The following is a 144,179-nucleotide window of genomic DNA, read 5'->3' on the forward strand; positions in this document are numbered from 1 at the left end:
GCATTGTCAATGGACATTTATAGGGAAAAAAGTACAAACTTTGGCAGGCTACTAGTCCTATGTAAACAAAAGGTTGGTGGTTTGAAACTAACAGCAGGAATATTTTCACTTTTCGCATCTAAATCCCATGAGGTCAAGTATTGATAGTTTTCATACCTCTGTAGCACAAGGGATTTGTTAGAATTTTGTAAACTGAAAATGTGTGGTTTCAATCGTGCATTATATATGAATGCAAGAACAATGGCTTCTATTTCAGCATGCTAACTTACCAGAAGAGAAAGGCTGTAGTTTGTATTAGCTTAGAAGCCCCATCGATGATGCCATTGGTAGGCAGGTTTCTGAACTGTCCATAACCCACCGATGAGACGCAGAATGAGTAGATGGAAATTGTGGCATCTTAAATGAGCATTAGTGAGGACCAATTATATGAAGATATTTTGAAAATCAGTGGTGCTCCTTTAAAGGGGAATTTCACCCCAAAAAATTACTTGACTCAAGAATCAAGAAATCCCAAAACAAAAAAAATACTTGATGAATTGAATTAAATGGAGACCGCAATTAACAACAGAATATTTTCAGCACGCATCTCTTGACTTCTTTGACTACTTCTGTTTCAACTTAACTCATTATGTCTTCCATATTAGACATGTCTCGCTTTTCCAAGCTGATGGGGTCAGCTGCAGTACACTTGGCAGGCTGTGATAGCCACCCATCTGCTCTGAGTCGTTCTAACTCTCATTAGTCACAGGACTGTGGTATGCACGGTATACAGTGGCATCTTCACCATGGATGTTTCTATGCCATTCACCTCACCCTCCGCTTTCAGTTTCTGCTGCACTCATTGTCTCCGCCAGGCCGAAAGGCATGGCGAGAGAGTATGTTTTTCCCCCTGTCCGTCCGTCCGTGTGTCCGTCCGTCCGTCCGTCCGTGTGTCCGTCCGTCCGTCCGTCCGTGTGTCCGTCCGTGTGTCCGTCATTCTGTCATTTTGTGTACAGCTAATCTCCGGCACCGTTGGCTTGATCGCAGCAAAACTGTGCACACACACTCCCTGGATGCCAGAGCAGAACCTCTGCCCCAATTTTTCAAATTAGCCTTTTATAGCGCCACCAGGAGGCCGCTTTTTGCAAAACACATTTCTTGACAGTACTCCTACAGATTTTATCCAAACATCACGCAAATCAGTACACAGTATCTCTATAGTCATGTGATCAACACAGATCTGTCCAATTTTCCATATTTCATCCTGATTGGCTAAGGTTGGCTTCCAAAGTTTGCAGGATTGCTCCGTTTTCAACAAAATGCCTCAAATCATGAACGCAGCTTGCGATTTCCGTGAGATTTCACACGCACATTCCCTAGAGGCCAAGGAAAAACAACTGACCTGCATTTTTCACATTTGCCTTTCATAGTGCCACCAGGAGGCCGACTTATGTAAAACAATTTTTTTGATATTAAGCCTTCATAATTTATCCAAATTTCACGCACATCGGTACACTTGATCTCTATAGTCATGTGATCACGATGGATCTTTTAAAATTTTCATATTCCATCCTGATTGGCTAACATTTGACATCTAAAGTTTGCAGGAGTGGCCCGTTTTGAACAAAATGCCACAAATCATGAATGCAGCGTCCGATTGTGGTGACACTTTGCACGCACATTCGCACTACATTGAAGAACAAATGCCACCCTTTTAACATTGCCCTATTATAGCGCCACCAGGAGGCCAATTTTGCAACACTTTTATTTTTTATATTACTCCTACAAATTCAAACATCATGCAAATCGGTACACATATAGTCAAGTGATCAAGATGGTTCCGTCCAATTTTTCATATTCCATCCTGATTGGCTAATTCCGAACATTGCTGCCCCACAATAACCTACCTGACCTGGCGGAGACCTGTGCTCCGAGGAGCACTTTTTCTAGTTGTCAACTGGTTTATATACCACTTAAACATAATACTTTGTTCACAAATAAGCTGAAGTTAAAAAGTAAATGCCATCCCACACAGCAACAGATTTCGCTGTGCGGGATGGCACATTTTTTGTGTTAAATTGTGACTGTAGCCTGAATGCATCAGTGGTCAATTGTAAGCAAAAACTGATTGTTGTAATTAAGTAATATCCATAATTGAATGCAAACCTTTTGCTGAGATATGCAGACTAACAATAATTAGCAGTTTCTGGCCAGAGGCACTTGTCTGACCTCTGACCTCACTGGACGGCCCGCCACACATTATTTTATTTTTTTACACCTCTCCAGCTTAGCTGAGAGTGTAATGTGGTAGAGGAGGTCTCCCTGAACGTGTGAGTATGTCAAAAGTGCTGACATGAAGAGCTGTCTCCTGTCCAGCGTCCAATTTGTAAAGGCTATGCACTCCAGTGAACAGCATTTATCCATTTAGATACATTCTTAATGTTATTAAAACAGTTCAAAACTGTTTTTGTTACACAGAAACATAATTTGTGCTGTCTAGCTTCGTTTAAATGCTTAATTTATTTAGTTTTAATGTGCACATGAATCGTTTTTCAACGGCTTCTTTTTACCCCCCCCCCTTTCCTTTTTTTCTCTTGTACATATTTTTTTACTTTTCATACCAGTAACCTGTAAGCTGATTGTACGACGTTCTGTATAGTAGTGTGTATATCTATGTCACTTATATGTCATCATGATTTGTGTGCGTGGGGATCTCATTTTAAACAAGCTTAGTGCTTTATGAGCCTTCCAGTTTAGTAGACCTTGTATTGTGAATTTTGTACTTCCATGTACTGTTGTTCTCATGTCTTACTAAATAAAGTACATCAATCAATCAATCAATCAATCAATCAATCAATCAATCTGCTGCAGACAATCATTATACAGTATGCCCTGTTATCTTGTTGATATTACTACAGAGCCCTCTGTCAGTCTGTGTAGATTGGTTATACTAAATGTAGTGGTTCTCAAACTGTGGGTCTGGACCTCCAGGGGGTCCCCAAATGATATTTTGCTTAATGTGCAACATTGTTTTCTCACTCAACAGTAAACAAACCTACAAACACAAACACACAGTACATACATGTATGTATAGTGAAAACAGAGTATCTGCACATTTCTAAAGTGACAATTTAAGGACTTTTTAAGACCTATTGAATACCTCTTAATTGAAAATTTAAATGAGACATTACTGTGTCAAAAGTAATTAACAAACTATACTATAGAAAATGCTCAAACATTGGCCAAATATTAGCTGACAAAGAGACAGAAATTGTGAAAATAGCAGATCTACAAGCTCACTGTGAGCTTGTAGATCTGCTGTTTTCACAATATTATTATATTATATATATATATATATTATATATTATACATTATTATTATGAAGTCAAACTAAATGTAATGCCTCAACTCTGGCAATTCCAAGTGCTTGTCAGGGTGGCTGGTCCCCAGTTCAAATACGAGTATTTTGGGTCTCTGCCTGAAAAGTTTAAGAACCACTGGTGTAATGTCTTCCTCCTCAATGTGTCAATAGGGTATTGTGTGTCAACAGTGAATCGATTTAATCGCTTATAAAAACATATTTTATTGTGATGAAACTGTTTGAAGAGTCCTTCAAACAGTTACACACTTATGAAGCCATGTTAAAAACAAAAGAGGGGGAAAAAGCTTTGGTAATTTCTTTATAGACAAGCTCACAACTGATGAGGCAAAATGACAAAATTATGTTTCAATTCATATAGTTGTTTGAGACAGTCAGGTAATCATAATTTTTTCATTAACTTTACTTAATTCACACTGACTTCAAAATAAATGTCAGTCTGCAACCTCTAACAGTGTGTTTTAGTCTGATTTGAAGAATGTTTCTGTTTCTGTCTCTCTGTGAAAGTTGTCTCCATGTTTAGATGACGTTTTATACAGGATGTGAAGATAGATGTTAAAACAGTCTGAGGACTGAGAGGACAAGACCGATATCTGATTAATTCATTGTGTGTGTGTGTGTGTGTGTGTGTGTGTGTGTGTGTGTGTGTGTGTGTGTGTGTGTGTGTGTGTGTGTGTGTGTGTGTGTGTGTGCCTGCGTGCGTGTGCGTTGACTTGTGGAAAAGAAATTGGGAACTGAGTGAAGTTTCTCTTCACATATAATCTATAAGTGAAGAGAAAGACGAAAAGGAAGGAGAAGGAAAAGTCTAACATTTGCCCTCAGAAACATCATATTAACCACATGTCGTAAATAGCCGATCTACAAGTTCACAGCGTGTCTGATGATGTAACGGTGGCGTTTGTATTGACATGTTACCTGCACATGTGGCCTTCTAGCACCTTCCTGTATCATATTTTCAGAAGGATATTTAGTCATAATAAGTACAAATATATACAATTCTAAAAACTACAGCTCTGACCTACAGTGTTGAAATCAGGGGACTTTGCACATGTCACATGAGAGTCACATGAGAGTGTTGAGAGGGTTGATTGATTAGGTCAGATAAGGAGCTGGGGTACAGTGGCCATTGTTATAGAATAGTGCTAAAGCCTGTGTTTCCACATTTAAGACAATACACAAGTCACATGATTAATCACCCGAAGGTTTCACCCACATGGGTAGACCAACCCATATAAATAGAGTGGATGCTTGCTGAACAGGAGTGTGTTCTGCATGCATCAGTGTTACTTGTGACCAGGGTGTTATTGCTGTGTTTGTCATTTTCCATTATGAGCGCCGAGGGACTGACGGTAAGAATTGAGAGCGTGTTTACACAGCGATAAATGTTTATATTTCTGATATGTTTTATAGTTATGTGTGTATATCTCATGTCAGTAATTTGTCGTTGTGTTGTTGTTTGTGTTACCTCTTTCTCTTTACTTCCAGAATGTGATGAAGCTGAGCACTACAGGAGGTCAGCATCCTTCTGCCCCTGCTGCTCGGCTGTACCTGTACGCCGGTCCAGCAGACGTGGCCTGTGATTTCTGCACCGGAGCCAGACCTTACAAAGCTCTCATGTCTTGTCTGGTGTGTCTGGCCTCTTACTGTGAGACTCACCTCCAGCCTCACAACAATGTTCCTGTGTTGAAGAAGCACAAGCTGGTCCCAGCCACCAACAAACTACAGGAGAAGATGTGCTCCAGTCATGGCAAGCTGAAGGAGGTGTTCTGTCGCAAAGACCACCAGTATATCTGCTATATGTGCCTCATGGATGAACATAAGGGCCATGACACGGTGTCAGCTGATGCAGAGAAGGCAGAGAAACAGGTAGGACCACGATCACTTGAAGATAAATCATAAGATAGAGCATGTTTTAAAGACAGAAGCAGAACTAAATGACCATGTCAGAGACATAAAAAGCAATAATCAGGGTGTAATAAAAAGTATTAAAGGATGAAGTTCACTCATTTTGGACCCAATGAAAAACAGAGGCGATTGATAACTTTTCATGAATGGTATTTAATGTCCATTAATCTTGCCCCTGCAAAAGTGTATTTTAAAAAAAGAAGTTGATTTAAGATGATTGGATCCAAACTAAACTGTCTCAAATCTCACTAGTTTTTACCCTGTATCCTATATGAGTTCTCTTTCTCCTGATTGGATAGAATCAGTGGTGGAAAAAGTAATCAATAGTTTTACTTAAATCTACAAAGTGACTAGTAACTAAAGTTTTCACATAATTGTAGTGGAGTAAAAGTACAATATTTGCCTCTGAGATGTAGTGGATTAGACGTAAAAGTACTGAAAACTGGAAATACTCAAATAAAGTATAAACATCTCAAAATTGTACTTAAGGCCAGTACTTGAATAAATGTAGTTAGTTACTTTACACCACTGGATAGAATTGGTATCCCGACTTGAAAATGTGCTTTGTTTACAAGCCAAACTGTCTCTTCCTGTTTCTTGCAGAAACAGCTGGTGACAAGTCAGGAGGAAGTCCAGCAGAAGATCCAGGAGAAAAAGAAGGAGATGAAAGACCTGAGACAGGTCATGATGGCCCTGAACGTGAGCTGATATTATGATAATAGTTCTTGTTCTTGTGTTAACTGTGATGCTATATGGATGAGACAGTGCCTTGTGTCATCAGAAGTACTAAAGCAGTGGTTCTAAAACCTTTTCATGTCAAGGACCCCCAATTAATATGTATTTGGCTGTGGATCCCCATTTGAAAATACTTGTGTGCCATTAACCCACATATAATATTTGTGAGACTGAGTAGGCGTTTTCCATGTGGAAACATCTCAAACAGTCTGTGGTTGGGATGGTTTTGATCATGGTTTTGATTGTGTGTGTGTGTGTGTGTGTGTGTGTGTGTGTGTGTGTGTGTGTGTGTGTGTGTGTGTGTGTGTGTGTGTGTGTGTGTGTGTGTGTGTGTGTGTGTGTGTGTGTGTGTGTGTGAAGCAGAGCTCTGCAGAAGCAGCAGTGGCTCAGACTGAGGCTCTCCTGAGGCAGCTGGAGGACCACATGGAGCAGCTGGAGAGGAGACTTGCTGACCTGGAGGAGCTGTCCAACACTGATGACATCATCACTTTCATTCAGGTTCGACACATGGCATTTTACTGTTTGGTTTTGACTCATTTAGGAGAAATCGTCTTCATATTTCATCTCTTTCATCTCATTCCATCATGTCATATTATTGTTACATCATAGTATATTACATAACATAACATGACATTATTAATGCTGGTAGTTACTAATACTAATATAGTTCTAGTATACAGTAGTTGTACAGACCAGAATAACAATGTCAGAATTAGGCCTGTCACAATTATTACATAATTGCCTAATCACAATTATTTGAGATAACCACAATTATTTTCTATAATTGTAATAATTGTAAATATTTTTCAAAAATAGCAGATCTACAAGATCAGCTTCTGAGCTTGTAGATTGTCTATTTAATATTTTGAAAGTATAAAATTATTCAATATCTGCCCTGTACAATTTGTTTTCGTATACCTCCACCAATTGTGATCTCTTGGTTTAATGTTCTTCCATCCCTGTCTATTCTGGTTTACTTGTCTCTCTCCAGAGTTTCCAGTCTCTCACCAGTTCCAGTGGATCTCCAGTCTCACCCAGTGTGGTCATCTGTCCTCTGAATTTCTTCACATATGTGATTGATGTGGTGTCTGGTCTGAGAGACCAACTAGACAACATCCTGAAGACAACAAAGAGAGGTGAGATTTAAATGTGTTTCTTGTTTTTCTAACCAGCCATCATAGTAAACATGGATTGATGAAGTCAGAAGGCAAATGGAGATATTTGAACTGGAGCAGACTGATGGTACACAGGTTGGCTGTCTGTCAGATTGGACAGAAACATTGAAGAATCTAAGCAAGAATATATCTCAAAGGAGAGGTTAGGGTTAGATTTAAATGTCTTTATTGTGTTTTAACCGGCCCCTATACTGTACAGTACATTTATAAGTGTTGAAACAGTTTGTACAGGTGGGAGTATATCTGTGAAGGCTACTAAAGCCTGTAGTATGGGAGGCAAAAGTGTGCAAAATGTCAATTCTCCTAAGATTTTTTGTAATGAGCAGATCTACAAGCTCACAACGTGTCGTGATTCGTTCGATGTGTTGTGAAGTTGTAGAACGGCTATTTTCAAGTAGCTGATGTATATAGCATTATGGTTGGTTAAACAAATTTTAAGGCTATATTAACACATTTTGCTGGGGATCCCCTGGAACCCCTTGGGGAACCACTGCACTAAAGTACCCAGAATGACAGTAAAGAACAGTGACAGTAAATAATCCAGGCCACCAATTCTTATGTTGTGACTGAATGTATTCCCCACAAAGTTCTACAGAAACATGACAACTAAGAACCAAGAGTTTCTTTCTTTCTTTCTTTCTTTCTTTCTTCAAATATTGATTGGATGAAATTTGTAACCCACCTGAAAATGTATTTTCTGTTTTACTGAAGAGCTGGAGAGACAGCTGTTACTAAACAAACACTATATAATAGCAATTACTATCAAGCTATAATAGCTTGAACCTTTTGACAAAACCCTTGGAACTTCAGTTTAATCCATTCTTCAGTACGATGTCTGTCATATATGCTATATATGTGATTGTGCTTTTAAGAGAGCTTCGTTACGACACTGCCATAAAGCAGGTCTGTTGTTGTCTTTTACGTCAGCCGTATGTTGTGACCTCCTGTAGGCTCACGCTGTATGTTTTACATGCCCGAAGTCAGCAGTAAAGTCTATTGGATTTGACCCTTTGTGTGGACATAGAAATCCTTTACAATGTCATGATGACCTTTACTGTTTTCTTGTGTCTCCAGTTGAGGTTTTACATCCAGCGGAGCCTCAGACCAGAAAGGACTTTTTACAATGTGAGTCCATGTTGATGCAGGTTCTGAACGTTGAAGTTTCATTCTGATATGTTGTTATTTAAAGCTCTAATGAGTTTGATCTGAGAGACTAACTCTAAACACAATAAGGTTCATGAGGTTTGAATTCTCTTTTGTCGTGTGTTCTCACAGATTCCTCTCCTATGTCTCTGGACATGAACACAATAAACACACGTCTCTCCCTGTCAGAGGAGAAGAGGAAGATGACTGTAACACGACAACAACAACCTTACCCTCATCATGCAGAGAGATTTACTACGTGCAACTGTCAGGTGTTGTGTACAGAGGGTCTGTCTGAACGTTGTTACTGGGAAGTAGAGTGGAGTGGTAAAGGGGTTGATATAGCAGTCAGTTATAAAGACGTCAGCAGACAAACCCTCTTTGGATCCAATGATAAATCCTGGTGTTTACAGTGCAGTACAGTTGATAAAAATTACAGTTTCATTCACAACAGTGTTGAGACTAACGTGTCAGGGCCTCTCTCCTCCAGAGTGGGGGTGTACCTGGACCATAAGGCAGGTACTCTGTCCTTCTACAGTGTTTCTGACACAATGACCCAGACCCTCCTACACACAGTTCAAACCACATTCACCCAACCTCTCTATCCAGGAATAAGGCTTTTGTATAGCTTTGGAGATACAGCAGAGCTGTGTAAGACATGGTAGACATGTTAAGAATACTGATGATGATATTCAGTTGAAAACTTAGTTTTCTTCAATTGATAACAGATTTTCCCTTCTAGATAAAGCATGTGTAAGAATGATGTGATCAATCAATCCATTGTGTTCCTCTCGTTGCATTTCTTTAATAAGCCTGCTGCAGACAATCATTATACAGTATGCCCTGTTATCTTGTTGATATTACTACAGAGCCCTCTGTCAGTCAGTGTAGATTGGTTATACTTAATGTAGTGGTTTTCAAACTGTGGGTCGGGACCCCCAGGGGGTCCCCAAATGATGTTTTTTTGTTTAATGTGCAACATTGTTTTCTCACTCAACAGTAAACAAACCAACATACAGTATGCATAGTGTATACAGGGTATCTGCACATTTCTAAAGTGAAAGGACTTTTAAGACCTATTGAATACCTCTAAAAGGAAAAATTAAATGAGACATTACTGTTACACACTTAAAACTTGCCATGTTAAAAACAAAAGAGGGGGAAAAAGCTTCTGTAACTTCTTTAATATCCGATATGCAAGCTCACAACCTATCTGGTAAAATGACAAAATTATGTTTCAATTCATATAAAGGATTTTGAGACCGTCAAGTGATCATACTATTTTCATTAACTTTACTTAATTTACACTGACTTATTTTTTTCTAAATACATGTTAGACTGCAACCTCTAACAGTGTGTTTTAGTCTGATTTGAAGAATGTTTCTGTTTCTGTCTCTCTGTGAAAGTTGTCTCCATGTTTAGATGACGTTTTATACAGGATCTGAATTTTGATGTTAGATGTGAATTTTGATGTTAGAACAGTGTGAGGACTGAGAGGACAAGACCAATATCTGATTAATTGTAAAACTTGTACAATTGTGAACAAGACTAATTTTATCCAATAAAACATATTCATAATATTATGTACTTCTCGTGCCATAGTTCTTTTCAAGAGCAGCGGACCTCTATTGTTATTAACCAAGAGATTAATCAAACACTATTCTATTGGGTTGATGGTGTCCTCAAACTAAATATTTTACACTATGATATTTGCTCTAGAAACAAGAAAGAAAGTCATACTATACCAGGTGCTGTGTGTGTGTGTGTGTGTGTGTGTGTGTGTGTGTGTGTGTGTGTGTGTGTGTGTGTGTGTCTGTGTGTGTGTGTGTGTGTGTGTGTGTGTGTGTGTAAAATCAACTGTAGATTTAGTCGACAAAAATCTTATGATATTTAGTTGACTAACACTAACACAAAAACAAACATTTCAGATGACTAAAATATGACTAAAACTAAACGAAATTCAAAAGATTTAAATTAAATCAAAATTTGGTGTCAAAATGAACACTGCGTCACAGTGACATGACAAGCCATGCTGTTAGACCCCGTCTTGTGGGTTGAACCTGGGACCTTCCGGTTTCCGCTTGACATTCTGAGCTGTTAGTCAGTATTGTGCCTCTTGCAATCATATTTTTAAGAGGACACCCTGCCACTGATGATACATATAACAGACTTTAGTAAATTCCTGTGTTATTGAATTATTCTGTATTGTTTCAGTTGCAGAGAATGATATGCGTTTGATTGTATTGATATATTGTTTGATGGTTGATTGTTTGATTGCATTGACTCCAGTGTAGGGAGCATGCAATCAAGCATGCTCATTCCACCCATGCTGAACCATACCAACTGTGGGTTGGTTTAAAATTGGTAAAGTGGGAAGATGGGTACTCTAATATTAATTACTAGAGGTCCCCCCCCCACACCGCACACGTTCGGTCGCGTCGCCGTCTTTGTCTGTTGTTTGTGCATAAACATGGATGGTAGCTTGTTTCTCGCGCACAATCTGGCCACACTGAATGTAGTCCAGGCTGTTGGTTGGCTAGTAGTGGTCACGTGACAACAACACACACACACACACACACACACACACACACACACACACACACACACACACATGTCGCACACACATTAAAAGGCTGGACTTTTTCTTCACGGCGCTCGTGGCTCAAAATTAGGTGTTTTTGTTTGTGTGTTACGCACTGGATTGGAACTATTTTTGCAATGTTATTCTTCACAGTTGACCTCAAGGAAAGGTAGGCCATAAGATTGTTTTGTTGTTGTTGCTGGCTGGGTGACGATCATAGTGGAAGAATGTCTGTGCGGAGATGTAACCTGCGGTGCTTACACACGCACACACACACAGTAAGCTGTGGAAACACACCAGCCTTTTTTTCGCACACACGCTCATATACGCACACACGCACACACGCACTTTTACATCCAGTCCTATTTTAAAGCCTGCGTATGCGGGACTCGCGTATCCACGCGCCTGGTGTAGCCGCTATCATTGATATCAATTGGATCTGAAGAAACGCGCTGTACGCGCCACGCATACGCGCGCTTTGAAAAGTCTGGTGTAGATCGTAGGTTGTCTTTGGGATGTACATGGCACGTGAATTACGAACATATTAGCGTGAGTGTGGAAAGCAACGGCGTGGTTCGAACAGAAAGGTAAGCAAGAGGGGGGGGAGGAGGGGGGGGGGGTGAAGCGAAGGACGTGCTTCTGTTGTTGTTGTTGTGGCGATGCAGAGAGATTAAACCTGCGCTGTTTGGTTTTATGCTTTATCCAACATGACAGCCATGTAAACAAACAACCAATGTCATTTACAACTAAACGTTGCTCTCAAGAATGTTTTGGAAAACATTTGAAGTGAGAAATAGACGATGCAATCGCCTCGGAAAACAAATGAGGAAATGAAAAGAAAGTCGCCCCAAAACACAGTCGCCCCCCAGTGTATATACTGGCGATTTGCCTGTAATACCGCCGGATTTGGCCCGGGGCGACTGTGTTTTGGGGCGATTTTTTTTTTTCATTGTGTCATTTGTTTTCCGAGGCAAACGTGTCCGCCCAGCCCAATAGTTATGGAACACTTTCATTGCCGTAAGCAAGGAAATACTTGGTTTTGTTGTTACTTTTGGGTAAATTTATGTATGTATTTATTAAGTAGCCGTGTAATAAGCGGGATAATGGTGGTTAATCGCCCTGAAGGGCTTTAAATGTGAATAATGACTACGTCCCCATGCATTATCCCTTACATACTTTTGCGAGCGAAGACGGCTGATTTCAATGGCCGCTGCTTCGTGTTGTTTCGGCTGTGGCCGTTGGCGTTCGGTGGTGCGCACGGTAAACGGTGCGAAACTGTTTCCCCTTCCGTTGTGCTCGTAATGTGGTGAGTGGAACTAATTATGTTGCGAGGTGGAAAATATGTAGTGAGCAATGAGAGGTGCCCTACGCCACCCGTAAATTCAGCGTGCACGTTGTGGCTGGTTTTGTGTTGAGAGGTCCGATGTAGTTGTTGTGTTTAGTCGAAATCAATGCTGTGGGTATGGCGTCAGCAGGCGAGAGGTGCAAATGAATGGAATTGCTATGGAATTGCTGTGGGCGTCAGCCGCGGAAGTAGCAATTCCCCCTTTATAAGAGTAGATGATTATGTGGGTAATTCTTTGAGTAATATGTGACACTTTAAAGTGTGGATATGAATTGTAATGTCTCTGGACATTACAATGAACTGGTTAAATTGAGGATTCAATTCAGGTTTGGTACGGTCCAATGGGCGGGGGCTAGCCTATATAAGTAGGGGGACCTGCCACTGCTTGGCAGTCAGTGAAGGACTGTTGAGGAGTAGACCCAGGGCCAATCTGTCCAGTGTGTGTATATAGAGTTTGCTGTGCGTCATTATTTTTGTTCATGATATGAGATGTAAGAAGGTGAATAAAATCCACTTCCATTCTGCAACATCGAGGGTTCTGTCTGGCGATTTTTGGCAGTTTTGCTATTTTACCAGTGGTTTCAAACTATGCCTTTCGGCAAACACTATCCTCACTAAGTCATAGTGTGACAATTCTGAAACTTAGTATTTTGCCGCAGATACTCCAACCCAGACGTAACCTATACAAAATTTATATTGCTTTTTTTTTTTCAGAAGTGGCATAGATTTAACCCTTTATAACACTCAAAACAATGTAGCTATTCTATGCTGCTACAAACTATTAGGCATTTATTGTCTCCGCCAGGCCGAAAGGCATGGCGAGAGAGTATGTTTTGTTGTCTCCGCCAGGCCGAAAGGCATGGCGAGAGAGTATGTTTTGCCCCCTGTCCGTCCGTCCGTGTGTCCGTCCGTCCGTGTGTCCGTCCGTGTGTCCGTCATTCTGTCATTTTGTGTACAGCTAATCTCCGGCACCGTTGGCTTGATCGCAGCGAAACTGTGCACACACACTCCCTGGATGCCAGAGCAGAACCTCTGCCCCAAATTTTTCAAATTAGCCTTTTATAGCGCCACCAGGAGGCCGCTTTTTGCAAAACACATTTCTTGACAGTACTCCTACAGATTTTATCCAAACATCACGCAAATCAGTACACAGTATCTCTATAGTCATGTGATCAACACGGATCTGTCCAATTTTATATTTATATTTCATCCTGATTGGCTAAGGTTGGCTTCCAAAGTTTGCAGGATTGCAGAAAATGCCTCAAATCATGAACGCAGCTTGCGATTTCCGTGAGATTTCACACTCACATTCCCACTAGGCCGAGGAAGAAATGCCACTTGAAAATGTTCAAATCAGCCTCATGGTGGCGCTATAAATGGACGATTTGTGTTTTTAACTATAACTGCACCGATCTGCATGAAACTTTGCACGCACACTCCCTAGAGGCCAAGGAAAAACAACTGACCTGCATTTTTCACATTTGCCTTTCATAGCGCCACCAGGAGGCCGACTTATGTAAAACACATTTTTTGATATTAAGCCTTCAGAATGTATCCAAATTTCACGCACATCGGTACACTTGATCTCTATAGTCATGTGATCACGATGGATCTTTTAAAATTTTCATATTCCATCCTGATTGGCTAACATTGACATCTAAAGTTTGCAGGAGTGGCCCGTTTTGAACAAAATGCCACAAATCATGAATGCAGCGTCCGATTGTGGTGACACTTTGCACGCACATTCGCACTACATTGAAGAACAAATGCCACCCTTTTAACATTTCCCTATTATAGCGCCACCAGGAGGCCAATTTTGCAACACTTTTATTTTTTATATTACTCCTACAAATTCAAACATCATGCAAATCGGTACACATATAGTCAAGTGATCAAGATGGTTCCGTCCAATTTTTCATATTCCATCCTGATTGGCTAATTCCGAACATTGCTGCCCCACAATAACCTACCTGACCTGGCGGAGACCTGTGCTCCGAGGAGCACTTTTTCTAGTTCACCTTAATTTTCTGCTTGACTTTGCTTCCTCCTTTTCTATAGCCCTCTCTCCTTCCCCCACCCCTCTCTTTCTCATCTAGTCAAAGATGCAGGCCAACCTCTGGTCAACACAGCAGCTGGGAAGAGGATAACTGGCATTTTCAGCCAAGCCTTCAAGGGCCATGACCTGGCCTTCAAAAAGCTCAACCCTTCACACCTGAGAAAGTATTTCCTCCCGGACCAAAATTTGTCCTTTGGAGATTCTTGATTTTCCTCATCTGCCCTGTAGCCTTTAGTCTACCTTTCGTAACTTGGGCAAAATCAAATAAATAGCAAGACAAGTAACGTAGTGTAGTTACACCTAAAAATCGGCATTTGATTTGTAATGTATGATCATGTGGGTGTAGTGCGAAATTTAAACAGAGGAGGGATTCTTTTTTCACAACCATTATTTATTTCATCCAGAGAAAAGCAAACAGCAGGTAATCACAACAAGGAGCGCACACCCACCAATTTGGCCTTGGTCTAAAACTGAAGTCAACAGCAGCATGTTCTGTATGTGTAGCCTGAGTCTGTGTGCGTCCATGTCCATGTTCCAGAACAGTGGGCGGCATTGATCGTCACAGCAGTCCATGCTCAACATGTCCCTTCTACACCTGTGGCTTGTTTTTTAAAGTGGCAGGGGAGACGGAGGCATCGAGACATCAGCATCTCCGACAGCTTATAGCTGGATGTGAGTACGCCGTGTGACGAACGTGACAGCGCCCTGTCTGACCCTAAAGAAAGATAAGCCCTTATAGACTTTATTATTGCCGTCTCATAACAGCCTCTGGGGAAAAACAGGATGCACGGTGGGCTATGTCACACACTGACAGAGACATGAAGGAAGGGAAAGGGGAGAATTTAAGAACATTTCGTACAAACCAAAAGGAACCCCCACTCGCATTTAAATCCAGTTCTAGTGTTCACAACATAAACAACAAAATATCATGTTTAAAGTGCATAACTGATTAGCTTTGATTTAATATAAAAAGCATTTTTTTCCTCACTTGCATATTAGATCAGTCAATATACAGTGCAGTTACTTTATCTTGGCTGATATAGACAAGCCACTTAAACCAACCTACAATTAATTTTGACATTGTTAATGTTAGTTTTCAACAATACTGCGTCACAGCATCTCTGGTACAATACATAAGAGAAAAATGCAGTGGACACAGAGTCGTCATAGAAGTGAAGACAATATGACCTGCTACTTTACGTTTCACTGGATAGGATAACATCTTAAATACATAAATACATTGCATAAAGGCAAAAGATTCAGTCATTGCTGAAATGACAATTATATTATGTCGATTCATAAGAGATTTGAAAAGGGGGGTGGTTTCAGGGTGGGAACAAAATTAAATTACATCATGAGACTGTAGGCTACCATCTCTGTTGCTAACATGGGTAAATTAATTAGCTGTAAAATGCAATTGAGACTAGGTAAACCCTGAAGACACAATAAAGCAATAGAGAACATTGTGTCTCAATTGATCAGCAGCTTCACTCCATCACAATTAAATCAGTTACATTATATATATATATATATATATATATAAATATGTATTTTTAATTAGATAGTATAGTGTCAAGACTGGAAACGAGGTCAGAGACAAGGGAGACATGCTACATGTCGGGAGCTGGAGTCTAACTCAGTCCCTGCGACTCGCTAACTGACAGAACCACCAGCCACAATAATTTGAAGGTAACGTGGAAGGAGTACCGCAGTGCAGTTCAATGCACTTTGAAATAACGTCAGAACAAAACGTCTTTGGTTACTTTTTTTCCCCAGGTTGCACAATGAGAATAAAACTATCATTATAGCTTCATTGAAACATGAAGTGAGTCAAAATAATTCCACATTAGGGTTGATCTAGTTACTGTAGCTGGAGAGTAGGAATTCAGAGCACTTTTTATGCTTGCTGAGGCTAGCGAGACCGACTGGCTTTGCTGCTTATCTGGGCAGAGCTGAGAGAGAGTCATTGATTGGGAGATGGAGAGTCGAGCAGAGGCGGATGGCGGCAGGAAAGATAGAGCCCTGCTCTACCTTGCATGGTGTCCCCTCCGGCCAGACACACCTCCGTCTTGGATGTCGCGCACGCACGCGCGCGCGCACACACACACACACACACACACACACACACGAGAGAAGAGAAACCCTGGCAGCCATAGGTGTCTGGAGAGATCCACACACTGCCGGCTGCATTGATTTCCTGCTTGGCATTACTAAGCAGTGAGTGACACGCTGTGAGGATTGGGCCATTCTCCGGACCACAGCACACACAAATAAACACGCTGCAGTCTGTGTTCTGTCTCTCCCTCCATCTGATCTCCCTCATGTGTGTGCGCACACACACACACACACACACACACACACAGACACCCATTTAAATACGCATTCACACACATAACCTGTTCATTTTTGTCACGTTGCCTTCACCTCCTCATCACATCATCTGTCCTCTCTGCCTTTTATTTCTTGCCCACTCCTATTATCTTAACTGTGCATCTTTCCCCCTGCATCCGCCCCCCCCCCCTCCCTTCCTTTCTCATTAAAAGAAATGGGTTTTTCTTGGCTACACAAAGCACTGCTGACTGCTTGGGTCGATTGGCATGGCATCTTACCGCAGAATAGGTAAACATGCTTTTAACGGTCCCAATATACATACACATGCATGCAGGCACGTACGTGCGTGCTCACTCACAGTCACACACACAAGCATATGTCCTATTACTCTAGAGGCAACCATTTTGTTTGGCTTGAACTCTTAATAACTCCACCATATTCTATGAAGATGGAGTAATGCCCGGGGCTCTTAGAAAGCATTTTTCTATAGAAAAACAGAGACGCGCACTCTATACATTACATCCTAGAATTGGTCTGTTTGTGTTAGGAGCATACATGAATATGTATACTATGAATGTATCACTGCGTATGCATGTGCCTGTGAGTTGTGTGTGTGCCTCCGAGAGATGTCAGGCTGCACGTGCAAGTTGTGTGTGTCCATGAGTGAGAGCATGCACACGTGTCCCACTCTGAGACTCTCTCTATCCCTCCCCTCTGTCTTTCTGTTGTAAGCATGGCACGTTATTAGTCACAACAGACCGGACATTGCCAGAGGGGTACACCGGACAGTGGCAAGATGCGAGGGGGGGGGGGGGCAGTGTAGCTGTCAGTAGGCAGAAACTCCCAATGGAGTTGTGATAAACAGTGATAAACCCGATCCCCAGAAATCTCTGACTTGAAACACCACAAAGTTCTAAGGCTTCCCTTGCCCAACCTGAAGGAAAAATACCCCACACAGCCGAATGTCAGCTAGCACACTGCGGCGGGACCGAATCGACACAAGCACACACGTATAGTATACAACACAACACAAAACGAGATTTGGAATGTTTTGTTTCAGACAGCGTGGTACTTCAAGGAACTTTGTGTGTGGAATTATTTTCTGCATGTCTGTCTGCACAGATCTACATTGTGTGTGTGTGTGTGTGTGTGTGTGTGTGTGTGTGTGTGTGTGTGTGTGTGTGTGTGTGTGTGTGTGTGTGTGTGTGTGTGTGTGTGTGTGTGTGTGCATGCTTGCCTGTTTTCTCCTGCTACTCTTTCTTGGCACATAATGAAAGCTAATACCTATCTGACCTCCCACTTCTCCAAAGTAGCTACATGAACCCCCCACCATCACCTGATGACTACTCCTCTTCATTCCACTATAATAGGCCTCTCTCATCTCTCTTCCATTAGCAACAAGGTCTGTCCACTGAGTCAAGTTCACATATGACAAGTGCTTGCAGGGTTCACAGGGGTAGACTTTGCGGAACACTTTTGAAATGGACAGCGCACCAGACTTTATGAAACCCTCTCTTGAAGGAGCCAGTTGAAAAGCTGCCTTTTTATTTTCCTCTCACCTCCGTCTCTCATCTCTCCCCATGTCCTTCTTTCATGGCCATGCACATAGATGAGAATGAATAATCTTTCATAAGCACATTCTTTTCTCTCTCTGAATAGGAAGGCTACACAGAAAAAAATCTTTTTCTACAGCCTGTCTGTCACCTTTGCTGTTCTGTCACTTTTATTCTCCCTTTCTTTTTCTCTCTCGCTCTCTCTCCAAAGACTGATTTTTGGTTTCCTTTTTCTCCTCAGGCGCTCTATTACAAAGCTCACATACCTGTAACCTCTGCACTTGTGAGGGAAACTGGACTTGACATCTGCAGTTTCAAGTGTAAATAAACTGGTAATACCTTCAGGGAAATGCATATATATATATATATATATATAAAGTATGTGTAAAAGAAAGGTAACACATTGAATAGTAACACCCCATGTTTCACAATGAACAACAATAATGTGCGTGTCAAATGTGCAAAGCAAATAAACAGGACATTTTATCTGTCTGATTTTCCCAGCAGGAAATCATCCTCAGTTCATCCTCAAGTTCATTTCACTCATAACCTGCTGGGACTATGTTAGCAGACAGTGTGGAATTAAAGTGTACCATTCTGAATTCTGGTTAAGACGAGGCCGCGCTACATACAGTATTGCTTCGTGATCCGCGAAGCAGGGCTTTTCAGACATAGACAATGTCAGTGCCACTAACACAGGCAGTCCCTGAAGTGTGACCACATGAATGTGTGACCTTCACACAGTGTATGTTTTTATGGGACACACAAAGACCACACATACTTATTATGTCTGGGGACCATAGCTGAGATCTCAGTCTCATGTTGTGAATGAATGAGCTTGGGCAGCTCCTTAGATGATCTTTGGCTTGGGGAGGCGTGAGAGACTGGGGGTGGACAAGGCCCTGGTTGCCCTGGGGTCAAACTCCTCCTCCAGGCTTAGGTTGGTGGCTGTGGTGTTGGTGCTCCCCGGATCCTTCCAGAGCCCTGACGTCGTGCGGGGCTGAGGGAGCGAAGAGCCCAGAGGCCCTGCAGCGAAGCAAGGCAGGCCTCTGGAGGGAGGGGGAAGCTGCTTGGTCCTGAGGTTAGCCGGTGGCGCAGAGCAGCCCCCCGCTTTACGAGGGACAGAGCCACTGGTGCCCCCCCGCGGTAGCGCTGGCACCGACACTCGCCTGTGGAGTCGGGGGGCTTGCAGCACACGGGGGCAAGCAGATGCGACTGCTTCGGAAGCGCCAGAGACCAGCCCCATCTCGGTCGGGGGACTAGGCTTGGACCCAGACTGAGCAGCTGAGGTTGGGCGGTGCCTGGCAGTGGCCCCCTGTGGCACCTCTGAGCCCCAGTAGTCATGGAGGCGGAGGTGGGCGCTCATGAGGAGGCTAATTTCATCTGGGTTTGGGGCCGGAGGGCCTGCCAGGCGAGAGGTATCTCGCGTGCTTACAGTTGGCTGGCCAAAGTCTATGTTGGCTCCGCCCTCTCTACCGCTGCTTCTTGTGGGGTCACTGTGGACCTCGGTGGGGGGAGTTTTTACTAGTTTTTCCTGGCGCAGGTGCTCTGTGAGGCAGGTGCTGGAAGGCTGTAGTATTTGAGGCTGTGGACAGAAAAAATAAATACATGTCAATCGTATTTCCCCCAAAATGTGTTTCTTCAAAATGAAAAGCTGTAAAAAATAAAATCTAAATCTAAGTATAATGAAGATAGAGCTGGAGCTGCTATTTATCATGTCCCAGAAATGGTTGGTTTTTCCCTTTTTTCAGTCTTTGATCCGCGTGAAAACCAGGCCTTTGAATTTGGAATGGAAAAAAAGAAAATCAAAAACAGAGCTTAATATTCAGTCTTTGATATGACTTGATTTTCATAGCATTGGCAGCCAAGACGGCCAGTCAAAACCTACCTGCCCCGAATGAGAGGTGCGGACAGGCAGGCTGGCTGCGTGTCTGGGTCTTAGATGTTGGTCACTGCTTTACAGGGACCTCAAAGACAAGTCTGCTGCCTCTGGGGCAGGTTGGTGGTACAGTCAGCCATTAAATGTGAAGGACTACAGCTACTGCTACTGTACATATGATGGCCTACTGTGTGTGCATGTGCGTGTGTGTGTGTGTGTGTGTGTGTGTGTGTGTGTGTGTGTGTGTGTGTGTGTGTGTGTGTGTGTGTGTGTGTGTGTCGCGCGCGCGCGCGTGCAGGGATTTATTGTTGAACTTTGTCTCGTAAAAGAGATCTGTGATCTCAATGGGTCAAACCTGGTTAAATAAAGGTTAAATAAAATAATTAAAATATTGACTGTGTATTAAATACTGCCATACTGTAATTGGTATTTGACTAGCCTGAAAACATACTTCTGAGAACAGTATTTCTGTATTTTCAAAATACCCTGAGGAAGACGATTCTGTCGAAATGTTGGTTCATCCTTCAAAATTTGCATCGAGCGACCTCCTTCTTTTAAGTATTTTCAAAATACACTAAATAAATAGTAATAATAGTAATAATTTACAAAGATAACTGTACATCATAATTAAAATTTCCTCCAAAGAGCTTAGTAGTACTAGTATTTAATTGATGCTGGTCATTTCAGTACCAGCAAGCTCATTGAATTTCATTGAGCTTGAATTTCATGCAACAAATAGTCTTTATCTTCGTTCCACATCATGCTTGTTCTCTGAGGAAGTTCTTATTCAATTTAGCCAGATTACTATGTCTGCAAAGAGTTTGTCATCTTTTCATGTGACCTTTATGCAACAAATATCATTTTGTTTAGCTTTGTTCAGGAATGTGGAGCAGATTCTATTGGTTTAACATTACAGGTTATACTGCTATTCATGTGCAGATAGAGATGTCTGTGAGAAGAAGAAATAAATAGCAATGTTTGTGTTTTAGTCCTGTATACTGCTCTTGCAAATGTATTGTCTATATTTTGAAAGTACAAAATACATAGTATCCGTATATATTACACAGATTTTTGACAATGGTAGTTTATTTGTTTTGGGGGCCTTTCTATTTTGTAACAAGATACAGAACATTTAATGTATTGGCAATATCTGTGTACATGCATGAGTACTTGAGTGCATCTTGTAGGGGTAGTACTTGCTTTCTGCATGGCTGCTCGAAACCCTCACCCACCCTCAAAAGTAATTGCGAACGCAGCGCAAGGAGGCGCGCCGAAGGCGCGCCTCCGCGCAAGTGGAGCTTACTATGAAACCGTGCTCGGGTTGTGTCTCTCTCTCTCTGTGTCTCTCTCTCTCTGTGTCTCTGTGTCTCTGTGTGCACTGCCTGTGTGCAGCTCCTCTGAGATAAGTAAATGTCCAATTTAGACGTACCATACATCAAATGAAAGGTCTTTGAAAACTGAACACACCCGTCTAGGTTGCGTTTAAGCCCGCCCCTTCCCCCGGAAGCCACGCCCCGGAGAAGGCTCCTAAAAACTCCCCATTGAAACCCCATGTTAAATGAAAAGTGCCCGAATCGCTCCGAAACTTTTTCTACCCCCCCTAAGTGGGGGTCTACGAACAAATACTTCGGGCTCGGATTTTGGCTCCGCCCCCCGGAAGTGGGTGAAACAGGCACTTCAAACACTTTGTTGAATTGTTCAAAAACATTCAAATTTTTTTTTTTGGCAATTTGTATTTTTCTAAGATGCTCCTTTTAACGCAGATTTTTATTGTATTTTTTTTTTTTTTTTTTTTGGTTACTTTTTTAAAAAAATATTTATTTATTTTACTTTTTTTGCGTTCGCTTCCCGCGTTCGCGCGTCTTACTTGTAATTTAAAAGTAATTTGCAATAGCTACCACGTACTGTGCATTGTGCATGCATGCACAGTGTAACACAGGAGACTTAACCAACATGTTTTTCCACATTAACCAGTTCAGCATGGCTGGTGGTATCCAGCCAGTCTGGAACATAATGTAGCTCCATATGCTATGGACTATTACTTTAATCTTTGCTCCTGACACAGATGCATGTGCTAACTAGCTCTAGTTGGGTATAAGCTGGCTACCTGCCATCTTATATTAAGGATCGTATCCAAAGCAGCACATAATAAAAGAAAGGGGAAAACAATTATATATATGCACTATCTATTGAAGCTAGCTCAACATGTAGTTTGCCATGGCTGGGATTTCTGTAGACGTTTCCAGTATAATATATGAGCAAAATGGTTGGCTTACATTTTGTGTAGCTAGTAATCTCCTGTGTTACTCAGGGGATTGTGGAGCACAGCTCTAGGGTTACAGCTTTGACTTCCATTGGAACAAGTCAAAGGCTACTTCAAAGGCTATGCACTCATACAGGTGCGTACAAGCCACAAAGTCTAGATACCGAGGAAATTAACATGAAAAGATTCTGGAAAAGACTGGAATACATAATAAGAATTAAGACTGACTGACTGTGTAAAAAAAGAAAGAAAAAGGATGTGTATTTTAACAGGTTTTAGCTACTCTCCCGTTACTGCTGTCAATACCATGTAGTATGAGGGAGTGGTTGTGGATGACCAAGACCACAGCGCCATCTGCTGGCTCCACACCACCACACTGCACTCACCAGCCAATCACCGTAACCCTTCCCGAAGTCTTGGTTTTAATTTCTCACTGGGCATCTTCAGAGACATTCTAGCGTTTTGCCATGAGGGTGGCTGGGCCACAACATGCAGCTAAATAAAGTATCTGTGCCAAAAGCGCTGTGAGCACAGATTACATTACAAATTATTAAAAGACTTCAAAAGGATACATCACTGAAATATAGCTCTAAAATCTATCATCCCAATAAGAGCTACAGTATGACAGCTCCGTCTGTGATAGGGGGAACAGCTTTTGTCTTTCATAGCCAAAAACCATAGAGAATCATTTGTCCCCAAGCTCTGAATATTGTGATTTCTCAGTAATGCAGAGTTCCACAGATAATTACATGGAGGAGATGGAAAATGGTGACAGAGGAGAATTTTGCAGGATACTTTTCAGGGAATCAGCATAAACATCATATCTGTAGCAATGTATACACTGTAAAGTCATCAGCGTTAATTTAAACATTTGGTTACATTTGAACACTCTCAGAGTTAAATTAACACAGAGGATTTTACTGTGTACTGTACTGGTATAACATCTACAGTAGCTTTTGAACAAAGCAGTTCCTTGCAGAAACTGTACTAATTTTAAAGCCCAAGGCTATAAGAGTAATTCTTAAACAGCTTTTCACAGTGAATGCATCGGTATGAATTTTTAATACAGTACATTATAGGTGATATGCATGATAGTGACTCCTGTGGTTTATGAGGTTGTTTCGTTTGATGGTGCGTCTATTGAGTCACATGGTACAATGTGTACTGTCCTGTCCTCAGAGACTCGTTGCTGAAGGTGTGGGTAACACACGCAACAATTGTTTAGGCCTTTTCCAGTGCACTGACAAGAATGTCTCAGTTCACCAACTAGAGACATAACAGTCGCTCCAAACTGTCAGTCTAATCAACAAACAAATGCCAAGGCATCAGGAAAGTGTCAGAGGCCATCATAATACATTTCTTCCACAGCCCGACTCACAGAATAGAAACGCAATGGTAATTATACAGTAGCACATATTTTGCAAATAATACCTTTAGGAAAGAGCCTGGTTAAGAGAGAAAATTACCGTCATTTAGTATCCAGGATTATAGCATACAAGTTTACATACACAGATAAGAGTGGCAGTGTAGTGCCACATCCATTTGGGTGCTAGTTCAGACTTTATAGCATTATCTTATATCGTCTGTTGTGGAAATGGTAATTTCGATTGCGAGTGAATTTAACCGCCATGGATAGAGCCAGAGGGGGCGAGGGCGGAGCGCTGAGATTGCTCACATTTGTCTGCTCGCCGTGCTAAACTGCTCGTGATGGCAGAGTTAGAATGAAGGCCATAGCTCAGGGCGCCGGTAATATGCTTTCAGATACAATAACAGGGGGTCATTCGTAAACTTTATGCCTTCCGACGCAATTCCGCTGAGTTGTTCGTAAAGTGCAAACACCTAGGGTGATATACCACCTGCCCTGTGAATGAAAATATGTTTAATAAGGAATATATCAGCGCATGCACGGCAATTCATAAACTCTTTGTTTGATAGCATGGAACAACAAAGCGACCGGTGAAAACTGAAAATAACTACGGCACAAAAAAAAACCGAATGGAACCAAACGAAGGGAAAAAAACAACCAAAAAAATGCCTACATACACTACGAACACCGGTGCAACAACAACAATCTCAGACCTATTTTTCAAAACCTCACAAACTGTGGAAAAAAAGGTAAATGGATGAAATATATGAAGGCTTAGGCGAGGTCACAGCAACCCAACAGGCAACAAAGAAAGACAAATAACAAAAAAATAAAACATGGCGGTGACCTCATACCGTCTTCCACAGGAAGAGTAGACTCACTCGAAGCAATACAGAGAGTGCAGTTACACAAGGTCACACACTCAACAACACCCCCACCACAGCAACAAGCCAACAGCACACCCAGTGCAAAGCATGCAAACGGACATGTTACATGCTAGCTACACATCACATCATGCCAGCCCCCACCCCAGCATGCAAGTGGTGTTGGGGTGTGGCGGTGAGGGGGTATGGGGAGGTGGCATGTTAAAGAAAGGGTTACTGTACCACGCTCTGTCAGTGAAGTACTGTACTAGGGTCTCCACACCTTGCCACAGGCATTACAGTATGCATGGGGAGGAGAGAGAGCACGAGAGACACGTTTAACACAGGAGAAGAAGAGACAGGTGAGGTAGAGAGAAAGTGGGAGTGAGAGAAAGATAAAGGCAGACAGACAGAGAGTGAGAGAGAGAGAGAGAGGGGGGGGGGTGAAGCATGGGAAAGAGTGGTAGAGAGACACATAGAGAAGTTGTACAGGCCAATCCTGAATCCAGCCTTATCAAACAACCCGTGCATACAGGCATGAATAACACAATAGCTTTAAAAACAAAACCAAAGCAAATTATGTCTTTCATAATACAATCCCATCCAACTGGCAAGAACCCCCTAGCTGTTTTATTTTATTTTTCGATTAAATTACAACCTTACGCATAATAGTACAAATTGTTTTTTTCGTTCTATAAAACTGAGGGAATTTATTTGTCCACTTCCATTGCTTTTTCATCTTAATTCTATGTACACCTCTCTTCTCCCACCTTGCCTGCCTGCCTCTCTCTCTTTCTTTCTCTCTCTCTCTTTCTCTCACACAGTGGCAGCACACAGTGGGGCTGCAGACATGTTGTTGTCAAAAATCAGTGGGAACATCTGTGTTATACATACTTGATGTGGAAACGTGTCCCTGTCCCCGCGCCACAGTGCCTGATTCCATGTCGAACCCCACTGATATGGATCAAAGTGCTACAGCATGCACTCTTCCCATCGTTTTCTCTACCCATCACTCTGAGCCTCTCACTTTTTCTACTCTCACTGTGACTACAGTGTATTTACCCATTCTCTTTCTCGTCACTTGCATTCCCCCCGCCAGCCTTGCCCATCAGCGGAAAGGAACACAAAGGCAGTCTAAATGGCTGTGGGTCTTGGTGAGATTGACTGAGGCGTTGATTGTGCTGTCACTGTTTCCACGGGCCTGTCTTTCTCAATAAAGTGATAGCTGGTCAAACTACAGACGCAGCTAAATATGTTACATACTTAACATCAAGATGATACATAGACCTGACATGACATGTAATGGACTAGGTGTACTATTCTCTCAGCAGCAGAAGTAAGAAGCAGCTTAATGACGTATGTAATATCTATCTATCCATCAATCTATCCATCTATCCATTTATCAATCTTTAAACCAGCCCACTCGGGGGCCATGCAAGGTGGAAATACACGCCCCACCCGTTAATAATCCCGTTATCTGACGTACTTGTAACCGTTGTCAGCTCCACGCGCATCGTGTTTTGCTTCGCGTCACCGCTTTCGTCCGCTGCGGCTTCCTTCACCCATGAGCACAGCTCTCGTACCATTTCTTCCGTTCATACATGCTGCCACTTATATTGGCTAAAATGGCTAAGCGGCACAAAGTTCAAAGCTCAGCCAATCAGTTAATTTGATGGGTCAGGTTGGCCAATCAGGGAAGCACAGCAATTAAGTTACAGATACAGGGTAAGAAAAAGTACTATAAGAAGTGTTATAGTATAGAAGAGGGGGGATGGTGGAGAATAATTGTTAGTGACTCACTCTGTCTGCGCTGGGGCATGCTGGTACGGGGTGAGCCCTGGTACTGAGCCTGCCACGGGGACAGCAGGGGGGCTGCCAGCACACCCTGCACAGAGAAAAAGAGACAAACGACAATAGGCATGACATGCCGCAGACACACGCGAGAGAGCTCACACATATTAGACACACAATGTATAACATTAGAGACGCGCACATATAGACACAGGCTAGAACACAAATATCCATGCATGTAAGGTGTTAAGTACAAACACACACACAGACACGCAAGACTCAAGGAAACATACAATAAAACAACACTGTCTAACCCATCAACCTTGTTGTTTGCAATGTTTGTTGCACTGTTTTTATTCCAAAACCTGGGTTCAATGATTTAGCACAGGAATGTACGATTGAAGTCTGACCATTGACATACCAATGCACACAATATTGTAGCCCCCCAAGTGTGTATCTGCACTCTGCCTCTCAAGCGCACTCCCCCACACATTCCCTATCACATCACTAGTATTAAGCTGTGAGTAGTAAATACAGTCACCCAAGCATGAAGGACACACACACACAATGGTGACGTGTTTTTACGACCACATCAGAATATTAAGAAGCTACAGAGGACTCTGAGTGCCACAGCCAAAAAAGTGCTTAGGAGCCGAGATACAGCCTTTTCCAGTAAGAAGTTAAACAAAGAGTGAATGGAGCAGAATATTTTCAAATCATGATATCTTGGGTTCTGAACTTTTTTTCAGAAAGAAAGAAAGAAAGAAAGAAAGAAAGAAAGAAAGAAAGAAAAGTTCAGTAAGCAGGTGCCATCCCAGCCAAAATACACTCCCCTGCAGGGCTGAGGACAGGTGCCGATGCCAGTGAGAGGGAAATGGCAGACAGCACTTAACGGAACCTACAACTGCTGATTGCATTTCCAATCCCACAGTACAGAGCTACCGGCAACACTGTGATCAGTCCATCTGAGTATCTGTGTCTGCCATTACCTCCCCTTATCCACGGTTGTCGGATTCGCACATCGCTTTGGTCTAATGGTACTCTAAAAAGAAGCAGCAGAGAGACAGAGTGCTGTTACACCAGTAGATTTGTTTGTCAGCGTCTTTTATTATGTCCGTCACAGTTCTACCTTTTTAATACCCACTAGGCTCTAAGGATGCAATGTCGGTCCCTACATCCGCTTAACTCTCAAACAAGGTATCTAAAAAACTATTGTTTCGATTACCACGGCTGTGCACCTCCATTCTCCCATATCTTCATGCTTTTTTTTTACCCTCCTTTATTTCGGATGATACACAGAGAGACAGCAAAGGCAGGAGAGAGGGGGAAGACATTCAGCAAAGAGCCTCGAGTCAGATTCGAACCCTACAGAAAGGACTAAAGCACCCCCTATAGATTCTTATGACCCCATGGCCTTTCCTCTTTCCCTTAGGCCATCATCTCCATTAGCACGTAATATATATCTCATGGAACTTGCTGAGTGCATTTGAGTAACCCCATGACCTTTCCTCTGGCCAAAATGCAAGGTCATGTCAAAAACTACAACCTGATGCATTAGGAGCACGCCTCTAGGGCCAACTAGCTGGGCTTTTATACCTTGTACAACATTTTCAAGTCAGGTGTGGTACAGTATGAGAAAGCTGTACAACCTACAGTATGAGAACAACTACAGTTAGACAATTCCAGCAGAAATATTAGAGTGATAATATAAGTGTGACTGCCCAAAATGCAAACTCTACTCTGTGCTGCACACGACAACGCTTGAACGTGTCTGTAGTAGAGCAGTGCATTGGGATTGTGTGTCACACTTGCCTAAAGAAGTGCAACGTGTCTCACCTTTACCAAGCTACCTTTTGTAGGCAGTCCCCATTGTGGATTACTAGTGATTCTCTATATCTAACATAGGTATACAAATCTACTGAAAGATAAAGAATGTCACAGGAACAGGAAAGATTGACAGTTGAAATATGTTCAGTAGACATTCATTGTATGTGGTTTCAACAAGATAGCAGTCTGTCTCTTAACTCCTCGAGTCTTTCAAGCTGCCAAATCATGCCTTCTGCCCCCTTGAAAGCAGGACACAAAACATTATGTTCCGTCAGCTTGCATTCCGCATGCTGACAGTTTCCAAGAGACCACAGATGGCTGGGGTGTCTATAGTCCAACAACTCTGTGCACATGTACCTGCACGTGCGCGCGCAAACATTATTACATTATTTGAGATAAGAGACACTGACACAATAGCGAAAATCCTGTTTCAGCTTGAGCCTGTGTGAAGCCAGAGTGGGTGTTTAAAGCCGTAAGGGGGGGCATCACGCTGAGCTAACACAGACCCCAACACCTCATCATCCATTAACCTCCCTTCCTTTGGCTATTATAGTGGGGGGGCTTCCTCCTACATCAAATTGGATCAAATCTCTCACACCAGTGCGGGATGCACGAAACCTGGGAGAGGGAGTGAGATAGAATGAGGGTTAAAGAGGAGAGAGAAAGCAAGAAAGAAGAGAGGGGAGGTAAGGGACCAGCCTATTACAAAGGCCTCCCATCGCGTCAGGTGGAGGTGGGGGTTGTGTAGAGTGTTATATCGACCCCCTTCTAGATCTTTCCTTGAACAACATGAGTATCAGCGGGGGTCTCAGCAGAAGTTTTCCGAAAGGAAGAGAGCTCAGATGATGAGAACAGCATCGCGGGGCTAACTCTTTGATTCTGGCAATAACTACTATCAGCAGCAGCAGCTTCCTGCGGTTTGCTTTTTTACGTCCTTCCACACCACTCGACTGCTCCCTCCACCCACACACTCACACAGTTCGTGTAGCGGCTCTTTGGTCAAAATTAAAGACCTGACCACACTTCACACAGTGGGCCCAGTGGCTGTTGAACTGGGACAGATTAGGAAGAATACTGATGTCCTGCAAATGTAGAAGTGAAGGTACTGTACATGACAGGGTGACGATGAGGCAATGCAGCCTGTGGTTGCATCTTCATTCTCGTCAGATCTGGGGGGGGGGGGGGGGGGGGGCGTTCAATCTCAATATACAGTAGATGTATGCCTATAGGTGCATGTATTTTAAAGAGGGGCTTTAACAATTGTTTCTCTATAAAAAATGGGGAGAGGGGGTTGAGATTATGGGCTCTATTCAGAGCCAGATTTGAACAAACCACTAATTAGGGATTTCGGACTAGGCAAGAGGCGTTTCCCCGCAAAATTCGGTATTCTATGGCACCCCCCTCACCCGCCAAACACCTGAGCTACCCGTTACATTATGCATAGGTGTGGTTTGGGCGTTACAATGATAAAACCAATCACCGTGCCAGAAGCCATTGCCTTTAAGAGAAGACTGCGCTAGCCGTCATCCCGATCCAATATATGCTCTAGCCTATCTACCTGTCTGCACTGTTGCCTGGTCTGATTATTATAAGCCACATTGGGCTTGTTTTCCTTCTTTTTTTTTTTTTTATCCAAATACATTTTTATATTAATTTGTAGCCTATTGTGTTCACAATAAGCTTGTCATATTAGTCAGATCCGGAATAGTATATGAAAGCCATTTAAAATATGTATACTATTGGTACACACTGGCTGCTCCCAAATAATTAATTACATCATGTTGCGACAACGCTCCTACGTGGTACACAGACAAACAGTAGCACATGGGTATAATAAATTGGACAGTTTTAGGAAAGGTAGCCTATGTACTCACGTTGGCTGTTATCGTTCTATTTCCACCGTTCTAATGGATTCCAGGGGTGTGTAAACATCTCTGAAGTTGCTCCATAGTTTCCTCTGAAGTGACGCAGTTAATTAAAGTTAACTTACATCCATATTGTCCCCGTTATCTTTCATCATCCACCTTTGTTCAGTAATCCCGAACAGAGCTAAACTTTAAGTTTACATCAATCAAAGCCTCTCAAACCCAGACACATTGCTGCGATGCGTATATGTGCGTCCGTCGCCTACCTACCCAAAATAACAGACATACAAGCTATCAACGGCGCTGCGTCATGTCGTGTCGACAGTAACAGATCTGTTATTTTGGACAGCATACAGGCGCGCGCGCGCCACGGAGTAGCCTATCACTAAACCAAAAACATTACATTATACGTGGTCAACAACATAGCCTACTAGACATGTAACTTGCTTGGAGCTTTTAATGCAGTGGTTCTCAACCTGTGGGTCGAGACCACAATGGAGCACCCAACGCCTGGCGAGCTTGTAGATCTGCTATTTTCACAATATTTATCTGTGGAACCGAGTCAAACAAAATGGGGGGGTCCCCAGTTCAAATATGGTTATTTTGGGGGTCATGAACGTAGCGTTTGCATGGGAGGCGTTGTGAGCTTGTAGATCTGCTATTTTCAAATAGCTGATGTATATGTTAGAGTGCTCATGTGGCCCATAGTCGCTCGACTCGCTTCTTTTGGGCTGGTTTTCCTAGACCTGGTTGCTTGTTAGTTGTTTTTCCTCACAACACTGGCACTGATGATAACTAGACGGCAGCCGTCATAGAATCAAAATGACCCCGCTGGGAGTGGTGGTGGCATTTGCGGTAGAGTGAGCATCGGTTTATATGAAGAGAGAGAGCACATTTGCGGTAGAGTGAGCATGGGGTTGTATAGAGAGAGATAGCGCATATGCGGTAGAGTGAGCATCGGTTTATATGAAGAGAGAGAGCGCATTTGCGGTAGAGTGAGCATCGGTTTATATGAAGAGAGAGAGCACATTTGCGGTAGAGTGAGCATCGGTTTATATGAAGAGAGAGAGCACATTTGCGGTAGAGTGAGCATGGGGTTGTATAGAGAGAGATAGCGCATATGCGGTAGAGTGAGCATGGGGTTGTACAAAGAGAGAGAGGCATTTGCGGTAGAGTGAGCGAGCATGGGTTTGTATAAAGAAAGAGCGCATTTCACACACAGATCATTCATATATTACCAAGATTTAATGAGAAATAAGGCTTCTTTAGAAAAATGACTGACGGGCTGGGCTGGGTCTAATTTGTCAATTATTAGTCGAGCCGGGCTGAAATATTTAGGGGATATGAAAGCTCTAGTTAGTAGTTTGAAGTGCTCATGTGGCCTTAGAGTTGCTTCTTTTTGTTTTCATAGACCTGCGGACTGCGTTGCTTATTTCTCTCCAAGGCTGGCAACACGGCTCATGGTCCAACGCACAAAGCCATTGTAGTGTCTGTGTGCACTTGACGGGTGATTTTATAAACCAGCGGGTGCTTCTAGAATCCACTATCCCCCGTCCCCAAGCCGTACCCATGTGTGTCTGTAGAATTGCAATGTGGGGGATATAGCAACAACACGCCCACAGGCACACCTCCACGCGCAAATAACGGCGTCGGCATAATGGTGACGGGTAGAGCAGGTGCTAGAATAACCTATTGGGGCGGCGCAGGTCCATTATCCCGATTTAACGGGGAATTTTTGGCCTGAGAATGGGGCCCCCAGTCCCATGAGATATTTTAGGATATTGAAGATATGAAATAAAAACTAATAACACTAATTTAACACCAGATGGTACTAGCTAACCAAAGTTATTGACTAATGACTTGCTTCAAGTCAATGAAGGGACTGTTAAATTATGACTAAGCTCTCAGATTGGAACCATTCATGTTTTTATGGTGGTCATTAACTTCCTGTGCATTGTGTTCTTTCAGCATGAAAAACCTGGGTTTCTGTTTCCCAGCATGCATCTTCTTCAACACCCCCCCCCCCCCACACCACGGCATCAATACCTATACTGAGAATCTGCACTCCAATCTTTGTGTTTAATGTCTTTTTCCTCAAACTGAAAGTTTATATGTCCCTTTACTTACAGAAAAGAAAATTTGCGATCCCCTGCACGGCCATTAATCTGATGACAAAGCGACATCCATGTCAGTTGGTCCTCCCAGACCATTCCAGAGTGCAGTGAAATACAACCCCTGTGGGACAGTTATTAAGAAAAACGAGGAAAGGGGGGGAAAAAAACTGGTGTGACGTCAAAGCAAGACGGCTTACCTTCAACCTTTGCACACAGCTTCTGAAAAGTTAACTTTTTTTTTTGGAAGACACAAGCTTTTCACCCGACAGCAGCAGCTCGTACGAGGATGACGCTATCAGACAACACGCCTGGCCTTGTCACTGCCTTTATCTGCTTAAATTCGCTCTAATCTACTACACAGAGCTTCCTGCGGCTGGCTGGAGATAATGCCACGGAGTACAACTTAAGTCTGGCCACAGTGTTTCACTCCACTGGCTCTGGCAATTAAGTTCTCACCTGTCCAAGACGATAAAGTTGAACGTGAGAGTAGAGTATCTGCAGTGGCGTGCGTCTGAATGCGTGCGTGCGAATGCGTGCGAATGCGTGCGTGCGTGCGTGCGTGCGTGCGTGCGTGCGTGCGTGCGTGCGTGCGTGCGTGCGTGCGTGAAATGCAGGGGCAAATGGGATGTGACTGGAGGGGTAAAGTCAAAGAATTTCCCCATGGTGATTAATGAAGGTAATCCTCTTCTTCTTCAATACGTACACGGTTAAGTCTTGAAATGTTATGCAATTTACAGTACGGGTACATTTTTATACTCTCAGAGTTAAAGGAACACTCAGGATTTTCCCGTGTAGGAGAGAAAACCTCTCATCATCCCACTGCTTAACGCTGATCACCACTACACTCAGCTCTACCATCCCTCACTTGCTGTCTGTGTCTCTCTCCCACACACAAACCTCCATTTCCTCTTTCATGTTCTCTGTAATGTCAAAGACATTGCTTCTTCCAGTGTATTGTCCTCTCTACATCTAGCAGTCTCTTTCTGCCTTCCCTCCCTGTTGCCATTATCTGTCTCTCTCTCTTTCCATTTGCGTCTTTCATTCCCCTTCTCTCTCTCTCTCTCTTTCTCTCTCTTTTTCTTCCCAGATGAAAAACAGGACAGGGTGACAGTGAAAAGGCTCTAATTATGACTGAGGTAACAAGGAGCGAGGAGGAGGAAAGTGAAAGCTAAAATCAACAACACCGAGACGGAAAGGACGACGTCATAACGGAATGAAACAAAGGAGAGAAAGAAAAAACAAAGGAAGAGAGGAAAAATAAAGAAAGCTAGATTAATAGAAAGAATGCAGGAAATAAAGACAGAGAGAAGCAAAAAGCAGAGGAGGAAAGAGGTGTGTGTGTGTGTGTGTGTGTGTGTGTGTGTGTGTGTGTGTGTGTGTGTGTGTGTGTGTGTGTGTGGGGTAACTCAGGTTGTCAAAATGACTGATGAATGATTACAGTTTGACACACTTGGGTTTAATGAACACTGAGGATTTTGCTGTGTTTTGTGTGGGAACCGTGGGGAGGAGAGGATCTAAAGTGGAGGCAGACAGTAAGTGGGAAGGTAGCGGTAATTATCCCTTCTGTCTGCCGCCGATGAACGCTGCCTATTGTAGTATGATTGTTTCCCTGCTGCCACCCGCCTGCTTGTTTGTTTATCGGGGCTATTAACGAGGTTTGCTCCCCTGATCCCCAGCCCGTTCACACTCCCATTGTTCAGTCATACCACCATCGACGCAGTCCATCCCTGAACTCATAGAACAGTGGAGTGTGTGTGTGTGTGTGTGTGTGTGTGTGTGTGTGTGTGTGTGTGTGTGTGTGTGTGTGTGTGTGTGTGTGTGTGTGTGTGTGTGTGTGTGTGTGTGTGTGTGTGTGTTCGTGTACAACATGGACAGAGAGTGTACCCATGCACATGTACAATGCACTCACAAAAGCGCAGAAGTACCGCATAAAGGCAGGTACAAGGTGCAGACCCAGGAGAAACGATAGACCTGGCCAGTAAGGCACCACAGTCTGTAGCTGGCCGGCCATTGAAAATCATAGTATCAGTAATTACAGCCTTATCATGTAGGTTCATACCCTATGATGAAGGTATAGATTATTTTACTGTTATAACCAAAAAAGGTTCATGTTTAAACTTGTGAGAAAATGTGTTTATATCATAACATTCACTTGTTTCCATGGGATCTATAATGGCCATAATTCCTGCCAATCCTTCAGCCAATTACAAGAACAAAAAAACATTTGGCGGAAATAGCAGATCTACAAACTCAAAAGGTGTCTGTGAATTCTGTATATTAATTATATTGGGACTGTTCCAATCAGTAGTAATTGGATTCAGGTTTCAAGTGATTGTGTCTGCGTACTCTGTCTCAAAGTCTACGAAACATTGGTCCAATAATTGCAACTCTTCCCCTTTATTTTAATAATAATGAAGTCCTTCCCGCATGAGACTTAAGTGAGCCAAGATCACTCAGCAGCAGTGGGATTTATTTCTGAACAATTGGGGTTCAAGTACAGTACGGTACAGACTGCAGGTCCACCACAGTCTCCAAAGCTCATGCTCATTAACAGATAAGTATCATGTACAGAAATCCATCAGGTCCCCATTATTAGGACCATCTCTTGCCTGAAGACAGATGCCACGCCTCCCATTCCCAAGCCAGACACTCAACCGATCCTCCCGAGTCTGACCATCGAAGTTGGCTGCCAACCTATTGTCAACGGTTCCACCAAAAATCCCACTGGCATTATGATACCTATATTTGTGATTAACTTCTGCAATGGGGGCCGCAAAGTGGGTTGGCAGCGCTGGAAGCTAACATCAAAGGACAGCCTATTGCCAAAGCATGTGATACTACAACCCTTTGAACTGTCAGACAAGAGAAGGAGAGATAGATTGAATGAAAGAAAGGGAAGGAAAATGACACGAAAGGAAGCCTGGGGAGTGAGAAAAGTGGAAAGAAATCGATTCAAAGCAAAAAATAAGTGAAGAAAGAAAGAAATGGGGCAACGCAGAGCACAAATAAACAATAGTCCGACAATATGGTGTAGGATTCCTCCGCAGTGCCTCCAACTTGGACAGGCGCTTCGACAAACACAATTGTTCGTATTTGCGGGTGGGATGCCAGCAGGGGAGGGCGATCTCTGTCTAGCGACTCCTACTGGTTGGTTCGGGGCGCCTGTATAGCAGGAAGCGGAACTGGGGCGGATAGCAATGTTCCTCCATTCCCGTTACGCCCTCCCAGTTAAACTCTTCACTGTTGGGTGAAAAGAAGAGGCTGGGAACCCTGTGTGTAGGAGACATAATGATAATAATAATAACTAGAAAATGTGCTCCTCGGAGCACAAGTCTCCGCCAGCGGACCCGTGCTATTTTAATCAAATGAAATCACCTACCTTATCTCTAACTATAGTTCTTTAGGAATGTTCTAATTTACGTAAAATAGAACATGTTACTATATTATAGCAATTATATTATCATAACAATAAGTAATGAGATACAATAAGTAATGAGATACAACCTCCGGCAGGTGAACAGACAATAATACTAATTTTCAGGTGGAAGGGAAAAGCCAGTATTGTTTGTAGATTCTGTCTCTGCCCAGAGGAATGAGCGACGTACGACGGGAAGCCTTCTGGGTACGATTCTGCAGCTCTTGAACCTTCTGCTGTTCCTCCTCCAGCTCTTCAGCTGTGAGGCTGACAGGGGCAACTGTGGAGGAGACTGCCTGATGTCCCTATTGTAGATGAGTATGCTTTCTTAGCTTTGGCCTTCTGCGCCTTTGCTTGACCAATGTTAGGTGTTCTCAGAGGGACACACACACGCACGGACGGGTGATTTGGACTGTAAGGTACTGTTCCAATCAAGACTGATTGATCCTGTCTTACCTCACTTCAAGAAACGTAAACGGCTTTTTGAAGTGACACACCTATTTATAGAATTTTATTTCGTCATGCGTCCCTCTAGCCAATCAAAGGCATTGGTGTCAACATATTGACACGTGTCACATGGAGCTTGACCAGTGTTAGCTTGGCTAGGGGCCATGCTCACACACGGCGGGACGAAGCGAAAACAGACACGGGACGGACAGAGCGCTGCTTGGGACGACAGCTTGGACAGAACCAGTCTCCTTCCGGGACAGACTTCAGTCTGGGTCTCAAACACTGCAAATGGATACGATTCTGGATACGATTCTGCAGCTCTTGAACCTTCTGCTGTTCCTCCTCCAGCTCTTCAGCTGTGAGGCTGACAGGGGCAACTGTGGAGGAGACTGCCTGATGTCCCCGTTGTAGATGAGTATGCTTTCTTAGCTTTGGCCTTCTGCGCCTTTGCTTGACCAATGTTAGGTGTTCTCAGAGGGACACACACACGCACGGACGGGTGATTTGGACTAGAAGATACTGTTCCAATCAAGACTGATTGATCCTGTCTTACCTCGCTTCAAAAACGTAAACGGCTTTTTGAAGTGACACACCTATTTATAAGATTATATTTCGTCATGCGTCCCTCTAGCCAATCAGAGACATTGATGTCAACATATTGACACGTATTAAGACTTCGGCTTTGTTGTGGGATCATTTCAACTCTAGTCCTCTTCTGTGTTACAATTGTAGATGAGTATGCTTTCTAAGCTTTGGCCTTCTGCGCCTTTGCTTGACCAATGTTAGGTGTTCTCAGAGGGAAACACACACGCACAGACGGGTGATTTGGACTTACTGAAGGTACTGTTCCAATCAAGTCTGATTGATCCTGTTTTACCTCACTTCAAAAAGTAGAGGCTTTTTGAAGTGACACACCTATTTATAGAATTTTATTTCGTCACGTGTCCCTCTAGCCAATCAGAGGCATTGGTGTCAACAAATTGACACGTGTCACGTGGAGCTTGCCCAATGTTAGCTTGGCTAACAATGTTTGCTCACACACGGCGGGACGAAACGAAAACATATTCTCCACCTTCGGCGGAGACAATAATAATAGTAATAATAATAATAATAATAATAATAACTAGAAAATGTGCTCCTCGGAGCACAAGTCTCCGCCAGCAGACCCGTGCTATTTTAATAGCACGGGTCGTCTTGGTAGAACGGGTCGTCTTGGTAGAATGCGCGTGGTTTTTGGTGTTCTGCAGGGGCGACTGAATATGTAGTGTCTGCATCTAAAAGATGTTCTTCTTGAAGCAATGTGTCATATGGGAGTCGTCGTAATTGACTGGTTTGTTCAAATGCTTGTCTGTCTTCTTCATCTTCATTGTCTTGAACAGTTTCAGCAGTTGATTGGTGTGTTTGATCTATGTCAGTTTTCTCTAGTGCTACATAATGTATTTGATCAAGGCGGCCAATTGTTACAGTATTAAGACTTCGGCCTTGTTGTGGGATCAATTCAACTCTATAGTCCTCTTCTGTGTTACTGTTGTAGATGAGTATGCTTTCTTAGCTTTGGCCTTCTGCGCCTTTGCGTCTTCATCAGGTTTCAGATGCTCATTTGCTGCTTCTTTAGTTTGCATAATGGGAGTTAGTTACATTGTGTGATCTCAGCCTCCTATTTATATATTTATATTACATATTGTGATGTCACGTAAAACTGACCAATGTTAGGTGTTCTCAGAGGAACACACACACGCACGGACGGACGGGTGATTTGTACTGCAAGGTACTGTTGGTAGAATGTGCGTGGTTTTTGGTGTTCTGCAGGGGCGACTGAATATGTAGTGTTTGCATCTAAAGAATGTTCTTCTTGAAGCAATGTGTCATATGGGAGTGGTCGTAATTGACTGGTTTGTTCAAATACTTGTCTGTCTTCTTCATCTTCATTGTTGTCTTGAACAGTTTCAGCAGTTGATTGGTGTGTTTGATCTATATGTCAGTTTTCTCTAGTGCTACATAATGTATTTGATCAAGATGGCCAATTGTTACAGTATTAAGACTTCGGCCTTGTTGTTGTGGGATCAATTCAACTCTATAGTCCTCTTCTGTGTTACTGTTGTAGATGAGTATGCTTTCTTAGCTTTGGCCTTCTGCGCCTTTGCTTGACCAATGTTAGGTGTTCTCAGAGGGACACACGCACGCACGGACGGGTGATCTGGACTGGAAGGTACTGTTCCAATCAAGACTGATTGATCCTGTCTTACCTCACTTCAAAAAGCAAAGTCTTTTTGAAGTGACACACCTATTTAAAGGATTTTATTTCGTCATGGGTCCCTCTAGCCAATCAAAGGCATTGGTGTCAACATATTGACACGTGTCACGTGGAGCTTGACCAATGTTAGCTTGGCTAACAATGTTTGCTCACACACGGCGGGGCGAAGCGAAAACATATTCTCCACCTTCGGCGGAGACAATAATAGCTCAGATTTATATAGTGCTTTTCTATGTACCCAAAGTTGCTTTGTCACCAAAGTCACTTGTTGTAGACAACATGTGGTTGTCTACTCTACACCATCTCCAGACCCACAGTAGGGGTTGGCAATAACAGGGACTATACACACGAGGGGATCGATATAACGACTACATTGGGGAGAAAAAAATAAGCTAAAGCTGGGTGAGTATGAACACACACTTTGTGTAGGTGTGAAATGACACAGTGTGAGAGCAGAGGACTGTGATATCATGTAAACGTGAACAACAGAGGGAGAGATATAATCCTCTGTCCTGTATTCTGGTCAGATCATTGTGAATGTAAGAAGGGGGGAAAAAAGAGAAAATATTTCTAACCTTTCGCAGTGATTAAATGGTGCTGTGAAAGGAGAATGTCAGTGCCACCATTATATACTGTGTTATGTGTCCATGCGTGAATGGCCACCCAAACACAATGAAGGCAACAAGCTGTGCCTAGCTGGAAGCACAGAAATAGGAGGATGAAGAAGAAAGAGAGGTCTGGGAGAGAGGTATAGGACAGAGATGGAAAGGCGCAGAAGGAAACATCTTGAACCCTGTGTGTGGTCTGTGTGGTAGTGTCTGCATGTATACAGTCTAGGATGCCATTTTATACAATAAGTAGGACAATCATACTTTTTTACTTGTTTTTCATAGCCGCTTGCAACCAGTATTTTTTCCCCATCTATTCTTTGCCTATCTTCTTGTGTGTGTGTGTGTGTGTGTGTGTGTGTGTGTGTGTGTGTCTGCATGCACTGCATGTGGATATTAACACTCTTTCAACCTAGCCTTGTTCCATTAGCAGTCACCATGTCTTTCGGTCTCCTGCCTTCAAATACATCTTGTCCTGTCAGATAGCATGCAATTGTGGTTTGGCATGTTACATTGTACATCTTTCCATTTTTCAAAAACTTCCTCAGTCAGTCAGTCAGTCAGTCTTTGTCTAGCTCTCCATCTGTCTTTTGTTTACACACACATAAATCCCAGTCTAACAACTGCCAGTTGAGTGTAAGGGCATTGTAATGTCACCAAGCACCTAATAAAGTGTATTCCTTAGAGAGGACATGGTCTAGTCAGGGAGGGGCAGGCAGCTATGGTATGGTGTGTAATGGAGGGTGACGAAGAAACACTTCACACACATTTGGCGATTGCACACAAGTCCAGCATCAGCCAATGGGAGAAATGTGAACAATCACAGACAAAAGTGAGTCATTTACAGAGGATATTCAATAACAACTTTCTAATATTGCTTTAGTGCTTTTATTATAAAAACATATGAATATATCGTTGCTGTCGGGTGGAAACCTCCAAAACTGTTCCTTTTTTATTATTAATTTTAAAATGTTTTAAAATAGTGAAAATAGCCAATCAACAAGCTCACAACGTGTCGCATCCCGACGCTTTATGAGCTTGTAGATCTGCTATTTTCACTACTTTTGTGCAACACTCTTTTATGATGAAGTAGGCCATTTGTTTATGAAAAAAAGGTTTTAAATAATATTTACAAAATAATAAATATGGAGATACAAGGTTTCTGCCCGACAACAATGATATAAACGTTTGTTTCTGGACACCAGCCATGTTGCAAAACCACTGCCCAAGTGCACACTTTGCATGCGTATGAGTGAGAGTGTTGGGGTGTGTGTGTGTGTGTGTGTGTGTGTGTGTGTGTGTGTGTGTGTGTGTGTGTGTGTGTGTGTGTGTGTGTGTGTGTGTGTGTGTGTGTGTGTGTGTGTGTGTGTGTGTGTGTGTGTGTGCGCGTGCACAACTGGACATACAGTGTGGCTGGGTCCCCTCCAGTGTGTCTGAGTGGCCTTGTCGTAATGTGTCCGTCTATCCATCTGTCTTTCCCCCGGTCTCAATGAGGAGGGAGCCCTCTGGTGGTGACACTGGCATCTGCCCTGTCGCCCCTGGGCGGGCAGGAAGAAAGAGACAGAGGGAGATGGTGAATGTGAGACAATAGATTATATGAGAGAGAGAGAGAGCAAGAAAGAAAGAAAGTAATTGAACAAGTAAGAAAATAAGTACAACAAGCTCCCAAAATACACTCCCCTGCAGGGCTGAGGACAGGTGCCGAAGCCAGTGTGAGGGAAATGGCAGACAGCACTTAACGGAACCTACAACTGCTGATTGCAGAGCTGATCATGTGGATCAACTTTGTTCAATTTGGACTGTGATACGACAGTGTATCAATGTTTCAATGCTATTTCACCTCAGAAGATACTGTAGAATATACTGCTACGGTATAGGCTCCTAGGCAGCACACAACAACTGTGTGCAGTTGACAACACACAGCTGTGGCAGGATTTAACACAAACATGCTCTGTTGTTGACAGCCATGATGAATACTTGAGCACAGCTCTAATGACAAGAATGTATAATCATGCGCAGGCTGCTTCAACAGCTGGCGAAGCGACGTCCAAAACTGCATTCTGTCAACTCAGGCTGACAATTCAGCTACTCTGCCTTTGATAGCTCCGCTTTTCCTCTCTCCCATTATTTCATTTTCTCTGGAAGCTTGGCATTTGTTCCTGGTGTGCACACTCTTCTCCATCACTCCCTCGTTACTCCGTTATCTTGGATTAAGTCAACTGTTGCCTCCCTCTGCTCTCAGAGGTTGTCAGCAATGCGTTCCCATTTGACCATGCAGTATTTTAATACAACCTTGCTTACACTGTGGGGACTGTGGGATGGCCTTTGGGCAAAGACATATCATGAAAATAAATAACCAACCTGTGACACTCCGCATTAAATTTCTCTAAGCTCTATAAATATGGGTCGGAATATACTGTACAGTATATGTCCAACACTAATATAGCTCGAAATAAATACATTTGACTTTTCTACTCTCTCTTAGATCCTCTATTGTTAAAGTTCCAGCACAGTTTCGCAAATATCTCCTGACCGTTTTTCCATGTTGAGGATGGGGTCGGGGGGGGTGGCTGACAGAATCAAGAGCCCTCTGTGGGTGGGCGCTAATTCTAATTGGACGGAGGAAAGGCCCCCAGGCCTTGACATTTGAGCATTTCTAGACACGGAGGGGATTTGAATAATGCCGGCTGGGTACACGGTTGTTTGGTGAATAAGAGAGCTGAGCCACTAATGAATGTTATGAGTGGGGATGGAGCATGGCTAAAAGCCAAGAGAACTGAGGTTACTGGTAAGCGGGCAGCCGTGAGCGAGTGGCCGCAATGCAGACCACAGGGCATGTAGGAGTATGACGAAATACTACAGAGTAGGAACCGAACTCCCACACGAGTTTCGCAAAGTATATACGTTGCTGATGAGCATCAGACAGTGAAGCGTTACCCTCGGAGTGATCATAGCTAATGTGTTGTAATAGGACTCACCATTCCCTCGCGACCCTTTCCCTGTTGCAATTGATGCCAAAGAGCACATACTGTACAGTATATGGATTCCTTTCTGGAAAGTGCTTTGTCTTGCCCTCGCTCGCTCTGTGTTTTTCAAAGATCTGATAAGCTCAGGATTCGGTGTAAACAAAGATAACTAGAGACAGCGGTTATGTCCAGACATGCTTACCCACCAGGGAAGCAGGGTGCAGGAAAGAGGTAAACCACCAGCAAAGTTGTTTTGTGTATTATATCTTGGAGACTGGACTGTACAACAACTATGTGGTGTAAAAAGTAGTGCTGTGACCGACTCAGAAATGTCTTGGAATTGACAGTTCTATATGACGAGTTAAACAACTAATTTTATATAAATGTCTATAAGACCTTCATAATGCACAATAGTACTTTGGCATGCATTTCAATGGCGATTTAGACAACATTAACATAGTCAAGTTCCATAGTCATATATGAACATTTCTTTGAGCATTAAAATCAATACATCAGGGGGGCACGGTGGCGCAGTCGGTAGCGCTGTCGCCTCACAGCGAGAAGGTCCTGGTTTCAATTACCGCTGGGGACGCTGTGGGCGCTGGGGGCGTGTTCTCTCCTCCGCGTCATCAGTGCACATACCCTAGGTGGGGTTGGCGAAAGGGCCTTTCTGTGTGGAGTTTGCATGTTCTCCCCCCCGTGTCCCCTAGGGTAGGTACCCTCACAAAAAACATGCAGTAATCCTGGTCTCTATACTGCCTCCCCCTGGTCAGCCGGAGCGCCTGATGGAGGGGAAAGGAACTGGTTGGAATAACGTGTTCCCTCCAAGCGCTACGTCCAACCGGGGAAACTACCCCCCGTCAGGTGGTAGATTCATTAATCGACTTTTAATTAAACATGTTTAAATTACTGAACAACGAGCAAATTTTTTTTTTTTGGCTCTATGTCATCCTCTTGCAGTAAGCAAGTGCCATGACTTTTGGATCCCATCTCCAGGAGAGTGGAGAGATTAGATCCCATAGCCTGAGGAGACGGTCACATGCAGTATATCCAACAACCAAACAAGCTTTCAATTCATACGTCAATCATTGCGAAAAAAATAAAAAATAAAAAATAATAATAAATCCACAAAGGGTCTACTTGAGTACACTGTCCATGATGACCATGATGGGCACATACATTGCACATTGTCTACAAAAAACGAAACTAAACTAATCAGCTACATTCAGGGGGCAGTCATACTAGAAACTGAAGCTTATTCTCTTGTTATTTACTCTTGTTGTGAGTGTTTCTGGATGAGAGCATCAGCAAAACGGCTCAAATATATCTACTCTAAATGTGAAAGTAAAGCTCTGTTTGCAGTTGGGAAGCCCTATAGCGCATGCCTATGTCTTCCTATAAAGAAACTTAAATATCTACCATTTGTCATTGAGATGCATGATGTTTCATCCAGATCCATTTGCTCACCAGCAATTGTGAATATCCAGAGGCTCATTAAAGTAGACTTAGCAGAACTAACTTGCGTACAGCACTGGCGAGTCGACAATCAGGCCTAATTTACAGTATGAATCATGAGCATATGGAAAGGGTGGGGGGGTCAGGGGTAGCCTGGTAAACCCTCCCTCCGGAAATCTCATTTCTATTTGATTCCAGGAGTGAGTCTGGCCTGATCGCCCATTCTGCAATATTGGCTGCGGGCTGGAGTTGGGCGGGAGTAATACAGTTGACTGACAACCCCTTCAGCCAATGATAATTTTTTCCCCTTCAGCCAATCAGCAGTTCACCAGTCTAATGTGACGCAACGGGACTTTTGAGACGTTCATGCCCAAAATGGGTTGCCTTATTCGGATACATGGGTGTCACTGCCCACCCCTACCGGTTCTCTAAATTTTTATTTTTAAATAGGCTTTGTCATGATTAATTGACCACATATATGAAGTTAAACAAGTAAATTCTATCCAAACGATATCTTATAAGTAAATTCCGTGCCTCAAAATAGAAGTTAGAGAGCTTTTTGAAGTAAAAAAATAGCGGAGAATATAGCGGACAAGAAAAAGATGGCTGCCGTTCGTGTTTTGGGCTCACTCGAACTCGCCACCTGATTGGCCAACTGTCGCTGTCAATCACAGAACGATGTGCGACGACGCTGATAGGCTCGGTTAGCTGGTAATTTCACTAGAAACCCCCACAATGGGCTATCAGGCCAGACTCACTCCTGGAATCAAATAGAAATGAGATTTCCGGAGGGAGGGTTTACCAGGCTAGGGCAGGGGGTGGGTTAGTCTTTCAGCAATTGGACAATCACTTTTTTCCAAGTGAGTGGGCAGTAGCTGTCCATTCGTTTTTTTGTTTTTTTTGTCTTTTTGCTTTACTGAGATTAACAGTAGAAAAAATTTTAGATGGAGATAACAAGGAGGACACAAAGTTATAGAACCATACCGGTGGTGTGGCATGTTTAGCCAAACCGAATATGACCCACAGTATACAGCGATTTTGTAACCCTTTTTCACCCGGTGCCAATTTCCTAAGTGATCCTGGGCACTACACTCCCCCCCAGCCTAGGGAGCCCAGGGCCGAGCCAACTGACCTTCTTGTCACCTGACAAGGGTATTAACTACCCTATAAGACACGGGGAGAACATGCAAACTCCACACAGAGTAGGATGTTTAACCAACACTGAGTCCGTTATTCAGGTAAGTTCTAGAACATTTTAATGACATTGGAGAAAATATAAACAAACAATGACTGATGCTGATATGGTCCTTTAAGCAAAGCGATTTGATTCTAGGGCAGTTCCAGAGTACAGGCCCTAACAGCTACACGGCACATTCACATTCAGTACACTTTGTACAGTTCATACAGTTGACCTGTTGTGATCTGTGTTGTGTGACTCACTGCTTGCTCCGGTTGTGGTGGTTGTTGTTGCTGTAGCTGTTTACACTGCAGCGTGAGCTGGGCAATGGTCTTGTCTCGACTCCTTAGCTCATCTCTGAGCACTCGCACCTCCTTCATCAACTCCTCCAGCTGTAAAACACCCATGCACGTACACACACAAACACATCCAGACAGAGGTCAGTGTCTGACTTGGAGAAACGAAAGAACATCTGTTCCATCAATCACCATATCAACTGTACCAACTGTAAAGGGGTTTTATTTCACCTGTAATGCTGCGGTGTTGTCTTCACTTTCCTCAGCAGCATCTGCTGGCAAGTCTGTATCCTCCAGCTGGAAGGACACACACACACACACACACACACACACACACACAGTAAATGTATTCACGTTAGGTCAGCATCAAAAGCAATATTTCATTGTAGTCACTTTTGGACACTTCAAAAGGAATTCAAGAACTCTTGAACTCCCTACAGCCGAGGAGAGAGATCGATCGTTGAATACTAAAAAACGAAAACAAACATGCATTTCGTTTATCTATTCTCGCACGAAATATGTCCACTAATACAACTACCGTAGTGTGTAATCCCCCCCACCCGGGCTGCAGATTTGACAAATCCATTCCAACATTTTGCCTCTGTGTTCCGATCAGCATTTCTAAACATGCTGGCATGTACTTTAGCAATTAGGATTCAACAAGACCAGAGGCTAATTTTACAGCAACTGCTTTGAGCTTTTTTTTTTAAGTTTTTGAGGCTAACCTCAATAAAGAACAATGCAACTGTACTAATGGGCCAACTGAAATCCCTCTTGAGGCTATGCTGCCAAAACGTTTGACTAATTATAGCCAGCAAAATGAATGAATCTGCAGGAAAATGCTATAGCTAATATCACTTTTTAGGGGGTACTGAGTAAATCGAGCATTTCAGATCATCTGGCTTTATTTGTGCATGTATGTATGTATGTATGTATGTATGTATGTATGTATGTATGTATGTATGTATGTATGTATGTATGTATGTGTGTGTGTGTGTGTGTGTGTGTATGTGTGTGTATGTGTGTGTGTGTGTGTGTGTGTGTGTGTGTGTGTGTGTGTGTGTGTGCGTGCGCGCTACTTTGTAGAAAGAAAATGCCTAGAAAGTGAGTACATATTGTAAGGGTAATGGGTGATTTATACTTAGGTTAGGTGCCACACCAAAAATATCAGATCAACAAGTTCACAACGCATCATAGCACAACGTGTTGTGAACTTGTATATAGCTCAGCTATTTTCGGTCCATGGCACCGGCGTGCAACTAAGTATATATCAGGCATTAGGTTTGGTTTATATAGGAGTTGAGGGCAGCTTAGGGTAAAGGTTACGGTTACATGATATTTCAGGTTAACGTTAGGTAAGGTGTTCAAGGAATGAACATAGTGAGTGTACATTTGTATAGCATGGGTGTATGGTATGTGCGTGCATGTATGAGTGTGTCCACAAGTGAGTGGGTGTGTGTTCCTCTGAGAGCGAGAGTGAGTGCACTTTCATTCTAGCCACTGACATTTGCAAACTATCTACCCCCCCCCCCCCCCACACACACACACACACACACACACACACACATTCCCCCTCTCCTTCGTTCTAAATGGGTCTTTGCCACTGACAGAGATAGATCTATTAAGTGATTAGCCCCTATAGTGAACACACACACACACACATACAATAGGGAGCACAGCGAGCTCAATCCTGTAATAACATGGGGGGAGAAACTGACATCAGACTAGCATGGAAGATTAAAGATGCTCATCAAAGGCTCACCTGCAATTGTCATCTCCCATCTTCCTGCCTCTCTCTCTCTCTCTCTCACTCTCGCTCTCACTCACACACACACACACTGTATATACGTGTATACAGTATACAGTAAATCAAAATTCAGTTGAAGCCACAAGCCCATTTCCACCGAGAGCCTCCCATTACAGACTTTTGTGTGTGTGTGTGCGTGTGTGTGTGCGCGCGTGTGTATGATTGCACGAGTGTGTACAAGGGCTTGTGTGCAAGAAGTGTGTGTGAGAGGAAGTGTGAGGGTTGGAGGGGTCGGTGAGGAAGAAAGTGATGAGAGCGAGTAGCTGTGACACGGCAGACGAAAGAAATCCAATAAACCATATTATATCCATGTCTCTTCTTTCACAGCGCCATAGAGCTGGGTCACAAAGGAGGAAAGTCTAACTGGCCAAAGTGCACAGGTGCTCTGAACGACTGCCTGACTCTCCTGTGTGTGTGTGTTCCATCCATCCATCCCCAAGGAAGCACTTGGCTTAAGTTTGCTTAACCACTTTAAGCCCCATTAAAAAAAAAATATATATATATATAGATAGCTGACCACGAGTTGCGATGCGTTGTGAGCCTGTAGACTTCTATAGGTCACATCACCCTATAATGGCATGCTCAAAATAGGGACACCAGGTTAAAAATGTGATTTTTCAAAGGGCCACCACTTACAGAGATGTAATTGGACTCATGCCATGGCAAATATACCACTCAGATTCTGCAATTTAGCTGAGGAAAAAGTGTGTTAATGCACTGTGAAGAAGTCCGTCAATTCAAGTTATAACCACACTTGGGGGGGGATAAATGCATTATGCCTTACATATTGTCTGCAACAACGGCTCCTAGTTACCCACTGATCACACAAACAATGCACTGACGTAAAGAGCTGCTTGATGACAATCATCTACACTTCCCAGTAAGAACTGTGAAGCTTATTAGGACGTGGCACTGCAGGAGTGGAACCGTCTATAAGAGGGTTGGTCTTGTCTGTCTGTCTGTCTGTCTGTTTTTTATAATGGAAATCAAAGAGGCTTTGATACATCACAGATATGTCATAGAAGACTGATGTCATAACTGACTGACATCACATTTTATGTGGCTGGCCCGCTTGCCCTAACCTGACTCTGTCAAATGGAAGAAGCTTGCGACACACATTTTGTTTCACAGCCTACTTCCATCTGAGACTCCTGAAGCAGAATCGATGACAGACGGCATTTTCATTTTTTCAAGCTACTTGGCAGGTGATTGGATGATCCCGCCCCTAGCAGCCGCTGATTGGTTCTAACACGCAGCGGACCGGGCAGTATTACTCCCTGAGCAATCCCAGACCTCCTTCCTGAAATCAAATGCAAATGCAGATTTCTGGAGGGAGGGGGGTTTACCAGGCTACGCTTGCCCAGCGCATACTCCCTTTTTCCCCTTCTTCCATGTTTGGGGACGGTAACGTGGTGGGGCTCCTCGTTTCGTCTCGCATGCGCGGTAGTGTCACCTCTGTGTGCAACCTGTGCGCAAGCTTATGAGTTGAGCCCATTGGTTGAAACCGTTTTTTGCTCGTTCGTGTATCTGACCCCAGCTGAGGTAAGCTGCACTTCCAGAGTCGGCCACCAGGAGAGTCGAGCTTCACTCGAAAAATAATTAATTCTTAATTTTTTATTGTGTACTTTTGTTGCTGTTTTTACTTTAATGTTTTACTTTAATGCTAATAAGGTTCAGACCTGTGGTTGTAGCTGGCCGCGGGGACTGGCCATCTTGTTGCCAGGACGACAACAAAATGAGAAACTGTAGTGTTACCTCCTCTTGAGCAGTAATCACTGCTTCGCTCTGTTTGAACGTGCAGACATTTTATTTGTCAGGTAATCAGACAGAATAATTGTATTTTAAGTTACGTTTGACCTATATGTCCTTTCAGTCCCACATAAAACAAATTTCAAGAACTGTCTTTTTTCACCTGCGTAATATTGAAAAAGTTAGGCACATTCTGTCTCAAAATGATGCAGAAAAACTTGTTCACGCATTTGTTACTTCTAGGCTGGACTATTGCAACGCTTTATTATCAGGCTGCCCAAGTAAGTCCCTAAATAACCTGCAGCTAGTCCAGAATGCCGCTGCGCGCATACTGACAGGAACCAGAAGAAGAGATCATATCACTCCTTCACTGGCCTCTTTGCACTGGCTCCCGGTTAAATACAGAATAGAGTTTAAGGTTCTCCTCCTCACATACAAGGCTCTCAATGGACAGGCACCAGTGTATCTCAAAGAACTCATCGAGCCCTATAAACCAGCCAGAACACCATTGTCCACAGTATGAAAAAATGCTTACGGCTCCAGGAAACCCCCAAAAAGTTAGAACAGGAGGCAGAGCATTTAAGTTTCAGGCACCTCAGCTGTGGAACCTTCTCCCAGTCTCAGTCCGTGAAGCAGACACACTCTGTATATTTAAGACTAGATTAAAAACCTTTCTTTATGATAAAGCCTATAGCCGAAGTGTATAGATGTAGACAGATGCCAGGTGATTGTTGACCTACATTGTGATTTTAATTGTATAGTGTTTCTCAGTACTCAGTCACCCTGTAGTCATCCTCTCTCCCCTCTCCCTCCCCACCCCCCCCCCCCCCTTCTCTCCTCTCTCCTCTCGTCCTCCCTTTTGGTTGTGTGGGTTTGTGTCCCACTGGTGCAATTGTAATTTACACTGTACGGATTCACGCACATGTGACTGGCTGCTAATTTAAGTTAAATGATTAATAAATATTAAACCACTAATTTGACACCAAGGTCACTTGACTTGAAACAATAACTTTTGTTAGCTTTTCCAGTGCTCTAACCACTTAAGCCTGATTTATACAAATCTAAAAGCGCACAACGTGCCACGATGTGTTGCCGGTGTACAACAGCGTATAAATGGATAGGCCTAATAATGACACTAACAATCCAAAGGTCCACAATGGAAATAAGCTTTTGAGCTTCATTGGGTTTTATCCCTTTGACAGATACATACAAATATAATATCAGTCAATCAATTGATTGATTGATTGAATATTTTATTAGGCAAAAAAAATAAAACAGCACAGTTACATTTAAAATACTTTGTCTAACAGGTCCGTTCATAAAAGTCCTTGCGGACTTGTTTCCAATGAGGGCCTTGGTATTCAATTCATAGGCATATATAGTGGCACCACAGTTCAAATATCATTACAAAATAAACAGCAAAAAAAATTAACACTATGTACAACAAAGAAATAAAAAAGAGGGGGGAAAAAATATGTACAAGAACAGGGGGGGGGGTCTGCTGTCTAACGGGAAAATGGTACTACCTCCTCCTTTGGCCTCCTGAAAGGTGATTTTTTAAGGCTCTTTTAAATGAGCCCAGTGAACTGCATTTTTTGAGGGATGGAGTTAGACTATTCCAATCCTGGGTGGCAGTGCTGTAGAAGGAGAATTTGCCCATGTTTGATTTATGGGTGGGTGGTACCAAATTGTTGGCAAATTGTTGGTACCAAACCGTGGCACTGTTCTGTCTAGCCCCTAATTATATGCTGGACAAGAGAGCATTTTGCTGCAGTACTCTGCTCATGCTCCATACACAACAGAACATTACTACAGTTATTCTGCAGCTTTGACATGAGATAAACTACTAGACCACAACAGCCAGAGAATAGCTGCACAATGCCGAGATCATAGTTGGCACTAGACAGTTAAAAGGAGTTATGTACGTATACTCATCATGACACTGCTTATAGATGATGGTATGAACAATAAGTACCACATGCGACTGTGTGTGCGTGTGTATGCGCGTGTGTATGCGCGTGTGTATGCGCGTGCTCGCATGCGTGCGTGTGTCCATGTGTGTATATCCTCTAACAAACCAACGGTATAAGCATGGAAGCTTGGACATCCAGGTCACATGACCTAAACATTGTAGTTGTCATTTTCCCAAAGGATGCCAACATTGACCGGTGGAAAAAACTAAAACAACCTCTACTTTAACCCATTAAGACCGGGGACGCATCTGCGTCTCATTTTAAGATTTCTTTGGGCTATTCAAAAATAGCAGATCTACAAGCTCATAGCGCGGCACCGAGTGCCGCGCTACGAGCTTGTAGATCTGCTATTTTTGAAAAATATTGAAAAAATATTTTCCAGATTTTTTTAAAAAAACTGTTGAGATTTAGATTTTTTAAAGAATCGCCTCAGGTTTTAATGGGTTAAAGACTGATCGATTATGGACCCGCTATTATGGGAATTCAGCTGGGCTGGTGCCATACACAAATACCCACTGACTAATTAACAGAAAGCAACAATGGCAATTGACCATATTCACGCAGCTGCCATTTTGCTCTTACCTTCTATCCCAACAGCCATGTGAATATGGTCCATTGAGACGACCTTATATTAATAACTCATGCCAAACCCATACCATACCCAAACATAATCAATCACGCTAACAATGACTGATCTTAACTAAAAATGTATTAACTGACACTAAACATAACCACACTCACAATGCCTAACTGTAACTAAAATGTATGAATAACTCACACCAAACACATACCTAAACCTAACCACACTAGCAATACCTAACTACCTAAAATGTATTTGTTAAACCACACCAAACATACCGGTACCTAAAAGTAACCACATTAGCAATACCTAACCTTGTATTAATAACCCACATCAAACCCACAGCTAAACTTAACCAACTGCAAGCTGTAACCATTTAATTGGTAGGAGGTACAGAATGTGCCAAAGAATGCAGAGGGGCCAATGACTTTAAATCAATGACTAAGGGTCAAGAAAGTGTACACATGGCTGCAAAATGCGGTATCATCATGAGGACATAGAACAGAACATCCTATAACTTGATTTTATGATAAAACAAACAAGAATATTATGTGCAGGTGACAAGTGCTCAGTTGAGTAGCCTCTTGGAGCAGTTTAGCATCATCTTCAGGAGTGGACAAGGTCTAATTTCTTTGACAACCACGGGACCACGGGGTTCATGTTCTAGAAGCGTCTGTGTGTGTGTGTGTGTGTGTGTGTGTGTGTATGTGTGTGTGTGTGTGTGTGTCTCTGTACATGCCGTGTCTAACCTGAAGTAAAGTCTTGAGTCTGAGCAGCTGGTTCTTGAGCGAGCCGCAGTCCTGGGCCATGTGTTTGAGTGTGAGCTCATCCAGCAGCCCTGAGTGATCGTCCTGCCTCCCTACAGTGGGGAGGGACCGGGGAGGGCCCTTAAATGAGCCCGGAACCCCAACTCCATCATACTGCTGATAGACTGGGGCCCTGAAACAAAGACACAGATCAATAGATACAAAGACTAAAATAGATTCAATAGATATATTCAATAGAGTCGGCAGACAGACAGACAGACAGACAGACCCTTTCCATTAACACCAATGTTTTTTACTTGTCACAAATCTAAAATCTTATTTCAATGGTGCCCTAATAAACGTGTCATTTCCAGAAGGGAACATGAGGTCAAAGCACTATTAACACATTTCATAAGCCTTGTGATTTACTATTATTATTACCCCTAGGCTGCTGACCCTGAATGACTGGGATTGTAGCCTTGAGGCGCATTGAAAAAGACCAATGAAAAAGCAACATAATAAACCATGGTAATAGTCCAATTACTCGCAATCGTTTTGGACAATCACAGATGAGCAGGCAGATATGTGCAGATCTTGACTTAAACAGAAAAATAAAAATCGCTTCAATCTGTTTGTGATGAAAGAGACACATCAATGCCACCTTTGGCTTTTCAGCGGTTGAATGAAGCGCATTGTGCTGGCACTTCTCAGAAAACACAGTCATTCTGGTTGAAGATTCACATCTATATGCAAAGTAGGAGAAGAAGTAGAAGAGAGCTTGTTCTGAAAAATGTAATCTGTTTGAATGTCTGGTTCATCATTTTTTTGTTTTGTTACTGCGTTGGTTGTCAATAGCACACACAGCACGTAAATCTCAGAGGAAAGAAGTGTTCCTTTGAAATGTCAGCCAGGATTCATGATCCATGCCATCAAGCTATACGAACAGTTACCATTGATGCTTCCGAGTTGCTGATGGAAGTCCAGCTTTTCAATGCAACTCTTGTGAACTTTTCCTGCACTCTTTCTCTTGCTTCCAAAAGGAGCCGCTTGTAAAATTATTGAGTAGCATTATGTGGTAAAACTTCAGCATTATTCCTTAATAAACCTGTTTACTTATCATCGACACACAATAACACTGCATTTGCCCGGTGTCAGATGTCAGAATGTTAGGAATAAGGATAATACATGGTCGGAACAATGTTAAAACTGCAAAGACATTTTTACAACAGGAATCAGGCATGTACCCACTGCAGTATAAAAATATGATGAAAGGCTGTGAGAGGAAGAAACCCCTTGTTGAAAAGCGGGTAGACCAACCTGTTGTCGTTGTGGAAGTGGTCTGCTCCGTTCCAGCGATGCTGTTTCCTCCTCCAGTGACCCTGCCGCCCAGCCCTCTCCGAGCGCTCCAAGTGGGCCATACCGTCAGTGTCTATATGGGGAGACAGTCAACCAGGGTTAATGAGTGTGTGTGTGTGCGTGTGCGTGTGCGTGCGTGCGTGTGTGTGTGTGTGTGTGTGTGTGTGTGTGGGGGTGTGTGTGGGGGTGTGTGTGGGGGTGTGCGTTTGTGCATTGGCAGTTGTATTGAGAGCCAGAGAGAGTGTCGACTTCTATATGTAGAACGTAAACAGATTCCCTCGTGCTCTGCCAAATGTACATAAACATGCCCCGCCTTGACTTCCAGGCCTATGGTTGGCGGTACAACCAGTATGTTACAACAAGTTGTCTTTGCTTTCATTTGTCAAACATAAACATGATGACTGAGGCCAAACCATAACCACTTAAAACCCTATATCTAAGTTGACGGGGGTCCCCCAGGGTTATGTACCGATCTACAAGCTCACAATGCATCGCGTTAACTTGCAACACGTTGTACGTTGTTACATCTGCTATTTTCACTGAATGTTCGCCTATTATCACATGCCCAGAATATGGACGCTATAGGGTTCATGCGGTTAATGTTTGGGGGAGTCACAATTTGCCTAACTTTCTTACTGTTTCTGTATGTTTCTCTCTCTCTCTCTCTCTCATGCCATCTATAACACTTGAAAAATTGACAGCTGTAGGTCAATTCACTACTCTGTGTGGTAATGAATAATTCAGTGCATATTTCACACACCAAATGCATTCATTTCACCAGGTTATATACATATAAATCATGATCTGACATATCTCACTATCCATTTCTCTCAATCCTATACGTGCTCACCCACACACGCACACACACACTCACTCTGTGACAGGGCATTTCATTTCCAAGGAGGGGAAAAGGACAGCAGTATTTGGCAACACTCAATGCCATATAGCAGTGAAATGAACCATGACCGCAACAAAATTGACAACTAACAGAGCGCGACCCTCAGGAAATCAAAAGGACCCTTGACTTTCCATCAGCATGACGCAGTCTTTGTTCTCCTCAGACAGAGAGAGACAGAGAGCGAGAGTGAGAGAAAGAGACAGGGAGAAAGACAAGATGCCACAGTGTTGAGGTATTCAGCGGTTCAGTTAAACAAATACCGTACCCTGAGTGTCGCCACATAGCACTGGAGCAGACAGCGCGCTCCCAACCGGCCCGTTACATTCCACCAAACTCCCTGATCCCTCGTAAAAAAAAAGAGACTGCTGTCAAAAGTATAACTGAAAGAAGACAAGAGGAATAATAATCCAAATGAAAATAATAATAAAATAATATAAAGCACCGAAAAGTTTGAAAAAGTTAGAAACGTGAGAGGGAAAACGTCTTGTCCAGTCAGCTGGTGAAGACTTAAAGGGCCAGGAGAGAGAAAGAGAGAGAGAGATAGGGGGAGAGTCAGTCAACCCAGCTCCCCGCCCTGCTTGGCCCTGGGTTTGTTGACAGGCCTGTTTTTCTGGGAACTCCCTGGGAACCAGAGCCGGTGGTGAGGGAGAGCGAGATGGGCTGAGAGGACTGGCGAAGGCGAGGAGGGTGAAGGGGGAGGGGGCTGGGGCCTCTGTCGTGTCACGGGACACGGCAGCCTGGACCCGGCAGCCTTCTATCCCCGGTTCTCTCTTCCTGCTTGCTGGCAGAGCCAGGGTGTTCATGGGAAGGAAGGAGGGTCTAAGGTTGTCTCCCCTCCTCTCTGGGCCTGTCCTGTGGGTTGAGTCTGACTAGCCTGCTCTCTCTCTCTCTCTCTCTCTCTCTCTCTCTCTCTCTCTCTCTCTCTCTCTCTCTCTCTCTCTCTCTCTCTCCCTCTCTCTCCCCCTCCCTCCTTAGCCAGACCTCGAGCCATGTCACACAGCTATAAATACAGCCTCCTTCCAAAAAAGGCTTAGGGAGGGACATGGGTCAGATTCACATTCCTTGGAAGTGAACATTCCAGTCTCCTTCTCTCTGACACGAGCAATGACACACGCTAGCATCACGTCAGTAGCAAGGAAACAAAGACAGCACTGTTTACACAGACACAACCAGCAAATAAATAATGTAATGTGTATGTGCGTGTGCATGTGAGAAACCATTTGCTTCCAGTGGATTTTGTGCTCATAACTCGAGCCTTGTCTGCAAGCTGAGAGGTTGCAAATTAAATCAGTGCATAAACTACGTTACCCATGTATGCCACTTTCACAATGGTAGAGCGGAAACTCTGCTTCCCAGAATCCATTATAATGTCAGGTAAGGTCAGTAGACCTTAATCACTGTTATTTCTTAACATCCCCGCCCTCTCTCTCACACACACACCTACCTACATGAACACACGCAAAAACACCATACACGCGCGCGCGCACACACACACACACACACACACACAACCAGTGCACGTAATCAACGTAGATATTCAGGACAATCACGAAGAAGCCACACTTGGGGCCTTCCTCATCTGTGAGCTGTGTCAATGTATCCAGCACACAGACGACATGGAGAATGAAATCGATGAGCTGCTGCAGGAATTTGAGGACAAAAGCAACAGGCCTTTCCTCCATACTGTCTGCTTCTACTGATGGCCCAGACAAGTTTTGCAATAAAAACATGCCCCTGCGCAACACAAACATTAGTACACACACACGTACACACACACACACACACACACACACACACACACACACACACACACACACACACACACACACACACACACACACACACACACACACACACACACACACACACACACACACACACACACACACACCAAGGATTTATAAGATAAGTCATTTTATCCTTTTAGCAAATCTTACAGATAGATCCTCAATAGCCTCATCAGCACTAATCACAAAGTGTGATGTGGTAATGGCTGGTTTTACAATACATAAAAAGGACACCAGCCATGCTAGTTCAATGACAAAAGCGTATTACATTTCCACAGTGGAATGGCACTTAAGTCTAGAGAAAATGGCAGTGTTGTGAGCTTGAATGCTAACGATAAAAAGACACATTGTTTAATTGACAACACAACCAGAACAAGTGCAAGGTCGGAATATGTGACAATGTAACATTGTCAGCCCAAAACTGGTAAGGAGATATCAAACCTGCCATCTAAAAACATCCTTAGCCATCTGTCTACAAGTACACAACACATCTAACATCTAAAAAGTATTTGAGTGTGTGTGTGTGTGTGTGTGTGTGTGTGTGTGTGTGTGTGTGTGTGTGTGTGTGTGTGTGTGTGTGTGTGTGTGTGTGTGTGTGTGTGTGTGTGTGTGTGTGTGTGTGTGTGTGTGTGTGTGTGTGTGTGTGTGTGTGGGTGTGTGTGTGTGTTCATGCATGTGTCCATGTGTACAGTGTATGTACAGATGTCTCCACTTGACCGTGGCCGGTTCATGCCACTGTTATGAAGGATAAATAGTCATGTCCAACAGAATGCTAAAAGAGAAATGACTGTGTGTCCGGACTCTCTATTAATCTATTTCACTTTGAGTTTATAATAATGGAAGTAATTGAGGCTCTGATTGGGCTGAAACCCTTGCCCAGTCATACATCAATATGTCACAGAAGACTGACGTCCTAGACTGGCCACATGAAGTCCAAGATCCACATGGGAGCTACGTCATCATTAGACCATACAGTGTTCCTTGATCTAGCACCCATTGGACTATACACAGTGATATTATAAAACTATTAACGTATCCAGTCACACAGTGGATGATTTTCCTGCATTTGGCAGCTGCCAACCGTCTTGCTTTTAGCCTGGATTATGTGTTTTGCACATATTTGCCTAATAGTTAGATAGTTTGTTCTTGTCCTGTTTGTGATTGTGGTTATATGATATGATGCATACACCACTTCTTTTATATGAACGCACTCATAGCTAGAGTGAGTGTAGTGAGGCCAGTCGAGCGAGAGAGAGAGAGAGAGAGAGAGATTGTTTTATCCAAACAATCAGACCTACTTGTAAAACATATCTTGTCTCTGGGCCCGCACTACTGAATAGGAGAATGGGTGAGAGAGGTGAATACGTACTGTGTATATATAATAACAACTGGTAAAAATACTTGTCCAATTTAGCTGTAGCACTGCCATTCACAACTAGCTGTGTGGCAGTGATGGTGCTGTAATGTCATAAGTCATCCGCAAAAATATTAAATAAGCAAGGCCGCATGATATGCACAGAGGTGTCCATTAAAAGATTTTAATGGATGATGCAAAGGCAACGATACACCCGAGGCAAGGCAGAAATTCCATTTATTCAAGCCTCTATATGCCACAGAAAGGCTGTGGCAGGAAATGTAATGCTCAAGACTTGCTAATGCATTAATTTACAATAATGATCAAACAGTTTTGCTGGAGGTGTCCGATTATACGAAAAATAATGGTACCCTCCAGCCAATCAGGATCAAGCATTTGCCATGGCCGTGGTGTAACTTCTGTATGAGGGAGCTGAATTTAAAACAGGTCCTCTGTTATTATGTACCGCACCTGTGTGTGTGACATAGAATTAAAAGTATTTCTGTGTGTATGTAATGTGTGTGTGTGTGACTGTGTGTGTGCGTGCGTGTACACTGACTGAGGTGCAGCGAGCTGTCCTCTGGCAAATCCACGTCTAACATGAGGTCATCATCGTCCAGCTCCTCGGGCCCAGGGGGGTCCAGGTTGTTCAGGATGTCCTGGAGAGAAGCCACACACATCAAAAGGAAGCATTTACTTCAGAAAGCATTGGAAAAGCATCCTAGCTACTGTAGGAATATTATAAACACGTCACCAGTGCATTAGGTCACCACCTTTTCTCTCTCTTATACTGCGTTTACACTGGCAGCTACAAAAGATACAAAGCTACAAAGCGACCCAGCATATCTATCGCTGAGTGGCTGTTGACGTCAAGCGTGCGTCAGACGAGCGAGAAAAATATAAAATGGAAATATAAAGCCTGGGTTAACCCATTCAATCCGGGACCTCATCCGTGTCATTTTAGATTTCTTTGGCTATTCAAAAATAGCAGATCTACAACCTCATGTAAGTGCCGCGCTATGAGTTTGTAGATCTGCTATTTTTGAAAAATATTGTTTTTTTTTGTGAATATTTTATTTTTATTTTTTTAAAGCAAACATTTTAACTCAAATCTTTACTTCTGGGGGTCCCTGGAACTAAATATTTTGAGAGTGGGGTCTGCGGCCAAATATATATAATTTTTGTTGTTTGGTTGCTATATCAGTGGCGCTCCAACTTTTTGTAAAGGACCCCCTAAAATTATATATATTTGGCCCCCCCCCATCTCAAAATGTTTTGTTCCAGGGACCCCCAGAAGCAAATATTGGAGTTAAAAATGTTCAAAGATTTGCACAAATTGTCAAGATGTTAAAAAAATAGCAGATCTACAAGCTCATAGTGCCGCGCTATGAGCTTGTCATCAGTCAAATTATGAATAGCCCAAAGAAATCTAAAATGACAGATGCTTTCCCCGGTCTTAATGGATTAAAAAGAACATGGATATAATGAGTTTACCCCATCACAAGCAGGAATCGTGCGGGGAGAGAAGGTGAGTGGCAACGGTTAAACAACACTTGGTTGTTTTGCAGCTTTGTAGCTGCAGTTGAAGCCAGCTCAACTTGGGAGTGTAGCTTTGTAGATTTTGTAGCAGCTACAAACGTTGGGCATCGCTTTGTATTTTCATGTTGCCGTCTTCCATCGAAAAAAAATATTAATGGCAGCCTGTAGCTTTGTTGCGGCCAGTGTGGACGCAGCATAAGTAACAAAACAAGTACATGACATCTTCACACTTGACTTTCGATGCATATCTAGACATTTCAGCCAAGACACGGCAAAAGAACTTGCATATAGTATTTCTTTTATACATTATATATATATATAAACTTTATTACAGGCTCATGGCCCACAGGGTAGAACAATACATCACTATTAAAAAGAGGAGGAATAAGATTAAACATTGTTTAAACCAATCCCTGCGTAGCACAAAGTTCATATGGATGTGTTACCGATACTAAAGAGCATTCTTTTATGAGCAACATTACGAAAATGTATGAACATTATGAAAACGTTTTTAGCCTCACTAGTGGCGCAGCTGGATGGTGATGTCAGTAGGTCAGCCCTTCCATCTATCCACCACTTTGTTTCCAAACAATATCTCACACACTACTGGCTAGATTGCCACTTGCACATAATTGCCATGACACTTGCCACAGTACATTCATGCTTCCTGTCACACTATTGAGTGACCCCATGAACTTTCCTCTCTAGCACCATCCTCAGGCCAAAACGTCAACTTTGCACACAAGTTATCTCTTAATCTAACTGGCAGATTGCAGGATGAAACCTACTGATTACAGATTAGTGCTTTCCATGAAGCCAGGATTAGTGCTTGCCATGAAGCCCATGTCTATAATGCATTACTTCTATAATGCACACAGACACAGTATGCACCTGGACATTTGCTATTTTGCCTTTTGCACACCCAGCTCTTAAGTAGCACTGCAGTGTATATTTCCATATGTGTATATTGTGTGTAATTATTAATAATAATTTGATGCATTATAGTGTGATTAGAAGTCACTATAAGTGGCCAGATGGTGTTTTAAGCAACATGAAAAAGCATTAAATCTATGCAAAAACAACACACAAAATGTGCTGACTTCACACTAGAATAGATTATAACAGTGATTATAATGCAATTTCAATTATATAATGAAATGTATTGCAATTATGAGAAATATAATGCACTATGATTCTTGCAACAACAAAAATGTCTGAGTGTGCAGCAGTTATGAAGAATTATGATACTTACAAGTCATTATACAAACAATCATAATGTGGTTATAATGCATTATGAGCTGAATAGAAAGTGCTGCGATATTTGCAATGGATTTATGCTTGTGGACAAAATGGTGTGTTTTTTACCATTATTATGGCCATATGCAATACACTGCACTGCATACAACTGCTCGCACATCACAGCTGGAGGGAGAGATGAGAACGGCACAGCTATCATTCAACACACAAAGAGCCAGAGAGTCGACGCATGGTGAAGAAAGATGTATCAAGCACCATAATGCAGTCTGCTATGAAAAGATTGTCTCATTACAGACTCAAAATATGCAGTTATAGTTTGATTACTGGGTTGCTATTTGTCAAATAATTCAAAGCAGACCCGAAAGCAAAGTAGGAATAAATCAATAGTTCAAAGTATTATTTTTCAAGGCAATTTCGTGCTTCAGCAGAAAAATGAAAATAAATTGCCAAGGCTCTGACTAGAGGACACAACCATAAAATTAGCCCTAACTGAATATCTTGTGTTTTTCATACGAATTGAGTGGCACTCAAGGCTCCAGACTTACTTAAAGAAAGAATAATATTAAATAACTTAAATAAAAACAACTTAAGAGGGGATGAAACCCTAGACATATTTTGCAGCTTGTTTTCCAGTTAAGGTTAAAAACTAGAGCAGAGTGTAAACATGGCAGGCTGCATAAGGTCTGGTACACTATGATGTAAGCATCACAGCTGCAGCTAATACAATTAATAATGGGTGTGTTAGATGTAAGCCTCAGGTACTGTTTAATACTGTCTATGCTTGCACATTGGCACACCCATGGCTCTGGGCACACTTATATCTAACACACCCATTATAAACTGTATTAACTGCAGCTGTGCTTTCTAGCCAGCCATGTTTTTACCCGTTTACAGTTTCAACTCGTACAGGGAAACAAACTACAAGATTGGCCTAGGGATTCATACCCCTTTAAAATATACATCTACAGTCCTTCGGCCCTTAGGTGTATCAATCGATGCATCATGTGACTCATCTCTTAGTCAGAAGCTTCCTCTTCTCTCCCGTCTTATTCAACCCTAGTTTTCCGTCTTTCTCCTCCTCCACTCTGAGCCTCTCTTCCCCTGTCCTTTCATATCTTTAAACCTATGCCACTCTCCCCTCCCTCCCTACATCCGTCAAGATCTTATTCACTAGAGCCCGACCAATACAACGGTTTGGCCGATATATGTGCCATTATTGGATTATTTAACTTTTTTGACGAGGCTGTATTATTTACTGTGGATGTCTTTTTACGTGATCGCTCCACCAGCTTACAATGGATTGTTTGTTTGGCATGCTACAGCTTTAGCGGCCTCTTTACTGCTCTCTCTCCATCTCCTCTCATACAGCGAGTCTTTGTTACAGTGCTGTTCCAGGCTAAATGACATTTCACACTGGCAGGACACAGTGGCTTAGAACACTGAGAAGTTCTGGATAATCCACCCCTGGCGGAGTTTGTGTGTGTGTGTGTGTGTGTGTGTGTGTGTGTGTGTGTGTGTGTGTGTGTGTGTGTGTGTGTGTGTGTGTGTGTGTGTGTGTGTGTGTGTGTGTGTGTGTGCTTGTGAGAGAGATGAAATGGATAGGTCAAGTGCAAGTCAGATCAGATACTATTCAAGAAACAAAAGCTAAATCAGAAAACACAAAATTACAATTTCTATTAATACGGTAAAGTGGGGGTGGGTGCCTGGTGGCTTAGCCAATTAGTGCACAGATCATATGCTCCTAGGGCTGGGCAATATATCAATATTATATTGTTATTGTGATTTGTGTGACTTCTAGGTATCATCTCGGATTTGGCATAATTATGTGTTGTCTTTTTTTCTGGGTTTTAAAAGATGCATTACTGTAATAAATGTTATGAATTTACCTGACTGTTCTAGCTGTTCCATTATTTGCCTTTACCCACTTAGTTATTATATAGGCATTACTGATGATTATTTATGAGAAATCTCACTGTATAAATAAAAGTCCAATAGTCATCCACACAATATAGTCACGATATCGATATCAAGGTATTTGGTATATCAGCTCTATAATGCTCCTAGTGAGTGTGAGGACCCTGGTTCGTTTCCAATTCCTGTCTTGTCTCACGTCTCTCACTTTCTGCCCTTTTTCCCCGTCTCTACAAAGACCTATCTGAAATCAAGCATAAAATGGCAAAACTCTAAATCAAACTAGAAGGAGGCACTCAGTAGAGCCCAAATCTCCACCATGGCACACGCCCGTCCTCTGTCCATCTTTCTGTCTGTCTGTCTGTCTGTCTGTCTGGGGCATGTGATGAAAATGTTTTGGGGTTGTGCGCAAGTATGAAAAAGCATGGGGCATGGGGAGGACTGTCATAATAAAGGACTGTCATTACAGTACATCATTAATGTGGAACCAGTAGATAGGCTATATAGAGGCAAATGTTTGGACAGTGAACACATCAAAAAGTAGTGTGGTACAGTATGTTGTCATCACTAAGAAGAACATAATTGTGGGCTCGAGACCACAATATATAGTATATGGGTATCTTTGGCGTGCTTATACTTTTCACTTCTAAATATTGTGACTTAAACACCCAATAAAGTCTATGGAAAGTCAATGTCATTTCAGTTTTATTCTTTCACTTGTTTGCAGTCATGTTACTTCAGCATGCTTTAACTTACAGACTCCATTTGAACTTAAACAGGTAGAGCTATCTCATGACTTCCATTGCTGTGATCAACTTTTTGATAACTTGCACATGCAACTACAGTATGACTATGAGGTACTTTTTTGTTACTTCAACTCCACTACATCTCAGATGCAAATATTGTAGTTTTTACTCGATTACAATTACAGTATTTGACAGCTTTAGTTACAGTACGTGTTACTTTGCAGATTTGATTACTAAAACAAAACATGCATTAACCACTTTCTATGTTATACTTTGGCTATTCGGAAAAAAAGCCGATCTACAATGTGACGCGTTATGAACTTGTAGATCCACAGGTTTTCTGTGTGGATCTTACCTAACGTCTTTAAAGGCCATGCCACCTAGCTTTCCAGCCACAATGATGAATTGAGTACCTGTACTGTTAACAAACGTGTTAATAAAGTATTCAATCAATCAAATAAATCAATCAATCAATCAAACTGATGCCATGCTTGTTGTGATTAAACCCCCCACCTAGTTCTATGTAAATCTGATTCAAGCTCGCCCTGGGCTCAAATAAGATGGATTCTGTATTACCCAAGTGTACCCATTACGGCAACCATGAAATCAGACTGTGAAACAGATAGCACTTGGATAATACTATTAATATGCATCTGAACAGCAGCTTAGACGCGAGACATTTTAAATCAAGCTGCGCTAGTTCTTGCCAAGGGGATAATGATTTGAGTGCTGGCAATACATAAATTTGATGTCTCGCTCACACACTCATGGCATGTCTTTAATGCCCCGAGGTGCTCTGTCAATCTGAGCCTGTGGCACGCACTGCATCCAGAATGGCAACAGCTGGGAGGGGTTGCTTCGCCCTCCTCTTCTGCACTGTGCTCTGAACACAACATCAGTCAAAACTTCAAATAAACACGGGCGGATCAAAAAAGATGATTAAACCTTGAATAGCCCCAATAGGAAAGTTTCAAAGCAGAATATCTCTCACTTTTCTTTTTTTTTACACTGTGCCCTGAAATGACCCAGACACACAAAAGGTATCTGTCCCAGATGGGCGCCGCCGAAGCCAAACGAAAACTCATTACTGAAAACTAAATTCTGACTGTAGTTATATGCGCGAGCATCTTTTGGGGATCTTTGTTCGCCGACGGTTGGCTGTGGGCTGAATTTAAAATGTTCAATCTTGGCATGCTACCAGGAAAGGAGTCAAAGAGGGCAAGTCATTTCTGACTCGAGCAAGCAACTTTGAACAACAACTTCAGATTTAGATAAGAGCAAAATCAATAGGCAACAAAGAGAGGGAGGATTTTAGACTCGTGCCGTCCAGACTCCCTCTCATTTGATGTGAAGTGCACTGTTCTATTCAGCATGGCACATTTCACAGCGGTCCATGACCAAATCCCAGTAGAGCTAACCTATCACCATGAGAGGGCAGGTGGGGAAGAATACTCAACACCTTTTCTTTCTTTTCTTTACTCTTTTTGAAGGTCAACTCCATTTCAAGAGATCCAAGATTCAAGCGGGTTTTATTTGTCACTCACTCATACAGGGCCATACAGGTGTGTATACATATATGAAATATCGGACAGATCCGTCTTGATCACATGACTATAGAGATACTGTGTACCGATTTGCGTGATGTTTGGATAAAATCTGTAGGAGTAAATGGGTTTTGCACTAATCGGCCTCCTGGTGGCGCTATAACAGGCCCATGTGAAAAATTTCAGAGGTTCTGAATTGGGATCCAGGGAGTGTGTGTGCACAGTTTCGCAGCGACCGGGCCAACGGTGCCAGAGATTAGCTGGTAACACGCGGACAGGACAGGACACACGGACGGGCGGACGGACGGACGGACGGACACACGGACGGACACACGGACGGACAGGAGGTAAAATATACTCTCTCGCCATGCCTTTCGGCCTGGCGGAGACAAAAAGGTTCTACAGATAAAAGGTAAAAACAATTTTAGCAGCGATGGGAAATGTGCAGAATATGGATGGATTAGTGTAGTATCTGGATTATAGAATGTGCAGTTAAGGTATATACTGTACATACAGTATGCATAGATAAACGTATATATCATTGCTGTCGGGTGGAAACCTTGTATGTCCAAAACTGTTTTTATTATTTTTAAAACATTTTTAAATAGTGAAAATAGCCGATCATCGCAATACAACACGATGTGAGCTTGTAGATCTGCCATTTTCACTACTTTTGTGTGACACTTGTTTGATGAAGTAGGGCATTCATTTATGGAAAAAAACATAAAAAGTTAAAATATGGAGATATAGAGGTTTCTGCCCGACAGCAACAATAATGTAGAAATAGTGCAAGTAACAGTGTGAGCAAAAACTTGCATTCATTTATTCATTCATTCATTCATTCAGGTCCTTGCCAGGGCTCTGACAACCTCAGGGAATACTTTCGGAGACTTGAGCCCTGGGCTTTGAGACTCATACACTTGCCATTCCGCATCGTCACAAACAGTCCATTACTTGGGTGTTGTTTGTCCTTCATAATCCTTTTTGCTCTGCTCAAGCACCTACTGTCGTATGCGTCCCGCAGGGAGGGGAGAGACAGCCCTGTGGTGAGCTCGGCTGACCGTACCACCTTCCACAGGACTCACAGATCCTGGAAATGGCTATTCCCACAACATACAAGGATTTCAGATGCAATGTCATGGGAACGACTTCAAAGGGTGTGGCGTGTGCACATCGAAGCCGAGACACCGTCTCTAGCTGGAGCTGGAACGACTGTTTAGGTGATATATGTGCGTGTGTTTGGGTTTATGTGAAATCACATCTCTTGAGAGACATTTGGAGCCTCTACTTGCTGGAAATTCTTCATATACGAGGACTCGCCTGTCCTTTTGATGGAGAGCACGTCCTCTATCCCAATGACAGGCACATTTTCTTTATAATACAATTACCCGACTCATTTGCTGCTCTTGAACTAATATACACCCCCCCCCCCCCCCCCCCTAAAACGGAGGAGAAAAAAAATACCTCAATTTCGAGGCTCTGTCTTACTGAACATAGTCATTCTCCACAGTTCTTTAAAGTGGAAAATGTGAGGTAATTCAAGGATTGTAGTCGCTGCAGAGCTCTTATTGACTTTTAGAGGGACAATTAGGCGCTGTAAGCCACTGAGCCTGTTAGCGAGATGGATGAGAAGGGGGGTGGCGGGGGGGTTAATTCCAAGGGTACTAGAATGACATTCGGGAACAGAGGAGAGAAGAATTTCAACAGCTGATGTGAGACTGATGGCCTTAAGAGGTGTGGTTATTTGGCCACAGATGAGCGTGAATAATAACACTGCTATCACCACGAGTCACTTCCTGTTTAGCCTACAGAGGGAGCACAGAAAGATGAGACCATCGGAGGAGAAGATGGATTTGGTGCTGCATTGTGCCCGTTATAATGGGAGACTGATAATAAGCAGTGCTGTAGACAAATAATTCACTTAAATACAGCTACGCGTACAAAGTAAAATGAAATGTGCAGACAAGGCCATCGACTCGTTCGCAATAAATTTCCCTGATGTTGACATACTGCTGATTCAAGCCAGTTGGAGGCGGAGTGGCCAGGCAAGGTGGATAGGAGGATGGCTTGGTGAGGAGTGAAATGTACGGTCATCACTGTGGTTGAAATCTAAAAGGAGGCGGGCGGGGGGGGGGGATGTGTTTATACCAACATTTTAGTGATGACTCAGATCACTGTTATTATAAGGTCTGACTTTGAGTGCATCTGTCTGGTTGTGCGTGCGTGCGTGCGTGCGTGCGTGCGTGCGTGCGTGCGTGCGTGCGTGCGTGCGTGCGTGCGTGCGTGCGTGCGTGCGTGCGTGCGTGCGTGCGTGCGTGCGTGCGTGCGTGCGTGCGTGCGTGTATAGTATGATGCATGCAGAACAATAACGTTGAGATGGGACGAAAAACACACGCACTCACACAAAAAGGTTGTTTACCACAGGGGAGAGATGCTGTCAATTTAAACTCATGTGAGAAAGCAAAGCGGGTTAGGTATTAGACTAATTAATGCAACAACGGAGCTGGCTCCCTGGCACAGCATCCCACAACGGCTGAGCTCTCTGCAGACAAAAGGCTTAAGCACCTCACTCATTTAAGCACTGATGAGTTGGCCTGTCTCAAACCCAGTGCAACAAAAGCCTAAAATTAGAGGCAAAATAAATAAATCTGAGAGCAGAGAGGCTGCGGCAACTCAGCAGCTTTGATGTTGGGTAGGAAGGGAAAGATTATGGAACTGCCAAGAGTATGAGAGAGAAAAGAAAGAGAAAGAGAGAGAGAGAGAGAGAGAGAGAGAGAGAGAGGAGAAGAACACAAAGTGTCTGAAGGAGAGAAAAAGACAAAAAAAGTGATTTACAAAAAAATAATGAAAACTGCAAAGTACCACACAACCACCTGAGAGAAGAAGGGATAAAAAAAAAGCATGTTTTTCTTCTTCTTCCAGACGTTGTCTCGTGCTGCGAGGAGGGGGGCTTTGGCGTATATTCAGGGGAAATATATTGTCTTTAATGAGAGATGCTCATAGAGGCAAGCGGTTAATGAGAGCAACGCAACTTCCATTCCCCAGCGCACAACTCCAGCAGCACCAAGCTTTTTATTGTCTTTACCCGAAAATATGAATTGACTAACTCCTCTCAAACTCGCTCGCCAATCCCCATTTAAAAACATCACAAGATGGGGCTTTCAGTGCCCTGGGAGACGAGAATGTATTCATCCGTTTTATGAAAACACCCCATACATCGTGGTTTGGTCTCGCTTGGTAAATGGCAACGTATAAAGGCTGGTGCTCTGAGTGCCGTACTGAAAGTCGAACGAAGGAGGTTAATCTCAACTTCAGCTTAAATCCATATTCAATTAAATCTGTTATAATAATACATTGCATTAAACATTGCTCTAAATTTTAAAGAACGCCGCTGCCAGGCTTTTCACTAAAACATATTACTCTTCTTTGAACTTCCTTACAGTAGTTATCTGTCTGTTTTAGGATTGATTATAAGATTTTACTGATTACCTTTGAGGCAACTCCATGGTCTGGCCCCTAATTACATTTTTGAGTTATTAACCCCTTACGAGCCTGTGTGCAGCCAGATGTCCTCAGGCAGTAACCTGCTACAGTAGTTGTTCCTGAGCAGAGGCTGAAGACAAAGTGTGACCGTGCCTTTGCTGTCAGGGCTCTTTGATTGTGGTGGAATGACCTGCTTGAGGAGCAGCTCTTCGGGCAGGTTGTTCCAGAGTAGAGGAGCCCCTGACAGTTTGCAAAATCAATGACTTATTTTAAACCACTTCTTAACCCATTAAGACCTGGAACTGTCATTTTTAGATTTGAGCTAAAAAGCATTATTTTACACTTTGGGCTATTCAAAAATAGCAGATATACAAGCTCATAGCGCGGCACCGAGTGCCTTTTGAAAAATCGTGAAAATGAGTGCAAATCTTTGAATATATATATTTTTAAAGCGAACCGTTTTTAACTCAAATCTTTGCTTCTGGGGGGTCCCTGGAACAAAATATTTTGATGGGGGTCCGCGGCCAAATACATATCATTTTGGGGGTCCTTGACATGAAAAAGATTGAGCACCACTGATATAGAAACATACGTTTTTCAGAAAACTGTTTTAGGAGACATGTAGAATCGGTTTCAGGTCTCAATGGGTTAAAACATACATGTTGCGGCGCCTGCGGCTGGGCTGGGCATCCATACAAGCATAATTGGCCATGTTCGTGGGAGGGAAGCTGGGCAGGGGAAGTATCATCTTTGTTGCTGCACCAGTGACTCCTACAGGCTGGTCAGGGCGCCTGTCAGCAAGGGGTGTTGAACTGTGAGGAAGAGGGTGTTCTTCCTGACTGGCATGTCAAAAAGAAGTGGCAGGCAATTCCATGTGTATCAGAGGAGACGTTGTTTCAATATACCATACCTACAAAGGACAAACCAGTCCAAAAACCAACCAGTACGGGTGAGCAGTGGTAAGACTACACACAGTGAGTGACGAATTCAATGACTAAATGACTAAAAACAAAAACAATTATACTAATGAAAAAAGGACGGGGAAAAAAACATTTATTTATTTGGTGGCTGATTTAATTTTACTTCTTCAAATTTATGTCAAGCACTTTGTAACATTTTTTGATAAGTGCTTCATAAATACTTATTATATAGTCATGAAACAGAGGCTGGCTAACTAGGCTGTTATCATCGTCATCATTATAATAAAAATACTTATTATTATTATTACCATTATTACAAACAGATTATATTTGTGGCACAAATATAACCAAACTATGAGAGAAATTACAATAAAGAAACTTGGGAGCTTGAATGAATGCTTAAGTGTCCCTAAATGTATCAAGAGAATCTCAAACCATTCAAAAAATAAATATACTTTTCCCTGGTCCGTCAGTGCTGTTGCAATGCATTTTAAATTGTGCTGAGGGCAGGGGCTCATTAATAGTCACTCTGTGAAGCTAAGTGGCCCTCGCTTCCACCATGCCAATATTCACATGGTAGCTACTATAGTACTGCATGGTGCATCGGGGAAATGTTTTGATGAATTCAGGCCACCCACCTCCTGATGCCATATGAATGCCATATGAATGCAGATAGAGACATATACAGACACACAAAGGTATGGCATACACACACAATTGCAATTGCACACGCACACACACCATTGTTGTCCTGAGGATGCACAGTGCCCCCAGGTGGACTGAACTCATCCCTGCAGCCTGGCTAGACGAAGCCACCTGGACTTCAGCGGGCTCTGAAATGTTTACTTGCGTACCAAGTAACAACAAAATACAATGAAAATTACAGGAAGGTCATTTGCATCATTTGTGTGGACGGAGTTGTCCTTTTCACATGTCTCGCCTCTTTATCTGGAAAACAGAGGAGCTTGGTTCTAATTGGGAGTTAATATTTTTTCTATAGTTTAGTTTTTTCCACAGAGCGATCTATAGCTTCTCTCCTCGCCTGAGCTGTGACCTCATCAGAGGTCCATTTACCACAGATCAAAGCTGAGCTCTCTCTCTGCAAATAGTCAGGATCAGGACAGACTTTTTAAGAACTTCTAATGCCTCTCCATTGAGACAGGTTTCAACAGGGTGGGACCGGGACGCGCTGGATTAAACAGCCATTATCGCTGCCGCCTGCTATCAGAGTAGTTCTCATCACTTATTCTCTCGTAATACATAAAAGCACTATTTCCTCAACGGACGGGGGAGGAATAAAGAGAAAGACAGAGATGGAGGGCCAAGAGGGGAGAGAGTGAGGGAGAGAGATGAATACATACAATTAAATGGGCCCCTTTTCCTCTAATCAAATAGCCAAGTTAGATATAACTCAAAAGGCAGACTTCCTATTGAGCTGCACACACACACACACACACACACACACACACACACACACACACACACACACACACACACACACACACACACACACACACACACACACACACACACACACACACACACACACACACACACACACACACACACACACACACACACACACTTTAACAACTATACAGCATATTATGTCCCACAAAATTATACGGTTAAATGTTTAAGCAATAACAATCATCCTTCCATACATTTATAGACTCAGGGGGGTCCCTACTAGGGGCTTGACTGTATTACTACTGTATGTATAGGGGAGACAATGAGTTTCATCCTGGCATTCGCCAAGGCACCAAGGCAGAACTACCAGTCTAAGCAAAGACTAGTCAATCACAGTGCATCCTCGCCGGACATGCTTGCAGACTCTTGGATAATTAAGTCAAAGACATTGGCTGCCATGTTATTTGTGTCCAAAGTGGCCACTGATACCCCTAACTACATAGTTTGATCTGATAAACATGCATGCATGACATGCAGGCACATCATCTATTAGTCAGTCCCTTGTGCCATGTCTCTCTCTGCACCTCTCCATCTCACACCATTTTCTTCTCTACCTGACTGCTGTTGTCTAGCACACCAGCCTCTTCCATTTACCCCCTGCCTCAATTCCTCTCTCCTGTTTGAGTCAACATCCACGCTGCAAATGTTCAAGAGGAGATGGAATAAATACTTCAAAGTGTTGCATAAAATTCCAAATGATAGTTATTGTAAATTTTGCACAAGGTAACTGAGAATTGACCTTTTCATTATCCGTCTTACACTGAATACAGGACTGAACATTTCACAGTTGACCATAACATACAGTATATCTACAGTATATCTGTAGAATATTTGCTGTAGGCCAAACTGACCACCTTTACACGTGATATTAACTCTATAAACGCCATTGACTCGAAAACACGTCAATTACTACTTAATCCACCCACGCCATTGACGCGTTTGACGCGTTGGAATCGCGTTCATTGTTTAATCTCTGATCGCGCTATGCTGCTTAAAATTCAATGTTATTCTCGAGTTCCACTTACTTCACCGACATCTGCATCCGGTTTCATGACCTGGGTTCCGTTTCCGGTTTTTGATTTTTTTCCCCGGTCATTTTCTTCAAGAATAGGTAAACAAACGGGTTTTCACACGGTATGACAGACAAACGGACAGGTTCTCTTCTATAATCTATGGTCTGGGTGACGATCAGTCATCGCCGTAGTGTATCACATCGTAATTTTGAGCGATCAGACGATGTGTGACGACGTCACATCCGTTTTCATGTTTTTCCCTGTCTAATCGCTCAAGAAGGGTAACAGTGACCCAAGGAGCTGATCAAACTGTCATGTGCTGCTCTCTAGTGGCGGATTTGTGCTGCGTCTTTAAAAAACAGTCTGATAAATTATTTTCATGAAGATTTTCAAAATATAAAAATAAAAAAACATGAAAATTGCTGGCAATGGGGGAGTATTTTATGAAAATACTCTGGCAGTCAAAGAGTTAACATGTGTCTTGGCAGGTGATCAGATTTAAATTGGATATCACTTGACCACATAAAAATACAGTTGTGAATGCACCCAAGATGCATTGAGGACGGATTGTGCTCCGATCGCTCAAACCAACTCCGGACAAGTCTATAATGCAGCTTCATGGGTGGCCTTCATTAGCTTTTAAGGGACCTGCACTACATTATAAAATCCTGAGTGTTACAAGGTTGATGCCTTTATTTGCAGTGTGGAAGCTCAGAAAAATCGCTGCGTAATATTCACGTTCTGTGTGAATGTACTCACGACACAAACATCAATTCAAAAGAATATATTTTGGGAAATATGTATCCCACAATAACTAGGGAACTATGTGGAACTCGGGATCCGCATAGAAACGGTGTGGCTCCGTTTGAATCTCAGACTTAATGTGACAAACCTGTGACATCAGTGATCTATGATGTCAGTCTTCTATGACACACCTATGACGTATGACTCAACATTTGGACTGGATTTCAGCCCCAAATATAAAATATATGCGAAAATAAATAAGTGGAGGTTCTTCTGTGGCCTACTGGCAGTATGCATGCAAAGACAAACAGACCTTGTTATAGTGTACAAATGTAAACAAATGGACTCAAACAAAAAAATTACTCAACAAATCACTCATGACATGCACTGTCATTTGAAAAAGATATGAGTGCTTTGTCCAGACTGGCGGCAAATCCGATTTATGACATTAGGACTGACTGTCTGGTGTCCACGCTGTTATTTGCAAGTGAACAGATTTGTGCATTCAGACACCATAGACTTATTTGCATTGGTTGCTGTGGTAACGACATAATGATATGGAGGTGAGAAATGCTTAATTTTTAGTCATACACTCGCCAAAAACAGCAGATCTGCCAGCTCAGAACACGTGGCATCCGAGCTTATAGATCTGCTATTTTCAGGGAGGCTTCAGCCTACATACAAAACAGTGCAGGCAACAACAAAACAGCAACTAATGGAAGAATTAAATGGAAATTTGTCATCTCATCTAGTCACTGTGCAGAATCAGCGACAGAGGAGGCTGACATACACAACAATGTTCCATGCTGCAGTCACGGCAGGAAGCTCTCAATTTCTTCCATAACAACACTTACTGTACGTCGCTTACATTACGTCATCATGTGTCACACGTGAGTGATGTTTTGCACAGTTTTATAATCCACCTGAGTGGCTAGAGCATCCAGGCCGAGACACATCTGTAGAAATTGGATTTTAATCGCATTCCAAACCACCAAGCAATTGCAAACATCAGTTAAGTCATGTGATATCTACAGTAGATACAATCTGGACACATGTCAATGCCAGGTTTACATGTAATCTGGCTAATATCTAGATACAATCTAGATATTAGACACAAGTGCCAGGTGTAAAGGCTGCCACTGCCGCCTATACTATTCGAGATCATAATAGAAGGGGAGCGTGTAGAAAAAAATGCATTAATAACTACACATTTGACTGTAGGACAGGTATACAGTTGAACTTTGTAATCTGTAGGTTAATTGGATCGTGCTCCTGCGCAACTCACCCGCTTAAGACTGTGACACTCATAATGACACTGTTAAGAATTAGGTCTTCAATGGGGTCAAACAAACTAAAACTAAATGTATTATGGGTCAATGAGGGAAAACAGTTCATGTATTTGCTAACTGGTCAGTGTGCATGCTGACAGAAAGTTTGGTGAATGAATACATTAACCAATGTCACGGCTAATGTGTTCATCAAGTGGGTAATGTGGGTGGAATATGCTAATCACAGTAGAGCGAAGTTCTCTCTATACATATTATGTGACATCACTGGCATTGTACATTCTGTATGCTGTGCTATGGTTCTGCCCTCAAAGGTCTTTTTGATGAATAATTCAATCATATCAGAATGCTAAGTGTCTAGCGTTTGCTTATACAGATGGGACTTATTAATGGCTTACTGGCCTCAAAGACTTTTGGCAGATTCTATATAGTTCTGACTTTGAGCGGTATGTTTTGGCGTGTGCTCATTATGTCATGGGTGCACAGTAAAATCCTCCGTTCAAATTAAAACGGACAATTTCATGACGTTCGTTTCATGATGACGAGCTGCACAGCAGCTCAAGGCTGTCACAGTTAATGCTGTTGCTGTGTTGGGAGCATGACCACGGCTTATAATGAAAGTCCTTATAAGATCTGACATTGTGCAATTAAAACGCCGATCAAAGATCTCGGTTTGCAAATTAGATGCAGTATTTTGGCACACTGCGGATGTGAGGAGGCGGTGCTGGGTCACCCTGTAATGCACTCCATCATCAATTGGAAAAAATATGGTTTAACCACCAGAAGGCATGCATGAAAAATGACCACTTAACGAACTTGGTTAAACAAAGTTGGATCAAACGGTGGTGCTATAAAGCCTGATTTATACTTTGTCGTACGAACGTGTGGCACACCAAAAATAGATAGAAGCTACAGGCTTGTACATCAGTTTTCTTCCACAATGACTGATGCAGTCAATGAACAGAACAGGACTTTGGATAAAAGAGTCCATCAAATGGTATATATACAGTATCACATTCACAGTAGATAACAGAAAACCTTGAATTATCTGTAACTATTCCGGTTGCATTCTAACAATATAAAAACTATGGAGAATGCTGGGATCAATACCCACAAGCCTTCAATTTCTACTATAACACTGACTGTATTGACATTATTTTGATTCTTCATTGGCACCCTGCCTTTCTAGTTGACAGTATAATGGCTTCATTTGACCACAAGATGGGGCCCTATGCAAACTATGGCCTATTGTCATGCCTACAGGACCATACCACTGCTATGGTCTGGCATTATTTAGCCCAGGGGTTTTCAAACTTTTCATGCTCATGGCACACCAATGGTGGGCATGTAAAATTTCAAGCAGACCTGTTTTCATAGCAAAAAAAAAAACATCTACAGCTCACAGCACATTGTTGATATGTTATATTCATATTTTAGAAAATGTGTGGGGACAAAATACAAATTTTGCTTATAATGATATGCCCAAAAAAATTAAATCAACTTGCAGAGACATGGAATTTGCTTGAGATAGATAATTCAACATACAAAACATCATTGCATGTTTTATTTTGTCAAACCTATGTTATCATTGTTTTTCAGTACGGACTGATTTGAAAAATAGTCCCTGTTGAAAATACTGATTCACAAACCAAATTCAATCATCCATGACTTATTACCCACACAATCATGTTTAGCCAACACTGACTCAGTTATTCAATTATGTTTATCCAACACTGACTCAATTATTCAATTATGTTTATCCAACATTGACTCAACTATTCAATGCACAGCTGTTTTAATCACTTTGGAGAAAATATAAACATACATGAACACTGCTAATTATGATATGAAGTTACTGTGCCTGTCTAAGACAAATCCCTAAGTATTAGTGTATGATGAATTGAATACACTGTACCACAATTGTATAGTCGTACCACTGTACTATTTGCAAACTGTTAATAAAGTATTCAATCAAAATCAATCACTGTATATTTGTGCATATATATTTTTATAATCATCATTCTATTTTTTATTTTCTTACATTAATATATTCTTCGTTATATGTAGCACAATCTGTGGGACACGTCCCAACAACATGGTCCCATCTTGACCATGTGGGATCAAATAAATCCAACAATATTATCATCATTTATGTATGATATACTGTATGGATGAAGATGTGTACTGTATAGACAATGACATGTATTGATGCCCTTATGGTCCTTTAACCACATTAACCCTGGCATTCCTTTTTTTGGACAATTGTATTTAAGATTAAAACCTTTTCAAACCAAAAAAAATTAAGACAATTTTAATTAAGAAGATTAAAAAAATCAATTAGTAAAGATTGCAGATCTATAAGCCACTACACATCACAATGAGACGAGTTGTTAACTTGTAGATCGGATATTTTCAGTATTTGGCGTAAAACTAAGTAAATAGGGCTTAAGTGATTAAACAATTGGAACTACCAGTTCACTGAGTTCAGTGGCCTTGTGGTAATAAGTGTCCAGCCGGCGCCCTGAGAATGGGACGTTGGGGGTTCAATTACCCGGTCGGGTCATACCAAAGACTATCAAAATGGGAACCAATGCCTCCCTGCTTGGCACCCAGCATCAAGGGTTGGATTTGGGGTAAGTCCCTGCAACATACTAGAGTCATGTCCAGGGGGTGTACAGTACTTGTACAGCAAGCCACCTCACGCTACAGAAACAGGAGATAGCTATGGGCCACATGGCTCGGGAAGGCTTACTTATTTTATTTCACAAACGTCACATGATCCATGTGATCCATGATCTTCAGTGTGCACATGCACAAAAACACATACACGTGTGCACACGTACAGTACATGGGCACATCTATCTATACAGTACACACTTACATACATCTGTGTGCAGATGTATGACACACACACACAACCACTCACTCCTCTCCTACTTTTACCTCAGTTACAGCAAATCCATTGAAGACTAAACTGTGTGTTTTGGTGCCTCTACAACACATGGTAAATCCTTATAACCCTCATCATAAGACAAAAACAAAGCATGTGAGCCAGATTAGAAAGCACATAATCACCTATGTCAATTATGTGCTTTCTAATCTGGCTCATTAAGCTCTTTAACCATTCCTGAGATCATGTGCCATGGCACTGGAACACAGAGAACCAAAGAGGGTGAAAAAATAATAAACAGCCAGATATAGTTTTGCCTGGGTCAACATTCCTTGGTATGAAATCAGGGCTGGGAGCTGGCAAGAAAAGTCTGAGCCATTTAATCTTTCCATTTCAGCATTAGTTCTGCTCTTTTAATCCCTAATTAGTGTAGGGACGGAGGCAGAATCCTTCAGCAGTAGGATCGATTAATGGACTAAACGCACGTAAAGTACACTGAGGCATCCTGGGAGGAACTGGGTTTGCCTGCCAAGGGACTAAAGTACATCCTATGATGTGTCTGAGCGTTAGCAGGAATAAAATATACTGCATGAATGCCCTGTGCCTTCTACAGGGGTCAACATTAAGTGAAACTGGAATACTCTGCCCAAATGAAGGGGAATTAAAGGTCTTTCGAAGAGAAATTTGAGAAATTAATGCACTTTTTCACTCTAAATCCTTTCTCTTCATTATAATGTGAAAAGACATTTTGGATATGAACCAGGTGCTTCATTTATTAGGGCTTCTTTTTCAGCAGCATGCACCGCCGTCGACCACAGTGGGTGGTGAGGGCGGCCCAGCATGTCCAAGGTGAGCTTCCCTCCCTCCAGGATATACGAGAGGCGGGCTGACCGGATCATCAAGGACACAATCTGTTCATGGCCAGGCAAGCAATAACTATGTATCAAAAGCCATACCAGACTATGAAGCATATTCCACCTGTCAACCATGACCAGCACAGAGAAATGTCGCCATGTCAGTCTTGAAGACACACAGGCCGTCACACAGGCATTATCACTGCATTATGTGCGATTATGATTACGCTCCACTGATGATTACGCTACTGTCATTGTCACTTACATGTACATGTTTGATAATCTGCTGCTGTGATGTCTCTCACCTGCACAAGGCACAGGGATTCTATGGGATAGGATAGACTTGATTGGCCACAGGGGGGGAATTTGTCACGGACACACATAGAATATGGCGTAACAATATAGTGCATTCATACAGATAAAATGCAGAACACAGACTGCCACCAAATTGCACACTACTCATTGAACGATACACTCTAGGCGACATAAGTATGTGCAATAAGATGAACATAAAATCCTCATAAAAATGACATGTTGATTTATAGTTAAAATGCATATACATACACAAATACACAAATACAATCAGTGCTACGGGGTTGTGGCACTAGCTAGTTTTTCATTTAGGGCTTTGATGGACAAAGGAGAGCTTAAAAAAGCTTGCACAGGGGACTCTGAAGCGTCTGCCTATAAAGGAAGAAGCTGATATTCAGGGTGGAGGACATGGGTGGGGTCTGAAATAATCTTCTTCTGGGCCTGTCTGCAGCCTTGAGTGTGGGATGCTGCCTGACTCATGTTAGCCAGGTAATCTGGGCTTTCAGCTGTACACAGAGGTTGCCACACCTGTCTGAGATGCCATACTGCAGGATGCCCTCAACTACAGCATGGTAGAAGAGGAGCAACACCTTCTGGTTGTTAACAAAGACACTCTGTCTGCAATGCAAGTGTAACCGCTGTTGGATCCTAGTGAGACGTCTCCAATATATCTGGGGTCATTTACCATCTCCTCTGTTATCTTGACGTTGAGGAGTTCTGCTCAAGTCCTTATTAATACCAAGAAAGTGGATCATATAATTCCAGTTCTTAGATTTTTACATTGACTCCCTGTCGGCAAAAGAAATGATTGCACAATACTAGTGTTGGTTTATAAAGCATTGAATGGTTTAGGGCCAAAATACATTTCTGTTGCGCTATATCATGAATCATCCAGACCTCTCAGGTCGTCTGAGACGGGTCTGATTTCTGTCCCCAGAATCAGAACCAAACGTGGAGACGTTTTTTTAATGCACCAAATATCTGGAACAAACTCCCAGAAAACTGCAGGTCTGGTACAACTCTCAGTTCTTTTAAATCGAAGCTAAAGACATTTCTGTTTGCCACTTCCTTCCTTTTAGATTTTTTTTATTTTTTTTATTTTGTAAAATTAGTTCTGCAATGTAATTTTATTCTTATTTGTCTGTTTTTTCTTTTGTTTTCATAGCAAATTAATGCTTAATGCGATCAGCTCAGTGGCCTTGTGGTTGGAGTGTCCTACCACAGGGCCCTCATACCAAAGACTAAAACAAAATGGGACCCAACTGCTTGGCGCTCAGTCTCAAGGGTTGGATTGGGTAAGTCCCTGCGACACACTAGCGTCATGTCCAGGGGGTGTACTTGTACTTGTACATCAAGCCGCCTCGCGCTACAGAAAACAGGTGATAGGCTCCTGCCCTATGGGCCACATGACTAGGGAACCGTTGATTCCTAAGGCTAACTAACGTACTGTTAATGCTCTGTGTCTTCATATCCCAATGCTTAACCCATTAAGACCTGGAACTGTGTCATTTTTAGATTTGAGCTAAAAAAGCATTATTTTACACTTTGGGCTATTCAAAAATAGCAGATATACAAGCTCATAGGCACCGAGTGCCGCGCTACGAGCTTGTAGATCTGCTATTTTTGAAAAATCGTGAAAATGTGCGCAAATCTTTCAATATATATTTTTTTAAAGCGAAATTTTTTAACTCAAATCGTTGCTTCTGGGGGTCCCTGGAACTAAATATTTTGAGATGGGGGTCCGCGGCCAAATACATATACTTTTGGGGGTCCTTGACATGAAAAAGATTGAGCACCACTGATATAGAAACATACGTTTTTCAGAATACTGTTGAGATTTAGGAGACATGTAGAATCGGCTTCAGGTCTCAATGGGTTAATGTTTTATGTTTTATGCACTTGCCTTCTGCCTTCTGGTTGAAATGTGCTATAAATAAACTTGCCTTGCCTTTCTTCTACTTGGACAAGAAGATTTCTGCCTCCTTTTGTTCCAATCTTTTCAATGCACCTTTTGTTTATTTGACGTTGTATATTTGACATTGTGCCTTCTTGTCTTCTGACTTTGTTTCCCTGTTTCTTTCTCTATTCTTTGCCCTTATGACTCTTTTCTTGAAACTGAAAAACTTTGGGATTTTGTACAAAAATAATGACACCCACACTTTTACACCTGTAAACCTGTGATGTGACAATACAAGTTGAAGGTGAAGTTGGAGTCACCATGCTGCTACAGGGCTGTTGCATGCAATGACGGCTGACGCTACCCGGTTTTATTCTTAGCCATTCTGAAACATGCAACAGTACAATATACCACTTGACAAATACAGAGGCATAAAGGAAGAGCCAGACTAGGAAATCCTCTGTCTATTGTTTTCATCTACACAGAAACAGTGTTACGGGCAGAGTGGGGGACTGACCATGCTGTTGAGTTCAGAGTCGTCGTAGCCGTCGCAGGGATGTGTACCGGGACCTCCCAGAGGCTCCAGCCCTTCCTCGTCCCACATGTACGTTCCCCCAGAGCTGTTGGAGGGGGACAGCTCCAGTGAGGAGCCGTGGAGGAAGTCACCCCCATCTGAGGACAGCGCCAGAGGGCTCCTGGACACATGCACAGCAGTCACCTCCTCCTTATGACCTGCAGGAGAGGTACAATAGCACACACACACATGCAGAGGTTATAGCTCAACTCAGTTACTGCAACACAAGTAAGACGTGCGAACGCGGGAAGCGAACGCAGCCCAATTTTTTTTTTGTCTTTTTTAAATTGTTATGTTGTGTATTTACGGACTTGTAATCCGTGTTATTTCACCGTGATGGGGAGAGCGTAGAGAGAAAGTCACGTGACTGCCTCCGCCTCGTATTGAAGTTAATGGGGGGGATATGGTTCTCTGACAAATTGCCGTTTGTCAATCCGTGCTATTTCACCGTGTTTGGGGGGCGATCGGGTTGGTTTCATAGTAAGCTCCACTCTGAGATCTGTCAGCAGCCAATGAGAGCGTGAGTCACAAGGGGGCGCGGCTGCACACAGGCAGTGCACACACACAACCCGAGCACGGTTTCATAGTAAGCTCCACTTGGGCGGAGGCACGCTTCGCTCGCCTCCTTCCGCGTTCGCAATTAGCAAAAGTAGTAATAATGCCAGCAGTATTGCATTAGCACTTTCAACCTGGCGTCTCTATTTTGGAAATGTCATTAATATTGTAAAATGTTTTCAAACGTTTTCAAAAACGCTCACAAGCGCTGCGATGCGACGCGTTGTGAGCTTGTAGATTGGCTATTTTCGCTCAAAATAGTGTATATGCCTTAAGTGGTTAACATGAACAGTAAATGAGTATTGGAAAGGAAACAACTCATGAAGTCTCATATCAGTGTGGTCTCCCTGTCCAATCGTTTGCAATTAATAGCAAGTTGTTTGTGAACAGAACTCCACAAATCACTGCAGCGTTCAATGTGACAAATACACAGGCTTTCTGTTTCTGGAAGGTCGTCTATTGTGTTGATTGTCTACTATACATCTCCATTTGATCCAATGGAAATTGAAATCTTAAAAAATTAGTCACCAATAACATATATCATTTTATATACTGTATACATACACACACACTGTACATATTATACTAACTAACTAATTAACTGTCTATATATATATATAACTTGACTTTCACTTCATCTTGTCATGCATTGTTTTGGTTACACCGTATAAAATTGTCTATTCTTTTTTTCTTTTTTTTATAATCTATCACCTGCAAGGCCCATGTTGGCCCAGTCCATGGTCTCACTGAGGAAGCTGCGTAGCCGGCTCTGGGTAGCACTGCCAATCTTTCTGTTGTCAGGCAGGTCCAAGTCACTAAGCCCATCGCCCACGCTCTCCAAGTCATCCAGAAACTCTTCGCTGGTGTCCCCGCGCTCCAGAGAGGAGGCCGAAGACAGGGACATGTCCTCCAATGCTCCTATCCCAGAGCTACAATCACTGTTACTGGGGGGGTCTGCTTTCTCATTCTCCCCTGGGGAATCGAGGTCTACCGCTATATCCACCATCCCTCCACTCCCGGGGGAGGTCACTGGTCTAATATCCCCTTTAACCCGCCCAGTGAACAGGGGCTTCTGCTGCCTTGCCTGCACGGGTCTGGCCAGTCTGTAGCTCAGAGAGCCAGCGTCGGCGCCACCTGAGGGCTTGTTGAGCACACAGCTGGGGAGCAGGGGCTTCTTCAGAGCACTGGGGGTGGTGGGCGTGGGAGCAGTAGAGGACAAGGGGGACGAGAGGGTGGTGGACGTCGGAGAGGTTCTGCTGTACTGAAATCCGAGACCGAGACCTCCTCCGCAATCGAGACCGCCGCCCAAGCCTCCCAGGCCCACCCTGCCGCTGCTCAGTTGCGGGGATTTGAGGAAGCTGACGCGCGGTGGGCGGAGCTGGGTGTTGGCCAGGGGCTTGGCCAGCTCCACGGCCCGGTTGAAGGAGAAGGACCGTATCATGGGCAGGCTGGTGGGCGAGGGGATCTGCTTGAAGTGAGTGAAGCTGTGCGAGCGCACCATGTTGTCTGGCGTCAGCGCCTGGAGGCCGTCACTGGACTGGGACAGGCTGTCCTGGGAGCTGCTACGGTGAGTGCCAGAGCCAGCCCTCGGGCGTGCCAGGCGCGATTCTGACCCAGAGGTTGTCCCCGGCCGAGTGGGGCAACTGGAGCCATTCTGGGCTGATTTGAGAGATCCGTTGAGCGGGCTCTGGGCAAGCTTGGTCCCTGCTTTGGGATTCAACTTTGAGGTCTGCTTGGGAATGGTCTTAGGGCTAGAGATGGCCACCGGTGATGGAGCAGACCGCCGTAGCCTGGGGGTCCCTGGGGCTCCGCTCTTCACCACCTCCTTGCCCGTTGACGTGGGCTGACTCTGGGCCTTGTCCTCACAGGCTCCCACCTCAGGGTTGGTGGAGGTAGCGGGAGTATTACCTCCATCTCTCCGCCACTTCAGGGAAAAAGAAGAGGCACGGACCACACCATTAGTGCAGGTTACTGAAGGGGTGGTCTTGACCTCCTGGGTAGTGGGGGTGGTCTGCGGAGTGCCATTGGACAAGGAGCCAGAAGGTCGGGCACCGAATTTAGGCAGTCTGGACACCATAGCAGACCGGATGGGCGCCTTTTCTTCCATTAGATGCCAGGACTGGCATGGATGGGCATGGAATCACACAGACCTAGGACAGAGATAGACAGACAGACAGACAGACAGTGAGAGACAGATAAGACTGTATATCAAGACTGTATACTAAATAGGGGTGGGACGATATATCGATATATCGATATATCGCGATACTTTCTCCCGCGATAAATAATCGATATCCTCCCGGAAAATATCGATATTAAAAAAATATATACCTTTTTATTTTTTTTTAAGTTTGTGATACGTTGTTTTTCCTACTCTGTATTTGTGTAATGATGATTTTGAACTGTTTGGTGCTATTTTATGTGTTTATGAATTGAATACAAGGACTATCGTGATATATCGTTGGTGAATTTTCATGCAATATATCGTGATATCGCAATATATCGATATTTTCAGATATCGTGATATATCGTTGGTGAAATTTCATGCAATATATCGTGATATCGCAATATATCGGCATTTTCAGATATCGTGATATATATTGTTATCGTGGGCCTAATATCGTGATACATATCGTATCGTGAGGTACCCATATCGTCCCACCCCTAATACTAAAGTACATTTCCTTTCCCGACCAGAAATAATTTCCCTCTTTACAATTATTCCAATTATCATATATTGAAATTGGCTTAAGGGAGGACCGACCGGCCATCCGGCCAGCGGACCTCAGAGTCACCATGACTCAGCCATAACCATATGGTTAGGAGTTCCAATGTAGCTATGCCCAAATATGGAGTGTATTGTCTAACCTCAATGTGTCATCGTGAAATCAGGCGCAAACAAATCAGTCAACTCCATATATGGGCACAAAAGGGGGCATGCCCATATATGGGCATATACTGATGACATCAGGGATCTCCATATATGCGCATGACCATGCCCATATATGGGCATATACGATCATAACTGAGGCTTAGTGGCCTGATTCATTGTCAGAAAACTATCATTCAAGGCTATTTCTGAATCTCTATTTGAGTAGGTAAGTATTACACTTCCCTGACAATTACTTGTTTGCTCAGCCCAGTTCTGATCTATTGACTAATACAAAAATATATATATATTTATATTTTATGTAAAAAAAAATCCCGATTGATTAATCTAGCTATTTATTGAGTTCTCATACGGATTTGTCATTTGCATACAAGTAGCATTACTGTAAATAGATTGTGTATGAAATGAAAGCCTTATACTTATAACAAGGAGTTAATAAGGTGACATCATGGATGGAGCTCTCTCTCTCTGATCTCTGCTCTGCAGAAGTTAACGAGTATAAAAGGATTCTCTGACTGGTATTATTTCCATGTACCAAGTTGACCATACCATATACTGTGCAGTGTGCACTGTATGTGGGGGGGGGGGGTATCTGGCAAGGCTTATCAAATGAATTGGGACTACGTCTAGTCTTCTTGGCTTAATGGTTACGATTTCAGCACATTTGTCTCATCACTGATCTTCCTGGCTGTGAGATCATACAGTACAGACATAAAAAATTCTACTAAAAGGTACTATAAATCCCTCCCAAAAGCAATTGGGAAATATTATAGAACAAAGACAATATTCTTTAATAGAAGATCACGAGCTGGTGTGTGTTTTGAGAGGGGGTTTCAGAGGTTTCTGAAGAGCCTCCCATGTGACCTGTGGCTGGCACAGTCAATTGGAGGACATGGCACAAACACATTGCCCAGGCAAGAACAGGACGGGACGGATGGAGAGAGAGAGAGAGCCCAAGAGACAGGAGAACACAGAGGCTGGGAAGGCAGCCAGCCTGCTGTGAACAGTGAACTGGCGTTAGGCCGTTGGAGAGAGAACACAGGGCCACCGCCATTCAGTTCCCGTCACATTCATTCAGTTCCAATCGGTCACACCGCGTGTGTCTACGGGCTGTCGGGCTGCACCTGCAGGTTGCATCCGTTTGGCTAGTGCAGGAACTTAGTGGTGATTTCAGCTCCCCAGAGCAGCCAGATGGCAGGCGAGGGTTGGTACACAGTCAAATCCTTAGTGTTAATGTAACTCTGAGAGTGGACAAATGTAACCAAATGGACCCAAAAGGGTCCGTTTGTACATTCCAAGAGTGACAAATGCATAAATTAACACGGAGGATTTTTACTGCGTAGATGGAGACAGGGTGAGATGCTTAGTGAAAGCAGCTCAACAGAAAATGCACCAAAGTCAGGGGGCATTCAGATTAAGTGTCCATGTGTGTGTTTTGCTTAGCTTTTAGCTGAAAACAAATGAGTGCACATGAAAAACAAATACTGATGACCTGCGCAGCAGGCCAGAATAGGAACGGATAGTGTAGAGATGCAAGATTAGGCTACGTCATCAACGATGATATCTCCATCTTTACCTGGGTAATGTTTGCCAACTATGGACAGCAATATGATTTTGCCTAAAAGGACCAAGGGCAACAGAGAGTCTGGCATTACTTTACACATGTCAGTATGAATTAGAAAGTTTATATATACATACAGGTGTATACTACAACTACAGTACAAATCCTTAGTGTTAATGTAACTCTGAGAGTGGACAAATGTAACCAAATGGACCCAAAAGGGTCCGTTTGTACATTCCAAGAGTGACAAATGCATGAATTAACACGGAGGATTTTTACTGCGTAGATGGAGACAGGGTGAGATGCTTAGTGAAAGCAGCTCAACAGAAAATGCAACAAAGTCAGGGGGCATTCAGATTAGGTGTCCATGTGTGTGTTTTGCTTAGCGTTTAGCTGAAAACAAATGAATGCACATGAAAAACACAAATACTGATGACCTGTGCAGCAGGCCAGAATAGGACCGGATAGTGTAGAGATGCAAGATTAGGCTACGTCATCAACGATGATATCTCCATCTTTACCTGGGTGTAAATGATGTGAGGCAAATTGTTGATTTGTGATATAGGGGTATAATAATAAAACTGATTTTAATTAATCTTTTAAGCAAAGATTAAGAAGCTAGGAGTATGAATAAAAAAATTTGGATGCTTCATACACATCTTCAACCTGGCAGCACAGAAAATCGATACAATCACCACAGTTTCAAGGTGGGCACCTAAGATTTGTGTCACCAATTCAGTATCCAAACAAATATGGTCACTATCTCCCCTTCTGTTTCTGAATCATAGCATTAAATAATGATCAGGAAAGGGTTTTTGCAGAACAATATGATATCACAGTGATCTTTGATGTTTTGGGGAAAACAATGTCATAACTGAATCGTTTTATGCTATTGGAATCAGTTTCAAATTCTGCCATAATTAGCTTATTAATTGTTGAATTCTGGCTAAAATCGTGATTTGAGATGTCACTGTGACATTTAACTTTGACCACTAAATGTGTATCAGTTCATCCTTGAGTCCAAGTGGATGTTTGCCAAATTGAATTAATTCTGAAGTACTGTACTGTACATAATACTGACAGACACCCTGAAAACCCGGAGGCATAAAAACTTGACAAAGGGTCAGAGCAAGTTCAGAATAGGTAAGATGGTTGCCAGTATATTACCTTTTTGGAATGGATATCTTAATGACATGTCTTCTCTTTGGAATTATATGGTGTGGTGTTGATTAATCACAATTTCCAATTCCAGCTGGACCTGTGTTGCATATCCTTCTCCTGCTGTCCTCAGTTTCCTCTCTATACTATTAATAAAGCAATGCCCACCCCCACGGAAAAAAAGAAGAAAGAAAAAGAAGAAATGTAATGTTGTGTTACATGTGTGTACTGTGTATTGTCCCATTGTATTGTCCCATTGTAGACTAAAGGTTATTACTTGTTTGCCACAGCTCCCAAACTGGCCCAGAGGCAGCAGGAGACATTGGGGCAGTAATTCACTTGGAGGGGATAGGAGAGGGGTGGTGTGCTACAATGTGAGTCTCCCGTCTGGAAAAGGTTACATTACGCCACACACTGGGCCGCATTCACCATTCACACATCACCACCATTAAAAAATAAATAAACACCCAATACATTCCCATCGCTAGAGGTATCTTGCTACTAGTCTGCTTCACAAACATGCACACACATAATATCCTGTAGGCACACATGAAGGCATAACACGCGCATGCCCACATAATGAGGTCAACCTTCACAGGCAGGACAGCCAAAGCCTCTTGGCCTGGTGAAAATGGTGGGGCAATGTGCATGTGTGTCATTAGAAGTCTAATTGGGGGGGGGGGGGGGGTCTAGTGCCAAAGCTCCCCCAGCATTACCTAGGTTCCATTGATATCCAGTTTGACATCCATCATCATATCATTTCAGGAAGTCCACCAACCGCTGGGGCAAACATCTTCCCATCTGGGTCATTTGAATAATTACCACAAAGCCCCTCCACAAATACTCTTTATCCCTTTACAAGAATCTGATTGATGGATCTAGAATAGACTACGTAACCTTGGTATAAAAACTAAAAGGGTTAGCCACATGCTAATTTATACGTACGACAAGTGTTGAAAATAACTGATTTTCAATTGAGAAACCTGACGTGTGATGTGTCAGCTATTTATGTTTGCACGACAAAGTATAAATTAGGCTTAAAAAATGATTTAAAGATAGCCAGTATGTATTAGTCAATAGATTATCTATAGATTAAATGAGATGAGGTCACATGATATGAATACCTGATCATAGTACTATATTTCAATGAATGTAATGTCATACATTTGAGTATTACAGATTTCCTCGACATCTAAGGGCATATAATATGATGCCATTCCGCATCTGGGCTGATCTAATTTGCTTGCGGGACAAGTACACTGTGACTGTGAGCAGTGTACTACTAGTGCCGCAAGCAAATTAAATCAGGGGCCGGCACAGTGCATTCCCTATGACACAGTGGTCTTTCAGCCCAAACTGGAACATACACAAAGTCCAAAACAGCCCCAGGATAAACAACAAAAAAAGGCATTTAGGCAAAACAGCTGAACTGACTGACACACATTCAAAGGTAGGGCAGTAACCCAAGCACACCATCTGTCACCCTTCCATCTGAAAGCAAGCCCATCCCCCCACAGCAGTTTAGTAAATAAACATCCATGAAAATCACCAGCATATAAAAACATGGCCAATACCATTACCAAGCACAACAACAAACAACGGCATCCCTGGCCTATATGTGAAGCCACTCATTAACCCATTCAATGCGGGAACGCATCTGTGTCATTTTAGATTTCTTTGGCTATACAAAAATAGCACATCTACAAGCTCATAGATGAGCTTGTACATCAGCTATTTTTGAAAAATCGTGAAAATGTTGTACCCCAGAATTATATGTATTTGGCCACGGAACCCCATCTCAAAATATTTTGTTCCAGGAACCCCCCAGAAGCAAAGATTGGAGAAAAAAAATTTCGCTTCAAAAATGATTTGCACAAATTTTCAAAAATAGCATATCTAAAAGCTCATAGCCTGGCGACGAGTGCCGTGCTATGAGCTTGTAGAGCTGCTATTTTTGAATAGCCAAAGAAATCTTAACATGACATTTCCCGGAATTAATGGATTAAGCCTTGATATTGGGGATGGATCATCAAATAGCACACCTAGTGATGTAATGTTGAGGTCAAGGGCAGTGCATGTGTAAAAACGCTGCACTTGAAAGCACAATGCAATGCATAAGCCGCAAATTCTGTAAGAGAGAAGCCATGCAGATGCCGTGCAAAAACAGGAAAGACCTTGAATCCAAAGCATGAATGCTAAACTGAGTTATGATTTGTTAGATGAAGGTCAATACAGTCAGAAAGCTGACTGTTGTTTTGGCTCATAGAAAAGAAAGCTAAATTAGGCACAATATCGCACTACATTGCTTTTTAAAGTCTATTAAAAAGACTTATTGATTAATTTCTCAAGCTTCTCATCATCAACTGCGTTTTGTTTTATTAATGGTACAGTAAGGCTGCACAATGACAAAAATGACAGTCCTTATTACTTTGCTGAATGTTGCAATCACGATTATTAATCACAATAATTCATCATTATATTTTATACTATTTGTAATGCCTTTGTTGTTCATAGTGCTTATTGCTTACTGCCATCCCTTTGACAAATAGTATGTAATAATCGCCTATGCTTACTGTGCCTCTGTGAGCCTGCTGGGAGATCGTATGATGATGATCTTAATGGTGAGGGCAAGGAGCAACAGCTGACCAAATAAGAAGCTGGAATTGCCAATTTTCACAAGTATATAATTGTGAAACCTGAAATCATGATTTTCCATTACATTACTTAATTGTGCACTGTGCAGCTCTATAATTGATGGATGTTATACACTCAATGATGGGCTTGGGAGGGGGGCATTGCCAGACAGACAGACAGATACATAGAACGTCAGACAAAAAGAGTAAGAAAGAGAGAGAGACCGTCCATTGCTCCTGCAGCTGTTTTCTCTCAGCAGATATCTGCAGTGAGATGACATATTTTGGTCCTTTCCTAGTATATATTGGGGAGAGAGCATTCTGACGCCCTGCCAGCGAGGAGTTCCTGCCTGCCTTAATTTCCGACCCCAAGGAAAGACAGTCAGTAAGCACTGGGAAGATATACAGGAAGGAAGGCTAAACGTGAGTGAGTGTGTTTGTGTTTCTTGGTTGACACTGTTTGAGTTCTGTGGAGTGCCTTCAACCAAAAAAAGAAATTTAACACATTTTTGTGATCTGACTATTTCTTAAAATGTGTACTCCCCAGTATTACGTAATAATAGGCATCCCCCTCCCCCATTGATCCACCCACCAAGGAGGGAATATTTTCTTCCCGTCCGGCGTACGCCATGGTCATTTGAACATGCAGGAGGAAGGTTTTTTTTTACCTTTTTTTCTAAAAACTTTTATATCAAGTTTTTAAGGACCATAAATTTCACTGTGTACTGTGTAAGGGGAGGAGGGAGCAGGGTGAGGGATCTGCAACACAAACCAGCTCATTTGTTTTGGCAAAGATGTCACTTTCAAACGTGCATGCACAGACAGTAGACACACACACACACACACGCGCGCGTGCGTCCACAAACACATACACACACACACACACAGCATTCTTCAGGATCAACAGGATGGACGCAGATCAGATGTGACAGCCCCAGGGCTCTGATCCATTGGGTCAGTGAGGCTACGCATGAGTGGAGCAGCACTACTACATACAATGAGGCCCCTCCCCCATTCGGCTTCACCACAAGGTTGGTCGCCATCTCCCAACGCTCATACCACCCAATCACAACACAACCTCAGCTCCATCACTCAACAGCATAGTGTGACAGCTCACCTCGCTTACCTTCACTCATGTGTTTTTCAAGTTTATGAAGGGAGTGATTTTATTTCACTTAATTCAGACCGTGGGGAGAGAGCCAGCGAGGCAGAGAATGGGGGGGGGGTCACTTCCTCCTCACACAGTGGCCTTGAGCAACAGTCTGTGGAATTTGCTTCTCTCATCTTCTGAATGCTCTGTCTTGCTTTCATTCATTTCCTCCACAGACTCGGACTTCATGACCAGAGATACTTGTAAGCAAATCCAGCAGATGTTTGATGGGGATTCTATCTGGACCAAGGGTGTGAGCTAAACAACAAGGAGCGTGACGAGTGGTAAAGAGGGGAAGACGGCTGGAGGGAAACACAGAGGGAGGGATGGGGGAGGGATGGAGAATGACAGAGAAAAAAGGGGTTGAAGTAGGTTAACTCTTATCTGTTCTTTGGCAATGACTGGTCCTTGGCAGGGCTTAGCAGGCGTCTACAGTAAACCTTGCTTCTCTTCCTTCTCCTCCCACATTCCCTCCATCACTCTCTCTTTCCCTCTCATTCTCCTAGCTGTTGTACAGCGAGCCAATCTGCCAGTCTATCTGTGTGCCAGAACTGTGTGGCCTCTGAGACTGTAAATCTAACCGTCATTTGAGCTGCAGAACTAATCAATTGTACGGATCAATAACTCCATAAAGTCCAGTCATACGAGTGCAAGATGGCACCCAGGCCAGCCGGCCATCACTCTGACAAAACCCGTTTTATTTTTATGGTAGCACAAGCCCACATACATACTGTAGTATCGAACATAGCTTCCCCCTGTTGTCTGTGTTACGGATCCGGTTTGTTTTCAGCTTTAAACTGAGCAAAATCCAAGACGAATGTTAATCTTGTACACACACACTGCACTGCTACCACAGTCAAAGAAACACTGGACTCCTTTAAGTCACTCACATACTTGTGTATTCATTAGCAGCTCAGTTGTTCTTTCCATCAACTCTAACAAACATTAAACCACGGCAGGCTGTTTCATCATAAAGCATAATTCCAACCTTCCTGTAGCAATTTAAAACATACACGATGACAATTTGGATCGTACTGGTCACATGTCTGTTTTTAATAGTAAACATTTCTAAAGCACTACTGCTAAATGTATAGTTATTACTATTACCCATTAACTATCTATTTTTAGCAACTAGTAAAATTACTATAGTGACTAGTACCTGGCAGAATAGTTACTAGTCAGTAGGGCTGCAGCTATTATAGTTAAAATGAGAAAACCAATAATGTTGCTTCATATTGTTTAATTAATTATTTTGTAACAGTGAGGAGAAGCAAGGTACAAAATGTGCCTATTCATTTTCATTAATTGTGCACTCCCATAGTCAGTAGAATAACTAAGTACTAGTGTGACTAATGCTAGATTACTAATGACCTTTAGAGATAATGTTAAAACGGCAAACTATACTACACAGAAGAGAGCAGTGACTTTGTTTCTCGTGTCTCACAAACACACAAAAAACAAACACAAACACACACACACACACACACACAGACAGACACACACACATACACCGGAAATTGCCCCAAAGAAACCCATTTCTAGGTTTGTGTAATTATGTGTTGTGATAGAATCCTTTGAAGTCGGCATCGATTCTCAGAGGGGTAATAATTCGGGGTGGTTTCTGGTCAGGGCACTAGTAGGCCAATCGCTCACCCACCCATGAAAGGACCCGCAGATTGTCATTAGATGATGCCAATTGAATGAGACAGGGTTGAAAGCAATACTGACACTTGGCTAGAGCCAAAAGCAAGTGTGGGTAAGGGAACACCAGTGAGAGAGCTAACGCTAACTGATGCTAATCCAATGAGAAGGCATGGGAGCCGTGCTAATGCCAGATACTAATGGATGTAAATCAAATGACAGAGGGGGCAGCATAACCAGAAAGAGACGGGAGAGACATAGTACTGAAAGATGGGGAGACTGAAGATGATACAACCATCACCATGCTGCATCACATTATGTGCTCTGTCACAGCCTAGGAAGGAATACACCCACCCACTCACACAAACAAACACACACCCCCACTCACACAAACACGAGCGTGCACACACACACACACACACACACACACACACACACACACACACACACACACACACACACACACACACACACACACACACACACACACACACACACACACACACACACACACACACACACACACACACACACACACCACCTCTCAATGCGAGTGAAACTAAGAAAGAAATCCAATCCACATTAAAATCCTACACTTTTTAGTCTTAATGAGGCAAATACCCAGGAGTGAAGTATTACCTTGACAGTCAGTAAGTTTAGCGACACTGACCCCCCCCCCCCCCCTGCAGACCGCCCTCATCCACTCACTCTGGGTAGAGAAACACAGCTGTTACTGACAGGACGCCAGACTTTGCCAAGTCATTCTGCACTCTGCCTACTTCATCAACTGAACTGAAAGGAAGGTGGCATCCGGCCGAGACCGGAGCACAGGAAGAGGCTTTTCAGATGTTGATTTTGTCTGTCTCAATTTGTGTGTGTGTGTGTGTGTGTGTGTGTGTGTGTGTGTGTGTGTGTGTGTGTGTGTGTGTGTGTGTGTGTGTGTGTGTGTGTGTGTGTGTGTGTGTGTGTGTGTGTGTGTGTGTGTGTGTGTGTGTGTGTGTGTGTGTGTGTGTGTGTGTGAGTGAGTGTGTGTGTGTGTGTGGTGTATGTGAGGGGAGAACAGTGCTTTCAAGGGTGCATTTAATATTTGATAGGCCATTTTTAGGAGCCCAGTACACTACCAGGGGGGTGGGGTGGGGAGAGGAGAGGAGCAGCAACATGTCCACTATCCTGACATCATCTACACCCACTATACTTACAATGGAAGGTCTGAGATCTTACTTACAGTATCTCACATTTAGAAAAAAGGATAGAACTTTTAAAAGGAAAAGGAGAAAAGACATAATCTAAAGTAGAATGTCTAAGGCTCAGGCTACATAATCTCCAAAGAGCTAAAGTGCCAATCCTCAGTCTGCACGCCACCCTATGACAGCAGCAGGGTTAGATGATAACTGTGAAAAAGTACCATAACAGAGTCTATCTCTCTCTGAAGTGATAACAGTAAAAGGGGTATTTGTTATGGTTCTTTTAAAGATATGGTGCAAATTCAACCAGCCCTCCTCGTTTCGTGCTTGGCAGCTATAAAAGTGCCTTTAACTCTGCCGTTCCCCTGTGCCGACAGTAAAAGTGTATGAGCACAACTGGTCCCTCGATATCTCCTCTTTACGAGTGCCTATGATGTCACTGGGCCTTGTAAACCACACCGAGGCGTCTGATACAGGCCACATCAACAGCACTCTTCATAGTAGTGTGAAAGACTGGATTTTTACACTGACTTGGATTTTAGGGGGTTCAAGATGACCGATTCATTATCTTTCTCCTTCTGCTGCAGTTTTGCTCATTCCTGTGATGGTAAATGGTAAATTTGAGAAATGAAAATGTCACCAGTGATTGGAAGTTGTGTGCAAGCCTGATATGGGCACTACAATTAAAAGGTCAAAAAAATCATAACTCCTATGCCATGAGTTTGATCTACTTTACTCTAATTGGACAGCCAACAATAAAAATCGATCCATAAATCTATCAATCTCTAAAATGGGTTAGCCTAAGAACTAGACGTTTTTTTTCATGAATTTTCTGAAAATGAATTAAGAAATTATGAAAGGAAGGATAGGGAGGAGAGGAGGGAACGAAGGACTAAAGGTCAGGAAGGAAGAAAGTGCTTTCAAAGTAAACGAGGTGTGTGTGTCCTTAGCCTACTCATATTTTGTTATGAACCTTTAATGGTTATTTAACGTACACTAACTACAGTATATTCATACATTTCTGACCGGGTCAGACATTTCAACAGTAGTGTAGGACAGTCGGTTCTAGGATTATCAAACAATAATGCCATAACAAACCTGTTTGAGTACCTGAGATTGTCAGTCAAAGATTAAGGGCTAATTTAGAGTTACACAAAGAGATAAAGACTGAGACTGTGAGAGAATGGAGAGCCAAGACAGAGGGAACATGATAGTCATTATAAGAGTTTAGCTCCAAACCCATCACATCCATCCACCCAACACTTAGTTGACACATTGGAACCATTCTCCTAGTCTTAGTAGGTCTCTTAATGTGGTGAAATCTGATTTGGTTCATCTCCATATACGTATGGGGCTCCGAACAAATGTCCACACTTCCATCAACCTAATTGCATTTCTCGCAGCGGCACTCCACTCCTTTCTCTGATCCCACTTCACACAGTATAGTTAATGGTGTACAGTATTTCAATGTGCCTGTGTGTGTGTGTGTGTGTGTGTGTGTGTGTGTGTGTGTGTGTGTGTGTGTGTGTGTGTGTGTGTGTGTGTGTGTGTGTGTGTGTGTGTGTGTGTGTGTCTGCGTGCGTGTCTGCGTGCGTGTCAGTGTGTCTGTCTGTAGTATATACTGTAGTGTAGATAGTGTCAGAGTCCACACACACACAGTACAGTTAATGGTGTACAGTATTTCAATGTGTGTGTGTGTGTGTGTGTGTGTGTGTGTGTGTGTGTGTGTGTGTGTGTGTGTGTGTGTGTGTGTGTGTGTGTGTGTGTGTACTAGTATATACTGTAGTGTAGATAGTGTCAGAGTCAGTTCTCCCTACAGTATGTAACCTTGACATGAACCTGGCTGCTGGAAAACTGCGGGCGTTTGACAACCCTGTATAATTCTCAACTTCTGATTGGCTGTCTGGGATGGGAAGGCTGATAAGTGTCAACTAGCAACAGCGGAGGTGTCAGTCAGTCACTGACTTTCAGCGAAGTCATTAGAGGCATTTATGCAACTGCAAGCTACACAGATAAGAGCTCTGACATTGTTTAACCAAAGGCTTAATTTCTACTCTTCCTAGTGGAAATTGGGTTAAAAAAAAAAAAAAACACAACATTTTGAAAGTACTAAATGTATTGATTACTATAATCACAGAAATGCACGATCTGTCAGAGATCTGTCAGTCAATGTCTGAGCTTGCTCTCAAGGGTAATGGATGTCAACTTTTGGCATGGTGTGTATCTCTGACTCAATGGCATTTGCTCAATTCAATTCCCCATTTATTTTTTTAAAGAAATATATATATATATTTTTGGCTTGTTCTGCCTTTATTGATAGAGTAGTGGAGATGGACAGGAAACGGGGAGAGAGAGAGATGGGGAGAGACAAAGATCGTCGGGAACGGGACTCGGAAGTGCACAGACTGCTAGGCCAGCGGTCCGGGCCTAATACTCAATTCTGACGGGTCAATCAAGGCCTTATCCGGTCTGTTATTGTGTGATAGAATACCAATGTTCTGTTTACTTGTTTACTTTGCAATGGAAGCGGAAGCTCGTAGCTAATACAAATATACTTTTTAAATCAATACTCTGTGTCAAATTATTGATTGTGTTCGTGAGTAGCCGTGTAATAAGCTTTTGGTGAGTTACTTCTGGCCATCAAATGGGTATGAAGCAAATACAACGTGTGTGTGTGTGTGTGTGTGTGTGTGTGTGTGTGTGTGTGTGTGTGTGTGTGTGTGTGTGTGTGTGTGTGTGTGTGTGTGTGTGTGTTGTAAGTGCCTGCATTTGCAGTACGACTGAATGGAAGTTAGTGAACCATGCATGCACCTCATAACACAGCTTGAATGTACTTTAGACGTGAACCATAAAACAAGACCAACAGAGCGAAACAGTGGAGAGAAGAACACAAGCTTCGTAGTTAAAATTCATTGCTTTGTTTTAATTTACTGTTTTTAAGTATTGGCTCCGGGGGCACTACATTTCATTACGGCTTTTCACAAAACCTGTAAACAATAAACTAGAATTAATTGAATTGGTGCACAGTATCATCCTGAGTATTAATTTAACCCTGTCCATTTGTTTAAATTTCACGCGTGACTCATATCTATCTCCTGTCCCCTTCCATGGATGGTACACTCTCAAAATAAGGGAGATACGCCATAAATATAATCAAAGGATCTTCCTGGACTTGCCTGACATGTTGAACTTTGTACTTCATCTCTCTGCTGTTAGAAGGGATACATGCAAAAAAGGTTAAGATTACTGCGCAGCTAAGGGTACAACAACTCAAACATGGAAACTGTAGCATTTTGCATAAAAATCCTATCTGAAATCTAAAATTCCAAGTGTAAAGTACTGTAGCTTTTATAGCACAGCCAAAAGCATGTCACCATTGCAATGTATTTAATAAAAGGTATATCCTATAATATAATTACATAACACTTAAATATCATGTTTCAGGAAACAGAAACTTCCTTTTGGATTAATGACATCATGGACAGCTGGGTTCCAAGATGAGGAAAATATCCTTTGGCAAGTTCATGATCTAGCCAGCCAGCCAGCCAGCCAGACAGCCTCCCCCACTTGCTGATAAACAGATCATAAAAGTGTAACATGACCCTGATGGCACCCCGCCCTATCACTCAGGCTAATGGCCAACAATGATCACCTCTCTAAAATCTTATCTTGATCTATATTACAACATTACCAAGAACTTGCACTAAACAGGAAATAATACCATTATGAAAGTAGTATATCAGGAGGTTCAGGAAGCTGTGCTGCTGACAATCTCGTTTATGACCTGTTATCAAGAATGCACAGTTCATGTAGCCATGTGTTTAGCACAGATGGGCCTCTCCATTAGTGTTGGACAAGGCCTAAACACATAATAATAATTCTCACTAAACTGTGATCATCTAACCACAATAACCCTGACATTTGGGGAATTCTTCAAACAATGTCGCGTTTTACATAAATGTTTTTCAAAAATAGCAGATCTACATGCTCATACAACAAAGTATGGCTTAGTTGGTTAATGCTGAAATACTGCATACAATTAATTGTGAAAAGGTGCCTACTGCAGCTGATCTACACAGCATGCATCATTTTGAATTACACCGTACTTTCCGTCTTGGAACTCAGCAGAAGTCAAAGCACAAGTACCGTGCTGGATCGATAAGTGCTGCACTTAAACCTGCTGCAGTGAAGGCATATAAATTCCTGTAGCAGCATGTTTGTTGTTGAAGCACAAACACACAGAAAACAGCAAAGCTAGTCACAAACAACACTGGTAAAACATAAAGGACACACATAAACTGTCCCATACTCATACTCTCCCATTGGACACGCACACATTTGTATTTATATCCCCATGGGGATAGTTAGGGATTTGGTGAAAAATGAAAATGTTACCTTTTTTTTGCCCTTTATGTCCCTATAACACTAAACCAAACCCTAACCGTCTATTCAACCTGAATCTTTTAAATAATTGTATGCTTTGCTCGGACCCCAGGGGAACTGACCATGTCCCCATGATGTCAAGTTTATTATCCTTGTGGGGATTTTTGGTCCCCACGTGGCCTCCACCCAAACCTTCCTCATAGATAACATGACATCACCCATAATAACTGACCTGTAGAAACTAAGCGCATGTCCTCACAGTCAAACACACAGTCAGTGAACCCATTTGACACGCCTCTCTGCCGTGCTGTTCACCTGCCATATGCTGTGTGCCGTGTAACCCGACTCACTGTGACCGCCTCCACCTCGCTGCCAGTTGCCATGCTAAGTCCTCCTAGTCATGGAGGAGATGCAGCTACTGATACTAATGCACTTAATGTGATACGCCAAGCCTTGCAGAGTAAAACCCTGAGTGTTAATTTAACTCTGAGAGTTGAACTGGGAGTTAAACTAATACTCAGGATTTTACAGTGTCTTAAGGTTCTGACAGCGCAGCATGTCTTTAAATAGTGACCTTTAAATAGACAACGCTCCCTAAGGATTCATCAGCTGAGAATGGACAGTAGCTGCAAGTTTTGACTTCCTCTCTTCCTGCTCCATTTTGTCCTCGTCTTCCAGTTTCCACTCACTCTATTACTCTCCGTCTCTCCGTCTCTCTGTCACTCCTCTCCGTTCTTTGCTTACACAGCACATTTTTATACAGTAACTGTCACACACAGTGGCACAGTGAGCGTTGGAGAACAATGAATCTTCACAGAAAATTGGATCGTGGCCGGTGGTTAACACCCTGCCCCTTACCTCATTTTGTTAGATCTGGTCAGAGCTGCTAGCTCAACAGATAATGTCAACCGTGGCAGTTGGAAACCCAGTGGGGATAATAGGGACAAAGCTACCCAATGGAGATAGTTCTGTTCTACAGTATTTAATTTGCAACCATTCTGGCACACACTAGCTTCCTGTCACACATCACCTGGGTCGAAGCTACACGTTGGCTAGATGCGAGATAAATGCCATATAAAGCATTTTGAATAGAGCAATTCAACTAAGTCCTTTATTTGGTGATGTCACGTGTTGCCAGTGAGCCTGCTATGCAAATAGCCCTATTTGAATCCACTTTAAATGTGTGCAGTCAAGGTGACTGAAAAAAGTCCTAGGGATCAGGATGCCTGGTGGTGCAGCCAGTTAATGCAGTGACCATAAGCTTCTTCTAGGGAACTAGGACCCAAGTTTGAATACGACTGCCATCATGTCCCCTCTCTCTGTCCTAAGTTTCTTCAGCGTCTCTATACTCTCCGACTTAACTAAAGAATAAAGCACAAAAGATCATCTTTAAAAAACAAAATCCCATTTCCCCAAATACATAATCAGAATCATCTTTATTATTACATCACAGGTTTACAGGTGTAAAACAGTGGGTGAAATTAGTTTTTGTGCAAGTTCCATCGTCTTTTGATTGTTTCATAATGCACACGTGAAATTAAACAACATTCTAGTAGGCTAGGTGCCACGGAAAGTCAGGTATGACTGGACCGGAAATAAAAGAAATTGGGCAGTTAATTAAACTGGTCTGGCGTAACATCAATGCTATCTTTCATAAATCCTCCGGATCCCGGAGAGATTTTAAACATTTACTGTCCTGCAGCTGACAGAGCATGAATCAGGGTGACTCAGCACTCTATAGACCATATTCACACGGCGGCCATATTGGAATTTAACATTGAAAGTGCCGCCACCCGGGGTGGCTACTTTCATTGACTTCATAGAAACATGGCCGCCGTGTGAATATGGTCTATGGAAGACAATCGGAAGGTAAACCGTCATCCCACAGTCACAGTTCACAGCCTTTCACTCATTAGTTCAACTGACAAGACAGCAGGGAAGAAAATTATTAACTCTCATTTCTAACCCTAGGGGTATAAAGATCCCATACATCCCCATCACATGACACAGAGGCACAGAGGCTAGGAGGATTATTGAATGAGCCTGCCTGTATGTTTTATGGAAGGCAATGCTTGGGGCCCTGTAAAGTACAACCACCAGCTCAGTTCAAGAGCCCAAAGGCTAATGCGCGACACAAGGGAAGCACATGAAACAGTACAAGAGTGAGGTAGGGCGGGTGTCACTGTCACATATGCTTTGTCACATAAGATTTGAGCCACAATGGCTGCTTGGGTGATGTGCTGGCAAAACACAGGTACCAGATGAGGCAATGATATGTCATGTTCTTGCTTTCAGGCTATTTTTCTATTAGGGCTTGAAACATGTTGTCCCATTACAAAAAGAAATGATGCTTACAAGTAGTAGAAATTAGCATCGCCTTTCTGGGTTTGGTTGCAGGGTATAATGCCTGGCTAAGATCGATTTAAATGTAAATATCACTTACAAAGAAAAAATATCCATTACGTCTGTCCACTCAAGTTTAAAACATTAACATGCTTCAAAACAACCAGTGCATTATCACAAAGCTAGATATGAATAGAAATATGTTCCTTTACCACAGAATACAGGAGATTTCACACTGTATTGTAACTCATGCAGGATGTTTTCAACACCTCTTCCATGGGTCTTAAAAGTTAAATGAATTCACTGTACCGGTGATTCAGAACTGCACACATAAGACTGCTTCCCCTAATCCACCTGCATTGTCCAATATCCATAATGGCACCTGTGTCAACATGGCCTTCATTATTCACGTCTACAGACTCAGCTGCTGTATTGTCGTTCTGTCATCAAGGTGAAGACAGAAAATATCAGTTGCTACTGTAAGTACACAGGTGGTTCACTCACAAAGGTTTGGTTTTAGTAGGATCAAAGAATACATTCAAGGATGTCACTACAGTAACTTTGCCAGACTGTGGGAGCAATGTTATAAGATAATAATGGCCATGAATATGCCATATTTTATTACATGTTGTATCTATCTATTCTATAAAGTATCTGAATCTTATATTTCTTAAACATTGAAGCAACAACATTGCCCAGGGACAATGTAACAGTTAAAACGGACCTAGCAGCAGTGGCCATGTGATCCCATTCCAACAGAAACTTCCCACACATGTCCCTTACCCAGTGCAACTTATGATGTGTGATTTTAAAGTTTCAAAGTCAGTAATTTTTCTCAATGTGTGGGTAATATCTGAGGTGCCACAATGACCAGAAATACATGCATGCACGCGAGCTCACACGCACACAGAGCTATTCCAAAACCCTGTGTATCCTACAGCCTTACCACAGATCAAGAAGACAGGGCTGATAAGAGGGGCTAAGTATAGGACTAATGATAGGCCACATACAGGCAGAGGGGGGAGAGAGAGAGAGAGAGAGAGAGGATCAGATTCAAAGTCAAAGTCACATCATGCTCAGGCCCTGCACATACAGCAACAACCCATAGGCTACTTAATCACACACTGCCGATACCACAATACAGCATGAACTCATCTCTTGCCTGGGCCCTATAATTACCCTGCTACAGTACCATCCTCATTGATTCTTAGCTACGGTCAGTACTCAGCAGACTGGAACACATGAACACATAAAATCCCCCCTCCCACACACAGTAAGACCCTCAGTGATGATTTAACTGTACAATGTGCACAGATGTAACCAAATTAACCCGAAAGGGTCAATTTCTTTACATTTGTATACTCTCTGAGTTACAAGAGGATTTTACTGTGTAGATGTGTGGCATGGTGGTCAATGTGTTTCTATGACCGTAACACACAAATGAAGATGCACACGAACAAACAAGCAGCAACTTTGTGATCTAACAGATGGCACACATTTCAGACAATCTCAAGAGCTTTTCACGACTCCTCTTAGCGATTGACAGGAGGGCCAGTCAGTCACACACAATGCCTGAAAGAGGGTGTCAATTCAACAACCTCTTTGAGGTAGTGACATCTGGCCCTTCACTATATATCACAACTCAATGTTTCTGCCCAAAGTGGTTGTTTTTGCATCTTATCTGCCTGGATGGAGTGTTAAGCACGCTTGAATGTATTCACTTGGAATGACTGCAATGCACTCCAAAGTGCAGGGTGGTATGAAGGACTGCTAATGTGCATTTGCACACATAGCAAAGATTCTAAGGAGCTGCTAGAGTAAATGGTGAAAGCACACACATGCAGAAAGACAGCAAGACACACACACACATAGCCTGGAAAACCCCACACTAACTGCGATTTGGGGGGTCTTTCATTGAGAGATGCAGACTCAGCTGTTGCTCGGGGGTTACATCGTAAACACACCCCCAGCCGAGATGGCGCGTCAGGGGCCCACGCCGACAGGTGCGTGAGGAACACACACACGGATGACTGATCTGTATGTGCTTGTATCCATCCCCACCCATACGCACTGCGCAAGCACCCAGATAGTGTCCATCTCACTTACAGTGCGAGGAGCATGGAGGCATTCAGACATGGCATGAGGAATGCCCTGTCCTAATGTGTAGTGGGGCGTTGATGCCAAGGGTGCTTTGCACTGTCTGGGGCGCATAGGTCGCCGCCTGTAATGGCACGCAGACAACACATAGGCTCATAAGACTTGACTGACGGCAGCTTTGGCCGTGGTGTAAAAATATGAAGGTTTATGATTGTATTGAGAGGTGCAAAAGTAGGAGTGCTTACGGCTGATAAGATTTGATGTCCTGCCTGCCAGATATAACTTTATTGCATTGGTGGATGATAAAGAAGAAGAACCATGTGGGACAGCTTTCGTTTTGGTGTGACAGTTTAATGTCACACAATTCAATCTTATATCAACCCAAGCAGCACTATCTTAGATGTATCTCTCCCTTGTGTATTAAATAGTCATGATAAAGAAATACTAGGAATCCTAAGCCCACTTTTCAGTTCTGTTTAGGACACATTCAGGGATGATTCTCCAACTGTCAAACATGCTGGGGCCTTATGTCTGGAATAATATAATAATATATTATGTAATTAGTGACTCTTTTTATACCACTTATTACGTAAAAGCCTGGCCTCCACATTCACGGTACAGTGACTTCTTTCAGGGCTGTGAGTGGGGGTGAAGATGTAAATAATGGCTGATCTAGCTTCTATAAGAGTGGAGAGACAGTTCACAGTACATTCCAGAGTGTTAATTTAACTCTGAGAGTGTAAAATTGACACTTGTCGGTCCTCTTTTTACTGTATAATAACCATAATTTTGCTGTAGAGTAGTAACACTGAGTGTGTCATTGTTACAGCTGGCCTCAGGGCGCCACAGATGTGAAGAGGCTGACTTGATGCAAGATGTGAATCATGACATGCACAGACCCAAGGGCATCTGACATAGAACAATCCATAATAACAATATAACTAACAAGCAGAAACAAACAAGATGAAAAAGATACTTTAAATATGTTCTACTGAGCTGTTCCAAAAAAATGCAGTAGTCCAATAGCCTCCTAGGCCTATAATGCAAATAATAACACCAATTATCTTCATACTTACACACAAGGATCATCATTTGTTTTCACACATGTAAGAGGCGGCCTAATATATATGTATTAATACACAACAATAGGGGTAATTGCACTTACCTGAATTATTATGCCAATATAGCATATTTATATCCATTTATAAGTATCCACCAGGCAGTGCAACTCTATTTCTTGGCTGTAATAACAACCTGTCTCCGAAGTCAACTTTACGTGTCTCTCGCCAACAGTCTTTCAGTCCAACCACGTTGTTGACGTTGCTGAGGATAGTTATAGTTGTTCGAGAACTTAAGATATGATAATGAAGAGATGAAAGATCAACAGTCAATGAAGAAGTTTGCTGGCCTGGTTTGAAGTGGCTGTAAAACGATCAATCCGTAGTAGTCTATAACATAACAGCCAAAGCAAACAAGCTCAACCAAGTCCGTAATCTGTTTTTTTTTTTTTTTTTACCAGCCAATGCACTGAAAAAGAATACATTTAAATGACATGCTGCTCCCCGAACATCAGCCTACGGCTACAGTAACAATGTGTCAAGTCAACACCGACCCGATATCACTTTAAAACCACTAAATATGGACGGTGTTGGTTCGGAAGCAACAAGCCTGACGACACGACGGACCGTGACAAGTAAAATAATCCTTTAAAAAAAATAGTAATTCGGTCTAAAACTGCAATGACAGAATCCCCAGCAGCGAACAGAAACACATGACAGATGAGTTTGTGTTCATTCCAACATCATCATCCTCTCTCTCTCTCTCTCTCTCTCTCTCTCTCTCTCTCTCTCTCTCTCTCTCTCTCTCTCTCTCTCTCTCTCTCTCTCTCTCTCTCTCTCTCTCTCTCTCTCTCTCTCTCTCTCTCTCTCTCGTTCGGGGCGGAGCGGTTGCTTCGTCATGTCACCTGGGTCTCTGGGTCTTTACTTCCTCGTACGACGGAGTCGCGCGCCGGAAATAGCTGATCTACAAGCTCACAACCTGTGGCGGAGCGACGCACTGTGAGCTTGTAGATCTGCTATTTTCGACACTCAACACCAGTCACGGTACGACGAGTTATACATTAAAAGCATCACTAGAAATGTCAAACCCGCGGAAATTAATTTTTCATGCGTCTTCGTAATATCTGAGATGAATGTAAATGAGAAAATACACGCATGAAGAGCCGAGGTCTTGAGTTTTTTTTATATTAGAAACTTATTACATGCGTAATTTGAACTACTAAGCCCCCTGGCCCCTCCCACTTCGACCCCCCCCCCCCGTCACCATTCACACCATTCATGACGACGTGACGTCAACGTGCACTTGTTAATAATAAAATACATGAAATGTAATTTAATAATAATAATAATAAAATAATACAAAATAAAACATTTCATCAATGCATACAAATACATATACATAACATTGTTGTTGTTTATTATCGTTATTATTGTTATTATTATTATTATTATTATTATTATTACCCTTATTATTATTATTATTATTATTAACAAGTCATTAAAAGTGTTACCATTTGAGAAACAAAAAACGGAAACATACGCAAAATGACCAATTGTGCAGAAAATTTTGCAGAAATACTATTTTCAATAAAGTTGTCATTAGTCAGTATCACCACAAGAGGGCAGTGTCTGTCTTTAATTTAGCCTAACTTCCATCTGCCCACTTGCTCTACCCCATTCTGTCTGTAAAAGTAATTGGTTTGTTTCATTTTTGCTTTGGCAATGTAAACATGTTTTCTCATGCCCCATTGAATTTGAATTTGAGAGGAAGAGAGAGGATAAGTGGTGGACCACGTACTCAACCAACCCTAGTACTTGAGTCAAAGTATAGATATATAGGCTACCTGCCTGGTCAAATATTACTCGACTACAAGTGAAAGTTGCTTAGTAAAATTTTGAATTTAGTTGAAGTACTGCAGTACTTGCTTTTAAAAATATGAAGTATTAAAACGTACATGTTTATTTTAAATACTTAAAGGACAACTCCCAATTTTCAACCTATCTTCATATAATTGGTCCTCACTAATGCTCATGATGATAATAGGTACCATGATGTCTGCGTAGGAGGCCTGTGGACAGTTCAGAAACCCGCCTACCAGTGCCATACGATGCATGCTTTCTAATCCTGGAAAGTTAGCATGCTATAATGGAAGCCATTGTTCTGGCGTTTAATAATATTAAAAAAAAAGAAATCTTGTTTGAAAAACTGGCTAACGATGATGTCACTGGTAAGCGCCAAGCGGGTTTCTGAACTGTCCACAGCCGTCCTCTGAGACACAGACCTAGAAAAAAAAGGTACCATAATATCATGAGCATTAATGAGGAGGACCAATTATATGAAGATAGGTTGAACATGGGTGAAGTCGACCTTTAAGTATTCAAAAGTAGTCTACAGATTACAAAGTAGGCCTACATTTTCTTTTTCATATCAATGCAAATAAAATGTTGACATTTTCCCCCAAATATAAGATTTTCCAGAAATCGTCAAAAGATACCAATTAGCAGATCTAAAGCTCACAACGCAATGCATCGCAACTTGGCGTTGTGAGCTTGTTCATCTGCTATTTTAATTCATAATGTACTTTTTCCTTTCCTAGAAATGTAGTGGAGTGAAAAGTACAACATTTGTCTTTGAAATGTAGTCACAAGTGCCCAAAAATAAAAAATACTGAAGTAAAGCATACATAGCCTACTCCAAAAATCTACTTCGTCAAAAATGTACTCAAGTAAATGTACTTTGTTACCGTCCACCACTGGATAGAATGTATTAGAAAGATACATATAAAGAGACAAACATGAAGACATCTAAATTACAAGCCAAAGAGAACACATGGTTTCCCACCTTTCCCTCTCCCCCCGCCCCCATTTTTGCTCTATCTCCCCCCTCTGTCTCTTTTTTCTCTCTCCCTCAACTCATAAGTACAGCTCTCTCCCTCCAACTCTCACATTCCATCAAAAGTCTACACACTCTGACTGAAAAGTCTTTGATTTTGTAAGAGAGGGTGGGGAGTGGAGAGGTATAGAGAATGGGGAGAGGAGGAGCAGATAAGGCAAGAATGTAAAAAAAAGAATTGAGGGATCAAATAAAAACAAATAAAAAACGGAGCAGGTGGGACAGAGAGAAAGAGGGATGCAGCTGGTGGAAGAAGAAGAAAGAGACAGAACAAGAAATCCCTGGTAAGATTTGTTATTTATTTTTTAACTAACCAGAGAGGTGGGGGGGGGGTCTCTTTAGAGTAAATTACTTCCTCACCCAAAAGCTGAATGTCCTAGCTCCGTGAAACTCAACCCTTCATTTCCACTGTAATGGGAAATTATTGTGGTCTAGTGACTCAATGACCATCATTGTTTCCTGCAGCGTTATTGGAATGGCTGAAAGTAGCCTAATAGTGGGTAAATGACAGTGAATATGGTGGAAAATGAAACAACAACAACATAGCATCTGTAATAATTATCTTGGCAAATTGGCAGCCTGAGTGCTTTTTATGAGTGTTCAATTTCAGCTCAACAGTAATGGATATCAAGGAATGCATTGAATGCAGAGGGAATGATTGTCTGAACATGAATGTTGTTTTCATTTGGGTTTGCAGTCTGGTTGTCTCAGTAACATCCGTGGCCTGGTTCTGTGTTGTCTCGCACACGTCTCAGCCATGCACCTGAGCATGACCTTTGTCATCCCTCTCATGCTGAGCCTTCTCACTAACCTGGTCATGGTGAGTACTGTGACACTTTACCTGTGCTATGGCCATGTGTGACATCTGTCTACTTTTATGCCACATCATGAGTGTAACTGAAGTTAGGCAACAAACTACTGATCTTGCCAAAAAAGATAATCTTGTTCTATCTTGTGCCCCGGGTTTGGTTGATTTGGAGCAAAGAGGGATCGTTAAAACGATTACACAATATAGCCAAATTGACAAACACAGAGAGGACAAGATCATTCGCAAAATTCTAACATTTTGTTGTCTCAGTTGAGTACATGCAGCTGGAATTGTCAACAGCATGTAGTCTGTGTACATAAACTCATCTGGTTGCTACTGCTCCAGTCGGGGTCATTTGATGATAGGTGTTAAATGGTGGTTGACTATGGGGGAGTGAGGCCCCATGGACTGTAGAAATAAAATAAAAAGCACCTGTTTCTCATCAGCTTTGGAGTGCATTCAGGGCAGATGTGGGTTTGGCATGGACTACAAAGCTCCTAGAAATAGAAGTTTGGATTTGTAAGGATATTATAAGGGGAGCGAGGGACCAGTGGGACAAACATTGGGTTGTTAAATACAGCTTACAGAATGCGACATACTGTTTCTCGTTTATTTGAACGTGATACACAAAGTGAATGAAAAACATGAGTTGTTTCTCTAAACCCATCAAAACACATTTCTGTTGTAAAATACCAGGAATCTGCAGAAATAGCTTTGCAAGCCATTTTGGTTCAGAATCCCTAGTTTAAAGTACCAGTTTTACTAAACCATTTTTCTCAAATACTTGACCTTGGTGTTTCTGTCCTTAGCTAAGTTAAAGTATGTCTACAAACTGATTGCAGTTTTATCTCTGATCATGTCAATTCTCTTACTCTGAACATGACACTGTACTTGCGCTATAAAAAGTGTGTGTGTATGTGTGTGTATGTGTGTGTGTGTGTGTGTGTGTGTGTGTGTGTGTGTGTGTGTGTGTGTGTGTGTGTGTGTGTGTGTGTGTGTGTGTGTGTGTGTGTGTGTGTGTGTGTGTGTGTGTGTGTGTGTGTGTGTGTGTGTGTGTGTGTGTGTTAGGGAGGCAGAGCCCAGCGCAGACAGAGGCAGGCTGAGGAGAGTCTGAGACCTTACCTCGGCAGAGTGGACCCAGGTGAGAACGATGTTCCTTCATACAACCACAATAATGAACAATGTAAAATTATAAAAAGTGCTCCTCGGAGCACAGGTCTCCGCCAGGTCAGGTACATTATTCTGACCTCCTGGTGGCGCTATAATAGGCCAATGTGAAAAGGGTGCCAACCGTGCCATTTATTCTTGCATTGACACTGCATTCATGATTTGAGGCATTTTGTTCCAAAAATGTGTTTTGCTAAATTAGACCTGCTGGTGGCGCTATAACAGGCCAATGTGAGAAGGGTGGCATTACTTCCTCGGCCTAGTGGGAATATGCGTGTGAAATTTCACGGAAATCGCAAGCTGTGTGTATACTTTGAGGCTTTTTGTTCAAAACGGACCAATCCTGCAAACTTTGGAAGCCAACCTTAGGCAATGAGGATGGAATATGGCAAATCGGACAGATCCGTGTTGATCACATGACTATAGTGATACTGTGTACTGATTTGCATGACGTTTGGATAAAATTTGTAGGAGTAATATTAAAAATTTGGTTTTGCACAAAACGGCCTCCTGGTGGCGCTATAACAGGCCCATGTGAAAGATTTGGGGCAGAAGTTCTGAATTGGCATCCAGGGAGTGTGTGTGCACAGTTTCGGAGCGACCGGGCCAACGGTGCCGGAGATTAGCTGGTGACAGACGGACGGACACACACACACACACACACACACGGACGGACGGACAGGGGGTAAAACATACTCTCTCGCCATGCCTTCGGCCTGGCGGAGACAATGATAGATAACTTCAATTGCTATGTTATTATTATTATTATTGTCTCCGCCAGGCCGAAAGGCATGGCGAGAGAGTATGTTTGCGTATGTCTGTCCGTCCGTCTGTGTGTCCTTCTGTCTGTGGACAGCTAATCTCCGGCACCGTTGGCCCGGTCACTGCGAAACTGCACACACTCAATCCCTCGATGCCAATTCAGAACCTCTGCCCCAAATGTTTCAGTTCAGCCTGTCATAGAGCCACCATGAGGCAGATTTTTGCCAAACACATCTTTTGATATTACTCCTACATATTTTGTCCAAAAATCACGCAAATCGGTCGACAGTATCTCTATAGTCATGTGATCAACACCGATCTGTCCCATTTTCCATATTCCATCCTGATTGGCTAAGATTGGCTTCCAAAATGCCTCAAATCATGCACGCAGCATGCAATTTCTGTGACCTTTTGCACGCACATTCCCACTAGGCCGAGGACAAAATGCCACTTGAAAAATTTCAAATCAGCCTCATGGTGGCACTATAACAGGCCGTTTGGCGTTTTTAAAGGTATCATGACATTCATTTTCACTTTTTTTATTTTCAATGTTTTATTTGGGGTTTTATGACCTCAATTACACCCAAAAAAACTGAACTTTGAACATTCAGTGGATTTTCTGTGGTCTGGGGTTTTCTGAATAATTAGGCTGAAAAGTAATCTGAGCTTGGCCCTTCGACAGTGAGGTCACAGTCGATTAATCCCGCCCACTCTCCTCCTCGCCCCTCCCCTCCCCTATCCTTTCCTTTGAGGGGGGCGGAGCAGAGGCGATGATTGACAGGCAAAATCCCTCACCAGCGACACCCGCAGGCAAAGATTTCTTTTTTCATTGCAGTTGAAAAGGCTTTAGAAATGTGAGAGAAAAACACCTGCCATGGATCACTGGAATGGAATTTTCACTTAAAACTTTTTGTACACTTTTGAAGGACCATGACAAAGACTTTGAATGTGGTGTAAAAGTGAATGTCATTAAACCTTTAAGTACAACTGCACTGATCTGCGTGAAACTTTGCACACACACTCCCTAGAGGCCAAGGAAAAACATTTGCCCTGCATTTTTCACATCTGCTTTTTATAGACATTTTTGGATATTACTCCTCCAGATTCCGTCCAAAAATCACGCGAATCGGTACACAGTATCTCTATAGTCATGTGATCCAGAGGATCTGTCCAATATTTCATATTCCATCACAATTGGCTAACATTGGCTTCCAAAGTCAGCAGGATTGGTCTGTTTTGAACAAAATGCCTCAAATCATGAACGCAGCGTGCAATTTCCATGAAATTTTGCACGCACATTCCTACTAGGCCGAGGAATAAATGCCCCCTTTTCACATTGGCCTGTTATAGCGCCACCAGCAGGTCTAATTTAGCCAAACACATTTTTGGAACAAAATGCCTCAAATCATGAATGCAGTGCCTGCTTGCTGTGAAAGGCCTGAGAAGGAATGGCACCCTTTTCACATTGGCCTACTATTATTATTATTATTATTATTACTATTAGTGATACATTATTATGAAAATGAAGAATGAAGAATGAACAAAAGTGGTTAAAATAATTAACCACTTAAATATATAGTTTGTTGACCGAAGTCCTCCAGCGATCTTAGGTGTACCAAAAAATCCTAAAGTGGGCGTCAACATGTGTAACTTGGTAGCGGCGGCCATTTTGGGAGGCTGGCCGCCGGAGGGTTGGGGCCGGAGGGTACATAAACAGCTTGTAAACAATGACCCGACCGTGTTCTTTTTTTTTACTCACAGTCACAATGGTGAGTTTTTTTTACCAAAAACATGAAACTGCTATTTTGTCTCTGCTAACTAAAAGTAACTAGGTATGCAACTAGGCTAGGGTAGCCAAGGATAGTCCAGATGTTATTGTCTTTTTTCTCTCTCTAACGCTATGACAGGCGGGCTGCTCTGCTCATAGACCGAACATTACACTACCGTGCGAGGTCTCCAAGTCAACTTACATAAAAAATAAAGCTATTTCGCTACTCACCGAAACTTTCAACAACACAAAACTGCCTGAATAATTAAATAGTTTTGTTCATTTTTATTAAAGTTGGAGACCTCGCACGGTAGTGGAATGTTCGGTCTATGAGCAGAGCAGCCCGCCTGTCAGAGCGTTAGAGAGGAAAAAAAAGTCACTTAACACTCTGGACCACCCTAGTTGCATTACCAAGTTACTTTTAGTTAGCAGAGACAAAATAGCAGTTTCATGTTTTTGGTAAAAATGTACCTTTGAGAAAATGACGTGAACAAACACGGCTGTAGGTTGGGTAGGTTGTTGAACGTTAAATCTTTGTGTGGTGCAGCTGAGATCCAAGCCATACTACGTCTCTTGAACAGTGGTGGAAAGTAACTAAGTACATTTACTCATGTACTGTACTTGAGTAATTTTTTTACGTATTTGTGCTTTACTTGAGTATTTCCAATTTCCAATACTTTTACTTCTACTCCACTACATCTCAGAGCCAAATATTGTACTTTTACTCCACTATTTGAAAACTTTAGTTACTAGTTACTTTTCAGATATAAATTATTATATTATGAAACATACATTAACCACTTCAGCCCTATCTTATACCTCGGCTATTTGAAAACGCGTCGCATCAAAACGTGTTGTGAGCTTGTAGATCTGCTATTTTCAAATATGTTAGTACTTTTACTTTTGGTACTTTAAGTATATTTTGATGCCAATACTTTTGTACTTTTACTCAAGTAAATTTAGAATCCTGGACTTTTACTTGTAACAGAGTATTTCTACATTGCAGTATATGAATACATTGTTAGCCTCACACTGTATTCAATCTTGAAGAGGAGAGCTGCGACATGTGAACAGCTTTCTCATATCAGCCACACATGTGCAGTGTGCACTGATCACTATGTATTCGGCAAAGAAGTTAATGTTTACAAACACAAACCACCGTCACTCTCTAGTCTTAAGCGTGTCTCTATGTACCATCTGACCCCCAAAGGGCTGGAGCGTCGAAAAGGGGGGCGTGGCTAACTTTTGGTGACGCGACGTTGGTACACCTAATACTGTACCAGGTCTCCTCCTTTTCATCGCAAGTTCGCAACATGGAGCACATCGCCCATTTTCAACCTTATCTTATCTTCATATATTTGGTCCTCACTAATGCTCATAAGATGGCACCATTTCTACTCACTCTGTGTCTCAGAGGAGGACTGTGGAGAGTTCAGAAACCTGCCTACTACTTTGTTTCTAACCACTTTGGTGTGTCTGGGTGTAAGGAGCAGTAGTTTTCGCCAAGTTAAAAGCCGAAGCGACTTTACTTGTGAAGGTTATCTGGTAAAGCCATAGAGTTATAATATATCGGGGTGAAGCCAATTATACTCAGTGACATCACAAAGAAGGAAGGACAGTAAGGACAGAGAAATGGTTCCATCTTATTAAAATAAGCATTTGTGAGGACCAATTATAAGACGATAAGATTGAGGAAATTTGTAGCTCCTGGTAGACTCTACCATGCTGGATTTCTCTACCAGGTAGAGAAATCCAGCATGGTTTGTTGTGAAGTGGAGATTTTTTTTTTCTTCTTAAAAATAAATCTAGATATGAGGGAGGATTTTGAATATGCCCATTTGTTTGCGTTATTGTTGTGTGGGTTGTGTGGGAGACTGATATTTAAATGTACTTCAGTTATTCAAAAGCCTAAACTTTCAAGAATACTTACTGTACTTAGTGTACTTACTGTACTGTACTGTACTGTACTTACTTAATTACTTACTCACTTACTCACTTACTTACTTACTTACTTACTTACTTAAAGGGTCTACACCATGAAAATCAATTTTTTCTTGGTTTTTTGTATTTTTTGGGGTCCCCAGTGTCTCTTGTACCCTAATTCTTTTTTTTTAATTCAGTCATTCCTTCTCATTTCATGGATTTCCAGAATGGGCGTGTCTGAACAGGCGATCTCAGAATGGAAATGTTCATGATGTCACAAACATTTTTGATGGCAAACCCAATGTTAAATGAAAAGTGCCCGAATCACTCCGAAACTTTTTCTACCCCCCCTAAGTGGGGTTCTACGAACAAATACTTCGGGCTCGGATTTTGGCTCCGCCCCCCGGAAGTGGGTGAAACAGGCACCTCAAACACTTGGTGGAATTGTTCAAAAATGTTCAAAGTGTTTTGTTTTTTTATTTTGTATTTTTCTTAGATGCTTCTTTTTATGCAGAATTTTTCCATTTTTCCATTTTTTTAAAATAATTTTTTAATAATTTTTAATAATAAAACAGACAGAATTGCTCAGTAGCCCCCCCCTGCCCAAGAGGACGTTTTGGTATTGCAGCTGAAAGTGCTGTATAAGCCAGAGACAATTGACTTGGGATGAGTATATCTGAGTGATGATTTAGGCTCAAACCTTTTGAAAAAGGTTTGAGGGACATACACCATATGATATTAAATATCAAATATTTTTTTTAAATTCATGGTGTAGATCCTTTAAACTTACTTACTTACTTACTTACTTACTTACTTACTTACTTACAATACTTCCTTACTTCCTTACTTACTACTTACTACTTACTTACTTACTTATACTTACTTATACTTACTTATACTTACTTATACTTACTTACTTACTTACTTACTTACTTACTTACTTACTTACTTACTTACTTACTTACTTACTTACTTACTTACTTACTTACTTACTTACTTACTTACTTACTTACTTACTTACTGTACCTGAGGCTGAGGCACTTGGATTACTGGAGCTACAGTTTAACTGCATTGACCTGATGAGGTATCTGACATTCCAATCATTCTCCATATGGTCAAAAAAGAAATCCCTTCCTCACGATCCTCTCAGCAGCCTACCACTCTATTCATCTATCCATCATCATCAATCTCATCATCCCTTTCTTCCATCACACTTTTTGTATGGATTTTTACTTAACATAATCAGTCACGCAATTTACATAATTCATGTATGCTCATAATGCAGTTTTTGTGAATTGAGGGGAATGTGTGTAGTGAGTAGTAGATAGATAGTAGACAGTATCCCTGTCTGAGGAAGAGCTTGTTGCTCAAAACATCATGTCATTGCATTAGGCTTGCATCTAAAATCCTCTTAATGGGAGCAATTTGGTGTGCTCTAATCTACAAGATTTTGTTTTAATCCAGCACTAATTTTATTGTCTCCGCCAGGCCAAAGGCATGGCAGAGACTATGTTTTGCACCCTGTCTGTCTGTCCGTCCGTCCGTCCGTGTGTCCGTCTGTCTGCGAGCAGCTAATCTCTGGCACCGTTGGCCCGATGGTAGCGAAACTGCACGCACACTCCCTGGTTGCCAGAGCAGAACCTCTGCCCCAAATCTTTCAGATGGGCCTGTTATTGCGCCACCAAGACGCCGTTTTTTTCTAAACACATTTTATCCATACATCACGCATACATCACAAAGTATCTCTATAGTCAAGTGATCAAGACGGATCTGTCCGATTTTTCATATTCCATCCTTATTGTCTAAGATTGGCTTTCAAAGTTTGCAGGATTGGTCTGTTTTGAACAAAATGCCTCAAATCATGAACGCAGCGTGCGATTTTCGCGAAATTTTGCACCCACATTCCCACTAAGCCGAGGAAGAAATGCCACTTGAATTTTCAAATCAGCCTCATGGTGGTGCTATAACAGGCCGATTCTCGTTTTTACTTATAACTGCACCAATCTGCATGAAACTTTGCACTCCCTGGAGGCAGAGGAAAATCCTCTGCCCTGCCTTTTTCACATCTGTCTTTTATAGCGTCAACAGGAGGCCGACTTTTGTATAAAAAAAAAAAAGTTATAATACTTTGGATTTTGTCCAAATTTCACGCAAATCGGTACACAAGATCTCTATAGTCATATGATCAAGACGGATCTGTCCCATTTTCCATATTCCATCCTGATTGGCTAAGATTGACATCTAAAGTTTGCAGGAGTGGCCCGTTTTGAACAAAATGACGCAAATCATGAACTCAGCGTCCGATTGCACTACATTGAGGAAGCGAGCTTTAGGAATGCACTGCGGATTTGTAGCGGAAGTTGAGAGTTGTGTCCCCGGGAAAGACGCGCTGTGATTGGCCAGTAGTCACTTTGAGTGTCAGTTGGGGCAAACGCGCTCCCCACAACATCATTTACTATTCTGTGCCTATCGGTACATAACTCGGACGGGGCTGAGTAGGCTCAAAGCGAACTTCGCAACGTTCGGCACGGCAACTCGCACGCTTTAGTACGCTCGGTGGTGCCTCTCGTGGCTCAAGTTCGCTTGAGACTGCGCCCCTCCGTCGCGGTTCGGTCCAAAACTATACTTTATCGGCGAAAGAAAGTAGTCCGCGGTTGTTTGAAAAAGTATTGTCCCAAGCAGGAGTCAAACTTAGATTCCCAATGATAGTGGAATGTGAGTCTAATGATTAGCGAGGCGCGCCACTGTGGCCAGTGCTAAGAATGGGTATTTGGGCTGTATTAGAATGTGACATCCTAACTCTTCTAATGTAGAAGAAAGAAGTCCCCGCGCGGGCGCCCACCCACTACAAATCCGCCGTGCATTCCTAAATCTAGCGTTGAGGAACCTACCTTTTAACATTGCCCTATTATAGCGCCACCAGGAGGCCGATTTTTGCAAAACATTGTTTTTCATATTGCTCGTACAAATCTTGTCCAAACATCATGCAAATCAGTACACATTATCTCTATAGTCAAGTTATCAAGACAGATCCGTCAGATTTTTCATATTCCATCCTGATTGGCGAATACCGAACATTGCTGACCCACAATAACCTACCTGACCTGGCGGAGACCTGTTGGACATTGGGATGTGCAATGTACATGTCTATTTTTATTCTTTCTTAGACAGACATAATCCACACATACAATACAATTATTGTTAATACATATTGTCCTTTCTTCTGTAAAGTATGTATGTGATGTCACTGAGTAATTGGCTTCACCACTGTGTTGTGATAACCTTCACAAGTACTGTAAAGTTGCTGCGGCTTTTAACTCGGATCCCCTAGAGGCTGTGTTGCTCCTTACATCCAGACACACCAAAAATGGTTTTAACAAACTGACATAGCCATAAAGCCTTGCACTCGCATTAGTGGGGCTAGTGATAAAAAACTAAAAAACAGTTTACGTTTTGACCTGAGCATGGTGCTAGAGTAAAGGTTATGGGGTCACCAAAATCACGGCACAAAAAATTCCACAGCAATCCAGACAGTATTTTTCTAGATGAGTGGTTCTCAAACTGTTTCACGCCAAGGACCCCAAAACTTATACGGAACTATTAGGCCACAGACCCCCATTTGTAAAAGATTAGAGAAGAGCGTTAGCCTATAATTCCTTCTTTTACTCTGCTGTTTTAACATCCACTTCTTATGAGAATACTGTATCTGTTTCTGTAGCCGGCCGGCCGAAGGCCAGAGGCTATGTTTTCGCTCCTGTCTGTTTGTCTGTCTGTCCGTGTGACCGTCCGTGTGTGTGTCCATCCATCTGTGTGTATTCTTAAAAACACACTTTTTGCTAGTACTCCTACATATTTTGTCCAAAACTCACACAAATTAGTACACATAATCTCTGTGGTCACGTGATAAAGATATATCTGTCAGATTTTTCAGATTACATTCCGATTGACTACAATTGGCTTTAAAAATTTGCGGGAGGGGCCTGTTTTGCACAAAATGCCACAAATCACGAAGACAGCGAGAAGACATCGCCCTGAAACTTACAACTCCCAGTTGGCCATGGAAGAACCCACATTTTCAAATCATGGTGTCATTATAACAGCCCACTTCACGTTTTGGCCTATAAAGGTCCGTACACAGCGGGGGTGTTTATTTTGTGCAATTAATTCGCATTCATTTACACTGCTGTTTGTGTCATACATACATCATGTAGTCACATGTAGTCATGTGATCAAGATGTACAGTATCTATCAGATTTTTCATATTCCATTCCATTCTATGACTGATATCCAAAAGTTTTGAATCTGTTCTGCGTTTCAATACTGCTGAACTGCCTTTGACAACTGAATTTCCCCCACGGGATCAATAAAGGCCTGTCTGTCTGTCTGTCTGTCTGTCGGTCTGTCTGTCTGTCTGAAAAATAAAATGTTATTTAGTGCCCTTGTGGTGGTAAGTGAACTGATCATATCATTTCAACATTCTTGAATGTGCCTCAGCACCTGTGTTTCATGACTCCCAATCTCTTTCCGGTCTCTCTCTTCCATATTGTAAAATAAAACCAAGAATGCCATGAAAATGACAGCTTTCTTCCAATGTTTCAGAAAAGTTATGCGAGCTGCTGAAGTGTCATAGCCCAGTGGGTTCTTGGTGCGAGGTAGTCGAGGAAAACGGAGTCCTTGTCCCAAAGTGTGTGTGCCCTCAGTCCTGTCCCCGGTAAATACCTTATGGCATTTTGTTATAATCAAGCCATTGTTGTTACAATCAACCCATTGTTGTTATAATCAACTTATAGTCCATAGGGATGTAGAGAAATTCATATCCATATGTGAAATCACAAAATAATTAGATATAATGGCAGGCAACCTAGTTGTCGAAATCATCATCTTTTTAAGCTATAAATGTACACCATTCATGCTTCACCGTCAGTTATGTGAAGCCTTAAATAAAATATTCAGGACTTAATTTCCAGAGATGGTGAGTGTGTACTGGCTTGTGTGTTCAGGAAGAGGGTGCCAGTGTGCAGTGTTCTGGGGAGGACCTATGGGAACGAATGTCTGCTACATAAAGAAGCCTGCCGAAAGAGACGGCGCATAGGACTGGCTCACATAGGACCCTGCCTAGGTAAAACACACACACACACACACACACACACACACACACACACACACACACACACACACACACACACACACACACACACACACACACACACACACACACGTTCCCTATTATACAGTACAGTGACATGCTAAATCCATGTTATCATTTCATTTTACATCAGTTCCCAAGGCTGACTGCACCGTGGAAGAGCTCGGTCAGTTCCCTTATCGACTCATGGACTGGTTCTTGTTGCTGAGTCGTATGGGAGAGACCTACGCTTCCGCTGCCCCACCCCAGAGTTGCCTCAACCACACCCAGAGAACACAACTGGCACAGGTAGTTGACACACAGGGGATTCGCACTGTTTGAAACACAGTAAAATACAACAACTAAGATGTTACAGTAGGTAGTTAATCCAGGTCAATGTTGAATTCAACGATACAAAGACTAGACGTTTGGTAACTTCAGGCCTTTTCAAGGACACATTTCAATCGGGAAGAATACCCTGTAAAAGGCTGCATGGCAATGAACTTGTCCCCTTATCGACACCACTGAAGTAAAGAGAACAGGTCGAGAAAAGGAACATAGACAAACTTAAGTGACAGCAAAGGAGACGAGACAACTGCAATGTAGTAAATGTGTAATGGGTGGTTGATGGCGGTGTCGGTTAATGGTGATGCAATCAATATCCTCAGCAAAATATGATACTAATGACACCATAAACCAGGGAAGAAATATCAGGGGATCACTTCCATTCCCCAAATAAGTTTAATGTAGAACTCTTAACAGGGTAGTATGGTGACTACACTTCATCGATGCCGTAGCAAAAAATCAATGCTATAAGGACATGGCAAGTACTTGTTTTGCTCATTATGCAGTCTTGCACACTTCCCAATAAAATAGGGGCTTTCAGGAAGTCTACGTAAAAATAGGACATGGTGGTCAATATTCACTAAATTATTCAATAATGAAGTGCAATAGGAGTAACTTAATATCCAGCCACCATGACCTCTTGCCCTCTACACAGCTATTTGAAAAATGATATTGATATGACGGAATATCATTGATGTTATGAGCTATGATGACATCTGTATACATGTACAGCAGCATGTGGACAAACGCATTCTTTAACCCTTACTTAACCTTATCATTAACCTTATAGTTGTCTAGTTGTTTATGTCTATGATTATTAATTTATTACCTTGTGTTCTGTACAGCATTTTGGTCAAGACAGTTATTTTGAAATGTGCTTTATAAATACATTTGATTTGATTAGATGTATCCTTTACTCCACCTTTAACCTACTGTGATGGATGATAGGGTGAATTGGAAAACATTGAGTCTCTCTCTCTCTCTGTCTTTAGCGCAACTTTCTCTTGTTGGACAAGAACAAGGATGGGAAACTGAGTCGCAGAGATCTGAAGAAGTTGCGTTACAAGAGGATGCCACTGGAACACTGTGCTATGTCGTTCCTCCAGTCAGTATACCATGTCCATGTCTCTATGCCTTTCCTCCAGTTAGTACCACGACCATGTCACTATGCTATTCATCAGCTAGTACCACGACCTGTCACCACACACCGTTGACACCACTGGGATGAGCAGCACTGCTCATGTTTTAGGACTTCATCCTTTGGGATGAAGTGTCTACTACAGTGTGCTTAAATTTGTGGTTGAGGCTGTCAAATGGTAGTTTTAATTTCAGAGAGACAAAGATAATTGATTTACAACAAGAGGTATGACCATAATATGACAAAAATAAGTGTATAGAGTATAAATTAGGCTTCACATCAAGTGCATGCGTAAACCACAAGTTCCCAGTTCACTGAGATTATAAACTGACCCCTCTCAGATGGTTAGTCAATGATCCATCCATAAACTCCTTGAAAAGTCATAGACAAATCTTGGTTATCATAACAAAATTGGCAAATGATGTATGTTTGATTGCATATAATTGCAGGGGGAACTATTTGCACACTTATTTGCAGATTGAACAGGCTATTTCATTAGCTGATAAATCCTAGGATTATGAGGTGACTAGGTTACTACTGTTTAGTTATGGATAACCCTGGTCTGATCATTATTATAATAGTGTCCTTGTGATTCTCACATGAATACAACCCTGTGTTCCATGAGTTCATAAGTTGTTATTATTGATCCTTGACCGGTTAATAAATAGAATACTAGAATACTGGGTCCCCTTTGAAATATTTCTACATGCAAATTGTGTTGGAAAAAATAGAAAGACAAAACAAAACAAAAACACACAAACTGCCAATAAAATTATTCCACATGACACGGGTGAAATTTAACCGGAGGCAGTTCTGTTGCTTTCAGTATGTTGTTTTCTAGCTGATGATCACTGCAACCGAAACGGTTAAAAATGTCTCACCCTGTGATGCCTTTGGCCCCTACTCCAACGCCATGTCACACCTCCCACCATGCTGTTCCATCAGCAGCCCATCCATCCACTCATCCCCTGTGCCAATATTCCCTTCCTGTGTCCCCCTCCCCTCTCTTTCACCATCCACACCATCTCTCCATCATCTCGCTCCTCCTCCATATTTAAGCACTTCAGCTGTCCTTCCTTCCTGTTTACGTCTCCAGCTTCTTGCAAATCCCCTCACCCACGACCTCTCTGTCAATCCCTCTGTCCTTCTCACCCTCCACACCCTCCTCTTCACCCCCAACCCTCTCTCCATTTCCTCCCTCCCTCGTTTTCTCACCCTATTTTCACTCTCACTCTTCTACCAACCCACCCCACCCCCTACACACTCTCTCTCCGTCTCTCTCTGCCAGTCTGCTGTGACAGGTTTTGTGGGAGAAGGGCTGTCAATGTCAACCCATTCCCAGCAATGATAATGTTTATTACCCACTGTGCCTCCTGCCGTATACGTGGGTTAGTACAAATTGAGTCGGTACCCTTCAGCGATAACGACAGGGTGGGCTGAAAGACAATGGCTGATGTAAAGCCTCAGTGCTGCTGTTCCCATACATATCCATGTTTTTACATGTCTTTCTGTGCCAATTGCATAATGCAAGATTGCATACATGTACAATTATGTGTGTGTATGTGCGCACATGCGTGCACATGTGTGTGTGTGTGTGTGGTGTGAGAAGATATGAGAAGATATGCATGTATGCAGGACTCGTGCACACGCGCTTATGTCTGCATCTGTTACACTATATATGTACGCTCGTTCTTACACGTCACTCCTTGTCGAGGTCACCCACGTGTGCACCGCACTGAGCCATATTGTGCTGTGTGTGCAGGTCATGTGACCGTGACAGGAACAAGAAGGTGACCCTGCGTGAATGGACGTCCTGCCTTGTGGATCGCTCCGAGGCCTGGTTCCACAGCTTCATGTGTGAGTTGAAATGTCTCCCCTTAACCCATTAAGACCTGAGGCCGATTCTACAAATGCCTTCTGAATCAGTAGTTCTCAAACTTTCTTGTGTCAAGGACCCCCAAATTGATATATGCATTCGGCCGTGGACCCCCATCTGAAAAGATTTTGTGCCAGGGACCTTCAGAAGAGAAGATTTGTTCAAAAATGTTTCAAAAATGTTCGAAAATAGCAGATGTACAAGCTCGCTGCGGCGCACAAAGCGACGCGCTATGAGCTTGTATATTTGCTATTTTTGAATAGCCAACGTATAAAATCTAAAATGATAAGATGCTTTCCCGGTTAAATGGGAGGTTTACTTATGTGGACCTGCTGTTGCGCTGCTCTACCTTTTGCACCTTATGACTAACCTCATGTACATACCGGCTGCTTATTTATGCTCTGTGTGTACTAGATATCTAAGATTTTTTTTCTTTTCTTTTTTCTTTCTTTCCTGGAAAACAATGAACTGATGGAGCTTGCACAAAAAGGAATTTCACCCACTGATTTACAGCTGTAAACCTGTGATGTAATAAAACAGATTCTGATTGTTTGTCATTTATAACACTTCACACCAGTCCCCAATTATACATGTTTGTTTTTGTTTCTTTCAACAGCGATGAAAATGGGTTCCCGTAAGCTGTGTCCGCTGACAAAGGAGAGGCACCTTTGACACAAGGACGCCCATCACCCACTCACACACCAAAGTCCATGGCCCGATTCACAGAAAATGACTAAGACCACCACAGTCAATATCGTCATCGTCATCATCATCATCATCATCATCATCATCATCATCATCATCATCATCATGTCTTGCTGCAAGCAACAGGATCTCACCCCCTGTCCCAAATGCACGGTTCCACCTATTTGTCTCCCCCGGTACTGCAGCCAGTGGGATACTATGACATCATACACTTGGCAGGCCTGCTGCTGGCTGGTCCATGCATTCACATGAGTGTAAAAAGGCCATAATAAACGCCAGCGCTGTCTGGCTGCCCCCGGTCATTAATTGCAGTTACTTGTTGTCCTCTGTCTCTGTGTGTGTGTGTGTGTGTGTGTGTGTGTGTGTGTGTGTGTGTGTGTGTGTGTGTGTGTGTGTGTGTGTGTGTGTGTGTGTGTGTGTGTGTGTGTGTGTGTGTGTGTGTGTGTGTGTGTGTGTGTGTGTGTGTGTGTGTGCACATGCGTGCGTGCATGCATGCGTGCGTGCGTGCGTGGCGAAAGAGCACGGACCAATTGACAACATTACAGGACCAGCATGCCTCAGACAAGCAATTAAAAGGGAGGTGGAGATAGATGGAGAGATGGATGGGCAGATACAGGCAAACAGACATGGAAGGAGAGGGGAGGGGTCGCAGTGCACGGAGACGTGACCGGAGAAAAATAGAGAGATAATCAAGAAGGGAATGAGCAGGGGCGGGGGACGACCCTGGTAATGCACTGGAATAGAGTGATGGAGAGAGAGGGAGGGGAAAGAGATGGAAGCAGAAAGTGTGTTTGTGAAAAAAGGAGGGTGGGTGTAATGCACTGTAAATGGGAGTCGAGAGTAATGAAGTAATGCATGAAAAATGGATCAGAAATAAGGGAGGAAAGACTGCGAATGGAGAGCGAGAGGGGGAAGGGATGAGTGAGAAAGTGGGATGAATCGAGGAGAGGGGGAACACACATGGGGGGGCAGCAGGTTTTCAAGGCTGTGAAACATTTTCTTTACAGAGAGCATCTCATAAGCATCTCTGAACGTGAAGCGAACGAAACATGAGATAACTAGTCTTGTCGGATTCAAGCGATACTGTAAAAGTGCACAGACATTTCACATTTCACACACATGTGCCGTAATCACGCACAATGTACTTTATACAACCCTCACTGGGTCATGTTTGGCATTTGTTTGAGCGAGTGTGTATGTCTATATGTAAGAGTGTGTATGCATGTGTGTCTAAACAGTGAAATACTGAGTGTTTGTTGGGTCCATGTCTACACTCTTTTATATGGGTATGTGTGTATGTGTGGTGAATATGCATACAGTATAAGTATTGGTGCATGCTAAGGTGGCTGTGTGTGTGTGTGTGTGTGTGTGTGTGTGTGTGTGTGTGTGTGTGTGTGTGTGTGTGTGTGTGTGTGTGTGTGTGTGTGTGTGTGTGTGTGTGTGTGTGTGTGTGTGTGTGTGTGTGTGCGTGCGTGCGACTGCGTGTGTGTTGGTGTGCATGCCATGATCAATAAGGATTCCTGCGTGGCCTGAGGTGAGTTCTCTGGTACCACTGGTGTCTCTGGACTAATTACCCTACACATTTCCCTTTTTCTGCCCTGGAGGATGCGGGGAGACAGAAAGAGATCTGAGAGCACAAGGCGAGGAAAAAAGAGAAGGGCCAGAGAGAGAAAGCTAGTTCAATATTGAACACCATACAGATACACACTGCCGACATGAGGCAAATGAGGAGCGCTCGCTGTGTCAGGCTCAGAAAAGAAAAAAGCGCACGATCACACTAAGTACCAAAACAAGATTTTCATTCCCTCTCGTTAACGTCTCAGATTGGAGCTCATCGCTTCTGATCAGGAGAGGGGGAGTGGACCACTGGAGGGCTGTACATCGTCTTAGAAAAAGAAACAAGGAAAATAGCAACATGAAGAGAGAAAGATGGAGAGACATGGGAAGACCGAGGTGAGGAAGAACAGACAGAATCGCAGAGGAATACAAAGTAATGACGAGGATGGATCATGGATAATGAAACTGTATTATTTTGTTTACAACGATGAGCAATCGGCAATGATCATGAGATGTCTCACCCATGCCCCCACCACCACCTCTCCATGTGGGAGAGGGGCCCTGAATGCAAAGTCCATCCATACCCCAATTAATACCTCCACCAGTAGCGGCAGCAGCACCACCAAACCCCCCTCCTCAATCACTCCCCAATGACTCCCTCAGTCCCTGGGGACCGGTCGCTTTTAACTGGGGGGAAATAAAACCAGTCACTCCTCGGGCCACCCTGAAGCTTCTCCTCCTCCCACTAACACCCACACACACACACACACTCTCATTACCTCGAGACGACAGTCCCCATCCCACCCACCCCCACCCAGTGTCCAAACAGAGAGGGACAGTTAACACCAATGCCTAATCCTCATCTATTGTGAACCAGCATTATTTTACTGTCTCGCTCACTCTCTCTTACACACACACGCACGCACACGCACACACACACACGGAGAGAGAGTCTCAAATGCCCCCGCACCCCCAAGTCTCACATGCTCGGTTGGATGGCGATGACCACCCACTCACTAACCTTGTCCAACCCCCCCCCCCTGATCGGTGATCCTCTCTGTGATGGTGCGTGCCTCCATGTCTCTATATCATACACTCACTCACATACACGCACACGCACACACACACACACACACACACACACACACGCACACGCACACGCACACGCACACGCACACGCACACGCACACGCACACGCACGCACACGCACACGCACACGCACACGCACACACACACACACACACACACACACACACACACACACACACACACACACACACACACACACACACACACAGTCCCAGGGGATCCTCTGCTGCCAGCACAGGAGCAGATGGGCGGCTGGTGATGATATGTTGTTAAAAATAAAGATTCTTGTAACCCATCGCCAGCTAGAGCACTCTCTCTCTCTCTCTCTCTCTCTCACCCCATATATCTCTCTCATGCATAGAAAAATGTTCTCAGAGGAAAATTTACATTAACGATTTATTTTACATGTTTTTGTCTCTTTACTTGGTGTATCACAATTTCTCCGTCTTGCTCACAAAACACCGTATTGGAACTTTGAAGTATATGTCCGACTAAACACTTCCCACCCCGTCACCGAAGAAGCATTGTTGCTTCTTCGGTGAAAAAAAAACATTAACGTTTCATTCACCGGAGCCCCCCCCCCCCCAACCCAAAAACATGATATTTAATACATGACCATCATAAAGACAGCCTCTTGCATTATGCATGGCTCGTAAGCAGACATCAATAATGGATGCAGGGGCGGCAGTTTTGTGGTTTCTTTTCATGCAATTATATATGCCAGTGAAAATCTTACTCCCGCTCTCTGTCGCTCTCTTGGCGGATGGAGTTTGTCCAGCGACTTGTTTGTAGATTAATTATTAAATGGTAACACAGAGGGTGGGAGGGGGGTGGGGGTGTGTTTGTGAGATCAAAAGAAATATTAAGGCCAATACTGATGGCACAGATAACACGAGAGGCGACCTGTATTGTATCTCTGTGTGTGTTTGTGGTTTGTGAGCGTATGTGAGTGAGTGTGTGTGTGTGTGTGTGTGTGCGCGTGCGTGCGTGCATCCGTGCGTGCACGTGTGTGTGTGTGTGTGTGTGTGTGTGTGTGTGTGTGTGTGTGTGTGTGTGTGTGTGTGTGTGTGCGTGTGAGTGCGTGCGTGTGATCCGGTGCCAGGACAAGATTTCCAACAGATGTCTAAAGACCCATGAATACAGCAAATGATGTGCCACGTCTTCGCTTGCACAATCAGGACTCAAAAGTGTGTTAATCCTTTCTAAGCAATGGTATAAAAATTGATCAAACTAAGCACATAATATGCAGTATAGTACACCGGGAATAGCCTTCATAAGGTTAATCATCATCTAGTCTTCAAAAGCAACAGCCGTATCATGCCCAGCCAGATTGTCAATTTTTAGAACTTCAGAGGGATTTTAAAGTGGGCCAGTGAGTGAGAGAGAGAGGGAGAGAGAGAGAGAAAGAGAGGGAGAGAGAGAGAGAGAGAGAGAGAGAGAGAGAGAGAGAGAGAGAGAGAGAGAGAGAGCGCGACGCTGATGGCTTTGAAAGGGAGTTTACAACCAGCGAGAGGCTCCTCACTTGAAAGAGAGGAACAGATTTGGTCTCAATTTATACATTCATCAATATCCCTCATTACCTAGGTCCTAGGACAATATCTAAAGTCCTGGAAAGGATTTGACAAGATCTATGTGAATTGGTACCACAGACAACTAGTTTGGCTTCAAGGTTAGGCATAGCACCAATTTCTATCTATGCCTTGGAAGAAGTAGCTGAAACGTCGAAAAAGACAAAACTCCTCAGTTCTAATTGGTTTGATTGAAGTCTCTAGCGAAGGCTTCAGTTCTGACTCAGTTAATCACCAAAAGTTGTTTCTGAAATTGAATAATGCCTGACAGCATGATAAAAATCACACCCAGTGTGAAGTGAGCGGTGCTATTTATGAGTTATTAATGTCATCATGCATCTCGGACGTGCTTACATTTTTTACATTATTATTAATTTCATCATGCGTCTTGCTAGCCAATCACAGCGCGTCTGCGAAGTTTAAAGTTAATTTCATCATGCGTCTCGCTAGCCAATCACAGCACGTCCTGCAGAGCTTAGCCTATGGGCGTGTTTTCCACAGCAGGGCGTCACAGCGAAAGACACATTTTCACGACGGAAAGAAAAACTTTCGCCACGGATGGGTCCTAAACCCTCTTATAGGAGCGGTTACACCGCTCAAAAAATCCTGACATACTGGTATGCCAACCAGACTATGCAGGTCAAATGGGGCAATAGTGTTTCCGCTTCCTTCAGTGTTGGTAATGCAGTATGACAGGGTGCCACTTTCTCCAGAACTCTTTAACGTATACATGAATGTTTTATCAGACCAACTAAGGCTGCAAAACTGGTTATGAGCAGTAATGCCTTGGTAAACCGACTTACGTATACCGACGATCTGGATATATTTTCTTTCCTATAGCAGTGCTGGGTTTCAACAGCTACTGAATATTATGCTCAGATTTTGGGGTCATACTATATGATGCATTGATGCACCATACAATGCTAGTGTTGTCATGTAGAACAAAAGGCGATATGGGTCCTCCACATTCCAGATTACTCTCAGTCAGGGTGAGTGGTATGTGTTTGTAATAAAACAAAATATCTAGGGCACTTCATTACACATCAAATGTCTGATGATGACATGTATTGGCAGCGTCGTATATCATAATGCTCAAGCTGTTGGAAAACTCTACTTCAGACCATGTTCAAATATGTCTCTTTAAGAGCATTGCACTCCTCTTTATGCTGTCCCTTTGCGGCAGTTAAAAAACGATTCAGGTTCAGGTTGCCTATAATGACTGTAGGCGAACATTACCTAAAGAACCATAGTTGTGTAGTGCAAGTGACTTGTTTTGTAATGCAGGAGTCAACACTTTCGAGGCTTTATTGATAATTCCGACAAAAGTATTTTACCAAGAGTCTGTAAATAAAGTTCTCTCTCACTATATGCTGAGAGAGAGATGGATGCAGAGAGACCGACAGAGGTGAGAGAGCGAGAGGCGTAGCGGGAGAGAGACAGGGAGAGATTTTTTTTTTAACATTTCTTAGTTTTCACTGTTTTATTTCACACTTGCTTTGGCGATGTAAACGTAGGTTTCCCATGCCAATAAAACCCCTTTGAATTGAATTGAAAATTGAGAGACGGGACAGTGAGTGAGTGTGAGAGAGAGATAAAGAGAATATGTGTGTGTGTGTGTGTGTGTGTGTGTGTGTGTGTGTGTGTGTGTGTGTGTGTGTGTGTGTGTGTGTGTGTAAGAGAGAGAGAGAGAGAGAGAGAGAGAGAGAGAGAGAGAGAGAGAGAGAGAGAGAGAGGGGAGAGGTAGTCCTCTCAGGTTTTAGCGTACAGCCAGACAATATTCCCTCTGGGTGGAGTGGGTCCCATTCAGAGCGACCTCAATAGCCCTAAACTGAAGTACCTGGTGAATGGGTGAGAAAAGGCCCTGGCACAGAATAGAGACCAGGAGGGGGCGGGGGTTAGTGCAACAATGAGGGCCGGCCTCTTTTTTATTTGCCTGATGATATTGATTAAAGGACTCAAGGAGAAAGAGCACGGTATGAGGCCTTTCCATTGTGTGGAGATGAGAGAAGGCTTGGGTGGGGTTGGAGAGCCAGCAATATGAATATGCGCCCCCCAGCACACACATAAACACACCATCCGAGTCCTATGAGAGCTACACTTGACCCAAAGCCCCTCAATGTGGCTGTCCCACATGTGAGGCATTCTTTCAGTACGCATCCTGTTCCTTGTGTTGTGCCCAAAAAGTGAGACACTGTGATGAAACCGAAGCCACTCCAATAACGATTTCTGCACCTAGGAACATTTTCTCTTTTCTATTTTTTCATTTCTTTGTTTTGGTGCCAATTATTATTTTTTTGTCTTTTGTAAAAAAGCTAAAGTTAAGAAAAGAAAAAACATGAGTTCTGTACATCACTACAAAGAGCCAAGGAACCGCTTTTGGAATTTGTAGTAATGTTTTATAAGCTCATCGTCAATTTGGAGGCTCTGCCGGCACCTGATCAAACAATAGATAACCAGAGCACAAAGACAGCGTAACCTCCAGCCAGCGGCCCACCACCCTCCTCTAACACGCCTTATCAGCCCAGACAGAGAATGGCTCATGTAGGTGAGCTTTCCATCACTACCCCCCTCCCCTAACACTGCTCACGATTACACACACACACACACCAGCGCACACGCACACACCACACACACACACACACACACACACACACACACACACACACACACACACACACACACACACACACACAACCCTTTCTTTCTCCCCTCCCTCTCTCTCGTCATCACCACCCCCATTCTGCGACCTCACCGTCAGCCCCCTCGCACTCACCCAATCACTCACTCACTCACTCAGTCCCTCACTCACTCTCAGATTGCACACACACAAACACCCACACTTGTGCGCACAGACACATCAACATCCACGCTTGGCTCACACATGAGCCCATTTGCATTGCAAGTGAGCTCCGCTCGGTACCTGAGGAGGTAAACAGGAAGAAACAAGTGAAAGAAGAGGAGGAAGGGGGGAGGAAAAAGAGGAGAGCGGAAGAGAGATAAGAAAGAGAAGAGGAGAGAGGAGAAAGAAGAGGATTCACTGGCTGACATTCAACCAGCATTTAGCAGGGCAAGGCTCCACGTGTGTGTGGAGAGAGAGAGAGAGAGAGAGAGAGAGAGAGAGAGAGAGAGAGAGAGAGAGAGAGAGAGAGAGAGAAAAGAGAGAGAGAGAGAAAAGAGAGAAAAGAGAGAGAAAACAGTGAGAGACGGCTCAGGCTCACTATCCCCTGCCCTGGGGAACCTCACACCTGGGAGTTGGCACTGGGACAACCTGAAGTGTCACACCCCTCCACGGGACATGGTGAGCAACAGAGACAGACGATAACAACCTGCTCCTCTCCAACATCAAATCCCTCCACTCGTCCATCCTTGCTCTCCAGCGTTTCATTCAGTCTCTCAGTCCCTCACGCCGAAAGAGAGGGAGAGAGAGTGAAGAGAGAGAGAGAAGCTGACGGAGGTAAGGGGACGCAATACAATGCTTGTGTGCATGCATATTGTTGCCCTTGCAGTTGAGTGTGTGTGTGTGTGTGTGTGTGTGTGTGTGTGTGTGTGTGTGTGTGTGTGTGTGTGTGTGTGTGTGTGTGTGTGTGTGTGTGTGTGTGTGTGTGTGTGTGTGTGTGTGTGTGTGTGTGTGTGTGTGTGTGTGTGTGTGTGTGTGTGTGTGTGTCTCATGTTTCAAATGAATGAACAAGTCAGCAACTTACTTGTCTACCTCGGTTCCTTTTCCATGGTGTCTGGAGCAGCACAGAGAAAGAGAGACAGAGAGAGAGAGATAGAGGGAGAGGGAGAGCGAGAGACAGAGAGAGAGAGAGGGAGAGAGAGAGAAAGATTTTGAGCACTTTTTTAAACAGACATAAAGACAGAACAAACTAGAAAAAGTGCTCCTCGGAGCACAGGTCTCCGCCAGGTCAGGTATGTTATTCTGGCCTCCTGGTGGCGCTATAATAGGCCAATGTGAAAAGGGTGCCAACCGTGCCATTTATTCTTGCATTGACACTGCATTCATGATTTGAGGCATTTTGTTCCAAAAATTGGTTTTGCTAAATTAGACCTGCTGGTGGCGCTATAACAGGCCAATGTGAGAAGGGTGGCATTTCTTCCTCAGCCTAGTGGGAATGTGCGTGTGAAATTTCACCGAAATCGCAAGCTGTGTGTATACTTTGAGGCTTTTTGTTCAAAACGGACCAATCCTGCAAACTTTGGAAGCCAACCTTAGGCAATGAGGATGGAATATGGGAAATTGGACAGATCCGTGTTGATCACATGACTATAGTGATACTGTGTACTGATTTGCATGACGTTTGGATAAAATTAAGTAATGTAAAAAAATGGGTTTTGCACAAATCAGCCTCCTGGTGGCGCTATAACAGGCCCATTTGGGGCAGAAGTTCTGAATTGGCATCCAGGGAGTGTGTGTGCACAGTTTCGGAGCGACCGGGCCAACGGTGCCGGAGATTAGCTGGTGACAGACGGACACACACACACATGGACACGGACGGACGGACGGACAGGGGGTAAAACATACTCTCTCGCCATGCCGGAAGACAATTAACACCTACAAGTCTCTGTTCACTGTGACACTATGACCCCTATCGTTCTGGAGCTGTAGTGTACAGTACAGTGTTTTTGAAGCTTATCTAAAATCTTTTCACATCTGGCTATCGTTGCATCATATTACAACACCGCATTTCCTTCTGGTGACCTTTTTAATTTATTTGATTCTGTCTATCCGTCTGTCCCTTTCATCTTTTGAGCAGCAGAGTATCATTGTGGAGTGCATATGTACAGAGAGAGAGAGAGAGAGAGAGAAAGAGAGAGAGACAGAGTAAGTCGTGAGGGTAATGTCAGACAGGGGACAATGGAGAGAGGTAGGTGGAGAGATGGAACACAGGACATGGCAAGAGAAGAGAGAGAGAGAGGGAGGGAGGGAGGGAGGGAGATAAAAGTAAGAATGAGAGGGACAGAGAGAGAAAGGGGAAGGGGGTTTCCCCATTCTTGACATTTGTCAAACAGGGGAGAATGATGGAGAGAGAGAGAGAGAGATGAAGAGAGATCGGATGGAGGGGATGGCAGAGTGAGAAGAAGGGTTGATATGTTCAGATATCTCCATGCAACAGAGCAGAAACCTTGAAATCCTGTCAGGCTCCCCCTCCTCTCAGCCGACATAAACCCCAACCTTATGGCATGGCCCATAGTAACCCAGGAATGGATGAATGTGGGAAGAAGACAAGGGTATGTTGCTTCCTGCAGGGACCACCCCATGCCATTTAATCTGTCCATGGCCTACAGATAACAGAAGGCAGATGGTTCCCGCTGGTGCACAGGGGAGATAGAAGATATCCAGCACAATGCCCATGGACCCAGAGCCCACAGTGGCGAGCTGGTCCCTCGGAAACTGAGCCTATAGCAGCTAGCAAATAAAGAGGCGGGCTAATAATGTATAGGAGCTACATATTGTAGACAGAGAGAAAGAGTGTCAGTTCAGCCTAATTTATATCTTGTCATACGATTGTGTTGCTGGTTGAACGTCAGTTTCTTTAAATAGCCGCTTTTCAACTATCAACATTAGTCGTGAGATGAAATACAAATTAGGTGAGAGAGAGACACGAAGAGGTAGGGAATGGGTCTTTCATTAAAAGAACTTAAACAGTACGGAGAATAACTCCAGTCAGCTGACAGTCTAGGACAAACATTAGGGAATGGAGAGAAGAGGCGATACATGTGCGGAGTTAAATCAGAACAGGAGAGTAGCGAATGTGCGAGAGGCGACCATCAAAGTCCTGAGCTCCTGCGTTTACAGAGGAGTGTGTATGTATTTATAGAGGGTGGTAGTTAAGAAGTTTTCTTGCTCTCTCTCCTTCTTCCTCTCTCTCTCTCTCTCTCTGAGACCAAGCCTTTTTTTGCCATATGAAAATTCAATTGGCCGTAATTTGCTGAGGAGACTTATACATATTTAATCAGCATCAGGCGCATTTGGAAGAAACAAGCCCGCCAAGCGTTTTCGTGTCCACGTCTTTATCAAGATGGAATTAATGGAAAAGGGGGTTATAGGGGTAGAAAAAGAAAAGAGACTGTGAGAGAGAGAGGGGCTGAAAGATTGCACAGCAGAGACTGAGAGCGTGCAGTGTGACACATTAGAACCCATTGGGCACGGGTCTAAAGTAAACAGCAATCAACTTCATGTGACCGCCTGCTGTCGCTTGGCAATAAATCCATCCCTCCATTCTGACATTCTCTTTGCATCATCCCTCCTCCAATTTCTCTCTCATTACCCCAGCATCCATCCTCTACCTCCTCCTCTCCCGCTTCCCTCCTTCCCTCTCCATAACCCGCACTTCCTCCCTCATTCTCCTCCTTTTCAAATTTTCCTCAATCTCTCACTCCCTCACGCTGCACGTCTCCAAGTTAAAGCGTTATATCGCTGCTGTCGGGAAGAAAACCTGTATCTCCATTTTTCAACTTTTAGGGGAGGAGGGGGGCAGGTGCACTACTTGGTTTGGATCTCCACTTCTCCCTCAGCCCCCAAAAGACTTAGATGTGTACCTTTAGCTGCCCTCCCTCCCACGCTGCACCATGGTTGTCATCTGATATGCAGGTGGCACAGCTCTGAGAAGGGAAAGGAAAAATAGACATTGTTAAAGCAGTTGGGGGTGGGGGTGGGGGCGGGGTTTGTGAAGGCTGTGTGACTTTGAACCAGTGCGCCTTCTCTCTGGGGACCAGAGACAGAACTGTGTGAGAGCTGCAATAAACCGTGAATCGACCTGGTAAACGACACACACACGCACACATGTTATTCAACAGAAGAAAGGAAGAAAATAGGAGGACATTTTTATACTGTACATTACAAAATATAAATGAGTGTGTGTGTGTGTGTGTGTGTGTGTGTGTGTGTGTGTGTGTGTGTGTGTGTGTGTGTGTGTGTGTGTGTGTGTGTGTGCGCACGTGCGTGTGTGCGTGCGTGCGTGATGTAGAGTGGAGGGGCTCTAACACTAGTCACCCTTTTGCCTGAGACACATTTGTATACAGCGAAAAAAAGGAGGGAGAATTAGCCTGATTTATACTTCTGTTGCACACGGGTGTCGTGCACCGAACATAGCAGATCTACAAGCTCACAAAGTGTCACCGCACGACGGGCTTTACTCAGGCTTAATCGGAAGCTCCTGTGGAAGCTTGTTGTCAAGCGCGGCATCTGTGTACAGTGATTAGATTACAGGCTGCGCTGGGGCACCTCCAGGTGTTGTTTGTGTGCATCTCCACATTAAGCTGGCATCACTTTCCCCTGATAACAAGGCTGCTAACGCCTGTGATAAAGGACCACTCGCTTTGCGGGAAACAACATCCCATTTGAACTTGCATTACTATAAATAGAAATTGTCGCCGTCTGACAGAAACCTGTATGTTTCATCTTGTTATGATTACTTTTCGTCGAATGCCCTATTTTGTACTTTGTCGTATGACAAAGATAGAAAAATAGTGAAAATTGCAACACATTATGAGTTTGTAGATGGGCTATTTTCACTATTTTTGAAAGAGTTTTGAAAATGGTTGAAAGTGGATAAGTCGATCTGTAAACTGTATATTTTATCTAACCAATGAAAGGTTTTTAGAAGAGCTTGTGACTAAATAATAACTACATCCATTGGAAGACAGGTTCTTTTTTCCATTTCCTGAAAAGTAACAGTTTTGGACATGCAAGGTTTCAACCCAACGAAATGTAAAATTCAGAGACAGCGACTTCTGAGTAATACCAGCAAACCACTTGAAATGTAGTGCAATGGGTGATTCCTTTTTTTGTCCAGTGAATGTCAAGCTGGGCAATTCAGATCAGAGTAATACGGCATGGCAATTTCTTTCTCCCTGCATGAATAATTCGGTCAGAGTAGCGTGAGATGTTTCCTCATATCCATGATTTATCAGCTGCTAGATATCTTTAGTGTCTCTAAATGCTAAGGTAGAAATTAGGCTGTGACAGATTGCGTGTGTGTGCGCGCGCGCGTGTGTGTGTGTGCGGGAGAGAGAGAGAGTGTGTTTGCGTATGTGCGCACGCATGCGCGTGCGTGCGTGCGTGCGTGCGTGCGTGCGTGCGTGCGTGCGTGCGTGCGTGCGTGCGTGCGTGCGTGCGTGCGTGCGTGCGTGCGTGCGTGCGTGCGTGCGTGCGTGCGTGCGTGCGTGCGTGTGTGTGTGCGTGTGCGTGTGCGTGCATGCAATCATGCGTGCGTTGTGTTTGTCTGTGCGTGCATGTGTGCGTGCATGTTGCTGGTGTGGTTTGATGGATGTTCCTGACCTTTCCTCCCTGCCCTTTCAGCGTCTGGGCGACATCGGAGAGGCAGTGACTGAGGAAGTAAGAGAGAGTGAAAGAGGGAGAGAGAGACCACGAAAGAGAGAAAGAAGGATGAGACCCCTGTCATGGTGTCTCAGTGTGGCCGTGGCACTATGTTGTGGTACCTCATGGCCCCAGGCACATTCATCCCTGACCCCTGAGAATGAGGTGCCACTTCGCCCCACTGCATGGCTTCCAGAGGGGAGGGTCACGACCATACCCCTTCCCAAAGGACGAACCCGCAGGTAGGCTTACTGCACACAAGAGCAGGGTGGGGAGAAAACACAGGGAGAGGTATCAGTAAGAATCAATGTCCTCATTCATTTTTCATTCTAGTTGCACATGACCAGTTGCTGTTCTACATCACGAAATGGAATGTTGATGGAATGAAATGAGATTTGGAAATGTTTGTCTAATGTAATGTCACACGGTGAATTCCTATATATATTGCTAAATGACAGTAATGTAATTGCCTTTTTCCAAAACACTATTCAATGCACACAGTCTGACTAGAGTCCATATTTAACATAATGCAATGGTGTCAGTGATCTATGTAGTGGTGCATATAAGACAACTGGCAAGACATAAATTAGTAGGCTAATTCAAAAGTTAGGGTTAGGGTTATGTAATATTTTCAGTATAAACTCAGAGTACACCAGAGTGACACATACATTTTGTATACGAAATTCATACAGTTTTAATATAATTCAGCATGTGTGTTTCACGTTTCGTCCCTTTGCTCACTTTATCAAAGTCAGTATGGCCCTCTGGAAAAGAATGCTGCCCACCCATGCATTAGGGGTTAAGTGTCTTGCACAAGGACACTTCGACATGCATCCAGGGATTGGGAACCAGGGAACATTCAGATAGCAAGACGTCAACTACTCTACCTCCTGAGCCACCGCCGCCCCTGATGAATTGAAAGTGAAAACTTTGGTCTTGCCCCATCACCGTTCTCTGATCATCTTTTCAGAGACAGTGGTCCTTTCCAGGACCACAGGAGAGACAGTGAGAGAGGGGGAGGTCGGGGGGAGTTGAGCCCACTTGGCTTTAAACGAAGTGAGCAGTGCCAGTGCTATCGCTCTGATACTCGGAGCTGTAAATTGGGAAACACATCTCCCTGTGTGCAGCGGTCCATCCGCCAGCGCAGTCATGCAGAACCAGACAGCAAATAATACAGAGAAAACCAACCGGAAATTATTAATTTAATGAAATAATCTGCAAAGTGCCCTTGACAATGATAGTGTCACACATCTGTTTGGAAACACGCCATCTGCAGAATATTAAGCGTAACGATGTTCATGAACAGACAAATGGATATTTATTAGGGAATCATATGCGGTTAATTAATTTTTATAAAGAGTGTGCTGTGCCTGCCTGGCTGAAACAAATTGTTATGTTGGAAATGTGGGCTGAGCATATTTGTTCTGCTTTGAGTGTGACAGTTATTCTATTCAAAATGATGGTTTGTGGAAGTGAATCACCTCAGGACATTAATTTAGAGTTTCAACCCGGTGGACTGAAGGTCATCATAAGATCTACGTTAGGTGAATGGGGGTTGTTTGAGAGATATAGGCAAGAAAAATAAGATACTAGCACTGTGTCTTTCAAATGTCCTTTTCTTGCCTTTGAACTACTATCTATTATGCAAATCTAAAATCCAGCATCAACAAACAGCGTATGGTCCCGGAATCATCAAATCACAGTGAGGGTCCTACGTCATCATTGTCTCTTTATGCAAAGCACGAATTCAGACAGTTGCAGCAAATGGACTACCATCTGAAAGACTTAGCGCAGCCTTATCATCTGACATTCATGTCACCTCTCCTGGCCTGCTATCAAATGACTGATCAGCATGTACTCTAGGTGAGAAGAATAGACAAAGATTTGACAAACACCCCAAAAATGTGAACACACACACACACACAAAAGCGTACAGTATCTGAAAAGCATCATAAAAACAAAAGAATGTCACATGGCTTTCAATGGCAGCGATGTGCTTTCATGTGTCACCTCTGCGACTGAATGGAAATCAGACATAATCTTTTTGACAGTCCCAGTGAAAAACACCAAAGAACTTATTAATGCTATCTGTCTTTCTCCAAAGGCTTTACTTCACACTCAAGAAGAAGGCAGCCATGGTGTCTGTGACTGTCAGCCCATGTGATCTTCCCATTGAATGGAGCCTGGCTGCCCGCACCCTCAAGGACAAACCACTCAAGACTCTGCAGTGTGAGTTAACACACCAACTAAAAGGCCACAGAACTTCTAGCGTCTTGAGTGGTTAGCCTGACCATGCCAGGCTAACAACCTTCACCCATTTTTTTCATTTGTATCTTACCTTATTCTTCATTCTTTATTCAGAATAGATGCTCAGCTCCTTGTTACGCTGAAGGTGTTGCTAGCTACACTTAGCATAGCGGAAATATGCAGCAACTCAGGCAAGAAAACGCATACCTGTGGATACACAGTCCCTTAGGGTCATGACTCTCGCAATGCCAAATAAGTTGTCAATAAGCAAGTCACTTATGACTATTTTGTCACAAATATCAGTTAAACTAATAAGATTCACAGTGCACATTTCTACTGCAGAGCCAGGTATTTGAAAAGCCATTCACTCTAAATCTCTTCATCACTCATTTTGAGAAAGAAATCAGTGATAAAAACAAGGAATTCCTTCAAAGCAAGGCAGATGCCTTTCTCCCAAATGTCATCTGCTATCTGTTTGACAGACAAGGAGATGATGACTGCCATTTGAATGAGATTAGCACTGATCCAACCTGAGTCATACTGAGCACTTTTTAGATTTGAATAATAGTCAAGTCAAGTACCTACTAGACAATGGCAGTGGCATACTGTACATAATAATCTAGCCATTCTAGATGTGGATGTTGAAATAAATAAACCATGGAATGTACTATGCCAAAAACAAAGAGTGCATGATAGTCTCTAATTTGTTGCACAGGCAAAATAGTACATTACATTTTGTAGAAGCAAAGTTAAATATTGCCAGACATATCTGAAGTCTATTTAATGTTTGCTTCACACAAACAAAAGAATCAGATTTCTGCTACAGATTTTGGAAACCCAGTACTCCTTTGCAAAGGCACCTTCTGGCCAACTGAACAGGGTATGCTAAATGCAGGGCTGGGAAAATTATAATATATCAATATTATATCAATATTGTGATACTAGACTAGATATTGTCTGGGAGGTTGGCTTTTCCTGGTTTTAATCACTCAAGCCTTATTTTCTACTTTTAAACATTTTCAGAAATAGTGAAAATATCCGATCTACAAGCTCACAATGTTACATAGATCGGCTATTTTTGCTATTTTAGAAGAAATACATTAAAATGAAAAGATATTGATATCATCTCCACAGTACAATATTATCATCATCAAGGTATTGATATCGAGGTATTTGGTCTAAAAATATCATGTTTGATTTTGTCCATATCGCCCAGCCCTACAGTACTATGCAAAAACATGGTTATGAAGTTATAAAGTGAAACATAAATCATTCAGACCCTCGGCTCAAGGTTCCCCGTTGCCAGCCTGAATTATTCACTTTGATTGTGTAACATTTGGTCTCATTTGAGGAAGGATTTCTGGGCTTAAGGGAAATAAATGTAATTGGAAATTAATTTTAAAACTTTATTTTTATTTTTTTTAAGTAACCTCAACAACTAGCACTGACAAATGTGCTTGTTTACTTGACCAGACATTGGGCAGAAATCAAGAAGACATCGTTGTTACTTATTAAAATGTTAATTCTGGTGTTTCGTTATGTATTAATGACAATTTGCATAAATGAGTCATACTATTGATATGTTTTTCTTTCCACACAGGGAACACGAAAAAGAGCATGCCAGAGGTTTGGTGGCGAGGACCTGGGAATGAACAAAAGCTACACGCCTACACGGGCAATGCTGTGAACACCTACATGGGTCCTACCTACACCCCTGCTTCCATCTACATCCTGAGGTTGCGCTCAAAGGAGCAGGACACCAAAGCTTCAGTGTACCTTCATGAAGGCCCAGGGCCCTCAGGGGCCTTCCCGATGCTCCCAGCGGACCCCAGAGTTCACACCCTGGGTGTGGGGATGACCAGTGTCACCCTCAGTTGGGCGCCTAGTCCCTCCCTAAGCCAGCTCCCACACACCCTTAAAAGTTATGAGTACTGTGTCCTTGTCAACGCGAAGCACAACTACCCGAGTCTCTGCGCGGCCCGAGAGGGCATCAGCAAAAAGAAACAGAAAGATCTCAAACGGGAAAAGAAGGAGAAGCAGAGAAAAGTGACAGCGTGGCCAATTCTTAAGGACTGGTGGTGGAAGCAGTGGGATACGTACTCTGAGCCTCAGGATCCATCGACCCCTGACCCTGTCGACGAGTACACCGACCTGCAATGTGTTTGTCGAGGGACGGACAGCGTGTGCACCGTCTCTGAGCTGCTCCCAGACACCCAGTACTATTTCGACGTCTTTGTGATCGACAGGCCGAACGGAACCAACGCGGCGTACACGGGGACGTTCGCTCACACCCACGAGGAGGCCCGTCCGGCCGTCACCGCGCTCAGGGAAGGCGAGCTGAGGTGGGTGAACTTCAGCGAGCGCGGCTCTCACTCTGAGCAGTTCTTCAGCTTCCGCGCCCGGGGCTGGCAGCAGAGTGGCCTGCTCACCCTGCAGAGCTGCGGCGGGGGTCGAAAGCTCAAAGTCACCGTGTCCAGTAAAGGTCAGGTCGTGACCTCTCAGGCGGTCGGTGAAGACCTAGCCCAGATCTGGCTCGAGGGCAGCCCTTCCTACCTCATCCACCTTGAGAGAGAAGGAACCGCCGCGGCCGGAGAGCCGGCCTCGCAGGGGTCTCTGAGGGCTTCGGTCAAGATGCAGACCTCCTCGGCCTACCACCGCAGAGGAGTACCCTCGCTGCCCTCCACCCTGCAGATAAAGTCTTTCAACCGGCTGCGGAGCTGCAACAGCGTCACCCTGGCCTGGATGGGCACGGAGGAGCGGAGCCTGTACTGCGTGTACCGCCGTAAAGTAGGGAGGGGTGAAGGAGGCACAGAGGGAGCCGCCACCGCTCCCTGCCTGGGGCCTGAGTCACGCTCCGACACCGAGAGGGTTCTCTGTAAATATTTCCAGGAGCTGAACCCTCGACGGGCCGTCACCACGGCTGTGATCGGGGGCCTGGAGCCTGGCATGGCCTACGTGTTTGATGTCTATCTAATGAGACGCTGGGGGATCCCTATCAAGTATGTCAGCAAGACGGTCAGGACCAGGAAGGATTGCTGAGCTGCTGCCCCCTACAGGAAGCTTTTAGACTGTCCCCAGTGTGGGGTGGACAGGGGGACTGTGGTCGGGAGGGGGACACCTCAGCCAAGGACATAATATAAAGACTGTTGATTCGCCGAGATGACAAAGCCATTCGAATGATGTGGAGAGACTGTTAAAATAATGAGGTTGGTTATATTCAAACTCTTAGAATGTTACCCACAGAGTGGGCAGGGTGTGGATGGAAAATAAAGCATAGAGGGACTCGCACACCAGCAAAACCAGCAAACATTTACAATACAACCTGTGCTCTTGTCCGTTTATTTTATTTTTCATTGTTGATCATTATAATGATGTGCCAGTTGTCCAAGTGCTTATGTTTTGTGTCTGAGTACAAAGTACAGAAGAGGTTTTTGATGACAGAAAATAAATAACAGAAAAAAACAAAACAAAGACTGTGCCAAATATGCAACAGAAGCAGATGGGGCTGTAATTGGATAAACAGGAGAGAGATAGGGGGTCTACAGTGTATCTTTAGTGATGCATATTGTACAAGCTTAAAAACACAGATGGGTGCAATCTACAGACGCTTAGCTCAAAGTCAGTGTGTATCCTTGTGTTCTGCTTTCGCATGAAGCAGTGAAAATGAGTTAGTGACTTGCCTCATTGTCTTTGATGTATTCTTGTGCCGCTTCCAATGCACCAATAAACGCTTAGGGTATCTGTATATCAAAAGTCTATAATCAATGAAATGACTGATGCACATATTCTAAATACAATAGCCTGGGGGAATGGAATGGGATCATTATTCTGGTTTGACAGGTTGTCAACAATAAAGCTGTAACAAAACAAAGCCTTACCTGAACATGACCGTGAGCATGGTACGGTCAAAAGATGGTAAGTATTGCAGAGTACTAGCCTACTAATTTTTTATCTAATTAAAGTACCAAAAGTAGAAAGTACTCATTATGCAGAATGTCCCATTTCACAAGTTTTAAAATGTATTAAAAACATTTGAAAATAGCAGATCTACAAGCTCACAATGCGTCGCGATGGGACGCATTGTGAGATTGTAGATCAGCTAATTTCAATTAGCCAAAGTATATAGGGCTTAAGTGGTTAATGTATGTTTTACAAAGTAACTAGTACAATTACAATATGTGCCTCTGAGATGTAGTAGTGGAGTAGAAGTAAAAGTATAGAAAATTGCAAATACTCGAGTAAAGCAAAGAATTACCTCAAAGTTGTACTTAGGTACAGTACTTGAGTACATGTACTTAGTTACTTTACACCACTGCTCTTTCCGCCTTAATCTGAGTTTACAACTATCAACCATAACTCTATCAACAAGCAGGGGCGGGGCGACGGGCGTAACATAACGTAAGCACGTTTCTTTACGTGATCACACGTGACTGACAAGCCAGCGCGCCAAATATTGACAAGGAAAGCTGAGAGGAAAAATCTTGTGTTATTATTCTGTAACAGTAACATCAAAGTTCGTAGATGTTTTGAGAAGGTTTTTTCGGGACTTAATTGGAACCCCTTACCCTTGGCTTCAACGTTACCTTCACGGTTAGAAGTTGGTACCTTTTTAACTATCTGTTACAATGGGTCTTCTTGCCCGGTGCCAGGAGCTGTTCAGCTCCTCCAGCCTGTACGAGGTGCTCGGCGTCGCCCAGGAATCCACCGACGCAGAGATCCGGAGGAGCTACTACAAGCTGTCTCTGAAGGTTCATCCTGACAGAGCACCAGAAGACCCAAGGGCCACGGAGAAGTTCCAGGTAGACTGTGTGTGCAGTGGTGGAAAAAATACTAAAATGTTTTACTTAAGTAAAAGTATCAATACTGCAATGTAGAAATACTCTGTTACAAGTAAAAGGCCTGTGTTCAAAATGTTACTTGAGAGTACAAAAGTATTGGCATCAAAATATACTTAAAGTACCAAAAGTAAAAGTACTGAAATGTTTGAAAATAGCAGTCAGATCTACAAGCTCACAAGTAGTGGTATTGCTACTTTTACTTAAGTAATATATCTGAGTACTTCTTCCACCACTGACAGTGTGTATCTGTCAAACACAAAGCGCTATTACGGTAGCACGGTAGTCTGTTGGAGTACTGTACAGCTTGTTATTGTGTGTGTGTGTGTGTGTGTGTGTGTGTGTGTGTGTGTGTGTGTGTGTGTGTGTGTGTGTGTGTGTGTGTGTGTGTGTGTGTGTGTGTGTGTGTGTGTGTGTGTGTGTGTGTGTGTGTGTGTGTGTGTGTGTCTGTCTACTGTACACTATGCACTATGTAATCTATTGGTACTTGTATGGTCCATTGCAGCACTGGTTTATTTTCTTCTTAATACTTTTCATCATCTGTCTTTTTTTAATGTTTCTTCTTTAAAATGGCTATTGAAATACCAGAATTTCCCCAAGGGGATTAATAAAGTTCTATGTTTAAATCTGTTCAGGTGTTGGGGAAGTTGTACTCTGTTTTGAGTGACAAGGAGCAGAGGAAGGTTTACGATGAACAGGGCGTGGTGGATGAAGAGAGCGACAGAAGCTGGGAGGAGGACTGGAGGCGGCTGTTCCCTAAGGTGATGAACCACAGGATTATTCATTACTGTAGAATAGACCTGTCACAATTATTTGAGATAATTGAATTTTTCTGTATTTTCAAAAATAGTGGAAATAGAAGATCTACAAATTCAAAACGCATCACATAGTGTGTGATTGTAGATCGGCTATTTCCACTATTCATATAAGGTATAAAGTTATCAAATTGTGTAAGTTATTTGTCATATCTGCCCTGTGCTCCTTTTGTTTACGAAGCCTAAAACCGAAACAGAAATTTAATTATTAGTCATAATGTTCCAATAATGTTCAATGACAGAAACACAATTAAATCGTTAATCGCAATTATTTGAGCGACAGTTAATTGTCATGTAAAATGACATTATCGTGACAGCCCTACTGTAGAATGATCCATCACTGAGTCACACATGAGTCAGATGCTGTATGTTCGATCTCTTTGTTAATGTTCACACATCCTCGCATTGTCTCACTGTGTTGTCACCTGAACACGCGGTCATTCTTTTCCTGGAATTAAACTATGTATGACATCAGGGTTTAGAGAGACCCAAGGTCATTGTGCATTGTGTACATTTCCAGGCTGGGTTAAATTCTCTCACACCGGATTTTACTGTGTATGGTGCCTGGCAGTAAATAACTAGGAAAGAAACGGTGTGGCTCCAATGTGGATCTCAGACTTCATGTGACCAGCCTGTGACATCATCAGTCATCTCTATGACATACTGTATGATTCCAAATTTGGTCAGCGCAATCACAGCCCCATTGACTTCCATTATACTGTACAACTAAAGTTAAATATTTGAAAAGGTATAAAACACGTGGGGGGAAAAATCTGTTGCCTACTGGCAGTGCGCATACAAAGTTTGGTGCTGACGAGTTCAGTGGTTTACAGGTTTAGCTCTGGACACACACACACACACACACACACACACACACACACACACACACACACACACACACAGAAACTGTCATAGATGGCTAGCCTCTTGCAGAGCTGAAAGTAGTCTGAGGCTGAGCTAATAGTTAAAGAATAAACAAACGTGCATACTTGAGAACCTAGTACCGCGTGTCATCTGTGTCAATCTATTCTCTCTCTATCAGACCAAATAAATATAAAGCAGTCACCTTCTAACATTATTAATGTATGTGTTCTCAGATCACAGTGCAGGACATCCTGGAGTTTGAACAGAAGTACAAGGGCTCGGACGAGGAGCACCAGGACGTCATCCAGCTATACGTCCAGCACCAGGGGAACATGGATGTCATCATGGACTCGGCGCTGTGCTGCTCCCAAGAGGAGGAGCCCAGGCTCCGTAGCATCATCTCTGATGCCATCCAGACGGGCGAGGTCACTCCCTTCCCTGCCTTCACGCAGGAGAGTGAAAAAAAAAAAAAAGCACGGCAGAATAGGGTGAGGGATGACTGTGTTTTCGCTGTCGATTAGGGTTGAATACCCAGGGGACTGTCATTCCACACATTTATATGATAGAGATAAATGTGAGCACGTATTTTATTTGACTTGACACAGGCAATGAATAGGACCAATATAGGGCATAGCAGTGGCGGCCATTTTCTGGTTCCACTTCAAAATAGTCAATGCATTTTTCCCATTGACATTTCCAAAAATATGTATATCAATTATTTTAAGCCTAGAATCAAGCCATCCAGGGTCCTGGTGAATCATGAACATAAAACGTTTGATTCTGTGAAAAAACTTTTTTGAAAACGGCAAAACAAAGGGTATTTATTAAACAGTATATCATATAATTAAATATAAAAAAAGAAAATCACAGAAAAAAAGGTTTTTATGGTCATGATTCACCAGGACCCTGGATGGCTTGATTCTAGGTTTAAATTAATTGATATAAATATTTTTGGAAATGTCAATGGGAAAAATGCATTGACTATTTTGAAGTGGAACCAGATAATGGCCGCCACTGCTATGCCCTATTGGAAAATGTTTGTGGGACACTTATTACAGCTGTATAATTTGATGGTTGTGTTTCTCCTCCCAGTTTGAAAAAGAGAGACAGGAAGCTGAGGAGATGCAGAGAGAGATGGGACTCGGTGAACAGGACGACAGTCTTGCAATGATGCTAAAGGTAAAGCATGCATAGCTAGCTGCATGTGATGGTAATCAAAAGAAAATAGTTTTGTTTTTGTATCTTTTACAAAGGGGATATTTTATATATACTGTATATGTTTGTGTCTTTTTACTCATCCCACAGCAAAGGCAGAAATCAAGGGAGCAGAACTTTAACAGTTTCCTGTCTGACCTGGAAGCAAAATACTCCAAAAAAGGAGGAAACTCTCACAAAGTAAGAGGAAAAAAGTGAATACTTTGATTTTGATGAAAGTAAACTAGTATGAAGTTGTGTCATGTTGGCAGACAAGCTTTTCTTGGTTCAGAATAGGCCTTAGAGCAATAGGAGCACTTAAAATAGATTGAGATGTATTATTAATGTGCTATATGCTTACATCCAAAGCTGTTCACAGCTTGGCCTATACCCAACCTCTAATATGTGAATATGTAATAGCATTTGTATTGCATTGTATGTCATATTATGATATCAAAATGTTGCCTATATTTCTTTTATTCTCTTTGAATATCAGCATTTATTCCACAACTTCAGAGAAGACAAACTCATTTATATGTATATTTTTTGTACGCATCTCTTTATTCTTTTGTATAAAATACAGTGTTAAACTTCAAAGGAAATACATTAAAGAACAACTTTGCATTTCAAGCTTTGTTTTTCTTGTTTGTACCAAGGCTGTCTGATGTAACAACTGAATGAAGGGAGAAACACCTTTTCTGCAGGTAGCTTGATGTTACTGTTCCAGTTCCAAGTAAGAGCATAGAATCTTCTGCCTGAAGGGACTGAGTGTCACAGGCTTCATTACACAACCAAAGTCAACACGAGTTCTCCTTTGCAGATGAGAATAGTTTCAAATGTACCATAGTACATACAGTGCATCACACACTTGACTCTGTGCACACTGCACAGAGTGGAACTCCGTGGAATCCCTCTCCCTTAAGTACAAGGAACATAAAACATTAACTAAACAGTGTAATAACTGTCTATATTGAATCCAAACTTTACATTGTCTGACTAAAGAGGTGCTGCAATGAATACAGCACCATGGCTACAGTGCAGTGTCCTGTCAGTCTGTCACTGGGTA

The 144,179-nt window shown here is 42.9% G+C and overlaps 4 protein-coding genes across 7 annotated transcripts in view; 3 read left to right on the top strand and 1 right to left on the bottom strand.

Annotated features, from left to right (window-relative positions):
• Positions 1-17,823: 17,823 nt before the first annotated feature.
• On the bottom strand, positions 17,824-102,857 carry ccser2a (coiled-coil serine-rich protein 2a). Of its 3 annotated transcripts, XM_080448707.1 has the most exons (11): positions 102,222-102,857; positions 80,728-82,166; positions 79,405-79,619; positions 57,581-57,680; positions 52,944-53,055; positions 51,630-51,819; positions 45,003-45,068; positions 44,739-44,867; positions 40,284-40,415; positions 26,354-26,438; positions 19,528-19,767 (listed from the first exon to the last, which is right to left on the bottom strand). In XM_080448707.1, exons 2-11 carry the CDS (start codon positions 82,121-82,123, stop codon positions 19,676-19,678), a joined length of 2,517 nt encoding a protein of 838 aa, XP_080304833.1. In that variant the 5' UTR covers positions 82,124-82,166; positions 102,222-102,857; the 3' UTR covers positions 19,528-19,675. The 3 variants fall into 3 exon arrangements, with proteins under 3 accessions (XP_080304831.1, XP_080304832.1, XP_080304833.1); XM_080448705.1 differs by lacking the exon at positions 26,354-26,438 and having other exon boundaries at positions 17,824-19,767; XM_080448706.1 differs by lacking the exons at positions 26,354-26,438; positions 102,222-102,857 and adding an exon at positions 91,689-91,713 and having other exon boundaries at positions 17,824-19,767.
• A 2,284-nt stretch (positions 102,858-105,141) lies between these two features.
• Positions 105,142-120,915, top strand: sparcl2 (SPARC-like 2). Its single transcript, XM_080449859.1, has 9 exons — positions 105,142-105,291; positions 105,705-105,827; positions 106,884-106,956; positions 116,035-116,146; positions 116,436-116,554; positions 116,715-116,869; positions 117,898-118,010; positions 119,806-119,900; positions 120,536-120,915. The coding sequence occupies exons 2-9, from the start codon at positions 105,765-105,767 to the stop codon at positions 120,589-120,591; spliced, it is 786 nt and encodes a 261-aa protein (XP_080305985.1). The 5' UTR covers positions 105,142-105,291; positions 105,705-105,764; the 3' UTR covers positions 120,592-120,915.
• Positions 120,916-128,171: 7,256 nt separating this feature from the next.
• Positions 128,172-138,444, top strand: ndnfl (neuron-derived neurotrophic factor, like; the record flags this gene model as incomplete). Its single annotated transcript, XM_080449805.1, has 4 exons — positions 128,172-128,292; positions 133,141-133,400; positions 135,263-135,387; positions 137,006-138,444. The coding sequence occupies exons 2-4, from the start codon at positions 133,228-133,230 to the stop codon at positions 138,442-138,444; spliced, it is 1,737 nt and encodes a 578-aa protein (XP_080305931.1). The 5' UTR covers positions 128,172-128,292; positions 133,141-133,227.
• Positions 138,445-139,844: 1,400 nt separating this feature from the next.
• Positions 139,845-144,179, top strand: part of LOC308099947 (dnaJ homolog subfamily C member 9-like) — a 5,317-nt gene continuing 982 nt past the window's right edge. For both annotated transcript variants that reach the window (XM_080448835.1, XM_080448834.1), the window contains exons 1-5: positions 139,845-140,204; positions 140,876-141,001; positions 142,153-142,407; positions 143,012-143,098; positions 143,225-143,314. In XM_080448835.1, the coding sequence (XP_080304961.1) occupies positions 140,031-140,204; positions 140,876-141,001; positions 142,153-142,407; positions 143,012-143,098; positions 143,225-143,314 (732 nt within the window). In that variant the 5' untranslated portion in view covers positions 139,845-140,030. The remainder of the gene's footprint in view (positions 140,205-140,875; positions 141,002-142,152; positions 142,408-143,011; positions 143,099-143,224; positions 143,315-144,179) is intronic.

This window comes from Gymnoscopelus braueri (assembly GCF_963280865.1).
Source record: "Gymnoscopelus braueri genome assembly, chromosome: 14".
NCBI lineage: Eukaryota > Metazoa > Chordata > Actinopteri > Myctophiformes > Myctophidae > Gymnoscopelus > Gymnoscopelus braueri.

Bases quoted from the DNA above. Each gene is read 5' to 3' on its own strand.
- ccser2a (XM_080448705.1), bottom strand. From the start codon at position 82,123: ATGGAAGAAAAGGCGCCCATCCGGTCTGCTATGGTGTCCAGACTGCCT. The intron at 44,868-45,002 runs GTGAAATAAAAC...GGTGTTTTACAG, and splicing joins ACAACACCGCAGCATTACAG to CTGGAGGAGTTGATGAAGGA. The intron at 40,416-44,738 runs GTGAGTCACACA...CTGCCCGCCCAG, and splicing joins CACCACAACCGGAGCAAGCA to GGGCGACAGGGCAGATGCCA.
- sparcl2 (XM_080449859.1), top strand. From the start codon at position 105,765: ATGCACCTGAGCATGACCTTTGTCATCCCTCTCATGCTGAGCCTTCTC. The intron at 105,828-106,883 runs GTGAGTACTGTG...TGTGTGTGTTAG, and splicing joins TTCTCACTAACCTGGTCATG to GGAGGCAGAGCCCAGCGCAG. The intron at 116,147-116,435 runs GTAAATACCTTA...TTGTGTGTTCAG, and splicing joins TGCCCTCAGTCCTGTCCCCG to GAAGAGGGTGCCAGTGTGCA.